General features: G+C 40.6%; 2 protein-coding genes across 2 annotated transcripts; both read right to left on the bottom strand.

Annotated features, from left to right (window-relative positions):
* Positions 1–19,486: 19,486 nt before the first annotated feature.
* On the bottom strand, positions 19,487–33,754 carry LOC139411615 (lysophosphatidylcholine acyltransferase 2-like). Its single transcript, XM_071158196.1, has 13 exons — positions 33,457–33,754; positions 32,822–32,964; positions 28,003–28,220; positions 26,876–26,988; positions 25,844–25,904; positions 24,472–24,565; positions 24,129–24,183; positions 23,847–23,929; positions 23,625–23,750; positions 23,211–23,364; positions 22,696–22,794; positions 22,254–22,395; positions 19,487–20,987 (listed from the first exon to the last, which is right to left on the bottom strand). Exons 1-13 carry the CDS (start codon positions 33,565–33,567, stop codon positions 20,812–20,814), a joined length of 1,575 nt encoding a protein of 524 aa, XP_071014297.1. The 5' UTR covers positions 33,568–33,754; the 3' UTR covers positions 19,487–20,811.
* Positions 33,755–35,026: 1,272 nt separating this feature from the next.
* Positions 35,027–80,113, bottom strand: LOC139411614 (72 kDa type IV collagenase-like). The gene is made up of 13 exons (XM_071158195.1): positions 79,255–80,113; positions 78,594–78,820; positions 77,623–77,771; positions 76,932–77,060; positions 76,500–76,673; positions 73,880–74,053; positions 68,603–68,776; positions 67,976–68,131; positions 67,616–67,742; positions 45,046–45,182; positions 38,150–38,309; positions 37,646–37,755; positions 35,027–36,060 (listed from the first exon to the last, which is right to left on the bottom strand). The coding sequence occupies exons 1-13, from the start codon at positions 79,408–79,410 to the stop codon at positions 35,954–35,956; spliced, it is 1,980 nt and encodes a 659-aa protein (XP_071014296.1). The 5' UTR covers positions 79,411–80,113; the 3' UTR covers positions 35,027–35,953.
* Positions 80,114–140,940: the final 60,827 nt, after the last annotated feature.

Here is a 140,940-nt window from a genome sequence, read left to right as displayed (position 1 = left end):
CATGATGTTTAATTCAATAGAAGTGCTTGTTTAAACATAGTTTGCCATTAGCAACACACTTGATCATTGTCCTCATAGTGTTATATAAAACATCAGTAGTGGCTCAATGACCATATGATGCCAATAGATCTTCTTTTACATGTTTTTATCTTCTTAGAAATGAATCTGAAAATGACACAAAGGCAGTCATTATAATAATGGTTGATTATTTTGTATTTTACCTGCTATTTACAGGTGTTTATTTCAACTACTTAGAAAGTATGTTAAATCAGCCCATGCCTGAACTTGTAACACCCAGAACTGAGAAGTGGCTGTGCCAGGAAATCATTTCTAAGGAAGTCAAAAGCCCACCAGGATACAGGGTATTCTGCATGCTGCTATGAAGCAAATTTGTCCTTTCAATTGTTGCATGTAAGGGTCTAGCAAACGTGTACTCGTACACACAGCAGTGTTCTAGAATATTGTACCGTTGGCTTTCATACTTTTCGAACTCAGCGCAGCTCAAGCAACTTCTCCAGCTGTCAACACATTGAAATTAATAGAGGACTTGTGGGGAGGTGCATGTTCTCCCGCGGGACTCCGGCCAGACTATTGCATCTCAGAACCATGATTTATGCTTTATCGAAGATTCACATTCTTTTGAAGCTCTGACATATTAAACTACTGGTATACTAAGTGTACAATTGTGTGTATGTTTGTGTTTAGGAAGCAGAGAGTCTGCTTTCTGTTTGAGCCCTACTCTCCTTGTGTCACATGTGCTCCCTCTCTGGCCTCTAGGTCAACAGGCTGCTCGTTATGGCGCACACCTGTCACCATTGTTACGCGCACCTGCGCATCATCAGACTCACCTGGACTCCAGGCAAAAGGCAAGTCATGATGACAACGTTGTGGGTCTAACCAAGGCTAAACATGACCACATGACCACATGACCAATATGACCATTAGACTCAGAGGAACAAAAGATAGCAGCTTGTGGGCACCGAGGGCGTAGTTAACAGCTAGACCAGCATTCCTTTCTGCTACAAAACATTTATCGTCACATGGGCACACTCCAGGGAGGATGTGCCTGCCTCAGTGCACATGTTTCCTGTTTTCTCCCTGGACCACGGCAGTAACCTCTCCCCCCACCCCCATTACAACCATCATAACCACCACCAGCAGCAGACCTACACTGGACCCTGACCTGCCCCACAAGCAACCACATAGATGAGGGCTTTGAAGATGAGGTGTCCAAAGGATGGCTAGGGTGTCCACAGTGGCTGTGTTGGCCATATTGGCAGGGATTGTCATGGATTGTTTTGTCCTGTCCCCAAAGCTAGTGTAGTGGGTCACACAAGTGTCTAATTAAGCCCACTGGGAGACTCCATTATAGCAGTAACTTAGCAATCTTATTGCTTAAGCTGAACACAAGACTAAACTTTATTTTCAAATATCTAAACTTTAATTTGCTGGAAATGTTGTTTCCATCAATCATGTATTTCCATGACCTGAGGTTAAACATAAAAAGATCATAGTAACCACAGACATTTTAACCAGACATCTCTTTATTCAATATCTTGCAATGATTTAATGGACTTGATGAAAACTAAATTTCCTTCAAATTGAAGTTTGGTTATATGAAAATAAATGAGCAAGATGCACAATTTCCTATGCAGTTCTGCTTCTTCTGTTATTTGATTGAGCACTTTGTCAAAGCCAGGTGTCCGTTGTCTCTGATACAATAGAGTCCTCCCCTTATCTCTATACAGAGGCTGATAATAAGAACAGTGTAATTAGCAGAGAGAGACAGAGACAGAGAGAGAGCGAGAGCAAATGAGAGTGAGAGAGAGCAAAATAGAGAGAGAGACAGCAAGAGAGAGAAATATAGAAATGAAGAGAGTGAGACAGAGAGAGCGAAAAAGAGAGAGAAAGAGAGAGAAAGAAAGAAAGAGAGAGATAGAGAGAGGGAGAGAGAGAAAGAGAGAAGGAGAAAGAGGAAGGAGAGTGAGAGAGAGAGAGAGAGAGAGAGAGAGAGGAAGAAGGAGAGTGAGAGAGAGAGAGAGAGAGAGAGAGAGAGAGAAGAAGGAGAGAGAGAGAGAGATAGAGAGAAAGAGGAAGAAGGAGAGTGAGAGAGAGATAGAGAGAGAGAGAGGAATAAGGAGAGTGAGAGAGAGAGAGAGAGAGAGAGAGGAAGAAGGAGAGTGAGAGAGAGAGAGAGAGAGAGAGAGAGAGAGAGAGTGAGAGAGAGAGAGAGAGAGAGAGTGAGAGAGAGTGAGATGAGAGAGAGAGAGAGAGAGAGAGAGGAAGAAGGAGAGAGAGAGATAGAGAGAGAAAGTACAGATGTATCTTCTCCTACTCTCAGAGGACACCAGATGCTCTTCAAGGTTGTCCAGCCTCTTTAATGATCAGGCCTGGATTCATCTGTTATCAGACTTTACCACATTGACACGGTCTAGGACTCTACGTCCCTTTCTCTTTCTGTGGCACAGTGTGAATGACAGTATACTGTAGGTCAGGTATTCCCAAACTGGAGTACGCACAATGCCGTCGGGGGTACGCCAAATAAAAATGTGATTCACATAAAAAATACAAAATAAACATTTTTTTTTTTTCTTCACATTTTCAAACAGTCCATTTATATTTTCCAACGGGGCTATACATTTGGGTGAGGTTTTATTCTCGCCTGAGTAGCCTCGTTTCACTGGCAAAAATTAAATTAAACCATCTAGTGTTCAGCGACGTAACAACACAAATACAGGTAGCCTAGTCAAATAATTAATATCCAATCACATTAACCGTTACTCTCTCATGGGAATTCTACTAACGGTCTGTATGTAGCCAAAAATAGCTGCTGCTCATTACGTTTGCTCGAAAATGTATAAATGGTTCAGTAAAGTAAGACCCGCGTCCATAGAGACACATACCAGCTCTACTGATAGTACTGCTACTACCAGCAGTACTACACCTGCACCTGTCAACGACACAAGTTGTTCTGCTTCCATGAGCACATCCAACGCTAACATCAGTAATTCTACATTTGTTGTTAGCCCAGCTAGCATTGACACTGACAGTTGTGAGAAGCATCTTATATGGTGAACTACCAAGTGGCTAGGACAGGCAAGCTCCATACTATTGTGGAGGACTTAATTATTCCTGCTGCCGTGGATATGGCTAAGACAATGCTGGGGGAAAAGTCCAAAAAAACTATACAGACAATGACTTCATCAAACAACACTGTTTCACGCATCACTGACATGGCAGGAGACAATTACTGCTTCACATATAAGCCAGTGAATTGTATGCATTACAGCTGTGCGTTACAGACGTGGTGGGCCTGGCACAGCTCCTGGTATATGACCTTTACATTTATGGGGGGTCAATTAAGGAAGACATCCTCTTCTGCAAACCACTGGAAACCAGGACAACAGGAGGGGATATTTTTTAAGTACTGGATAGCTTTGTGACATCAAATGGACTTTGGTGGTCAAGATGTGTTGGTGTCTGTACTGATGGCGCAAAAGCCATGACAGGAAGACATAGTGGAGTGGTAATGCGTGTGCAAGCAGTTGCTCCCGACGCCACTTGGGTACATTGCAGCATCCACCGAAAGGCTCTTGCTGCCAAGGGAATGTCTGAAGGCTTGAAAGACGTTTTGGACACTACAGTGAAAATGGTTAACTTTGTTAAGTCAAGGTCCCTGAGCTCTTGTGTATTTTCTGCACTATGCAATGATATGGGCAGCAACCATGTAACACTTTTACAACATACAGAAGTGCGCTGGTTATCAAGGGGCAAAGTATTGACACGTTTTTTTGAATTGAGAGACAAGCTTAAGGTTTTCTTTACTGACCATCATTTTCACTTTTCTGACCACTTGCAGGATGATGAGTTTCTCACACGACTGACCTATCTGGGTGATGTTTTTTCTTGTCTGAATGATCTGATTCTAGGATTACAGGGACTCTCTGCAACTATAGTCAATGTGCGGGACAACATGGAGGCTATGATTAAGAAGTTGGAGCTCTTCTCTTTCTGCATTAACAAGGATAACACACAGGTCATTCCATCATTTCATGATTTTTTGTGTGCAAATGAACTCAAGCTTACGGACAATGTCAAATGTGATATAGCGAAGCACCTGAGTGAGTTGGGTGCTCAATTACGCAGGTACTTTCCCGAAACGGATGAAACAAACAACTGGATTCGTTATCCCTTTCATGCTCTGCCTCCAGTCCACTTACCGATATCTGAACAAGAGAGCCTCATCGAAATGGCAACAAGCGGTTTTGTAATTTAATCAGAAGCCACTGGCAGATTTCTGGATTGGGCTGCGCTCAGAGTATCCTGACTTAGAACACTGATGCCCTTTGTAACCACGTATCTACACGACCGTTCAAACGTTTGGGGTCACTTAGAAATGTCCTTGTTTATGAAAGTAAAGCTATTTTTTGTCCATTTAAATAACATCAAATTGATCAGAAATACAGTGTAGACATTGTTAATGTTGTAAATGACTATTGTAGCTGGAAACTGCAGACTTTTTATGGAATATTTACATAGGCCTACCAAGGCCCATTATCAGCAACCATCACTCCTGTGTTCCAATGGCACGTTGTGTTAGCTAATCCAAGTCTATACATTTTAAAAGGCTAATTGATCATTAGAAAACCCTTTTTCAAATATGTTAACACAGCTGAAAACTGTTGTTCTGAGTAAAGAAGCAATAAAACTGGCTAGTTGAGTATCTGGAGCATCAGCATTTGTGGGTTCGATAACAGGCTCAAAATGACCAGAAACAAAGAACTTTCTTCTGAAACTCGTCAGTCTATTCTCGTTCTGAGAAATGAAGGCTATTCCATGTGAGAAATTGCCAAGAAACGGAAGATCTCGTACAAAGCTGTGTACTACTCCCTTCACAGAACAGTGCAAACTGGCTCTAACCAGAATAGAAAGAGAAGTGGGAGGCCCTGGTGCACAACTGAGCAAGAGGACAAGTACATTAGAGTGTCTAGTTTGAGAAACAGACGCCTTACAAATCCTCAACTGGCAGCTTCATTAAATTGTACCCTAAAAAACCACCAATCTCAACGTCAACAGTGAAGAGGCGACTACGGGATGCTGGCCTTCTGTGTTCTTTTGCCCATCTTAGTCTTTTTATTGGTCAGTCTGAGATATGGCTTTTTCTTTGCAATTCTGCCTAGAAGGCCAGCATCCCGGAGTCGCCTCTTCACTGTTGATGTTGAGACCGATGTTTTGCGGATACTATTTAATGAAGCTGCCAAAAAAAAAATATCTGCTATAATTTTCTTTGTTGGGTTGCTAAGAGCAGGCCAGCCTTAAAAATTGACAGGACAGAGATTGGTACTCATTCTAGTTAAATAAAGGTTAAATAAAAAAATACAAATCTATGAACATGTTTTTATAGAATGAAATGCATTTGTGAACAGCAGTTTTCAGTTCTTTCCACAGATTTTCGATTGGATTCAGGTCTGGACTTTGACTTGGCCATTCTAACACCTGGATATGTTTATTTTTGAACCATTCCATTGTAGATTTTGCTTTATGTTTTGGATCATTGTCTTGTTGGAAGACAAATCTCCGTCCCAGTCTCAGGTCTTTTGCAGACTCCATCAGGTTTTCTTCCAGAATGGTCCTGTATTTGGCTCCATCCATCTTCCCATCAATTTGAACCATCTTCCCTGTCTTTGCTGAAGAAAAGCAGGCCCAAACCATGATGCTGCCACCACCATGTTTGACAGTGGGGATGGTGTGTTCAGCTGTGTTGCTTTTACGCCAAACATAACGTTTTGCATTGTTGCCAAAAAGTTAAATTTTGGTTTCATCTGACCAGAGCACCTTCTTCCACATGTTTGGTGTGTCTCCCAGGTGGCTTGTGGCAAACTTTAAACAACACTTTTTATGGATATCTTTAAGAAATGGTTTTCTTCTTGCCACTCTTCCATAAAGGCCAGATTTGTGCAATATACGACTGATTGTTGTCCTATGGACAGAGTCTCCCACCTCAGCTGTAGATCTCTGCAGTTCATCCAGAGTGATCATGGGCCTTTTGGCTGCATCTCTGATCAGTCTTCTCCTTGTATGAGCTGAAAGTTTAGAGGGACGGCCAGGTCTTGGTAGATTTGCAGTGGTCTGATACTCCTTCCATTTCAATATTATCGCTTGCACAGTGCTCCTTGGGATGTTTAAAGCTTGGGAAATCTTTTTGTATCCAAATCCGGCTTTAAACTTCTTCACAACAGTATCTCGGACCTGCCTGGTGTGTTCCTTGTTCTTCATGACGCTCTCTGCGCTTTTAACGGACCTCTGAGACTATCACAGTGCAGGTGCATTTATACGGAGACTTGATTACACACAGGTGGATTGTATTTATCATCATTAGTCATTTAGGTCAACATTGGATCATTCAGAGATCCTCACTGAACTTCTGGAGAGAGTTTGCTGCACTGAAAGTAAAGGGGCTGAATAATTTTGCACGCCCAATTTTTCAGTTTTTGATTTGTTAAAAAAGTTTGAAATATCCAATAAATGTCGTTCCACTTCATGATTGTGTCCCACTTGTTGTTGATTCTTCACAAAAAAATACAGTTTTATATCTTTATGTTTGAAGCCTGAAATGTGGCAAAAGGTCGCAAAGTTCAAGGGGGCCGAATACTTTCGCAAGGCACTGTAGTTAGTAATGGAATAGACTTTCAACATCCATATTGTTAGTATTTCATTACTGCAATCTTTTTAGTCGTAGAAGTTAAGCAATGCTCTCTGACATAGCCAGACATGTCTGTCTACAACACCAAAGTTAGATAAGTATAGACATCCCTGTTGTGATTCTATAAGATACTTAAGAATGAACTCTTGGCCCTCTCCCTAGCATTTGTGTTTGCAGCGACAATGGCTTCTAATAACATTATAACTGTTCTGCTTAACTGCTCAGTTAATGTCCCCCTGCCAGAACAATGTCTTCTTTCATCATCAGACTACTATAACACATGATGTCACTGTTTGGAATAACATTGTAGGATTTTCACAGAAGACAGATCCAGGAGAAAATGAATTGGCAACGGCTCCTAAATCTTGTGGACCTGAGCTTGAACTCAGAGAGTCTCACGGCAGAAAACAAACTCTGATATGATTTAGCATATAATAGATTTATTAGATTTATTAGATTTATTAATCGATTTATTATTCTTAACCTCCAGAGAGGTTTGACTTTTGACATATTATAGACGGAGTTCAAGCACAAATTATGTTCATTTAGAGATTATTTGATCCACCTACACAAGGCTCGGGTCACAACTGTCACATTCGAACCTTAGTTCTTTTGTTATATCTTTGTTTTAGTATGGTCAGGGCGTGAGTTGGGTGGGCAGTCTATGTTCTTTTTTCTATGATTTGGTATTTCTGTGTTTGGCCTGGTATGGTTCTCAATCAGAGGCAGCTGTCAATCGTTGTCCCTGATTGAGAACCATACTTAGGCAGCCTGTTTTCCACCTTGAGTTGTGGGTGAGTATATTTTCTGTTTAGTGTGGTTTGCACCTGACGGAGCTGTTTCGATTGTGCTTTTTGTTTCTTTGTTTGATAGTGTTCAGTTTAAATAAATAACATGAACAAGTACCAAGCTGCGCTTTGGTCCTCACCTTCTTCCACTGACGACCGTTACAACCACCCTATTAATTTACTGGAATATTAGTATTAGGCTCTGGACTTTAACAAACATGACAGACAGAAACTCCTGTCAGACATATTACCTATAAAGTATAACATGACATGAAGCACAACAATATTGAATAGTGCTGTTTCATTATGCTGAGAAAAGTATATGGTGAACATTATCTAGGTAAAAGGTTACACCTTAATTTCATAACTAAGGGCTGGATTTAATCTGCGTTAAAATGCGATTGATTGTGAATGTGAATGCAGTCCGCGAGACCGCGGCAACATTGCCTTTAATTGTCAATCGTGCTATAAAGTGGATATTCAGCGCTATGGATGGAATAGAGCCCTAAAATATATCTCTAGTAGGAAAAACTGAATTTGATGGAGCTGCAAGAATGCAAAGAGGATTCTTAAAAAATAGATATATTCTCTTGAGATGAGAATGCCTATGAGATGATATGCATAAACAGAGTGAGATCACAGCTTGGATACACAATTGCTGCTGCTCTGCACTGTGTAGCCAGCCAGCAGGCTGTGGGCAGTCCTCACTCAGTCACTCCTCAGCTCTTCTAAGAGTATGTTAACGGTTCACATCACGTGTGTTTCCTCCACAGCTGTTTTTTGTTTTGCAGTACTGTGTCTTGTTTTGTCTGTTGCCAGGGTGCGTTGATGTCTTTCAGAGGTCAAGTGGGTATCTGCTTGACCTTGCCATATGGGGTTACATGTGTGTGAGCAGGGATTCAACTCTTGCAGATTTGGCCATTTGTTTCCTGTGCTGGTACTACTGTACTGGAAGTGTCACGGTCGTGAGACATTGAGTTGAAGTAGATTCTCTTGCCAGCCATAGAGCCCTCTGTGGAGAAAGAATAGAGGTGAAGTGACCACGTGGGCCCAGGAAATGCAACATAAAGGCATGATGACTGTGCAACAAGATAAGAAGACAGTGGGTTGCTATCTTCCAACCCGTTGTGCTGTCAAGTAAAGATAAGTATCAACAGGAAATGTCTCCCAACTCTGGCTTGATTTTCTCTTGATTTCTCATTGACGTACACCAACTGTGATGATCAAAAAATAGAGTCCGGAGTCAGGGGGGTTGTGTAAGTTTGTAGGCATATGTCTTTGCTGTTTAACTTCCATTGAAACATATCAAGTCAGAATACAATGAAGTCTTACGTGACACGGCATCATAATACACGTACTCCAATGTCCAGGTAAGAAAAGCAGGCTGTTCAGTCTAAAAGCTACTGTATCCCAATCATTGTTGTTTATTATGATGAGTGAGTTACAGTGCGTCACTGAAACTGAACCCACAATGAACTCTAGTTATCTGGCTATTTATCCCTGCTATGATAACAAACCCTAGCTTTTTATGTATTAGAAATTAAGATACAGTCGGCCCTCAGACCCTCGTGTGTCCTACATTCACATGGTAGATTAATGTGTTGTAGCCTATTGTCGTCAAGAACCAATATACAAGACTATCTTTACTCAATCTTGACATCATGCACATAATAACAATGAGAAGCTGTTTCCTAAACAGTTCTAGGAGTTTATTTCATCAGCGTCTACAACAGTATATAATCTATGTCTGTAGGCTATATGAGACGTCTGTGGAACATTTGAAGACCTCGGAACAAAGGACTTATGGACTTAACCTCCAAAACAATGACAAGTAAATCCATGACCAATGCCTGGTAAGTCAGTTCTAGGAATGTGATAAGTACAGTATACCATTTTTGTAGCTGTCCCCCTTAAACCCTACTCTGCACATCTGTAACATACAGTTACAGCATCATCTCCCCTATGGCCATGCATAATATCATTGCACTTGCACTATGAGGAAGCCCTTTGAAATCCAATGAACTCATGAGCAAGGACAAGTGGCGCTTCAGCAATTTGCTAAAAATGTTGACCTCAGGGTACAGTATGACTAGAAAAGTTTCTGCCCAATAAGACGCAAAGTATATTCAGGAACCAGAAGAACACATTATCACCACAGAAGGTGATAGTTACGTAACACATTGGTTGTGTCCCGAATTAAAACCTATTCCATTTATAGTGCACTACTTCTGACCAGGGCCATTTGGGACACAGGCTGTTTGAACACTTTGAACCCAGTCAGAGTGGTGGTGGTCACAACACCGGTGCTAGTTCCCACCATATGCAACACTGCAACAACATCCGTGATATCGCTGCCAACACACAACACAAATAAGAAGAGGGAGGTGGAGAGAGACAGGGAAGGGGGGAAAGGCGGAGACGTGGGCAGAGGGGATGTGTGGCTACCGCACGCACACACACACACAGAGACAGAGAGAGAGAGAGAGAGAGAGAGAGAGAGAGAGAGCTCTGTAGTGTTTGTCTCCCTGACTCAGAGTTATGGAGTATACTGTAGATCTTATCTCTCCCTCTTCTATAATCCTTTCTAGTTCTCGTCCTCTGCTCAGCAGCGGTCATACCACGGGCTTGGGGAAGTGGACTTGATGTTATCCTGTCCATCTGCAGCGGATTTCCTGGGAGGCCGAGGAGAGGACCGGCGATGTGTGTGTGTGAGGCCCCTGGAGCATCGTCAGACCAGGTTCTCTGTGTGTGTGTGTGTGTGTGTGTGTGTGTGTGTGTGTGTGTGTGTGTGTGTGTGTGTGTGTGTGTGTGTGTGTGTGTGTGTGTGTGTGTGTGTGAGGCCCCTGGAGCATTGTCAGACCAGGCTCTCTGTGTGTGTGTGTGTGTGTGTGTGTGTGTGTGTGTGTGTATTGACAGGCATCGGTCTGTCCTTGACACTTACACCTGCAGGCAGACAATACAATATTGCAAAATAAAAGTACATAGACAAAACATAGAGTTCATATGCATGTTTTCATATCAAGTATTTGTGAAACACATGCAGTACTATTATAGTCCTACTACTATATGAATCAAGGGAGAAACAATAAGAACACTTAAAGTAGCTATTAGATACTGTAAAATATGTGTTTGTTCTCTGAAAGAGTTACAAAAACCCAGGGATGGGAGCACAGTAGGATGCTTCTGTCAAAGGAAACAATCCATCTATAAGCACTGTTTTATCCTGTGTTTTACAGAGAGGTCTCTTCATGTTACAATTAGTTACATACTCTGTAAAGTCCCTAAGTGTGTTATTCTGTGTTTTACAGAGAGGTCTCTTCATGTTACAATTAGTTACATACTCTGTAAAGTCCCTAAGTGTGTTATTCTGTGTTTTACAGAGAGGTCTCTTCATGTTACAATTAGTTACATACTCTGTAAAGTCCCTAAGTGTGTTATTCTGTGTTTTACAGAGAGGTCTCTTCATGTTACAATTAGTTACATACTCTGTAAAGTCCCTAAGTGTGTTATCCTGTGTTTTACAGAGAGGTCTCTTCATGTTACAATTAGTTACATACTCTGTAAAGTCCCTAAGTGTGTTATCCTGTGGCAGAGTGTTTTCGTGATCTGAGGAAAAAGTACAATAGGTGTTTGAGCCAGGACTTGAGTAAGATATCCATATTCCTTATCTGGTAGATTTCTATCCATGTCCGGGCATCTGGTTCGGGTAGCTCTGAGCTCTCTGCTGTTCTACAGTGGCCATACAGTAGATGGAGTGGCACAGAGAATACAATTAGAAAAACAGTAGAGCCTTGGTCCTTACAGTAACTACTATATTCACTACATTCCAGCTGTCAGTCCCCCCACACACTTACAGTAACTACTATATTCACTACATTCCAGCTGTCAGTCCCCCCACACACTTACAGTAACTACTATATTCACTACATTCCAGCTGTCAGTCCCCCCACACACTTACAGTAACTACTATATTCACTACATTCCGGCTGTCAGTCCCCCCACACACTTACAGTAACTACTATATTCACTACATTCCGGCTGTCAGTCCCCCCACACACTTACAGTAACTACTATATTCACTACATTCCGGCTGTCAGTCCCCCCACACACTTACAGTAACTACTATATTCACTACATTCCGGCTGTCAGTCCCCCCACACACTTACAGTAACTACTATATTCACTACATTCCGGATGTCAGTCCCCCCACACACTTACAGTAACTACTATATTCACTACATTCCGGCTGTCAGTCCCCTCACACACTTACAGTAACTACTATATTCACTACATTCCGGCTGTCAGTCCCCCCACACACTTACAGTAACTACTATATTCACTACATTCCGGATGTCAGTCCCCCCACACACTTACAGTAACTACTATATTCACTACATTCCGGCTGTCAGTCCCCTCACACACTTACAGTAACTACTATATTCACTACATTCCGGCTGTCAGTCCCCCCACACACTTACAGTAACTACTATATTCACTACATTCCAGCTGTCAGTCCCCCCACACACTTACAGTAACTACTATATTCACTACATTCCAGCTGTCAGTCCCCCCACACACTTACAGTAACTACTATATTCACTACATTCCAGCTGTCAGTCCCCCCACACACTTACAGTAACTACTATATTCACTACATTCCAGCTGTCAGTCCCCCCACACACTTACAGTAACTACTATATTCACTACATTCCGGCTGTCAGTCCCCCCACACACTTACAGTAACTACTATATTCACTACATTCCAGCTGTCAGTCCCCCCACACACTTACAGTAACTACTATATTCACTACATTCCAGCTGTCAGTCCCCCCACACACTTACAGTAACTACTATATTCACTACATTCCAGCTGTCAGTCCCCCCACACACTTACAGTAACTACTATATTCACTACATTCCAGCTGTCAGTCCCCCCACACACTTACAGTAACTACTATATTCACTACATTCCAGCTGTCAGTCCCCCCACACACTTACAGTAACTACTATATTCACTACATTCCAGCTGTCAGTCCCCCCACACACTTACAGTAACTACTATATTCACTACATTCCAGCTGTCAGTCCCCCCACACACTTACAGTAACTACTATATTCACTACATTCCAGCTGTCAGTCCCCCCACACACTTACAGTAACTACTATATTCACTACATTCCAGCTGTCAGTCCCCCCACACACTTACAGTAACTACTATATTCACTACATTCCAGCTGTCAGTCCCCCCACACACTTACAGTAACTACTATATTCACTACATTCCAGCTGTCAGTCCCCCCACACACTTACAGTAACTACTATATTCACTACATTCCAGCTGTCAGTCCCCCCACACACTTACAGTAACTACTATATTCACTACATTCCAGCTGTCAGTCCCCCCACACACTTACAGTAACTACTATATTCACTACATTCCAGCTGTCAGTCCCCCCACACACTTACAGTAACTACTATATTCACTACATTCCAGCTGTCAGTCCCCCCACACACTTACAGTAACTACTATATTCACTACATTCCAGCTGTCAGTCCCCCCACACACTTACAGTAACTACTATATTCACTACATTCCAGCTGTCAGTCCCCCCACACACTTACAGTATTATAGGCTTACACCATGCACACCCTGCATAAACTACCTAAACACCCTGCACAAACTACCTAAACACCCTGCATAAACTACCTGCACACCCTGCATAAACTACCTGCACACCCTGCATAAACTACCTGCACACCCTGCATAAACTACCTGCACACCCTGCATACACTACCTGCACACCCTGCATAAATTACCTGCACACCCTGCATAAACTACCTGCACACCCTGCATAAACTACCTGCACACCCTGCATAAACTACCTGCACACCCTGCATAAACTGCATAAACTACCTAAACACCCTGCATGAACTACCTGCACACCCTGCATAAACTACCTGCACACCCTGCATAAACTACCTGCACACCCTGCATAAACTACCTGCACACCCTGCATAAACTACCTGCACACCCTGCATAAACTACCTGCACACCCTGCACAAACTACCTAAACATCCTGCATTAACTACCTGCACACCCTGCATAAACTACCTGCACACCCTGCATAAACTACCTGCACACCCTGTATAAACACCCCTCATACAATATATGATTCTAACTGAAATTCAAGCAATTTTGAAAATTCTCACCTGTTCTGTCTTATTTAACCCTTATTTTAAATGGTAATTTGAGCTGAGAACATTCTCTTATAGGGCAACGACCTGGAGAATTGCAGGGGAGACAAGAGTCTTTGAAGCTTGGCCAGAGCCCAGTTGGAGCTTGCCCTGTCCATCCAACAGGTGCAGAGTCAGTCAGTTAGGGTATGTGTTGGCCCTTTGATGGATCGGGTATTAACCTGTCCGTCCCTGATCACCTTAGTTTACCATACTCAAACTCTGGGATTTAGATGTGAAAAGGAGGCAGTATGTTTAGCCTAGAGAGACAAAAAGGCCAGCCTTGTGTGCCAGGCACACAGCTGTTGGAAGAGACATGAAGCTATAACAGCAACAGGAGACAATACTGTAATACTTAACTAGGATAAAGTGGATTTATTTTGTCTCTGACATTCGTCATTCTGGTTGGCAATAACTATTCCAGATAGAGACTAACTTTGAATGGAAGAAAACCTACTCTATCTGTCTCTGGCTGGTCCAAACCCACAATCTATGGTCCAAACAGAGAATATACATGACATGTTGTACAGCAGCCTTTTCTAGGCTGGAAGCCTTCCTTGGCCTTCACTGTACTGGCAGCCGAATGTGGCTGCCTGACACAAATGGTACCATATTCTATAAAGTGCACTACTTTTGATCAGGGCCCACAAGGCTCTGGTCAAGAAACACTCAGTTTGTTTAAGAAGAAAAAAAGAGACACTCAGTCACTCTCCACATACCCCTCTCCTTCCAGACTCACATTAAACATCTCCAATCCAAAATTAAATCTAGAATCGGCTTCCTATTTCGCAACAAAGCCTCCTTCACTCATGCTGCTGTCATGACGTTGCCCTCTTTGGGTACAGCAAGCCCCATCCCCCTTTCCCTGCCTCCCACTGCCACCTTCAACTAGGCTGCTGTGGTCAGAGAGAGGTCGTACATTCCTGAGGAGAAGACCTGCCTCATGGCCACACAGTATAAGAATTTTCATAGAGAACAAAGGAATTTCTTCCACCTCACAGAACTTGAGGTCCGAACAAATTTCATGTTCCGGATAAAGTATAAAAGATCGGTGAAGAATCCAGCTACGAACTGGTCTGTTTGTTACAACTTGGGGAAGCTCGTGGGAGACGGTGTGGCTACATTACCATAACGCTGTTTATATAATAGCGTCAGATATGAGGTTTACATCTAATTGTTGTATAAGATGAATGAGTATGATACTGTTTACACAATTTTACAATGTGATTTTGGACTGTTTAATGAAGGAAAATCCAATTCCCTTTTGAGTTGAACTAAATCAGAGGACCGCCCCTGAGCCCAGTTAGGGTCAGGCATCCTTGTCTGCAATTCCGAATAAAACCCAACTTTGAGAAATTATCACCAGACCATGTTTTTCTCCATTAGGAGAGTACAAAGGTTGTAGACCATTGCTGAATATTTTAACCATACCACGTGGTTAAACTCTTAGTCTATCGATACCGACAGAATAAGAACAAGTCTTTGATATTAATTACTACGGTAGTCTGCAGCTAGGAATTCGGTATCAATGAACGTGAAGAACGACAACCGCCGAAACATCCATTCTATAACAAATGAATGAATGTCACTCTGAACTATCCTCTAACCAAGACAGAGAGAGAGAGAGATAGAGAGAGAGAGAGAGAGAGAGAGGACGAAGCTCTCCAACAGAAACACACTTTTCACCAGCGATCAAGACGACACACTGAGCGTAAATATATATATTGATTGCAATTGTTCCCGAATGAGTGAGCGTTCATGTGCAAAGGATTAGCATTTCAATTGTTATAATTATCACTCTGTAGTGACTTCTCAGCTGCCTCTCCCTTTTGTCCACCAAGCCGCGATGCCGGTTTAGCCCACTAGGGCACATTCCCCTGTCCTTTCTTGTAACCATATTTACCTTGTTTGTTTGTTTATGCATTTCTGTGAATAACTTAGTTAGTAATAAATAAATGATTTAAGACAATTGATGACTCATAGTCTGGGTTCGTGCAGACTAACGTGAGGTAAAGTAAATAATTAATTAATCAGAAGACTATGGATCAGATATGAAAATATCTGAAAAGTTATTTTAGGAAATTATAACTTTGTAATCTGAATATTTTCCTTGGTGCCCCGACTTCCTAGTTAATTACGGCTACATGATTACATGATTGTGTAGTGCTAATTACAGAGAATCTTTGATAAAAACTAAGTCTTCAATTTAATGATAGTAAAGACACGACACTGCCAAACATACCCTCGTAAAACTGACTATCCTACCGATCCTTGACTTCAGTGATGCCATTTACAAAATAGCCTCCAACACTCTACTCAGCAAACTGGATGTAGTCTATCACAGTGCCATCCGTTTTGCCACCAAAGCCCCATATACTACCCACCACTGCGACCTGTGTGCTCTCGTTGGCTGGCCCTCGCTACATATTCGTCGCCAAACCCACTGGCTCCAGGTCATCTATAAATCTTTGCTAGGTAAAGCTCCACCTTATCTCAGCTCACTGGTCACCATAGCAACGTAGCATGCTCTCCAGCAGGTATATCTCACTGGTCATCCCCAAAGCCAACACTTACTTTGGCCGCCTTTCCTTCCAGTTCTCTGCTGCCGATGACTGAACGAATTGCAAAAATCACAGAAGCTGGAGCCATATCCACCTCTCTAACTTTAAGCATTGGCTGTCAGAGCAGCTTACCAATCACTGCACCTATACACAGCCAATCTGTAAATCGCACACCCAACTACCTCATCCCCATATTGTTATTTATCTTCTTGCTCTTTTGCACCCCAGTATCTCTACTTGCACATCATCATCTGCACATCTATCACTCCAGTGTTAATGCTCAATTTGAATTATTTGGCCTCCTTAGCCTATTTATTGCCTTACCTCCCTACTCTCTTCTACATTTACACACATGTACATAGATTTTTCTGTTGTGTTATTGACTGTACATGTGTTTATGTGTAACTCTGTGTTGTTGTTTTTGTTGCACTGCTTTGCTTTATCTTGGCCAGGTCGCAGTTGTAAATTATAACTTGTTCGCAACTGGCCTATCTGGTTAAATAAAGGTGAAATAAATAAAAACATCCCACAGCCCACAGAAGAGATTGGTAAAACAGCTTTAGTTGAGAGGAGAGGTATTACCCTAGTAGAGGTTTTACATTGGAGGTATTACCATACCCAGCCAGCAGCCTCTAATTAGGACCGTCTCACTGCATGGCAGCCATTGTCCCTGTGTTTGGCATCTCAGTAAGACAGACAATAGGGGCCGACTGGCTGGAGGGCCCGTCAAGCTAACGATGGTGGCAGCCAAAGGTAATTGGATAGACTTTATCCTCCTTCGGACAGATCTTAGAGAATGGTAATCAATGCTATACTTTTCTTTCATAAACTATTAGATTTTCTGCTGCGATTAGGTTTAAATCCCATTCATTTAAATCCCCTTCTTTTCTGAGGGACAATTCTTCAGAAAATAATTTTTTGGTCCATAGTCAACTAAGAGACTTACACAGAAAGAAGAGAGTAAAAAACAAACTACACAGAGCTAACTAATGCCCCTGACTGTGGGAAAAGAAGAGCAATTAATAAGGTATCAACGGTATCAACATCATAGCTATCCAGCATAATGTGAAGAAATAGGTCAAAACATTAATTTACAATTGAAAGAAAACTCTCTATTATATATATATAAATTGTGGTAATCTGGACACCAGTAAAAATGTAAACTAGTAAAAAAATAGTTAACTAAAATGCATGTTGTTAAATAGATGCCAGTGAAAAGATGTTGGGCCAGTTTGGCTGCGTCTACACAGCCAGCCCAATTCAGATAACTTTTTCTACCAATTGATCTGTTGACCAATCACATCAGATCTTTTCACATCAGATCCCCTTTGGGCTCCTGAGTGGCGTAGCGGTCTAAGGCATTGCATCTCAGTGCTGGAGGCGTCACTACAGACTCTGGTTCTTTCCTGGGCTGTATCACAACCGGCCGTTATCGGGAGTCCCATAGGCGGGCGCACAATTGGCCCAGCGTCGTCCGGATTAGGGGAGGGTTTGGCCAGGTTAGGCTGTCATTGTAAAATAAGAATTTGTTCTTAACTGACTTGCCTAGTTAAATAGAGGTTAAATAAATACATGTACAGAGCTGATCTGATTGCTCAAAAAAACAATTAGTGAAAAAATATTAGCTGGGCTGATACATACATCACTTCTCCACCATGGGGTTAAAATGTTGTATTTGTCTCCATTTACAATGAATGTTGTGAAAAATCAAGTAACAAAAGCTAAAAGCAAGCATTTTGTAGATGTGCACTGCACCACCTCTGCTGACATGAATCTAAATTATAGCCACAATCATCCCGTGGCCATCATACAATAAGAAATGTAATCATCCCCAGTTTACAATTGGCTTGTTCAATTCCTATCCTATTCCCTTGGAGAGAGGGATGATGCTGGTCAGGTGGATGACTGCTGTCACCTGGTGGTGGGTTGCAGAACAGAACATGCAGATAAACCACTGAACAAAAATATGAACGCAACATGTAAAGTGTTGGTCCCATGTTTAATGAGTTGAAATAAAAAAATCCCAGGAATGTTCCATATGGGGCGGCAGGGTAGCCTAGTAACCGGAAGGTTGCAAGTTCAAACCCCCGAGCTGACAAGGTACAAATCTGTCGTTCTGCCCCTGAACAGGCAGTTAACTCACTGTTCCTAGGCAGTCAACCCACTGTTTCTAGGCAGTCAGTGAAAATAAGAATTTGTTCTTAACTGACTTGCCTAGTTAAATAAAGGTTAACAAAATAAATATGCACAAAAAGCATATTTTTCTCAAATTTTGTGCACAAATTGGTTTACATGCCTGTTATTGAGCATTGAGCACCAAGATAATCCATCCACCTGACAGATGTGGCATATCAATAAACTGATTAAAGAGCATGATGATTACATAGGTGCACCTTGTGCTGCGGACAATAAAAGGCCACTTTAAAATGTGTAGTTTTGTCACATAACACAATGCCACAGATGTCTCAAGTTTTGAGGGAGAGTTCAATTGGCATGCTGACTGCAGAAATGTCCATCAGAGCTATTGTCAGATAATTGAATGTTAATTTCGCTACCAAAGGCTGCCTCCAATGTCGTTTTAGATAATTTGGTAGTATATCCAACTGGCCTCACTGCAGACCGACCAGCCCAGGACCTTTAATCCTGGCTTCTTCGCCTGTGGGATCGTCTGAGGGGGACAGGAGATGCTTTGGAGTATTTCTGTTTGAAATAGAGCCCTTTTGCGTGGAAAAACACTGGCTCCCCAGTGGGTGGACCTATGCCCTCACAGGCCCACCCATGGCTGCACCCTTACTCAGTCATGTGGAATCCACAGATTAGGGCCTAATGAATTTATTTCAATTGACTGATTTCCTTATATGGACTGTAACTCAGTAAAATCTTTAAAATTGTTGCATGTTGTGTTTATATTTTTGTTTAGTATATATGCCATCCAGCAGACACTTTTTATACAAAGGGATTTACAGTAAAGTGAGTGCACACATGTATAGTATGTGTATGTGATCCCTACAGGAATTGAACCCCCAACCTTGGAGTTTCTCATGCCAAGCTCGAATCAACCGAGTCAAACAACCATATATTTACATACACACAAGTAAGCACACTAACAGGGAGAATACACATAATTAGAACAAGAAAGTTGAAAGCAAAAAGACTAATTACAGAAGTTTAAAAGCTATAAAATACAAGTCATCGAAGAGTTAAAATTGTACTGGATTTTATTGCAAAACAGAAAGTTTGCTGTGTTCACAAAAATGTACATAATTGCAACAACGCGCTCTGCTAAATAAATAACAATGCACGCTAGTTAACTTGAAACCATACAACAGTGTATTCCAGGGGGTATGTATTACTAGGCAGACTTGCCTTTTTGCTCACAAATTGCCTTATTTTTCAGTAGATGCTTGGGCTTTAGTTTGGCTAAAGCCATAAGGTTCCACTGCTGCCTCAGCAACATCACTCTTCAATGGAAATGCAAATAGAAACAGATGCAGAGCAAAACCTTTAGCTAATTATACAGCAGCACTACTTACAGTGTGTGTCCCTGAGCAGTGGAAAAACTGTAAAGCACAGCATGTATCCTTATAGCTTGTATTATTGCTCCTTTGCTGGGTTGCCAGATTGGGTTGATATCATTAGAAAAATGTATTAATGACAATTTTCTGCAATCCAGTCATACATTAAAGACTTTCAACTCATACAAAAGCAACGTTTGGCAGCCTTTCCAGTTATCTTCAAGGAAAATCTGTAGAAAACAGAGGTGAACAGGTAGACACATTAAATAGTACAGGATACAGTCATCTCAGAAGGGTATCCAGGTCATTTAAATACATTATGGGCTGGCACTAGGTAGTTTTCATCTGAAGAGGCAAAACTATGACAAAACAATGGGATGCCTTAAATCAAAATCAGCAGGGGTATCTACAAAAAAGTTCAACATTGCTATGAGTAAATTCCTAAAAGCGTTAGGATTAAGTGGATATCCGTATATTGTTCAACCTTCCTATGACCACATTACTGCCATAAACAAGGATCTGAAAAAATATACTTGGAGGTCTGATTCCACCCCATCTGTACAGAAACAAACAATAGCTCTTAAAAAGAGTTGTAAGCGAGGTTTGTAAGGCACTAAAAAATCATAGAAAGAATTTAAGCAAAAATTATGATTTACTTTTGCAGAATAGCAACATTAATTTAAACATACATCATCTTATTTCCTATGAGGTCAAAATGAGGTTCCAGTTCTCTAAAATCAGTGCAATAGAAAAGATCCTGTTGTGGTTCATCAGACTCAGTAGTTTGTCTCTCTGTGTATTCAACTGAGAGCTCAAAAAGAGTTCCGTCTCTGTACATGATCTAGATCGACAACATTGCAGTCGGCAACTGCAGACTTACTGATCAACAAATCACCTTGGATCTTAAATAACTGTATAATTAACAGTAGATCAGTCAGTTTGCTCAGTCCGTGATCAGCTACTGAACAAAATGTATGGTAATGCTCTCAAACACAGTCTCTGCCTCAGACTTAGTCGTCCTTCTTGTCAGAGATGCTCTCTTCCTGGTTGTCCTCAGAGGAGACATGATTGGTGGAAGAGAGTTCTGACTCCACCCCCTGGAGGGCCTGGTACCGCTGGAGCTCCAGATAGGTGGTGAACAGCTTGGCATACTCTGGGTGGTGCAGGGCAAACGCCTGGAACTCGGCTGGAGAGGGAAATGGAGAGACAGAGGGTCAAATCAAAACTTACAGTAGTATATCTGGTATATTATCAATGCTCACAATACCTGGAATTCAGTTTCAGAGAGGATCAAATCAGAACTATATTCAAATTGTCAGTGACTAAAAAAGCTACATCTGCCACGCTGATCCTCAACACTGGAGCTCCTCAGGGGTGTGTGCTCAGCCCCTCCTCACTTCAGAGGGTAGTGCGTAAGGCCCAGTACATCACTGGGACAAAGCTGCCTGCCATCCAGGACCTCTACACCAGGCGGTGTCAGAGGAAGGCCCTAAAAATGGTCAAAGACCCCAGCCACCCCAGTCATAGACTGTTCTCTCTACTACCGCATGGCAAGCGGTACCGGAGTGCCAAGTCTAGGACAAAAAGGCTTCTCAACAGTTTTTACCCCCAAGCCATAAGACTCCTGAACAGGTAACCAAATGGTTACCCGGACTATTTGCATTGTGTGCCTACCACCCCCAACCCCTCTTTTACGCTGCTGATACTCTCTGTTTATCTTATATGCATAGTCACTTTAACTATACATTCATGTACATACTACCTAAATTGGCCTGACCAACCAGTGCTCCCGCACATTGGCTAACCGGGCTATCTGCATTGTGTCCCTCCACCTGCCAACCCCTCTTTTTACACTTCTGCTACTCTCTGTTCATCATATATGCATAATCACTTTAACCATACCTACATGTACATACTACCTCAATCAGCCTGACTAACCGGTGTCTGTATGTAGCCTTGCTACTCTTTTTTCTAATGTCTTTTTACTGTTGTTTTATTTCTTTACTTACCTACACACACACACACACACACACACACACACACATCTTTTTTTTCTCGCACCATTGGTTAGAGCCTGTAAGTAAGCATTTCACTGTAAGGTTTACACCTGTTGTATTCGGCGCACGTGACAAATAAACTTTGATTTGATCCATCATAAAAATTCAACTAAAATTCCACCAAGTTGTTGTTTTAAATGGGCTACTTTTGGTGAAAGTAGTGTTAATTTCCTATGGGAATTAAAAACAAAGGATTAAACAAATTATACAAATATTAATATCCCACTTTCAAATCCATATAGTATTTCTCTTTCTATATTTCTAGAATGGAGAGATCCAAGGCTCAACATGGCCTTTTCTATGGTGTTCCGTCAAGGCAAGCAGTCAGCTGCCTTTAGTTCATGCTGGAGTCCTCCACTTCAGATAACCTTTGACCTTCACAAGGGTCTACTTACAGAAAGTGATGAATTCAGAGCTGTCTGTATCTATCTCCTTAAAGAGTTTGGAGACGTTGAGGTCACACACGCCTAGAGCAGAGCGAAGCATGGAGGAGAACTCTTCATGAGTGATTCTTTGGTCCTCGTCAGTGTCAAACAGCTGAGAGGAGAGGGAGACAATTAGTTAAGTAATGACAACACATAGGATTGCTAATTGAAATCGAGATTGCTTTTATAACCATGTGGCTTTCAAACCTACTTCATGTTCCCCTTAGACAACCACACACACGTATTTAACTTTATCATAGCAACTGAGTGCTTGTCTATTGCTTCCAAACCATGGGTAGACCTCACAGACACAGTCTGCGTCAGCTACATACCTAGGCCCCAATGTCATGTGTTGGACAGCTAAATGTGACACAGTAACATTCGCAACAAGCAGGGTTTTTATTGGCCAAACCTGGAAAGCTGTGCGGAGGACCTCTTCGGTGTTAGCTGGCCGACATAAGATGGTTACACCGATGACATACTCTCTGAAGTCAATGGTGCCATCTCCATCCTAGAGAGACAGAGTGACAGCTACGTATCAGTTAACAAAGCCAGACTACACATTGCATTCAGTGGACGACAATACTCTACAAATACAATATGTTTTTCCAAGATGAACAATGGTTCCTTTATTTCTTCAGACAGAACGTCTCCTCTCTATGAACAAAGCAGTGGGGGACAGCATACTAAATCCTCGGTTACTTAGCCCATCCAGTCACAGGTTGGAGAGAACAGACAGAATGGCTGTGGTCTGATTCTCTATGCTTTGAAAGAATAGTGTAGTCGTACACTTCCCTTTGTGGATTTCAAAGGAATGTTGTAAGAAATATGGTGTAGACTTCCTCCAGCCAAGCTTGCACCAGTCCAACACAACCTAGGAAAGCCTAGAAGAGAGATTGAACCGAACTAGATGTGACTGGCTCTCACCCTGTCAAATAGAGCAAACAGCTCCTGCAGGGCGGGGCTGATGGGAAGCTTGAGGAAGCTGGCGAACTCCTGGATGTTGATGCGGCCTCCTTTACAGGAGCAGGCCACAGCTGCAAAGCCCTCTAGCTCCTTCTTCACGTTGTCCCACTTCAGGCTGAGGGGGACCGGGGAGGAAAGGAGGAGGGCAGGACACAAGGACTTACTCAGGGGCGGAAGAGGGTGTAGGTCTGTGTGTGTGTCCAACTATTACCAATTGCCGATGTAGCAGTTGGCCAAATAAAGCAGTATTGTGTAAGGCAGTGTTACTTCAGTGTGGAGCTTGCCAGTGGGTGACACAAAAGTACATAACAGGACATAGTGTGTTGCCACAGTGGCAATAGCACAGTATTAGAGCGGTAGAGGAACCAGTCTTACTCAAGTTTTTGGCTGATCTTAGTGAACTCCACTAGACCAGCCTCCATTGGCAGGGTGAGCTCCCCAGCTGAGATCATCAGTCTACAGTCCTCATATGTGTGGTCCGTCACTGGCACACCCAGGGCCCTGCACACACATAGGGATAGAATTGAAGAGATGGGTAAGAATATACATAAGGAAGATATTATTAAATGCTGTAATACCATTCACACACACACTTACTGGGCCATAACATTTCGTACTGTCCTGGCGAACAGCACAGGTCTTTTCTTTTCCTCCTCAGTAGGGGTAACTGGAGGAAGAAACTGGAGGAGAGGGCAAAGGTCAAAACAGGGACTAACCAGGAAGTACAGGCTAACTGGAGGGCTACCTAGATAAGGTCTTTATAATACATTCACAAGCCATACATAACACATAGGTACTGTTAATGAACGTGTTATGAAGTCATTATCTCTTGGCTTTCTAAGTAAGTATTCCTGTGTAGTGTGTTGTGTTAATACTAACCTCTATCTCTACATTGGTGTAGAGCTGAGACAGAGTGAGAAGCAGCAGGGTTCTCCTGAAAGAACATCACCACAAATCATCATCACCTCTATTCAAAGGGCATAACGGTAATCCCATACAACAAGATTGAAATGTAAGCCCACTAAACTGAAAAACAATTCATCGCTCAACAGTGAAAATCTCTATTCCCAGAGTTTGAGGCCTAACTATGGCCCATGAGGAGAAGTCACAGGAACATAGTTGCAATATGAGACACTGTAAGGAAAACAACAGGGGACATGTAGCGTCGAAGCGTTGAGGCAACACTGATGATTGTAATCCACTGAGTGCACTGCAGACTTACGAGCTGAAGCCTTGCCAAGTCCAAGTCACAGTGTCCAGTCTGTTGGGATATCTCATGACCACAGGCTGCACCGGGACCCCAGGGACGAAGGCACCTGACGGGGAGAGAGGGACAGAGTGAGACCCTACTGACCTCCAGCACTGACTACTATTCTAACTTAATGAGCACACACACACACACACAACCTATATGTGCAAACACAGGAGCACAGACAGCCTACTAATTGGACAGAGTGCAGCCGATGACAACTCATTTACCCACAGTACACGTCCTACCAATAACAAGACCTGAAGCTGGATTCATCTAACCCTGATCAATATACCAATCAGTACTGTAAGGAAGCCACTAGTATTAGGTCTGTTGGTTTGGCTATTGGCACTGTAGTAGAACAAAGTAATTCAGTTAGATGCAAATGTCTATGCAAAAACTGTAACATGCCATAGAGTGTAATTGATGGTCTTATATGCTGTTATTTGCATTAATTATTAGATGCATTCTCAGGTTTACAGCTTTAGGATTGAACCATAGCAATTGCTACTGTATAATTCACTCAGATCCTAATAGCCTAGTTCTTGGTATTGAGTGAAGATAATCAGTCAGTAATTTCCTTCTGAAGTTCATTATCTCATTGTGCAATCTATTCCATTTCGCTATGGCTACTGTTTCAGGAAGTAATGGATTCACTCAGGCCCCTTCACTCTGGAGAAGCCCATTGTGTGTGCATCAGGTGACTGACCACACAATGAGGCAGATAGCATGTAGCACACTGGGAGTAAATGAAGAGGTGTTGTGTCAAAATAATTGTAACAGTGTTAATTCCGTCCCGCTCCTCACCCCAGCCTGGGCTTGAACCAGGAACCCTCTGCACACGTCGACAACAGTCACCCTCGAGGCATCATTACCCATCGCTCCACAAAAGCCACAGCCCTTGCAGAGTAATGGAAACAACTACTTTAAGGTCTCAGAGTGGGTGAAGTCAGTGATTGAAACTCTACTGGCATGCACAGCTGACTAGCTAGTCATTTCACACCGGTTACACAAGCACCGAGGAAAAAAGTTAAATGAACACCATTCTGCAACCGCATGATGGCACTATCTCTGCCATTAGTTTACGAGTGAATTTGCATTAAGTAAATGACACCACTAGTGTGGATGGAACTGTGTGTCTCTCCCAGCAGACTGTCTGTCTCCACTATAAACAAATGACAACCAGCCTGTTAAGTGGGAATACAACATGGACATAGTAGGGTCCCACATGATTTTCAAACCCTATCAACAGTACACTGTTTGGTATAATATTGATACCTTGGATCCATACAAAGGTGTTTCTACTCCTATTTAAAAACAAACATGGTAGTGAAGTTCAACCTACCTTGTTTGAAAGTGATGAGACATGAGCGATTTGTACAAGTCCCCTCAGGGAAGACCAGGATCTGGAACATAAATAACTAAATGTTTATTTTCAGTTGTACAACTGAAATGTGTCTTCTGCATTTAACCTAACCCCTCTGAATCAGAGAGGTGCAGGGGGCTGCCTTTATTGGCATCCACATCATCGGTGCCCAAGAAACAGTGGGTTAAACTGCCTTGCTCAGTGGCAGAATGACAGATTTTTACCTTGTCAGCTCGGGGATTCGCTCTAGCAACCTTTCGGTTACTAGTCCAATGCTCTAACCACTAGGCTACCACCACTGACAATGTAGATGGATCTATTCCAGTGTTTCATTCTATGCTGAATGAAGTAGACTTTCTGTCACAAAGAAGAAGCAACAGCAATTGTGTTTGAAGGATATGTCACGCGAGAGGAAGTTTACAAGGCAAATTCTTGGTGTGAAAAGGCGTGATGTTTCATTCCCAAGCTCCTTGTCAGACTACAAGCTAGACAAGACATGATAAATTATGATTTAAAAAAAATACTGGCTGTGTGTTTGTGGATGTGTAGCCTAGTGGTTAGAGCGTTGGACTAGTAACCGGAAGGTTGCGAGTTCAAAACCCCCGAGCTGACAAGGTACAATCTGTCGTTCTGCCCCTGAACAGGCAGTTAACCCACTGTTCCCAGGCCGTCATTGAAAATAAGAATTTGTTCTTAACTGACTTGCCTGGTTAAATAAAGGTAAAAAAAAAAAAAAAAAAAAAAAAAAAAAAACTATACTTGTGGAGAACAGAAGTCCCCACATGAATAGTAAATTAAGAAAATAAATTGACCAACTAGGGACATTTTGTTAGTCCCCACAAGATCAAATGGTATTTATGGGGGGTTTAGGGTTAAGGTCAGAATTAGTGTTAGGGTTAGAATTAGGTTGAGGGTTAGGGAAAATAGGATTTTGAATGGGACTGAATTGTGTGTCCCCACAAGGTTAGTTATTCAAAACTGTGTGTGTGTGTGTGTATGCCTGCGACAGACCTGTGGCCAGCGGCCTCCAGACTTGGCTCTGCTGTCTATCTCCATAATGGTGTTCTTACGGGAGTCTGGGTCCTGTCTGGAGACCAGCACCGGCTGGAGACACCGCACAAACCCTGAATGGAGAAAGGAAAGATAAACTCACACACGAGTGCTGAGCAATTAGAGTTTTTTAGTGTTTCGATTACGATTCTTTTTTTAAAGATTAAATGCACTATGCATTATGTGGGTTGAATGCTGTAACACAGAATAAAACAATGAATAAAAGTCCCATGATGGTAGTGACTGTCCATTACTGCTTATCACTTATTAACCATCATTTATTCACATTACTTTTCTTTAATAAAATATTTCAGTTGCTGTGTATATTACATTTGTTTCATTTGATGGATTCATTATTTTACTCCAAGTCATCATCTCGTCTCTATAGAGCTGCAACCTATGCTGTCTGACAAAATCACTATTGTGTAGTTCCTCAAAGTAAATAAGGCATACTTTATGACTGCTGAATACCAACTATCAATCACTAAGATCATGTATTTTTAGTTAGAGATGCCTCACGAAGCTACATCTGCTCTCTATATCACCTCACGATCTCGCATTCTTCTGTCTTCCATTGCAGGCGTAAAAGAAACACAGACCGGACAAGCAGATGCGCAATAGATTATGGTCATTGTAGTTAATTACCACGTTTTATGTACTAAACTACGCATAATATTGGCCTGTTGGAAACTACAACCCCCTACTACATCGCACACTTCAGGCTGGATCTGATTTATCTCCAGAGAATGTACGAGAATGTGCGCATTGAGCTCACAGGGAAAAAAACTAACTAAATGGAAATGAAATAATTGAACCGCTGTTGGTCAATTAGTTGTTAAAAATGTCAGTTAATCGCTCAGCACTAATGCACACCATTACAGGCTGGAGGCACCGCACAAACCCTGGAGAGGAAACACACACATCAGATAAACACTAACGGATATTACATCTGCAAACAGAATCAGCATAAATACCCACACTTATCATTGACAGACCCACACACACTGATCGCTGACTCACAAACACACACTCTAAAAAGAAAACACCTAACCCTCTACTAAAAAACCCCAGAAAGAAACAACACTCACTGCCAAATATAGGAGTGGCGAGGTTCTCAGTGCGGGACACAGTGGAGGGCAGGCCTGCTACGATGCACACAATGCCATCAAAGAAGGTGGAGTGTGGGGCCACAGCCAGAATGGGGGCCTCTGCACTGCTCACCTGCTGGCCCTTCACCACCACCCTGAAGCCCATGAAGAAGTAGTAGGACCTCCCCAGGAACGCCATCACACGCCGACACATGAACCTGGGGAACCAGAGAGTCAAACATCAACAAAGATTTAGCATGAAACTATACAGATTAAACTAACAGTTGTACACTGTCAGGAATATTCACCTAGAGACACTGAACATGGATGGACCAATATTACAGTCAACATAGATCTGTGTGTTGTCAGGGCCTCAACTTAGCCTTTTGATGGTCAGTAGTACTGTATTAAGTTGGTGCTCCATGTTCATCAGCTAGTTAGTGTTATCAACTATCAAATAAAACAGACCTGAACACGAGCGATAAACAACCAGCAGCTGCATGTAGCTGTGGTCATATCAACACATACAATCAAAGAGAGAGGGAAGTGGGCTGCTTTTGAGTCACAGAAGAACACATTTGGTTTATTTATCATGTGTTGCATCAGGCCTCATGCAACATATCTCTATGACCCCCTCCATTCTGAGGAAATAAAGAAGAAGAGGTAGATAGTGTTTCGTTAGATACAGACAAGATCTAATGAAGACTGCTTCAGCTACACTCAAACTGGACAGTTTTATCTCCATCTCTGCATTCAAAGACTCAATCATTTACTGAGACTTGTGTCTGCTTTGCATCATGTATTGTTGTCTCCACCTTTTTCCCTTTGTGCTGTTTTATGCGCCTAATAATGTTTGTACCATGTTTGTGTTGCTGCCATGTTGTGTTGCTGCCATGTTGTGTTGCTGCCATGTTGTGTTGCTGCCATGTTGTGTTGCTGCCATGTTGTGTTGCTGCCATGTTGTGTCGCTATCAGGTTGTTGTTATGTTACTACTAGAGGTCGACCAATTATGATTTTTCAACGCCGATACCGATTATTGGAGAACCAAAAAAAGCCGATACCGATTAATCAGCCAATTGTTTTAATTTATTTGTAATAATGACAATTACAACAATACTGAATGAACACTTATTTTAACGTAATATAATACATCAATAAAATCAATTTAGCCTCAAATAAATAATGAAACATGTTCAATTTGGTTCAAATAATGCAAAAACAATGCGTTGGAGAAGAAAGTAAAAGTGCAATATGTGCCATGTAAAAAAGCTACCATTTAAGTTCCTTGCTTAGAACATGAGAACATATGAAAGCTGGTGGTTCCTTTTAACATGAGTCTTCAATATTCCCAGGTAAGAAGTTTTAGGTTGTAGTTATTATAGGAATATCTCTCTCTATACCATCTGCATTTCATATACCTTTGATGTTAGATGTTCTTATAGGCACTTTAGTATTGCCAGTGTAGCTTCCGTCCCTCTCCTCGCCCCTACCTGGGCTCGAACCAGGAACACATCGACAACAGCCACCCTCGAAGCAGCGTTATCCATCGATCCACAAATGCCACGGCCCTTGCGGAGCAAGGGGAACAACTACTCCAAGTCTCAGAGCGAGTGACGTCACCAATTGAAACGCTATTAGCGTGCACCCCGCTAACTAGCTGGCCATTTCACATTGGTTACACCAGCCTAATCTCAGGAGTTGATAGGCTGGAAGTCATAAACAGCTCAATGCTTGAAGCATTGCGAAGAGCTGCTGGCAAAACGCACGAAAGTGCTGTTTGAATGAATGCGTACGAGCCTGCTGCTGCCTACCATCGCTCAGTCAGACTGCTCTATCAAATAATAGACTATAATATAATAGCACACAGAAATACGAGTCTTTGGTCATAAATATGGTCGAATCCGGAAACTATCATTTCGAAAACAAAACGTTTATTCTTTCAGTGAAATACGGAACCGTTACGTATTGTATCTAACGGGTGGCATCCCTAAGTCTAAATATTTCTGTTACATTGTAAAACCTTCAATGTTATGTCATAATTATGTACAATCCTGGCAAATTAATTACGGTCTTTGTTAGGAATAAATGTACTTCACACAGTTCGCAATGAGCCAGGCGGCCCAGACTGCTTGCACGGAACGCAAGAGAAGTGACACAATTACCCTAATTATAAGAAATTCATGTTAGCAGGCAATCTTAACTAAATATGCAGGTTAAAAAATATAGACTTGTGTATTGATTTTAAAGAAAGGCATTGATATTTATGGTTAGGTTTGGTGCAACGACCGTGCTAAATCATCACCTGTTTGGCGAAGTAGGCTGTGATTCGATGAGAAATTAATGGGCACCGCATCGATTATATGCAACGCAGGACACGCTAGATAAACTAGTAATATCATCAACCATGTGTAGTTAACTAGTGATTATGTTAAGATTGATTGTTTTTTATAAGATAAGTTTAATGCTAGCTAGCAACTTACCTTGGCTTCTTGCTGCCCTCGCGTAACACGCAGGCTCTTCGTGGAGTGCAATGTAAGGCAGGTGGTTCGAGCGTTGGACTAGTAACCGGAAGGTTGCAACAACGAATCCCCAAACTGACAAGGTAAAAATATGTTGTTCTACCCCTGAACAAGGCAGTTAAACCACAGTTAAGAATGTGTTCTTAACTGACTTGCCTAGTTAAATAAAGGTGTAAAAAAAAAAATATATATATATATATATATATATATATATATATATTTAAATCGGCCAAATCGGTGTCCAAAAAACTTGAAATCGGCTCTAATTAATCGTCCATTCCGATTAATCGGTCGACCTCTAGTTACTACCATGCTGGGTTGTCATGTGTTGCGGCCATGCTGTGTTGTCGTCTTAGGTCTCTCTTTATGTAGTGTTGTGGTGTCTCTCTTGTCTTGATGTGTTTTGTCCTACTTTTTAACATTTTTATCCCAGCCCATGTCCCTGCAAGAAGTGTTTTGCCTCTTGGTAGGCCATCATTTTAAATAACAATTTGCTCTTAGCTGACTTGATTTGTTAAATAAAGGTTAAATAAATACACAGAAAGGGCTGATGTAGGCTACATTCCTTAAAACCTCTACAGGATCGGTATCCCCCACGGGACGGTTAATGTGATTAGCATGAGGTGATTAGCATTTAAGGCTTCAAAGCTTAAATTCTTGTTAATATACAGTGGGGCAAAAAAGTATTTAGTCAGCCACCAATTGTGCAAGTTCTCCCACTTAAAAAGATGAGAGAGGCCTGTAATTTTCATCATAGGTACACTTCAACTATGACAGACAAAATGAGAAAAAAAAATCAAGAAAATCACATTGTAGGATTTTTTATGAATTTATTTGCAAATGATGGTGATATTTAATGGATCAATCCAAAACTTTGTACACACACTGCTTTGTACAAAACACTTGTTTTTTTTCTAGTAGCCAAAATCTAAATTGCGCCTGGGCTTGAATAGTACATTATGGCCTTTCTCTTGCATTTCAAAGATGATGGTACAAAAAAACGCTTGTTTTTTCCCTTTGTATTATCTTTTACCATATCAAATGTGTTATATTCTCCTACATTAATTTCACATTTCTACAAACTTCAAAGTGTTTCCTTTCAAATGGTATCAAGAATATGCATATCCTTGCTTCAGGTCCTAAGCTACAGGCAGTTAGATTTGGGTATGTCATTTTAGGCGACAATTGGAAAAAAAGTGGTGGATCCTTAAGAGGTTTTAACAGCTTGACAGTTCATTTTTAGTTGAGGATGAACAAGAACTAGTGTGAAATTGCATAGTTGTTACTCCTTCATCCTTCCTGCATTTCTCAGTGTGTGAAAATCCCACAGCTCTTGATGTATAGGGGCAATTCCATGGTAACAGAGTGATGCTGAGACAGATTTTTCACTTTAAAATCTAGGTCAAACAAAAACAATAACTGCAAAGTTAAAGTTGCACTATGCAGGAATCAATTTCCTGGTTGCTAAAACTCTAATAGTTAGCCTAATTTCAGTTTATATGACAAAATAAGCTAGTATAGTGTAGAGAATCATTGTACCATCAAAACCCCTGTGACATATAGTTTCCATAATCAAAACAATCGTTTTTTCAGCTGTTTGAAACTGGTGTACAAAACCGAAAGTAAATAGACGCAAAAACAAAACTTGACGGAAAGCATAGAAATAGTGCACAGATCTACCAATTCCTATACTTGCTTTCAAGCAGAATGATCGATCTATAACTCATATTTCTATGTGAATTTGGTCCGTCGCTCAAACATTTACATATTTTCACTTTAAACAAACCATACAACTATATGCACAATGACTACTTTGAACAATTTCCACAGAAAATGTTCCAAAAACACACAGTGCACATGCAACATTTGGTAAAAGAATGATGGTTTGTGCTGTTTGTGCAGTTCTGTTAATGTGGAAATACCCCTACGCATCAAGAGCTGTGGGATTGAGAAACGCAGGAAGGAGTAACAACTATGTAATTTCACACTAGTTTAATTCTTGTTCATCCTCAACTAAAAACAAACTGTCAAGCTGTTAAGGAATGTAGCCTACATCAGCTCGTTCTGTGTAGCTGAAGTCTTTATTGTCCAAAGCACCAGCTAGCTCATCTTCTTTCCTTTCTCAAAACTCTGTTACCATGGAACTGCCCATAGGCCTAACTACTTAAGTCATAAACAACAAGGCTCTGTACATCCTCTGGAACTAATGATTAAAGTACTCATAGTGGATGCATAGTTGAAATATAGTTATACATACAGACCAGTAGTGGCACAGGATGGTGTTTTGCAGTATATTTACCGTCTCCATCCGGTCATGGGTGTCACTGCTCCTTTGAGAGGGTGCATGAATGTTGTTATGACAGCAACAGGCCATGTTACCATGAGAACCAGAGTCAGGAAGATGGCACGGATAGGTACCAGGAAGATTCCCCGGAATACACACTGCAAAGAGAGAGAAAAAAACACATCACACACACACCATTTTTTTTTTTACAGATCTACAACGTGTTAAGGTTACTGACTTCATGCCACTGAAAGGACTTTAAAGAGCCATTTTAAAACACACATTTCCTAACCAACATATATAATGCGCAACGATACAACCATTGACCAAGGGATACGCGTGTTATAAAACTTTTCATTCTAGAAATTCACATGGTTGGAGGAATTTCTAGAGTGTACATAAATGCCTCCATTGTTTGTGTTACACAATAACAAGGCATTACAAAAGGATTGTCAGGGTTTCATAGGCTTAGATTAGCTATGTACCTGTACTGTATGCTATAGTCACGCACCACCAGACACACACACAGCCGAGGAGCTATAGAGGACAACCACCCGGCTGCGCTCAACTGTTTACGTTTGAATACCAACCCCAGTTCTGTGACGGATAAATTAATGAGTTAATCGATTTATTTTACATTTTATACTCACTTTGATAATGTCAGCCTTGGCCAATTTCACCTCCTGCACAAAAGGATTAAGGACGGCCGGAAGAAACAGGGATTGCTGCCTGGGTAACGCGAACACTCTCCGGGGAGTCATTCTTCTCGCTCGGGTCGCGGTATTGCGTCAAGAAGCTTTAGAATTGCACAGTAGTACTGCAATCACCCCACTTCCTCGATTCGAATCTTGCGAATTCTGTTCGTTCTCCGAATATTGCGATAACATCGTTCACAACAACCGTAGAGCAAGGACGAGAGTGATCTGGCACTCTGCCTCCGATTACTTTTAGGCCCCACCTACTGCACTGGGTTTACGTGGGATTGTAACCTTTTGCCTGGTGAGCAGTGGTGGGGTGAAAACACACATTTAATTACTTGACACATTGGAAAGAATTTGCAAAAAACCCAGAGCAAACTAGAATGCTATTTGACCCTAAACAGAGTACACCGTGGCATAATACCTGACCACTTTGACTGACCTAAAATCTTTGACTATGTATGCTGTACAGACTCAGTTAGCATAGCCTTGCTATTGAGAAAGGCCACCGAAGGCAGACCTGGCTCTCAAGAGAAGGCAGGCTATGTGCACACTGCACACAAAATGAGGTGGAAACTGAGCTGCACTTCCTAACTGCCTGCCAAATGTATGACCATATTAGAGACACATATTTCCCTCAGATTACACAGATCCACAAAGAATTTAAAAACAAATCCAATTTTGATAAACTCTCATATCTATTGGGTGAAATACCACAGTGTGCAATCACAACAGCAAGATGTGTGACCTGTTGCCACAAGAAAAGGGCAACCAGTGAAGAACACACACCATTGTAAATAAACCTATATTTATGTTAATTTATTTTCCCTTTTGTACTTGAACTATTTGCACACCATGCCAATAATGCCCCTTAAATTGAAATTGATTGGCTGAAATAAACAGAGTGAACAAGTCAAATATTCATGTTGAATTAGAAAATGTCTAATTTTGAAGCAACTTTACAAGATTAGTTCATGTACATCAGGGTGGCATTCAATAGACTATATACAGGGCCTAAAGAAAATAAAACAAATACCCATAGAAGAATAAGAAGTCATTGAGGTTTCGTTTCACAGCTTAGCAATTGGGCTCAAATTGTTGTGTTCGTTTGTATGAAATTTACTAAGTCATATCTCAAGTGCAAAGGCATACTATGGCTGGCGTGATGATGTGCTCTGCTCCATAATAAAAACCACAACAAAGTGTTTTTCAGACCTTCATCCATCCACAAGATGTCACCTGTTAGTCAAATATGGCATTTACATTGACCACAGAGGTACTGTATGTAAGGGCCCTCAGAACGGCTCAACAAGGACCTGAATACAAATGTACAGTATGAAGTGTACTTGAGAAAAAACGTTTTAGAACTACACCTATTTATAAACTATTAATTTACTGATTACAAATTGTGTGCTAGTAGGCTACAGAAAGGCATAGTCCTATCTAGTAAGAAACGTTAAGGGCGTTTCTCTCTCTCTCTCTCTCACACACACACACACACACACACACACACACACATATATATATTGACCATCCATCTTTATTATTTTACAGACAGAGAATGACACATTGCACAAAACATTATAAAAAAGCATACGAATCAAAACAAAATGATTATCAAAACAACAAAACAAAAAGATTATTACACAATACTTCTGTGGTACTTCTCTTGTCATGACTCCATCATGCAACAACAAACCAGATACAGTCTCTAGGCAGTCCGTGCCTTTCATCTCCCTGTACCATCAGTGAAACAATAGACAGATCCTACAAAATGGAGAATTTGGACTCCATATTTGTGCAGTATGGTCTAATACAAAGTGCTAGCCCTATTTGAAGAATAAGGTGTGTCTATAAGTACTTACTTCTGAAAATAGTCTGAACAGAATGTAGAAAAACTGCATATCAAATATAGGATCATGCAAATAAACATTTTCTATAAGCACCATTATCTGTCCAGACATATTGTGCAAATTCATATTTTCAAATGTATTCCACAACACTGTAATTGCTATTGACTATTTCTCATTCTATTGCGGTTTCATGTAGTCTCTAGATTGCAGACAGCAGTAAATATAGACAGCATTCATTCTCCAGATGATGCAATACTGCTCAGGTGAAGCTACATTTATATAGTAGAATATCTTCCAGTACAACACTGCCTGTCTCTATGTAGTGTGGACATACCGGATGTCTGAGTTTCTAATAACAAACAACGGGGTAAAGAGATCCAAGTAAATCTGCATCATCATAACATAGAAACTGATAATATCACACAGTAATATAATACAAAATCCTGATGCCTATGTTCAGCCTGTGTAGATGGTCCCACGCTGTGTTTGAGGGTGTCTTTAGTTTCTAGGCTAGGGTGCAGGATAGGCTGGTTGGATAGGGATGGGGGAATCAGTCCGCTGAGAGCTTAGCCAACGTCTATGCGTCTCACTGTTGCTTAGTGACAACCCAGCCAGTCCTTTGTAATCTCGCCCAGTTTGACGATCTTCAGGCTACTGTCATCCATTTTGAAGTAGTGGGCACCTTTGAAGAAGTAGGTGTAATCTGGAAAACAAACATTATGATGAGAGACAAGGTACATCAAAATCATCACATTCAGTGCATCAAATATACATCTAAATTTCACCTTGAGCAAGTCATGAGGCCTTACACACTAGAAGGGAAAATTTGAGTTAGTGTAAAATATGTCCCCTAGAAGCTTATAACTTAGTAACACACTATCATCTCAGCCAGAGGAAGAGGACATGATGATGTCACTCGTCTCCTCAGTAAAAACACCCAATCAGGAATCAGCGGTGGAGGAGCTCAGGCTAATTAGAATGAAGACAGAGGTACCTCTGTGAAGCAGCACAGGCTGGCTCTATCAAACACTGTTTCTTAGTCGGGAAGCGCGGTGTGTGATGTATAGTATAAGTGTGTCAGAAGCAAGGGTATAAAAAAACTCTGGTTAACTGCCATAGACTTAAGATTTACCTCCTGTGTTATACTACTCTCGCTGCTTGCTCTCTACTTCCTCCTCTCTCTACTCTCTCCTCCTGCCTCTGCTCTCTCCTTGCTCTCTCTCTCCTCCTACCTCTACTCTCTCTCCTTGCTTTCTCGCTTTCCTCTTGCCTCTACTCAGTCCTTCCTCTCTCTCGCCTTCTGCCTCTACTCTCTCTCCTTGCTTTCTCTCTCTCCTCCCGCCTCTACTTTCTCTCCTTGCATCCTACCTCTAATCTCTCTCCTCCTGCCTCTACTCTCTCTCCTCCTGCCTCTACCCTCTCTTGCCCTCTACTCTCTCTCCTTGCTCTCTCCTCCTGCCTCTACTCTCTCTCCTCCTGCCTCTACCCTCTCTTGCCCTCTACTCTCTCCTTGCTCTTTCCTCCTGCCTCTACTCTCTCTACTACTCCCTCTATTCTCTCTCCTCCTGCCTCTACTCTCTCTCCTCCTGTGTCTGCTCCCTCTCCTTGCTCTCTCTCCTCCTGCCTATCGGGCATGCAATGATGGGGGGGGGGGGGGATAAAACAGTTTTGGTTGTTTTAAGTAACGTCTTTGTTGTTGTAATATCTAAACAGACGTGGCAGTTTCACCACTAAGGATTACAGCTTTAAGGCCAGGTGCCAGTTCATAATGAGAGGACTGGCTGGGTCAGGTTGGGTTCTAACTGCCAGGAATGTAAGCCTGCAGCCAGTGGTGTGTCAGTACAGCTCAGACTGAAGCAGGAAGCAGTGCTCCCATGTTCACACAGGCCCCAGCTACCTCTCTATCTTCCAGTTGACATCTCTTTCTCTCTCTATTTCTCTCTTCAGTAGATATCCCAATGGGCACACACTGGTTGAAGCAACATTGTTTCCACATGAGTTCAATGAAATTACATTGAACCAAAGTGGAATAGACGTTGAATTGACGTCTGTGTCCAGTGGGTATCTCTCTCTATATCCCTACCCCTCTTCCTCTTCCCTCTCTTCCCCTCTCTCCCCACCCCCCTCTCTCTCTGTTTCCCTCTCTACCTCTACCCCCTCCCTCTCTCTCTCTCTCTCTCTCACTCCCTCTCTACCTATATCCCCCTGCTCTGTGTGTGTGGTGATGTCACTCTAAGTGATGTTCAATAAAGTATCTATTATACAGTATTGTATTCTAGTATGCTTACCGATGCCATTCAGACTAAAGGCAGAGTCAATGCCGTCTGGGATTCCGTTCCAGGAGTCAGCGATGAGCTTGGGGAAGCCAGGGTCCATCTTTTTCTTGGCTTCATTGTACCTGGAGGGGCATGATAACACACAGAGGCCATGATATCAATGTTTAGTCATGAGTACATGATACTATGTTAGTCTGTTAGGTACGAGAAAATTGAGCCGTTTTGGTTGACAAATCACAGCAGTCATGCAAGAGTTAAGTACATACAGCAACAGTATCTTACATTATCCCTGTATTAGGTAAGAGCAGAGTGAGCTGTTTTAACAGTCCATTGGAAGCTAAGGTCTCTCATTAAAAGCAGACATGGCTCAGCACAGCAGCACACCAACACATCAACACACAGTGACGTCTATAGAATTAGATTTTAAAGTAATTCTAATTCTATAGTGATGTCATCGCTACAATCCTGAGTGGATCAGACACAGGCTTTGATAGGGGTTGTGTTGTGGTGACTCACCTCCAGAACTGGTCTCCAGCGAACAGGTAGGTCTTCTGGCTCTTTCCAAAGGAGAAGGCTGCGTCAATGCCTTTCAGGTCTGTGGGCAGGCCTATAGAGGAGATCCTCTTGGGGTAGCCTTTCTCTATCTGGTCTGCATTGAAGATCCACATCTCATTGCCTATATGAGAGAGAGGAGGGGAGAGATGGCAAATGAGCACAGGTCAAGATGCTCACAGGGAAGGGTTTGTGAGGATAGAGTTTCTCTAAACTCTTACCTTATCATTAGCCACAGAGAGACAATGATCATAGGAGTTGGGAAGACAGCACAAACAGATCTGGGGCCAGGCTAACATTTGATCATATCTTGTGGTTAGGGAGGACTGGATAAATTATTGAGGAAATGTGACTCCTAGCTTTACAATTGAAGGGCTGGATGGAAAATAAATGGTTCTGTTCTACAAGGCCAAGCATTAATCTTCTTAAATAGAGACACTATGTTTTGGAAGGGCTCTGATTTCATGGAGCTTTTCTAAAGGAGAATGGCATGCTTCTACAATGCATGTATTATAAACCACTAATAACTACTTACAGTACTAATGTCCAAAATGTCCAAACCACATACTAGCAGTTTACTTGACTGAAATACTAAAAGACACACTTATGATTCTCCTAACGGTGAACTTCTTAGAAATAGGATGTTATTGACTGGAAATTGTCACAGCTGTTTAACGGTGATAGAGAGAGGAAACAGACATGAAAATGTCTGTGTTTTTCTGATCAAGTCAATAAGCACAACAATGAAATGCATATATGCAAGCGTGCAATCCTGGATTGTTCTCCTGTGTATCAACAGTGAATGACAACTAATCTACATACTCTCCCATTCATACATACCAAAATAACTGTATGTATGTATTAGGGTTGAATGGTGAGAAACCGGTTACTGAGATTTACCACTCCCCTTTCCCAGGATAAATACAGTAACTGAGAAACCGGTTACTGAGATTTACCACTCCCCTTTCCCAGGATAAATACAGTAACTGAGAAACCGGTTACTGAGATTTACCACTCCCCTTTCCCAGGATAAATACAGTAACTGAGAAACGGGTTACTGAGATTTACCACTCCCCTTTCCCAGGATAAATACAGTAACTGAGAAACCGGTTACTGAGATTTACCACTCCCCTTTCCCAGGATAAATACAGTAACTGAGAAACCGGTTACTGAGATTTACCACTCCCCTTTCCCAGGATAAATACAGTAACTGAGAAACCGGTTACTGAGATTTACCACTCCCCTTTCCCAGGATAAATACAGTAACTGAGAAACCGGTTACTGAGATTTACCACTCCCCTTTCCCAGGATAAATACAGTAACAGAGAAACCGGTTACTGAGATTTACCACTCCCCTTTCCCAGGATAAATACAGTAACTGTGAGAAACCGGTAAATTATAATAAATTATTTATATGAACAGCATGGTGTGAAATGGAATTGTTAAATTATTTGCAATTTCTAAATCTTACATTTCTACGGCCTCTGCATGATGAATCAACGCTCAGGGTGGGGACAGAGAGCCCATCTCAGGGTGGGGACAGAGAGCCCATCTCAGGGTGGGGACAGAGAGCCCATCTCAGGGTGGGGACAGACAGCCCATCTCAGGGTGGGGACAGACAGCCCATCTCAGGGTGGGGACAGACAGCCCATCTCAGAGTGGGGACAGACAGCCCATCTCAGGGTGGGGACACAGACCATCTCAGAGTGGGGACAGACAGCCCATCTCAGGGTGGGGACAGACAGCCCATCTCAGGGTGGGGACAGACAGCCCATCTCAGGGTGGGGACAGACAGCCCATCTCAGGGTGGGGACAGACAGCCCATCTCAGAGTGGGGACAGACAGCCCATCTCAGGGTGGGGACAGACAGCCCATCTCAGGGTGGGGACAGACAGCCCATCTCAGGGTGGGGACAGACAGCCCATCTCAGTATGGAGCGTAGGTCTATATGCACAGTGAACTATCTTCTCTTCATGGTAACTTTTCTTCTTGTGACAGGTGGGCCTACATTTGCTACAGCATAGTCTATGCTCAGTAATAGAAAGACTGAATGCACCATCTCCATCTGGCTTCCAGGGGTCGCCTTGTTTTTTAACTGTAAAGATAGAACGTGTTTTGTATTGCAGCTGCAGAGTTTTAAAACAGCCTGTCACTCGAATATCGTTGCCTGTCACTCGAATATCAGTGCCCGCGCTGTCTTTCTCTCTCTCCATCAACTCCATTCAAAATAGATCATCCTGTTCTAGATTGACATACAGCCCTATATATAGATGTCCTTGCCTACCGCTATCAGGTAATACATTCAATAAGGTATAATTATTAATTAATTAATTAATTAATAATTCAACCTTATATTTAGCCAATTAATGATGGGTTATGCATAATAAGCTTATAACTTATAGCCTCTGTGTCTTGTGCAATACCCAAGCATCTCTGCTCCCCTGGCCTCCTTAAAAAACGCCCCTTAGCTCTTGGAGTTCCATGCAGGAAAAGCCAGACTAGAATAGCTTGCTGGACAATAGACAATTATACCAGTAGACTATATCGAAGAGGGACGCAAGCTCTTTTTTTGCTGAATGTTAAATACAGCAGCCAATAGAACTCACAGGTAGTTTGAAAGAAGAGTGAACTCACGATGGTGGTAGGTTATAACAGTTATTTATTCAGACCCAGAACCATTCAATCTTCATGAAGAGAAGTGAAAGCCTTCTGCATCTAATCCTGGTTCTATATTACTCAAGGATGCCATTAGAGTGATTAAGATAAGGACATCAAAACTGATTTAATTTAACTGTTGAAAGCGAGGAAGAAATGAAGCGTCAGCCTACTAATTGTACAAATTCCAAAATGAAAATCACATTTCTAGGCTAATACATATAACCTTGTAGGCCACATGTGCTGCTTCAGAATTGCATGTTCTATTCTGCTTTATCATGGTTTGAATGATGTGTGTAATTCCAGCCCATATAATACAGTATAATACAATACATTACAGTAATACTGTTCACACTCAAAAAGACTAGTCTACGGGAGATAGTTTCATTTATCCACCAAAAAGAGCATATTGCTAGCTACAACTATTTGGGTGTTTTGGGTTCATTAAATGTGGTTAATGTAGGGCTCATTAAATGTATTTAATATATGGCTCGTCAGGCTCAGGTAGCATCATGTTTTAATCTTCATGCTGATCAAAGCTCTAATCAAATCCAGACATATTTATATTCTTTATTGTCACGTTCGTTATAAGGATCGGACCAAGGCGCATCGTGGCATGCGTACATTCTTATTTATTTAAAGAATGAACACTGAACAAACTAACAAAATAACAAAACGAAAAACGTGAATCTATACAAACGAGTGCTGACAGGCACCTACACATAGACAAGATCCCACAAAGACCAAAGGAAAATGGCTACCTAAATATGATCCCCAATCAGAGACAATGATAAACAGCTGTCTCTGATTGGGAACCATATCAGGCCAACATAGAATTACAAAAACCCCTAGACCTACAAAACCCTAGACATACAAAAACCCTAGACAATACAAAACTAGCATACCCACCCTAGTCATACCCTGACCTAACCAAAATATAAAGAAAACAGAGATATCACAGGTCAGGGCATGACAATACCCCCCCCCCCCCAAAGGTGCGGACTCCCGGCCGCAAACCTGAACCTATACGGGAGGGTCCGGGTGGGCATCTACCCTTGGTGGCGGTTCCGTTTCTAGACGTAGCCACCCCTCTTTACGCTGATCCCTCTGCCTTTGTTGAACCGGACCGTGGATCATCGCCGGAGGCCCTGGACTGCGGATCATTGCCGGAGGCCCCAGACTGGGAACTGTCGCCGGAAAACCCAAACTGGGAACTGTCTCCGGAAGCTCTGGACTGGGAACTGTCTCCGGAAGCTCTGGACTGGGAACTGTCTCCGGAAGCTCTGGACTGGGAACTGTCTCCGGAAGCTCTGGACTGGGAACTGTCACCGGAGACCCCGGACTGGGAACTGTTGCCGGAAGCTCTGGACTGGGAACTGTTGCCGGAAGCTCTGGACTGGGAACTGTCGCCCGAAGCTCTGGACTGTGGAGCCGCAATGGAGACCTGATGCGTGGTGCCGGCACTGGTGGTACCGGGATGAAGACATGCATCTCAGGGCAAGTGCGGGGAGCAGGCACAGGACGTACTGGACTGTGGAGGCCTGGTGCGTGGGACCGGTACAGGTGGCACCGGGCTGAAGACACGCACCTCAGGGCAAGTGCGAGGAGCAGGCACAGGACGTACTGGGCTCTGGAGGCGCACTGGAGGTCTGGTGCGTGGTGCCGGCACTGGTGGTACCGCACTGGTGACACGCACCTCAGGGCGAGTGCGGGGAGCAGGCACAGGACGCACTGGACTGTGGAGGCGCACTGGAGATCTGGAGCGTAGAGCTGGCACAATGCGTCCTGGCTGGATGCTCACTTGAGCCCGGCAAGTGCGGGGCGCTGGCACAGGACGCACTGGGCTGTGCAGACGCACCGGAGACACAGTGCGCAGAACCGGCGCCGGATATCCTGGTCCAAGGCGGTGTACTGGAGACCAGGAGCGCTGAGCCGGCACCATCCGTCCTGGATGGCACCATCCGCCCGGCAAATGCGAGGAGCTGGAATAGAGCGCACCGGGCTATGAATGCGAACTGGAGACACCGTGCGCGTAACACGGTGTCTGCCCAGTCACACGCTCCCCACGGTAAGCACGAGGAGTTGGCTCAGGTCTAACCCCTGACTCTGCCAATTTCCCCGTGTGCCTCCCCCCAAATGTTTTGGAGCTGCCTCTCGGGCTTCCATGCTAGCCGTGTCCCCTCGTATCATCGCCGTTCCTCCTGCGCTATCTCCACCTGCTTCCATGGCAGGGTCTTGTTCCCTGCCATTACCTCCTCCCAGGTCCAGGATGTCCTCCACACATCTTTCTCCCGGGCCCAGGATGTCCACTCCTCTTGAACATGCTGCTTGGTCTTTTTGTGGTGGGATCTTCTGTCACGTTCGTTATAAGGATCGGACCAAGGTGCAGCGTGGTATGCATACATTCTTATTTATTTAAAGAATGAACACTGAACAAACTAACAACATAACAAAACAAAACGTGAAGCTATACAAAATAGTGCTGACAGGCAACTACACATAGACAAGATCCCACAAACACCAAAGGGAAATGGCTACCTAAATATGATCCCAAATCAGAGACAATGATAAACAGCTGTCTCTGATTGGGAACCATATCAGGCCAACATAGAATTACAAAAACCCCTAGACCTACAAAACCCTAGACATACAAACCCCCTAGACATACAAAACCCCTAGACAAGACATGTATGTATGTATGTATGTATGCGTGTACAGTGCATTCGGAAAGTATTCAGACCCCTTGACTTTTTATACATTTTGTTATGTTACAGCCTTATTCTAAAATTGATTAAATTGTGTTTTTTCCTCAACAATCTACACACAATACCCCATAATGACAAAGCAAAAACGAGACATTAAGAGACTGAAGCCACTCCCGCGTTGTCTTGGCTGTGTGCTAAGGGTCGTTGTCCTGTTTGAAGGGGTACCTTCGCCCCAGTCTGAGGTCCTGAGCACTCTGGGGCAGGTTTTCATCAAGGATCTCTCTGTACATTGCTCCTTTCATCTTTGACTCGATCCTGACTAGTCTCCCAGTCCCTGCTGCTGAAAAACATCCTCACAGCATTATGCTGCCACCACCATGCTTCACCTTAGGAATGGTGCCAGGTTTCCTCCAGACGTGACGCTTGGCATTCAGGCCAAAGAGTTCAATCTTGGTTACATCAGACCAGATAATCTTGTTTCTCATGATCTGAGAGTCGTTAGGTGCCTTTTGGCATACTCCAAGCAGGGTATCATGTGGCTTTTACTGAGGAGTGACTTCCGTCTGGCAACTCTACCGTAAAGGCCTGATTGGTGGAGTGGTGCAGAGATGGTTGTCCTTCTGGAAGGTTCTCCCCATCTCCACAGAGGAACTCTAAAAGCTCTGGTCACCTCCCTGACCAAGGCCCTTCTCCCCCTATTGCTCAGTTTGGCCAGGCGGCCAGCTCTAGGAAGAGGCTTGGTGGTTCCAAACTTCTTCCATTTAAGAATGATGGAGGCCACTGTGTTCTTGGGGACCTTCAATGATGCAGATTTTTTTTGGTACCATTCACCAGATCTGTGCCTTGACACAATCCTGTCTTGGAGCTCTACGGACAATTCCTTCGACCTCATGGCTTGGTTTTTGCTCTGACATACACTGTCCACTGTGGGACCTTATATAGACAGGTTTGTGCCTTTCCAAATCATGCCGAAACATTGGTGATTTACCCAATAAATTATTGGTAGTTTGGTAATTATTTAGTTGTAACATTACAAAATGTGGAAAAAGTCAAGGGGTCTGTGTGACTCTCTTTATTTTTATAGTTTATTCGCCGTTAGTCAGCACCAGCATATTTTTCCTGGGTGTGCGCCAGCTCATGTTTTTCAATCAATTGAATTTACCACAGGTGGACTTCAATCAAGTTGTAGAAACATCTCAAAGATGATCAATAAAAACAGGATGCACCTGAGCTTAATTTAGAGTATCATAGAAAGGGTCTGAATACTTATGTAAATAAGGTATTTCTGTTTTTTATTTTTAATACATTTCCCCCAAAAATCTAAAAACCTGTTTTTGCTTTGTCATTATTGTGATATTGTGTGTTTAAAAAAAAGAAGCAATTTTGGAATAAAGTTGTAACATTACAAAATGTGGAAAAAGTCAAGGGGTCTGAATACTTTCCCAAAGCACTGTATCTCAACGGTGGATGACACAACTCAGTCTCCCATACATACATTACCTGCAAAGAACACAGTCTTCTCCTCCAGTGGGTTCTCATAGGCAGCGTCGATGGTGACCGGGAGCTCAGGCCAGTAGGTGGCTACCAGCATGGGACCTGAAGGCTTGCCCCGGAAGTTGGTTGACCTGAATATGAACCTGATAGAGAGAGCAGAGAGGAGTTACCTACTGGTTCAAATCATGTAAGAGGGTGCAGAGAGGAGAGGACAGGAGACGAGAGAGGGGAGAAAAGGGGGGGGGGGGGCAGTTGAAGGGAGAGTAGAGGACAGTGGGGAAGAGAGGAGAGGGGGGAAGGCGAGAGGAGAGATGGGAGAGAAACAGCGAGAAAGGGGTGAAGGAAAGAGGGAAGGAGAGAGCTGCCAGTAGGAAAGTGGGAAAGAGAGAGAGGGGAAAGGAGGGAAGAGGGAAAGAGAGAGGGGAAAGAGAGAGGGGAGAGGAGGGAAAGAGAGAGGGGAGAGGAGGGAAAGAGAGAGGGGAGAGGAGAAAGAGAGAGGAGAGGAGGGAAGAGGGAAGAGAGAGGAGAAAGAGAGAGGAGAGAAGAGGGAAAGAGAGAGGGGAGAGGAGGGAAGAGGGAAAGAGAGGGGAGAGGAGGGAAGAGGGAAAGAGAGAAGGGAGAGGGGAAAGAGAGGGGAGAGGAGGGAAGAGGGTGCAGAGAGGAGAGGACAGGAGACGAGAGAGGGGAGAAAAGGGGGGGGGGGCAGTTGAAGGGAGAGTAGAGGACAGTGGGGAAGAGAGGAGAGGGGGGAAGGGGAGAGGGGAGAGAAACAGCGAGAAAGGGGTGAAGGAAAGAGGGAAGGAGAGAGCGACGAATAGGAAAGAGGGAAAGAGAGAGAGGGGAGAGGAGGGAAGAGGGAAAGAGAGAGGGGAGAGGAGGGAAAGAGAGAGGGGAGAGGAGGGAAAGAGAGAGGGAAGAGGAGGGAAAGAGAGAGGAGAGGAGGGAAGAGGGAAGAGAGAGGGGAGAGGGGAAAGAGAGAGGAGAGAAGAGGGAAAGAGAGGGGAGAGGAGGGAAGAGGGAAAGAGAGAGGGGAGAGGAGGGAAGAGGGAGGGAAGAGGGAAAGAGAGAGGGGAGAGGAGGGAAAGAGAGATGGGAGAGGAGGGAAGAGGGAAAGAGAGAGGGGAGAGGGGAAAGAGGAGAGGAGGGAAGAGGGAGGGAAGAGGGAAAGAGAGGGGAGAGGGGAAAGAGAGAGGAGAGGAGGGAAAGAGAGAGGGGAGAGGGGAAAGAGAGAGGGGAGAGGAGGGAAGAGGGAAAGAGGGGAGAGGAGGGAAGAGGGAAAGAGGGGAGAGGAGGGAAGAGGGAAAGAGAGAGGGGAGGGAAGAGGGAAAGGGAGAGGGGAAAGAGAGAGGAGAGGAGGGAAAGAGGGAAAGAGAGAGGGGAGTGGGGAAAGAGGGAAAGAGAGAGGGGGGAGGAGGGAAGAGGGAAAGAGAGAGGGGAGAGGAGGGAAGAGGGGAAGAGAGAGGAGGGAGGAGGGAAGAGGGGAAGAGAGAGGGGAGAGGATGGAAGAGGGAAAGAGAGAGGAGAGGAGAGAAGGGGGAAAGAGAGAGGGGAGAGGGGAAACAGGGAAAGAGAGAGGGGAAAGTGAAGGACAGTAAGAGATGTGAGATGGGAAAGTAAGGGGGAAAGAGAGAGAGGGAGAGTTTCAGCAGCCCAGGCAGCGAAGCCACAATAGCCTGATTCATTCAGCATCTGGTTCTCGTTAGGACCAGGGTTTATAGAAGCCAGGGGAACAAGACCCATCTTGCAGAGATTTCCAACAGGCAGCTGCATGAGCAACAACAGCAGCAGCTCCCCAAGTCTTTTCCATTGACCTATTTTTCAAAGAGACAGATATTTCTCAGATAGATAAAGCCTGTTAATGGTTATAAAATGCTATGCAGATATGGACAAAGTAGTCATATGATGATCTGCTATAGCAATCTATTCAAGGTTGAGGTATGTTGAATTAGTCCCACAAAACAAGCCAACCTGACCCTAAATCAGACAGGAAGACAATCCATGTCCACCTCTGATTGTGAGATAACAGGAAATTGTATAGCTGGGTCACAGAGATTTCATAATTTCTCTCATTCTTGTCACATTCTGGATGCATATGTAATACACTTCCTGCATAAAATGCAGCCAGAGAGGTTAGAGAAACCTAGCTAGCAGGGCTTTCTGTGTTCAGTGTCTCGATCCCATACAGGTCCACCTCATCACCGGCCAAACCTGCCATGATTGGGAGTTCCGTAGGGCGGTGCACAATTGAACCAGCGTCGTCTGGGTTTGGCCGGTGTAGGCCGTCATTGTAAATAAACATTTGTTCTTAACTGATTTGCCTAGTTAAATAAAGGTTAAATATATATATATTTTAAATCACTAGGCCAGTGACAGTGACAGTGAACAGTGGGTTCAGTTCAGTGGATTATTATGCAGACTTCCCACCCAGCCCTGTGCTGAGCCATTGACTGTAAATAAGGTGCTGAGCACACAGTGAAGTTAAACCACCAGCATGTCTTACTCATCCTTCATGTCCAGATCTGCTTTCCATCAACATGCTGAGACAGGAGAGATTAGAGAGAGGATTCTACCTACACCAGAGAGATTAGAGAGGATTCTTCCTACACCAGAGAGATTAGAGAGAGGATTCTACCTACACCAGAGAGATTAGAGAAAGGATTCTACCTACACCAGAGAGATTAGAGAGAGGATTACACCTACACCAGAGAGATTAAAGAAAGGATTCTACCTACACCAGAGAGATTAGAGAAAGGATTCTACCTACACCAGAGAGATTAGAGAGAGTATTCTACCTACACCAGAGAGATTAGAGAGAGGATTCTAAATACACCAGAGAGATTAGAGAAAGGATTATACCTACACCAGAGAGATTAGAGAGAGGATTCTACCTAAACCAGAGGGATTAGAGAGAGGATTCTACCTAAACCAGAGAGATTAGAGAGAGGATTCTACCTACACCAGAGAGATTAGAGAGAGGATTCTACCTACACCAGAGAGATTAGAGAGGATTCTAAATACACCAGAGAGATTAGAGAAAGGATTATACCTACACCAGAGAGATTAGAGAAAGGATTATACCTACACCAGAGAGATTAGAGAGAGGATTCTACCTACACCAGAGGGATTAGAGAGAGGATTCTACCTACACCAGAGAGATTAGAGAAAGGATTCTACCTACACCAGAGAGATTAGAGAGAGGATTCTACCTACACCAGAGAGATTAGAGAGAGGATTCTACCTACACCAGAGAGATTAGAGAGGATTCTACCTACACCAGAGAGATTAGAGAGAGGATTCTACCTACACCAGAGAGATTAGAGAGAGGATTCTACCTACACCAGAGAGATTAGAGAGGATTATACCTAAACCACAGAGAGAGGATTCTACCCACACCAAAGATATTAGAGAGAGGATTCTACCCACACCAGAGAGAATAGAGAGAGGATTCTACCTACACCAGAGAGATTAGAGAGAGGATTCTACCCACACCAAAGAGATTAGAGAGAGGATTCTACCTACACCAGAGGGATCTGCTCTCAAAAAAGTGTTAGCTGGGTGTCAACACTTTTAAACTGATGCACACTGTGTCCAGTCTAGTAGCCCTCCAGACTCCAGACATTACATTGACCCACTAGACTGGTGACTGCCCTCCAGACATTACATTGGCCCACTAGACTGGTGACTGCCCTCCAGACATTACATTGACCCACTAGACTGGTGACTGCCCTCCAGACTCCAGACATTGCATTGACCCACTAGACTTGTGACTGCCCTCTAGACATTACATTGGCCAAATAGACTGGTGACTGCCCTCCAGACATTACATTGGCCAAATAGACTGGTGACTGCCCTCCAGACATTACATTGGTCCACTAGACTGGTGACTGCCCTCCAGACATTACATTGGCCCACTAGACTGGTGACTGCCCTCCTGACATTACATTGACCCACTAGACTGGTGACTGCCCTCCAGACATTACATTCACCCACTAGACTGGTGACTGCCCTCCAGACTCCAGACATTACATTCACCCACTAGACTGGTGACTGCTCTCCAGACATTACATTGACCCACTAGACTGGTAACTGCCCTCTAGACTCCAGAAATTACATTGACCCACTAGACTGGTGACTGCCCTCCAGACATTACATTGACCCACTAGACTGGTGACTGCCCTCCAGACTCCAGACATTACATTCACCCACTAGACTGGTGACTGCCCTCCAGACATTACATTGACCCACTAGACTGGTAACTGCCCTCCAGACTCCAGACATTACATTGACCCACTAGACTGGTGACTGCCCTCCAGACTCCAGACATTACATTCACCCACTAGACTGGTGACTGCCCTCCAGACATTACATTGGCCCACTAGACTGGTGACTGCCCTCCAGACATTACATTCACCCACTAGACTGGTGACTGCCCTCCAGACTCCAGACATTACATTCACCCACTAGACTGGTGACTGCCCTCCAGACATTACATTCACCCACTAGACTGGTGACTGCCCTCCAGACTCCAGACATTACATTGACCCACTAGACTGGTGACTGCCCTCCAGACATTACATTCACCCACTAGACTGGTGACTGCCCTCCAGACTCCAGACATTACATTGACCCACTAGACTGGTGACTGCCCTCCAGACTCCAGACATTACATTCACCCACTAGACTGGTGACTGCCCTCCAGACATTACATTCACCCACTAGACTGGTGACTGCCCTCCAGTCTGTGACTTCCCTATTTATCTGTCTCTGTATTTTCACTGCTGCTTAAACATAGGGAGAAGCAGAACAAAACAAAACGGATGCACACAGAAATGAATATCCTTATGGGTCCTAGGCTATTTTTATTAACCTTGACATTGGTTGACAGCTCCGTGAAAACATATTTTTGTCTTAGGAAACAAAACACCAATAACTTTAGTAGTCTCTATCCTTATCTTTGCTTATTGACTTGAGTCTCTCCACTCCTCACTCTTTGTCTCTATATTGAATCTCTCCTCACTCTTTGTCTCTATATTGAATCTCTCCTCACTCTTTGTCTCTATATTGAATCTCTCCTCACTCTGTCTCTATATTGAATCTCTCCTCACTCTTTGTCTCTATATTGAATCTCTCCTCACTCTTTGTCTCTATATTGAATCTCTCCTCACTCTGTCTCTATATTGAATCTCTCCTCACTCTTTGTCTCTATATTGAATCTCTCCTCACTCTTTGTCTCTATATTGAATCTCTCCTCACTCTTTGTCTCTATATTGAATCTCTCCTCACTCTCGAGGTCTCTGTTCCATCTCTTCTCACTCCTCTGCTCCATGGCTCTGATAGCTAAACCATCTGGTGACCTAGAGCCAACAATGAATAACTAGGGACAAAAGTCATCCCACCACTGAAACCTGAGATACAGCCTAACTGGCCCTCTGAGTCCAGATATCTTGCAGCTATGGGTTTGGTATTGTAACTCCTCCATAGAGATGTCGGATCTTAATTTGACCACTCTTTTGTTGATGAGAATTGTCCTGCACAGCAGTTTATTCAAGTTTTAAAAAGGCTTCTAAAGTTTGTAATTTCCACTTTAGCATTTCAGACTCGATTTGCACAAACTTAAAATGTATCAACCCCCACAAAAAAAATCCATTAATTATGATCCACATAATTATTCACATTTCCTTTTGCTTCAGGATTATTTCCTTACTATAGCAAACTGGCTCAAATTAAGATCCTTCAGCCGTAACTCCCTCCGTAATGGCATTTCCCTCCATCTGAGAGACACACCCCATAATAATAGCTATCATTGAATATGTGTCATTGTTAATGATATCATGGAACTAGAACACTGCAAATCATTTTGAATGAGACAATGATCTTGCTGATGAGGAAATGGAGAATCTCTCCTGAAATCCCCAGGTCCAGTGTCTTGTCCACAACACATCACTGTATAGGTATTCTGCTAGCTTTTATCATGGTGGCTGGATATCTTGTGGATTTGGATTCTCTAGGATGTTTGAGCAGCAGACAACAGATGATATACCTAAAAAATAACCAAACTAACCCAATCAAAGATATGACTTACAGGCATAGTCAAATCATTTCTAAACTAACTATTGAGAGAAATTCTACTATTAAAACCATACTCCGGTTTTAATTGGCAGTCCTCCCTCTTTTAACAGTTAATATTACTTTGACACATGGACTGGTCTGCTCCAATGACTAACCACAGAGTCTAAAATAAGAGTCTTCAGGTTATATGTTCTTTCTGCCTGTTTCCTGTAGACAGATCAGTGGTCAGATTGATCTTCTCAAAAAGCATGTTGCCAAACAAAAGTGAAGTCAAACACGACACTGTTTATACAGTAGTTTATAGTCCACAGAACAGCCTTCAGCATGATGTTTGTCCCTGTTCCCTGAACAGCGTTAATGCATGGTGAACCACAGCGAGTAAAGACTTAACGCTTAACTAAAGCAGGACTCCATGAACTAAAGCAAGACTCCATGAACTAAAGCAGGACTCCATGAACTAAAGCAGGACTCCATGAACTAAAGCAGGACTCCATGAACTAAAGCAGGACTCCATGAACTAAAGCAGGACTCCATGAACTAAAGCAGGACTCCATGAACTAAAGCGGGACTCCATGAACTAAAGCAGGACTCCATGAACTAAAGCAGGACTCCATGAACTAAAGCAGGATTCCATGAACTAAAGCAGGATTCCATGAACTAAAGCAGGATTCCATGAACTAAAGCAGGATTCCATGAACTAAAGCAGGACTCCATGAACTAAAGCAGGACTCCATGAACTAAAGCAGGACTCCATGAACTAAAGCAGGATTCCATGAACTAAAGCAGGATTCCATGAACTAAAGCAGGATTCCATGAACTAAAGCAGGATTCCATGAACTAAAGCAGGATTCTATGAACTAAAGCAGGATTCCATGAACTAAAGCAGGATTCCATGAACTAAAGCAGGATTCCATGAACTAAAGCAGGATTCCATGAACTAAAGCAGGATTCTATGAACTAAAGCAGGATAGAGAGATTAAAGTAGACGGCACGCGTCAAAATGATTGATTGATGACCTTACGTCATTTTGACCTTTGCGTGTCCGAATATGTGCCCCCTCCCCGTCCCCCTGTTCCCGTGGTCACGTGTTATTTTGTGTTATTTCAGATCTCTATGTCATCCTTTGAAGTAGTCCAGTTGATGGATGTCTAGGGGCCTGGTTGAACTGTGGTTGTTGTGTTTGAACTTTTGGACCGGGTATGACCCCCCAGTTTTATTGCCCTTATGTTTGTTATCTATGGAGCAGGAATGTGTGTCTGTATGTGTGTGTGTGTGTTAGAAACAAGGTCCCTTGGCATTGTGTCCATTTCAGGCTTTAAACAACAATTAAACAGCCATCTAAATAATGTTTCTCAGCCTAGTTTCCTATTTAGTTATCTTTATATGTACAGGCACAGAGCTTCAAGATGGCTCCAGCCTAAGGATTTTCAGTGCATGTACACCTGGGGAGATTAGAACCCCAAAGAAAAGATCCTAAAGGTAATTTCAGGTTTATCATGACAGCCACTTTATGAAAGGCCTTTACTTATGGCTAAACAGCTTCTGCACAGCTTATTAATTAAGGCTGTGGGATGAAATGAGGTGTTTCTAGGAGGGCTTAAACAAATCTACAGTGAAACAAACATGTACACTTTACACACATATTTATTGACTTTTAAAAATACCACAGTAACATGACAGAATTTGTGCAAATGCAACGAAATCTGCTAGGGGATATTAAATGTACAACAGTAGTATTCTGTAACAAGCAATACGTGTTAAACATGTGGCACAGGCAATCATGACAGCCTCTTTATGAAAGGCCTTTAATTAGGTGTTTCTAGGAGGGCTTAAACAAATCTACAGTGAAACAAACATATACACTTTACACACATATTTACTGACATTTAAAAAGACCACAGTAACATGACCGAATTTGTGCAAATGCGACGAAATCTGCTAGTGGATATTAAATGTACAACAGTAGTATTAGGTAACAAGCAATACGTGTTAAACATGTGGCACAGGCAATCATGACAGCCTCTTTATGAAAGGCCTTTAATTAGGTGTTTCTAGGAGGGCTTAAACAAATCTACAGTGAAACAAACATATACACTTTACACACATATTTACTGACATTTAAAAAGACCACAGTAACATGACCGAATTTGTGCAAATGCGACGAAATCTGCTAGTGGATATTAAATGTACAACAGTAGTATTAGGTAACAAGCAATACGTGTTAAACATGTGGCACAGGCAATCATGACAGCCTCTTTATGAAAGGCCTTTAACTATGGCTAAACAGTTTTCTACACATCTTATTCATTAATGATGTGGGCATACCCAGGATTTACAGGCAGGAACGGTTGATCTACACATGGAGGGAAAACTTACGAGTTTTGATGGAGCGGACAAGCGTCTTTGAGTTGATGAATTTGAAATGGATAATGGTCGTGGCTAACCGGACCATCTATCTGTAAGAAATAGTAAACATTTTGGAATTATAACATGTGTTAAAATGTATGTACTAAATATTATGAATTAAATCACTGGTTTTAAAAATGTATCTCACGATTTAACGATAGGGGAAGAGGTAATTTCATATTTCGGCCAACACATCAAGAGCTAACAGGGGTGAGTGGGGATTCATAGTACAACAGGAGGCTTCGGTAACCTGCAATACGGGTTAAATATGTTTTACATACATCCACGACTGAATGGTTTCACAAACTACATTTAAAGGTTTTGTCAGAAAGCTGTAACAGGCCTCATTCACCAGTCTAGAGATGAACCTAGAGACACCAAAAACATCGCCGCTTAGAGCAGCTTGGAGATTATTACCCATGTAAGGGGGGAGCAAAAGAGTGGATTTAACCAACTCTGTACAAACCCCGACACGTGGCATGATAACTCTGACGCGTACGTCTAATGATTATTGTAGATGTTTACAACTGAGGGAGTTGACAGTAGGTAAATGAGATGTATAAAGGCAAATTGACATAACGGACCTCAAAGACCAACAGCCTACTTTATAATATAGAATGCAGGGGTGTGTACTGAACATGTAACCATTATAAAACAAAACATGTCTCGAAACACCTCCTAGTTAGGGACAGAACGCGGAGCATATACTTTAACACTATGTTACCACAGCTTTAGCGCAAACCCACAGCCCCGAATATTTAGCTGCCAGGACAGATTAAAAAAGAGATGTGAATAAGTGAATCCCGCCTAATAGATATTTCTGAAGGCTACTGGACATAGGTGATTGGGAAGCGACTGTTAGACGTAGATTCTCAGAAGCAATTTATAGTATTTCCTACAATGGTATGTTATAAAGTTTGTAATAATGTACAACTGTAGGCCTCCAATGTTTTTACATAAAAACACTAATGATGCATGTTTAAATAATAGTACAATTTGTTAATTAATTCTAACATGTCTTTAAAAAGTTAGTACTATATATTTTGGTATTAAATCAATGGTTTTAAAAAAGTATCTCACCCTTTAACGAAGGGAAAATGTCCTTTCCAGCCATCAACCCGGTCTGTCACGAAGAAAAAAGACACAGAAAATCCGGGTGCATGCGTGAGTGTGCAGGCCTCCAATGTTTTTACATAAAACACGCGTGATGCATGTTTAAATATTATTCAAATGTTGTTACTTAATTCAAACATGTCTTAAAGGTTGTACGAAATATTTTGGAATTCAATAAAAGGAGTTTTAAAAACGGTATCTCACCCGTAACTATGTGAAACGGTATTTCACATCTTCAGCCAACTCTGTCGCGAAGAAAAAGACATTGAAAATCAGGGTGCGTGCATGAGTGTGCGTGTGACGGAGCAGCAGCAGGAGTGTGTGTGTGTGTGTGCGTTTCAAAAAACAAAGGGTTTGTTTGTGTGGGTTCAACATGGGGTCCCATCTGTAGAGAATCGTTTGAAATTCAAAGTTTGAACTATCCAGCATATGACATGTCAAGGTATCGGCCGACCGCCCGGGGTTAAACCTGGATATCTAATCAACGCCCCCCAGGACCCCCCAAACAAAACGCATGACAGAACGGCTCTTTGAATTCACAGCCTTTTGGTCTAAAGCAAACATACAGTTGGTTGCATACAGGCTATCTCTCGAAACTCATTCCGTACTTTAACAAGTTAGGGACAGAACGTCTATTTTTAACACGTTTAGCACGGCTTTAGCGCAAACCCAAAGGCCCGAATATTTAACTGCCAGGACAGATAGCATAGTCTGTAAAGCCCTCCTAATGGATATTTCTGAAGGCTACTGGACATAAGTGATTGGGAAGCGACTGTTAGACGTAGATTCTCAGAAGCAAACGGCGCCCTGTCCTTTACGTAGCCCTTCACGATCACACATTTTTAGGCGTAAGTCCAAATAATCACATACCCAAGAATATTTATATATTAAAAAAAGAAAAATGTGCACTCTGAACGACGTCGTAAGACAACAGGCAGCAGTCCCAGGACAGATAACAGAGTATGTGAAGCCCTCCTAATGGATATTTCGGGAGCTGAGTAAGTGAAAAATGTATTTTAAGTTTTGTTTGAATATTATCGGGATATTATTGTAATATTAAACACGCGTTATTTGTGTTTTAAACAGGGGGGACAACGATTTTTTATTTTTTTTATTTTGTATTTTATTTTAGGTATGATGGACATCGGACACATAGGGTGACTTGGATGCATTAGGGACTCTGAACGATATCGGAGGAACCGATGAAACAGACAGTATTCGGTCTTTTTGTATGAACGTTTTTCCAAACACTCCAAGAACAGAGAATTTAAACGTCCCGACAACAACCCAGGGAACCACCACCCCCACACAACATAGTCCAGACCCCAACAACAAAAGCACAACGGTGGCCCAAGTGCATTGCGCAGAATCACCAGAGGTATTAATTCTAGGCATTTACATGTATGTTTTTAAAAATGAAGACTATTTATACAATGAAACAATGTTTTTTTATTCACACTGTTTGTAAACAATAACTTTTGCCCTCTTAGGGTCTACTTGACCTGCTTATTGATTAGAAAGTATGATTAGAAACCAAGGCTGTGGAATATATTCGCTCTCACAGGCTATGAAAAAGACAAAAGCTAGGACATTGACTCCGGAGTGTTGAACTTATGCCCACTCTACAACAACCCCGGTTGTTATATGACCCCTGAGGATCATCTACGAACGTTGGAACATCTACAACTATTGAAGATGCAAAAAGGGGTTTTCAGAAACACATTTGGTTTACAGATATGTATTATTATAAAAATAATATAACATTATTATCATAATCTAAAACACTTTAAAGGATCTCTAATTCAAGCATGCAAGGATATATATATATATATATGATACGATTACCCACTTTAAAACTGTTGCTGCAATATCACTTCTCAATGTGTGTATATTTCAAGCTTTCAACAACAATAAACAAACCAGCTCAATAATGTTTCTCAGACTTACAAACTGTTGAGTTTTCCTAGTTAGTAAAGAAACAACCACTAAGCCAAAACCCAAAAAGTTGTAATATAATCTGTATACAAGTCATTCTATACAGAAAACAGGTACATTTTGATTGATCAAGAATTCCCAATAGGTTTGTGTCACGCCCTGACCATAGTTTGCTATGTATGTTTATAGGTTTTGTTTGGTATGGGTGTGATATGAGTGGGCATTCTATGCTGTATGTCTAGTTTGTCTTTTTTCAGTGTTTGGCCGGATATTGTTTTCAATCAGAGGCCTGTGTTAGTCGTTGTCTCTGATTGGGAACCATATTTAGGTAGCCTGTGTTGTCATTGTTGGGTGATTGTCTATGTTAGGTGCTTGTGTCAGCACATTGGGTATATAGCGTCACGGTCGTTGTTCATTTATTGGCTTGTTCAGTTTACTTTGTGTTTTCGTCATCCATTAAAACGATGCATTCACACCACGCAGCGCTTTGGTCCGCTTCTTATTACCCATGACGCTCGTGACAGCATGATCTGATCCACAACCCTATTACGACAGCATATAATGCACAGTCATATGCAAAAACCATAAAACTCTGACAAGAAAACAATGAAAACCTTAACAAGACTACACGCAATGCCATTATTTTAGTTAACAGCCACCCAGGGTTGAGTTTGGTACTTTTTCTTTGTACAAGCACCATGCCTCCAAGGGCTGACAACCGTATTCCTAATGAGAAATATAGTCTAATAAAACAAATGTCTGCATAATGAAAGACATGAAAACTGTAGCCAACAATGTATTTCCATCTGTTTTAAACGTGGATATTGTCAGTAAGGTCACGGAGACTAACAACAGACAATAGTTATTGTGGGAGGTTTAGGGTTAAAATATATGGGAACGATCAGGAATGTTAGAGATTTGGTCACTGGGGCGATTTTGAAAGAGGGAGATTAGAACCACAAAGTAATAGGGGGGTAAGAGATCCTAAAGGTAATTTCATATTTCGGTCAAAACATCAAGACATACATCCACGACTGAATGGTTTCACAAACACCCTTTAAAGGTTTTGTAAGAAAGTTGTAACAGGCCTCATTCACCAGTCTAGAGCTGAACATAAAGACACCAAAAACATCAACGTTTAGAGCAGCTTGGAGATTATTACCCATGTAAGGGGGGCGCAAAGAGCTGATTTACCTCTACGGTCAAATGCATCTATAGTTTTTAATGAAGTGGTCGCTGCATTCATTTAGATGCTTTCAACATACTCTAGAACCAGTAAGAACATAGATTGAATGATAGGCTTTGTGCTATTGAGTAAGAGGCCTGAACCATTTCTAAGTAAGAAGCCACACTTTTTATATTCAGCTTCTGAATTAACTAACTCATAAATATGTTTTTAAGGCAGCTTAACGTATATACTAGTACAACATACTAGGTACAGTGCCATGCGAAAGTATTCGGCCCCTTGAACTTTGCGACCTTTTGCCACATTTCAGGCTTCAAACATAAAGATATAAAACTGTATTTATTTATTTTTTTGTGAAGAATCAACAACAAGTGGGACACAATCATGAAGTGGAACGACATTTATTGGATATTTCAAACTTTTTTAACAAATCAAAAACTGAAAAATTGGGCGTGCAAAATTATTCAGCCCCTTTACTTTCAGTGCAGCAAACTCTCTCCAGAAGTTCAGTGAGGATCTCTGAATGATCCAATGTTGACCTAAATGACTAATGATGATAAATACAATCCACATGTGTGTAATCAAGTCTCTGTATAAATGCACCTGCACTGTGATAGTCTCAGAGGTCCGTTAAAAGCTCAGAGAGCATCATGTCGAACAAGGAACACACCAGGCAGGTCCGAGATACTGTTGTGAAGAAGTTTAAAGCCGGATTTGGATACAAAAAAAATTCCCAAGCTTTAAACATCCCAAGGAGCACTGTGCAAGCGATAATATTGAAATGGAAGGAGTATCAGACCACTGCAAATCTACCAAGACCTGGCCGTCCCTCTAAACTTTCAGCTCATACAAGGAGAAGACTGATCAGAGATGCAGCCAAGAGGCCCATGATCACTCTGGATGAACTGCAGAGATCTACAGCTGAGGTGGGAGACTCTGTCCATAGGACAACAATCAGTCGTATATTGCACAAATCTGGCCTTTATGGAAGAGTGGCAAGAAGAAAGCCATTTCTTAAAGATATCCATAAAAAGTGTCATTTAAAGTTTGCCACAAGCCACCTGGGAGACACACCAAACATGTGGAAGAAGGTGCTCTGGTCAGATGAAACCAAAAGTGAACTTTTTGGCAACAATGCAAAAGGTTATGTTTGGCGTAAAAGCAACACAGCTGAACACACCATCCACACTGTCAAACATGGTGGTGGCAGCATTATGGTTTGGGCCTGCTTTTCTTCAGCAGGGACAGGGAAGATGGTTAAATTTGAGGGGAAGATGGATGGAGCCAAATACAAGACCATTCTGGAAGAAAACTTGATGGAGTCTGCAAAAGACCTGAGACTGGGACGGAGATTTGTCTTCCAACAAGACAATGATCCAAAACATAAAGCAAAATCTACATTGGAATGGTTCAAAAATAAACATATCCAGGTGTTAGAATGGCCAAGTCAAAGTCCAGACCTGAATCCAATCGAGAATCTGTGGAAAACTGCTGTTCACAAATGCTTTCCACAGATTCTCGATTGGATTCAGGTCTGGACTTTGACTTGGCCATTCTAACACCTGGATATGTTTATTTTTGAACCATTCCAATGTAGATTTTGCTTTATGTTTTGGATCATTGTCTTGTTGGAAGACAAATCTCCGTCCCAGTCTCAGGTCTTTTGCAGACTCCATCAAGTTTTCTTCCAGAATGGTCTTGTATTTGGCTCCATCCATCTTCCCCTCAAATTTAACCATCTTCCCTGTCCCTGCTGAAGAAAAGCAGGCCCAAACCATAATGCTGCCACCACCATGTTTGACAGTGTGGATGGTGTGTTCAGCTGTGTTGCTTTTACGCCAAACATAACCTTTTGCATTGTTGCCTAAAAGTTCACTTTTGGTTTCATCTGACCAGAGCACCTTCTTCCACATGTTTGGTGTGTCTCCCAGGTGGCTTGTGGCAAACTTTAAATGACACTTTTTATGGATATCTTTAAGAAATGGCTTTCTTCTTGCCACTCTTCCATAAAGGCCAGATTTGTGCAATATACGACTGATTGTTGTCCTATGGACAGAGTCTCCCACCTCAGCTGTAGATCTCTGCAGTTCATCCAGAGTGATCATGGGCCTCTTGGCTGCATCTCTGATCAGTCTTCTCCTTGTATGAGCTGAAAGTTTAGAGGGACGGCCAGGTCTTGGTAGATTTGCAGTGGTCTGATACTCCTTCCATTTCAATATTATCGCTTGCACAGTGCTCCTTGGGATGTTTAAAGCTTGGGAAATTTTTTTGTATCCAAATCCGGCTTTAAACTTCTTCACAACAGTATCTCGGACCTGCCTGGTGTGTTCCTTGTTCGACATGATGCTCTCTGAGCTTTTAACGGACCTCTGAGACTATCACAGTGCAGGTGCATTTATACAGAGACTTGATTACACACATGTGGATTGTATTTATCATCATTAGTCATTTAGGTCAACATTGGATCATTCAGAGATCCTCACTGAACTTCTGGAGAGAGTTTGCTGCACTGAAAGTAAAGGGGCTGAATAATTTTGCACGCCCAATTTTTCAGTTTTTGATTTGTTAAAAAAGTTTGAAATATCCAATAAATGTCGTTCCACTTCATGATTGTGTCCCACTTGTTGTTGATTCTTCACAAAAAAATAAATAAATACAGTTTTATATCTTTATGTTTGAAGCCTGAAATGTGGCAAAAGGTCGCAAAGTTCAAGGGGCCGAATACTTTCGCATGGCACTGTACCTAGTATGTTGTACTAGTATATACGTTAAGCTGCCTTAAAAACATATTTATGAGTTAGTTAATTCAGAAGCTGAATATAAAAAGTGTGGCTTCTTACTTAGAAATGGTTCAGGCCTCTTACTCAATAGCACAAAGCCTATCATTCAATCTATGTTCTTACTGGTTCTAGAGTATGTTGAAAGCATCTAAATGAATGCAGCGACCACTTCATTAAAAACTATAGATGCATTTGACCGTAGAGGTAAATCAGCTCTTTGCGCCCCCCTTACATGGGTAATAATCTCCAAGCTGCTCTAAACGTTGATGTTTTTGGTGTCTTTATGTTCAGCTCTAGACTGGTGAATGAGGCCTGTTACAACTTTCTTACAAAACCTTTAAAGGGTGTTTGTGAAACCATTCAGTCGTGGATGTATGTCTTGATGTTTTGACCGAAATATGAAATTACCTTTAGGATCTCTTACCCCCCTATTACTTTGTGGTTCTAATCTCCCTCTTTCAAAATCGCCCCAGTGACCAAATCTCTAACATTCCTGATCGTTCCCATATATTTTAACCCTAAACCTCCCACAATAACTATTGTCTGTTGTTAGTCTCCGTGACCTTACTGACAATATCCACGTTTAAAACAGATGGAAATACATTGTTGGCTACAGTTTTCATGTCTTTCATTATGCAGACATTTGTTTTATTAGACTATATTTCTCATTAGGAATACGGTTGTCAGCCCTTGGAGGCATGGTGCTTGTACAAAGAAAAAGTACCAAACTCAACCCTGGGTGGCTGTTAACTAAAATAATGGCATTGCGTGTAGTCTTGTTAAGGTTTTCATTGTTTTCTTGTCAGAGTTTTATGGTTTTTGCATATGACTGTGCATTATATGCTGTCGTAATAGGGTTGTGGATCAGATCATGCTGTCACGAGCGTCATGGGTAATAAGAAGCGGACCAAAGCGCTGCGTGGTGTGAATGCATCGTTTTAATGGATGACGAAAACACAAAGTAAACTGAACAAGCCAATAAATGAACAACGACCGTGACGCTATATACCCAATGTGCTGACACAAGCACCTAACATAGACAATCACCCAACAATGACAACACAGGCTACCTAAATATGGTTCCCAATCAGAGACAACGACTAACACAGGCCTCTGATTGAAAACAATATCCGGCCAAACACTGAAAAAAGACAAACTAGACATACAGCATAGAATGCCCACTCATATCACACCCATACCAAACAAAACCTATAAACATACATAGCAAACTATGGTCAGGGCGTGACACAAACCTATTGGGAATTCTTGATCAATCAAAATGTACCTGTTTTCTGTATAGAATGACTTGTATACAGATTATATTACAACTTTTTGGGTTTTGGCTTAGTGGTTGTTTCTTTACTAACTAGGAAAACTCAACAGTTTGTAAGTCTGAGAAACATTATTGAGCTGGTTTGTTTATTGTTGTTGAAAGCTTGAAATATACACACATTGAGAAGTGATATTGCAGCAACAGTTTTAAAGTGGGTAATCGTATCATATATATATATATATATCCTTGCATGCTTGAATTAGAGATCCTTTAAAGTGTTTTAGATTATGATAATAATGTTATATTATTTTTATAATAATACATATCTGTAAACCAAATGTGTTTCTGAAAACCCCTTTTTGCATCTTCAATAGTTGTAGATGTTCCAACGTTCGTAGATGATCCTCAGGGGTCATATAACAACCGGGGTTGTTGTAGAGTGGGCATAAGTTCAACACTCCGGAGTCAATGTCCTAGCTTTTGTCTTTTTCATAGCCTGTGAGAGCGAATATATTCCACAGCCTTGGTTTCTAATCATACTTTCTAATCAATAAGCAGGTCAAGTAGACCCTAAGAGGGCAAAAGTTATTGTTTACAAACAGTGTGAATAAAAAAACATTGTTTCATTGTATAAATAGTCTTCATTTTTAAAAACATACATGTAAATGCCTAGAATTAATACCTCTGGTGATTCTGCGCAATGCACTTGGGCCACCGTTGTGCTTTTGTTGTTGGGGTCTGGACTATGTTGTGTGGGGGTGGTGGTTCCCTGGGTTGTTGTCGGGACGTTTAAATTCTCTGTTCTTGGAGTGTTTGGAAAAACGTTCATACAAAAAGACCGAATACTGTCTGTTTCATCGGTTCCTCCGATATCGTTCAGAGTCCCTAATGCATCCAAGTCACCCTATGTGTCCGATGTCCATCATACCTAAAATAAAATACAAAATAAAAAAAATAAAAAATCGTTGTCCCCCCTGTTTAAAACACAAATAACGCGTGTTTAATATTACAATAATATCCCGATAATATTCAAACAAAACTTAAAATACATTTTTCACTTACTCAGCTCCCGAAATATCCATTAGGAGGGCTTCACATACTCTGTTATCTGTCCTGGGACTGCTGCCTGTTGTCTTACGACGTCGTTCAGAGTGCACATTTTTCTTTTTTTAATATATAAATATTCTTGGGTATGTGATTATTTGGACTTACGCCTAAAAATGTGTGATCGTGAAGGGCTACGTAAAGGACAGGGCGCCGTTTGCTTCTGAGAATCTACGTCTAACAGTCGCTTCCCAATCACTTATGTCCAGTAGCCTTCAGAAATATCCATTAGGAGGGCTTTACAGACTATGCTATCTGTCCTGGCAGTTAAATATTCGGGCCTTTGGGTTTGCGCTAAAGCCGTGCTAAACGTGTTAAAAATAGACGTTCTGTCCCTAACTTGTTAAAGTACGGAATGAGTTTCGAGAGATAGCCTGTATGCAACCAACTGTATGTTTGCTTTAGACCAAAAGGCTGTGAATTCAAAGAGCCGTTCTGTCATGCGTTTTGTTTGGGGGGTCCTGGGGGGCGTTGATTAGATATCCAGGTTTAACCCCGGGCGGTCGGCCGATACCTTGACATGTCATATGCTGGATAGTTCAAACTTTGAATTTCAAACGATTCTCTACAGATGGGACCCCATGTTGAACCCACACAAACAAACCCTTTGTTTTTTGAAACGCACACACACACACACACTCCTGCTGCTGCTCCGTCACACGCACACTCATGCACGCACCCTGATTTTCAATGTCTTTTTCTTCGCGACAGAGTTGGCTGAAGATGTGAAATACCGTTTCACATAGTTACGGGTGAGATACCGTTTTTAAAACTCCTTTTATTGAATTCCAAAATATTTCGTACAACCTTTAAGACATGTTTGAATTAAGTAACAACATTTGAATAATATTTAAACATGCATCACGCGTGTTTTATGTAAAAACATTGGAGGCCTGCACACTCACGCATGCACCCGGATTTTCTGTGTCTTTTTTCTTCGTGACAGACCGGGTTGATGGCTGGAAAGGACATTTTCCCTTCGTTAAAGGGTGAGATACTTTTTTAAAACCATTGATTTAATACCAAAATATATAGTACTAACTTTTTAAAGACATGTTAGAATTAATTAACAAATTGTACTATTATTTAAACATGCATCATTAGTGTTTTTATGTAAAAACATTGGAGGCCTACAGTTGTACATTATTACAAACTTTATAACATACCATTGTAGGAAATACTATAAATTGCTTCTGAGAATCTACGTCTAACAGTCGCTTCCCAATCACCTATGTCCAGTAGCCTTCAGAAATATCTATTAGGCGGGATTCACTTATTCACATCTCTTTTTTAATCTGTCCTGGCAGCTAAATATTCGGGGCTGTGGGTTTGCGCTAAAGCTGTGGTAACATAGTGTTAAAGTATATGCTCCGCGTTCTGTCCCTAACTAGGAGGTGTTTCGAGACATGTTTTGTTTTATAATGGTTACATGTTCAGTACACACCCCTGCATTCTATATTATAAAGTAGGCTGTTGGTCTTTGAGGTCCGTTATGTCAATTTGCCTTTATACATCTCATTTACCTACTGTCAACTCCCTCAGTTGTAAACATCTACAATAATCATTAGACGTACGCGTCAGAGTTATCATGCCACGTGTCGGGGTTTGTACAGAGTTGGTTAAATCCACTCTTTTGCTCCCCCCTTACATGGGTAATAATCTCCAAGCTGCTCTAAGCGGCGATGTTTTTGGTGTCTCTAGGTTCATCTCTAGACTGGTGAATGAGGCCTGTTACAGCTTTCTGACAAAACCTTTAAATGTAGTTTGTGAAACCATTCAGTCGTGGATGTATGTAAAACATATTTAACCCGTATTGCAGGTTACCGAAGCCTCCTGTTGTACTATGAATCCCCACTCACCCCTGTTAGCTCTTGATGTGTTGGCCGAAATATGAAATTACCTCTTCCCCTATCGTTAAATCGTGAGATACATTTTTAAAACCAGTGATTTAATTCATAATATTTAGTACATACATTTTAACACATGTTATAATTCCAAAATGTTTACTATTTCTTACAGATAGATGGTCCGGTTAGCCACGACCATTATCCATTTCAAATTCATCAACTCAAAGACGCTTGTCCGCTCCATCAAAACTCCGTAAGTTTTCCCTCCATGTGTAGATCAACCGTTCCTGCCTGTAAATCCTGGGTATGCCCACATCATTAATGAATAAGATGTGTAGAAAACTGTTTAGCCATAGTTAAAGGCCTTTCATAAAGAGGCTGTCATGATTGCCTGTGCCACATGTTTAACACGTATTGCTTGTTACCTAATACTACTGTTGTACATTTAATATCCACTAGCAGATTTCGTCGCATTTGCACAAATTCGGTCATGTTACTGTGGTCTTTTTAAATGTCAGTAAATATGTGTGTAAAGTGTATATGTTTGTTTCACTGTAGATTTGTTTAAGCCCTCCTAGAAACACCTAATTAAAGGCCTTTCATAAAGAGGCTGTCATGATTGCCTGTGCCACATGTTTAACACGTATTGCTTGTTACCTAATACTACTGTTGTACATTTAATATCCACTAGCAGATTTCGTCGCATTTGCACAAATTCGGTCATGTTACTGTGGTCTTTTTAAATGTCAGTAAATATGTGTGTAAAGTGTATATGTTTGTTTCACTGTAGATTTGTTTAAGCCCTCCTAGAAACACCTAATTAAAGGCCTTTCATAAAGAGGCTGTCATGATTGCCTGTGCCACATGTTTAACACGTATTGCTTGTTACAGAATACTACTGTTGTACATTTAATATCCCCTAGCAGATTTCGTTGCATTTGCACAAATTCTGTCATGTTACTGTGGTATTTTTAAAAGTCAATAAATATGTGTGTAAAGTGTACATGTTTGTTTCACTGTAGATTTGTTTAAGCCCTCCTAGAAACACCTCATTTCATCCCACAGCCTTAATTAATAAGCTGTGCAGAAGCTGTTTAGCCATAAGTAAAGGCCTTTCATAAAGTGGCTGTCATGATAAACCTGAAATTACCTTTAGGATCTTTTCTTTGGGGTTCTAATCTCCCCAGGTGTACATGCACTGAAAATCCTTAGGCTGGAGCCATCTTGAAGCTCTGTGCCTGTACATATAAAGATAACTAAATAGGAAACTAGGCTGAGAAACATTATTTAGATGGCTGTTTAATTGTTGTTTAAAGCCTGAAATGGACACAATGCCAAGGGACCTTGTTTCTAACACACACACACACATACAGACACACATTCCTGCTCCATAGATAACAAACATAAGGGCAATAAAACTGGGGGGTCATACCCGGTCCAAAAGTTCAAACACAACAACCACAGTTCAACCAGGCCCCTAGACATCCATCAACTGGACTACTTCAAAGGATGACATAGAGATCTGAAATAACACAAAATAACACGTGACCACGGGAACAGGGGGACGGGGAGGGGGCACATATTCGGACACGCAAAGGTCAAAATGACGTAAGGTCATCAATCAATCATTTTGACGCGTGCCGTCTACTTTAATCTCTCTCAGGATTCTATGAACTAAAGCAGGATTCCATGAACTAAAGCAGGATTCTATGAACTAAAGCAGGATTCCATGAACTAAGCAGGATTCTATGAACTAAAACAGGATTCCATGAACTAAAGCAGGATTCCATGAACTAAAGCAGGATTCTATGAACTAAAGCAGGATTCTATGAACTAAAGCAGGATTTGTAAGATAGATTTGAGGGTGGTTTCCCTCCAGCCCCAGACTCAGGGTGTGAAGGGGGCAAAGCCAGGCAGGCTGAATGACTGCAGTCTTTTGAGTCCAAAAAGTCTACTTGTTTGCTTTGGACACCGTTCCAAGTCAGCAATGACAGCTATATAGTAAAGCTCACCTTAAAACCTTGAAGGCTAAAAGATGTGGCGGCAAAGTCTGAGAAGGAACATATAAACGTCCAATGAATCCTAATCTAAACCTGCTTTTCAGTCAACATTTTGTCATTTGGATTGCATGCAATTGCTTATTGTTTGGGTTGAAAGTGTTCCTAACATAATTTGTCCCAGACAGGATTAATCTGTTGTGGTGAAGAGTTCATGTTTCAGAGGGAAAGTACACTGAGTCATGGAAAGCTGAGAATGAACCACAACAGATCATGTAAGATGGAGAGATACAGAAAGCCTATTAATTTTCTCCTTTTCTACACTTACATAGGACAACCCAGTTGAAGTTGTACTGTACAGTAGGCAATGGTTTACAATCTGAATAACAGGCAGACATTTTGGTTTACCATGGTTGATACAGGATTGTGAGAGTGGTTATTATTACCAGTTGTTTCATAACTTTATACTTATCACATTATGGGATAAGCATTAGAGCTCAGACAAACAGAGAACACCACCCCCTTCATTCAAAGAAAACACCTGATTGCCAAGAGAAAAGAATGCATTGTGAGACCAAAAAAAGCCCCCTATTAAACTACCCATTGTTTGTGGTGAAATGATTTAGTTGTGCATTGTTAGGTATAACTTGTGGACTGGTCTGCTCCAATGACTAACCACAGAGTCTAAAATAAGAGTCTTCAGGTTATATGTTCTTTCTGCCTGTTTCGTGTAGACAGATCAGTGGTCAGATTGGCAACATGCTTTTTGAGAAGACAAAACAAAAGTGGATTACCTACAAGTCAAATGTTGCTCTAACCATTGGCGATCAGAAGTAATACTGTAGAATCCCCAGTAAATAATTTACCTGTCCTTGAAGAAGAAGGTCTCTCCTCTGATCTGGGCCACAGCATCAAACACCACAGGTTCATTACAGATGTCCATAGGAGTGACTGGGCCCTGGGTGGGAGGCACAGGCTTGTCTGTACCAGTACCTGAGAGGAAAAGGAGAGGCAACATGGTGAGCATTGAGTAGATGAGATTGATATCCTTCAACAAGGAGAAATGCATTTGTTACCTGCAGTACATTCACCAAAGCACTCTGGTTATGAACAGCGGGTGAAGTCATGGTTACACGTTATTTTAAAAGGTACCGTCATAATGACTTTATAACACATTCATAACCCATACATAACCCATAAGCAGTACATAAGAATTTCAAACTGACCATAGAGCTCCTGGATGCCCTTGATGTCGTCGTTGGACAGTCTAAAGTTCTTGGTGAAGGTGTACATGGGGGCCATCAGAGCACCAGGGTCCTGGGAGTGTTCCAAGCCCAGGGCGTGGCCAAACTCATGGGCCGCAACCAGGAACAGACTGTAGCCTGGACACCACCAATAGGAGTGAGAGATACAGCAACACATATTTTGGGGTGGCAGGGTAGCCTAGTGGTTAAAGCATTGGACTAGTAACTGAAAGGTTGCAAGTTCAAATCCCCGAGCTGACAAGGTACAAATCTGTCGTTCTACCCCTGAACAGCCACTGTAGGCCGTCATTCTTAACTGACTTCTTAACTGACTTGCCTAGTTAAGGTTTAAAAAAAATATATTCAGGTGAATGAAAATAGTTTCCATGTTGGGAAATTCCTGTTGGCCACTTTCCCTTCATTCTGCATAGACAATGACAATGACAATACATGAATTGTCATTGTCCACTAAACTGTAACATGTATATTTATTTGAATCATTTGTATTATTATTCTGTTTTATTCATTAATGTCATTGTCATTGTCATTGTCTATGCAGAATGAACAACCTACAAACAAACATAATGTAGTCATTGATGACATATTTACCCTGATCAGGACAGAAGCCCCACTTGCGGTCGTCGTCGTAGCTCTTGGTGGAGGCGCACCACATCTTACCGTCGCTACGTCCAGAAGCAGTGCAACTGTCATAAGTGTCTCCAAGGAACGTGAAGGGGAACACACAGGGGGAACCCTCAGAGTTTCCTCCAACGGTGGACATGGCTGCATGGGTGAACAACAATACATATTTCAGGACCAAATGGACTTTTCTTTGTGTGCCGATGAGGTCGTGCTAAAAGTTATCAACTTTGGGTTGGGTTGAATTGCTAAATGGATTTGCTTGAGAAACTACCATGACATTGACATCCGATGTATTTTGTATCTACGGTACATCCAAAACAAAACCAAATACTACTCTCCAAAAATTGGCTTTTCTTTTCCTGCATGATAATATTATATCTGGGATCTGGGTTGGTACAGCACAATACTGGGCCTGTGTAGTTTTTTAAGCAGCCTGTTTCTTATTCAGTGCTTCTTACACACAAGGCTACACTGCACGCCAGCATTCCCAACCAATTAGAACCAGATGAAAACCTCAGCCTTAAACCCCCCCCCCCCCCCTCTCCCTCCCCATATCCCACTCTCTCACTCTCTCGACTCTACCCCAAACCCCTGAGCCAGCCCCACTGACACAATGGAAAATAACCCCCGCCAGCAGCCACTCAGTAAAATACTTTTACAGTCATTCAGGAGACTAGATTGGAAACCATACGTCTGGAACATTATAACATTCTCCTACACCAATACATGGAGGCATCAGCACAGCACACCTTGACTAATAAATGCAAGCACCCACACTAGTGATGCGAAGGTTGACTCATAACCTGCAGTCCCGGGAGGATGGGTTTAGGGTCATTAAATTTGTGTGGCTGAAGGGTGGGTGGGTAGGCGGGTGGGTTGAATAAAGAGAAACAATACCTTAAAAAATCTATAAATGTATAATTCTTGTACAATATATATAGGTTACACTGAGGTTTATCTTTGATTATTTTAGGCTATCTGGTATTAGTGCATTAGCCTAAACTTCAGGGCTTAACTGTACATGTGTCAAAAAGCCTACACCGCCAATCACCAAATAATGCTTTTGGGAATGGACAGAAAGCCAAATAATGCTTTTGGGAATGGACAGAAAGCCAAATAATGCTTTGGGAATGAGCAGAAAGCCAAATAATGTTTTTGGGAATGGGCAGACAGCCAAATAATGCTTTTGGGAATGGACAGAAAGCCAAATAATGCTTTTGGGAATGGACAGAAAGCTAAATAATGCTTTTGGGAATGGACAGAAAGCCAAATAATGCATTTGGAAATGGACACAAAGCCAAATAATGCTTTTGGGAATGGGCACAAAGCCAAATAATGCTTTTGGGAATGAGCAGAAAGCCAAATAATGCTTTTGGGAATGGACAGAAAGCCAAATAATGCTTTTGGGAATGGACAGAAAGCCAAATAATGCTTTTGGGAATGGACAGAAAGCCAAATAATGCTTTTGGAAATGGACACAAAGCCAAATAATGCTTTTGGGAATGGACAGAAAGCCAAATAATGCTTTTGGGAATGGACAGAAAGCCAAATAATGCTTTTGGGAATGAGCAGAAAGCCAAATAACTCTTTGGGAATGAGCAGAAAGCCAAATAATGCTTTTGGGAATGAGCAGAAAGCCAAATAATGCTTTTGGGAATGGCCAGAAAGCCAAATAATGCTTTTGGGAATGGCCAGAAAGCCAAATAATGCTTTTGGGAATGGACAGAAAGCCAAATAATGCTTTTGGGAATGGGCAGAAAGCCAAATAATGCTTTTGGGAATGGACAGAAAGCCAAATAATGATTTTGGGAATGGACAGAAAGCCAAATAATGCTTTTGGGAATGAGCAGAAAGCCAAATAATGCTTTTGGGAATGGACAGAAAGCCAAATAATGATTTTGGGAATGGACAGAAAGCCAAATAATGCTTTTGGGAATGGGCACAAAGCCAAATAATGCTTTTCTTAATGGGCAGAAAAAGTTCACGTCAATACACAGAGACAAAAAGGACATTGTCGAAGTTGAATTCAATAAGACAAAAGCTGCGAAAGGAGAACTGAAAACAAATAGGAGGGAGGGCCAGAAAAGTCATGTTCAGAAAATATTTGGTGAAGTGGTAAAAGAGGATTATAGCAGTACCGGCTACGTTATGTGTGATGATTGTGAGGTGGTACACAAATTCCACAGCCACAAGACGGGACTTCAAATAGGCCTATGGCATGTCAAGGGAACTGTAGCCTACTGTTCAGATTGGTTAATGGAAACTGAAATCTGGACACTGACTGTAGGTCTATAACCTCTCACATAGCCTTAAAAATAACTCCTGCAGAATTAAGCATTTCTTGCAATTCCTTTTACCTCTTGGCTTGGTTTTTGCTCTGACATGTACTGTCAACTGTGGGACGTTATATAGACAGGTGTGTGCCTTTCCAAATAATGTCCAATCAACTGAATTTACCACAGGTAGACTCCAATAAAGTTGTAGAAACATCTCAAGGATTGTCAATTGAAACAGGTCGCACCTGAGCTCAATTTCAACCGTTCAACCGTTCAAAGGTTTGGGGTCACATAGAAATGTCCTTGTTTTTGAAAGAAAATAAAAAAAAATGTCCATTAAAATAACATCAAATTGGTCAGAAATACAGTGTAGACATTGTTGTAAATGTAAATGGCTATCGTAGCTGGAAATGAGCTAATCCAAGTTTATCATTTTAAAAGGCTAACTGATCATTAGAAAACCCGTTTGCAATTATGTTAGCACAGCTGAAAACTGTTGTTCTGATTAAAGAAGCAAAAAAACTGGCCTTCTTTAGACTAGTTGAGTATCTGGAGCATCAAATTAAAGTTTATTTGTCAGGTCTACAACAAGTGTAGTAGACCTTACAGTGAAATGCTTACTTACAGGCTCTAACCAACAGTACAAAAAAGGTATTAGGTGAACAATAGGTATGTAAATAAATAAAATAACAGTAATAAGACAGTGAAAAATAACAGTAGCGAGGCTATATACAGTAGCGAGAATATACAGTAGCGAGGCTATATACAGTAGCGAGGCTATATACAGTAGCGAGGCTACATACAGACACCGGTTATTCGGGCTGATTGAGGTAGTATATACATGTAGATATGGTTAAAGTGACTATACATATATGATAAACAGAGAGTAGCAGTAGTGTAAAAGAGGGGTTGGCAGTTTGGGGGTGGCGGGACACAATGCAGATAGCCTGGTTAGCCAATGTGCGGGGGCACTGGTTGGTCGGGCCAATTGAGGTAGTATGTACATGAATGTATAGTTAAAGTGACTATGCATATATGATAAACAGAGAGTAGCAGCAGCGTAAAATAGGGGTTTGGGGGGGCACACAATGCAAATAGTCCGGGTAGCCATTTGCTTACCTGTTCAGGAATCTTATGGCTTGGGGGTAAAAACTGTTTTACTCTCAAGCATTTGTGGGTTCGATTACAGGCTCAAAATTCCCATAAACAAAGCCCTTACTTCTGAAACTCGTCAGTCTATTCTTGTTCTGAGAAATGAATGCTATTCAGAAACTGGCAATAAACTGAAGATCTCGTAAAACACTGTGTACTACTCCCTTCACAGAACAGCGCAAACTGGCCCTAACCAGAATACAAAGAGAGAGAGGCCCCGGTGCACAACTGAGCAAGAGGACAAGTACATTAGAGTGTTTAGTTTGAGAAACAGATGCCTCACAAGTCCTCAACTAGTAGCTTTATTAAATAGTACCTGCAAAACACCAGTCTCAATGTCAACAGTGAAGAGGTGACTCCGAGTCTCCGAACAGATCTCAGACTGGCCAATAAAAAGAAAAGATTAAGATGGGTAAAAGAACACAGACACTGGACAGAGGAAGATTTAGAAAAAAGTGTTATGGACAAACAAATCTAAGTTTGAGGTGTTCGGATCACAAAGAAGAACATTCGTGAGACGCAGATAAAATGAAAAGATGCTGGAGGGGTGCTTGACGCCATCTGTCAAGCATGGTGTAGGCAATGTGATGGTCTGGGGGTGCTTTGGTGGTGGTGAAGTGGGAGATTTGTACAGGGTAAAAGGGATCTTGAAGAAGGAAGGCTAATCATTTTGCAACGCCATGCCATACCCTGTGGACGGCGCTTAATTGGAGCCAATTTCCTCCTACAACAGGACAATGACCCAAAGCACAGCTCCAAACTATGCAATAACTATTTAGGGAAGAAGCAGTCAGCTGGTATTATGTCTATAATGGAGTGGCCAGCACAGTCACCGGATCTCAACCCTATTGAGCTGTTGTGAGAGCAGCTTGACAGTAAGAAGTGCCCATCAAGCCAATCCAACTTGTGGGAGGTGCTTCAGGAAGCATGGGGTGAAATCTTTTCAGATTACCTCAACAAATTGACAACTAGAATGCCAAAAGTCTGCAAGGCTGTAATTACTGCAAATGGAGGATTATTTGACGAAAGCAATGTTTGAAGGACACAATTATTATTTAAATTAAAAATCATTATTTTTAACCTCGTCAACGTCTTGACTATATTTCCTATTCATTTTGCAACTCATTTAATGTATGAAATGACCCCAAACTTTTGAATGGTAGTGTACGTAAATAAGGTATTTCAGATTTTTATTTTTAATACATTTGCACAAAATTCAAAAAACCTTTTTTCGCTTTGTCATTATGGGGTAAATATATATATGTATATTTTTAAATAAGGCTGTAACGTTACAAAATGTGTGCACTGTATAATGACAGCTACATGTATCTAATTATAGACAAGTTGGCTAACAAATAGCCCACCAAAATGTTGTAAATTATAAGCAGACACATATCTAAATTAAGAAAAAAAAATATCCTGTTCCCGTCAAATAATTGTTCTGCCGTCTTTGACTGTAGCCTATAGCACATTTTCTACATTCACGGGTTAGGGATGGGTGAGGGCCTCAGATTTTCACTATCACATATAGTCGGGCGGTTGGGGATAGGTTAATAGCAATAGTGGGCGGGTGAAGAAACAGCTGACCCGCGCACAACTAACACACGCTAGCACACACACACACAACCTGGCTCAAGTACAATCGAAAGCACACATATTTCAATATAATCCTCAGATTATGGTTTCCATGCAACAGTCAGGTCTGTTGGATGCATCAGTGCCCTTAGCTGTTTGGATTAACACAGCTGATGAGGCTTGTATGCTATAGGGAAGGAGAGACACCTTTGGGCTTGGACAGTATGAACTGGGAACCCACCTGTTTCAGGGCAGAACCCGTAGGACTTGTCATTGTCATAGTTCTCAGTCGTAGCACACCAGCGGTAGCCGTCGTCACGCCCCTGAGTGGTGCAACCATCATAGTTCTCCCCTTGGAACGTGAAGGGGAACTTACAGGGAGCTCCGTCCGCGTTTCCACCCAGGGTGAACAGCACTGTAACACAGGAAGTTGAAGGAATTATCTATACTGAGTTTACAGTAGGTTTCCATAATTTAATCAAATTCCATGGCAGTTACGTTGAGCCTGAGTTTGAGTGATTTCACAGACTCAATCATAAGCTAACTGAACCGCAAAATCATTGTTTGTCAGGGTGTTACACATCCACTCTGTCCAGACTAAAATGTTTATTGCTACAGTATATCAACAGTCTATAAAACTATCAACAAGAGAAATGTTTCACAAGACTTCACTGAGTACGCCATTTTCTCAAGATCAAAGGATAACCAGTTAGGAAGTTTCATAAGACTGTTGGTCTCATATGAGTCGACTGTAAGCCTATATGTATCAATATGTCTTTGCGCTCATTTATGGTGAGTCTATACCCTAATGCCAGTACCATGGACAGCAGCAAACAGACAGACAAAAGGACTGATGAAAAGCTTCATGAATCTTGCCCAGCAACACAGAGAAGTGGGAGTATTTTATGACCCAGACAACAACACTAGTTTCCCAGAATGTACTCCCACCCATTTGGTCCCAGTCCAACAGCAACAAAGCTTCTTCTAACTAATCACAAACCTCTCATCTGGAGTAACTCCTGGCCAACTCCTCGTCAGAAACTATAGCTAAAACACCACAATAGACGTTCCTTGAGGGACTGCTGAATGCAACACTCTTAACTTTATACAGTCCATGTAGATATCAAAATGCATACTATAACTGTTTTGCACAATACATTCACAGGAAGTCTTTAGAGGAAAAAGAACAGCCATGTTGGCTCCTACTCACACTCATGGGGACAGAAACCCAGGAACTTTTTAGAGGAAAAAACACAGCCATGTTGGCTCCTACTCACACTCACGGGGACAGAAACCCAGGAAGTCTTTAGAGGAAAAAGAAAAACACAGCCATGTTGGCTCCTACTCACACTCACGGGGACAGAAACCCAGGAAGTCTTTAGAGGAAAAAGAAAAACACAGCCATGTTGGCTCCTACTCACACTCACGGGGACAGAAACCCAGGAAGTCTTTAGAGGAAAAAGAAAAACACAGCCATGTTGGCTCCTACTCACACTCACGGGGACAGAAACCCAGGAAGTCTTTAGAGGAAAAAGAAAAACACAGCCATGTTGGCTCCTACTCACACTCACGGGGACAGAAACCCAGGAAGTCTTTAGAGGAAAAAGAAAAACACAGCCATGTTGGCTCCTACTCACACTCATGGGGACAGAAACCCAGGAAGTCTTTAGAGGAAAAAGAAAAACACAGCCATGTTGGCTCCTACTCACACTCACGGGGACAGAAACCCAGGAAGTCTTTAGAGGAAAAAGAAAAACACAGCCATGTTGGCTCCTACTCACACTCACGGGGACAGAAACCCAGGAAGTCTTTAGAGGAAAAAGAAAAACACAGCCATGTTGGCTCCTACTCACACTCACGGGGACAGAAACCCAGGAAGTCTTTAGAGGAAAAAGAAAAACACAGCCATGTTGGCTCCTACTCACACTCACGGGGACAGAAACCCAGGAAGTCTTTAGAGGAAAAAGAAAAACACAGCCATGTTGGCTCCTACTCACACTCACGGGGACAGAAACCCAGGAAGTCTTTAGAGGAAAAAGAAAAACACAGCCATGTTGGCTCCTACTCACACTCATGGGGACAGAAACCCAGGAAGTCTTTAGAGGAAAAAGAAAAACACAGCCATGTTGGCTCCTACTCACACTCACGGGGACAGAAACCCAGGAAGTCTTTAGAGGAAAAAGAAAAACACAGCCATGTTGGCTCCTACTCACACTCACGGGGACAGAAACCCAGGAAGTCTTTAGAGGAAAAAGAAAAACACAGCCATGTTGGCTCCTACTCACACTCACGGGGACAGAAACCCAGGAAGTCTTTAGAGGAAAAAGAAAAACACAGCCATGTTGGCTCCTACTCACACTCACGGGGACAGAAACCCAGGAAGTCTTTAGAGGAAAAAGAAAAACACAGCCATGTTGGCTCCTACTCACACTCACGGGGACAAAAACCCAGGAAGTCTTTAGAGGAAAAAGAAAAACACAGCCATGTTGGCTCCTACTCACACTCACGGGGACAGAAACCCAGGAAGTCTTTAGAGGAAAAAGAAAAACACAGCCATGTTGGCTCCTACTCACACTCACGGGGACAAAAACCCAGGAAGTCTTTAGAGGAAAAAGAAAAACACAGCCATGTTGGCTCCTACTCACACTCATGGGGACAGAAACCCAGGAAGTCTTTAGAGGAAAAAGAAAAACACAGCCATGTTGGCTCCTACTCACACTTATGGGGACAGAAACCCAGGAAGTCTTTAGAGGAAAAATAAAAACACAGCCATGTTGGCTCCTACTCACACTCATGGGGACAGAAACCCAGGAAGTCTTTAGAGGAAAAAGAAAAACACAGCCATGTTGGCTCCTACTCACACTCATGGGGACAGAAACCGTATTTGCCGTCGTCGTCAAAGTTGTATGTGGTGGAGCACCAGAGGAATCCATCATCACGGCCCTGATTGGTACAGCTGTTGTACTCCTTCCCCATAAACATGAAGGGGAACTTACAGAACTCCCCCTCTGCATTACCAAACTTCACCTTCACAACTGTGGAGAGGAGGGGGATGGGGGTGAGGGGAGAGGTGATGATCCAAAGAGCCCAAACAGAGCTGTTTCAGATACCGTGTGGTTCAGCTATCTCCATTTCTTTTGTGAAATGTTAACCGCAGATTGCTTTAAAAACGTGCCATGTATGACAATGAATAAATAGGTGATAAGTAAAAACAAGTAGGTTTATATATTAGATCAGGATGAACTCGTATTTACAGACTTTATTTACAACTCAGACAGTACAGTCTCCAGTACCTTGTCCTTCTCCCAGGGTCCACTGCTCGTCGTCATCAAAGTGGGAGTCTCCTCCGGTGCCTGGTCCAGGAGCGAAGGCATGAGCCAGCAGACCATCTTTACCATCGAAGGGGTAGCCATCACCATGCTCTGTGGATTCACATAACAAGGTCTAAAACAAAAGGACTCAAGGCACAGATCAGTATACAATTACAGCCTTACTGGATGGATTCAACTCAGAATAGAACTGTTTCTGAAGTAGCTAGTGTTAGACTTCAACAGTGTAGGATGTATGGGATGGTGCCATGAAGACATGTCATGAAAACACGTCATTCTGGGCTTGTTTTGACCACAGACAGTGACCTCCATATGTTCTTACTTGATGTCTGGCCTCGCCACGAGAATATTGACTTTATGTGAGACACAGGGAACCCAGAGAAAGAGCAACTAGTAACTCACACATAGGCAGGCCTACGGTTCTACACTATACGATTAGCAGCACTGAGCACCCATCATCTAATCTAGTTCCCAGCCACTTCCGCCCTTTTGCGCAATAGTCGGGTGATGAGTAGCCTGGTTAAACCAGTCTGAACGAAGGTGAGAGCAGAATTAAGTCTGGTTTAACTAGGCTACTCATCATCTGGCATTGCTGACGTTTCATACAGTACATTCAGCAGGATATAAAAGTCAAAACTGTTCTGTAATACCGTACCGTTGCGGCCAAAGTTAATCATGATGTCAGCCTCTCCATCCATGAGGCGGGTGAACTTGAGTGGGGTGACGTCACTCCAGACTTTGAAGGCCCTTAAGAAGGCGTCATCAATAGTCTCCTCGTCCAGGTCAGGAGAGTGGCCTAGAATCCTGAGAGGTGGAACACAGAGAGGAGAAGAAACTGAGGAGGAGACTCATTAAACAGCTCATCCCTGGCTGAAGATGTGCTGCATGATACATCTTACATAATGGAATATTACTGTGTGATTGACTAGGTATGCTTGAGGAAATACATGTACTACAAGCAGAAGAGGGACCAACGTCAGCATATAAAACCCTCAAACGTGAGATTCAAAATGCAGAAGGCAAAAGCTTGTACACCCATCTCTCTTCTATTTACAGGACAAAAACAATAGATCAGAGCTTTCCTAAACTCCCCTTCTGGACATAAAGTCCATCAGTCTTCAGGCCTTGCCTATGACTCATGTGGTTAGAATGCTCCATGAGAGAGTCCAGCAACTAACCCCTGCTATGTGAGCCTGTCTGAGCAGGATAACGCTCTGTCTCTTGTTGTTTTGGTAAACTCCTCCCCATCTTTGTTTTTCTCCATGGTACATACAGTGAGTCTGAGTGGTCATGAGGACACAGAAAGGGCTGATGTAAACAACAGAACTTTACTCTCTTCTTAACCTCAAATAAAACATATCAAACAAGCACACATTGTACAGGAATCTTGGAGTTAGCAGATTGTGGTTGGGTTGGTGGGCAGCACATAGTTGAGGTTTTAATCTCCCCAAAACAAACTACAGGGGCTGGAGGAGTCATTCCTTTGTTCAGCAGTCAGCACATTGCACAGCAACATAGGGAGTTATATGGAGTACAACCCGACTGCACATGGGGTTCAAAGCCTATTGCACAACTCCCTATACCAAAACACTATTTGGGCCAAACAAACATGTTTTGACCACTGACCTGTAGGTGATGGCGTTTTGCTGCCACTTGGGTTTCCTGTGGAAGAAGTTGTATTGGGCAACATCAGGAACTCCACAGCGGGGCTTCTTCATGATCTCCACTGTCTTGGGGTCGATCTCGCCCGTCTCTTGCAGAGAGAAGAACTTCTGCATCTTCTTCAGGGTGTCTTTCAGCACCATGAGATTACATCTGTCTTGTGGGCAGCCATAGAACTTGTTCAGATAGTGCTGCAGAAGAGAATACAAGACAAGCCTATGAGTTGATATGGGATCTATTCTGATGCCTTCCTACTCTATATAGTGCATTCATCCATGTAGACATACTGTATCAATGAATGCATGAACATTTGTGTGCATTACACAATGAAACATCCCCACTGGGCACAGATGTCAGTTCAATGTCTGTTCAACGTAATTTCATTGAAATTAGTGGAAACAATGTTGATTCAACCAGTGTGTGCCCAGTGGGTATCCAACTATCAGGTCTGAAGCCAAAACATTATGAGTTTCATGAATTATTTGTCATTTTAAAGTAATTCACAAATGGTAGAATGGAATTTAAGTTATATCTTCCTGAATTTATTGAAAATAACCAATAAAGTAGTTTGAAGAAAAAGTCACATTACATTCCCACTATGAAAAGTTGTTTAAGGAACACTTACCAGAGCCACTTCTTTGTCTGTTTTTGGACTATCGTCTCCTGGGAACTTGATAATGGGCGAGGGGGCTGCAGAGGTTTTCTGGAGAAAGGCGATTAACTGTACCAAAAACACTTTGAGGACAAGGTGTCGGGGGCTAAATGCCGTCTGGCACCCCATCTTTCCCCGGTGGAGAATCGCTGTGTATGTAATCAGGATGGAGAAAAACAGAACGTTTCTGGGTTGGATGTCCTCTTGCCTCTTCTGTTGCTTTATCTTCTCCTCAACGGGACATTCTGCACTGCAACCCAGGTCTGCTAACTCAGTTGTGCTTACACATGCAATTTTGTATGCTGCTTTCAACGGGAAGTGTAGGCTACAGACTGCGCAGTCTCCCCAAATCGGGGAACGTTGGAGAAATGTAACCGGAGACCTGTTCCAATTACGAGTTTACTGCGTAATTCCTAGCCTCCCTTGGCATCTGTGGTCGGTGTTCTTCGCATTGTAGGCTAGGCCTATTCGTTGTATTTGCACATATATTGAAGCGGGTACAATGATGGCACGAATCCATTATAAATAGGAGATATATTGACAATGAGAGTAAATAGATAGGGAAAAATCAGCATAAAGAGTGTGCCTTTCTAGGCTACCGACGAACAGAGGCCATGGACCGCGGGACTCCAGGGAATGTCTTGTAACGCTTCGATCACACCGAAAGGACGTTTGCGCAAAATGGTATGCAGCATCATCTGGATATGTATGCAACACAAGTTCAACTTCTGCTACCATTTCTGTCAAGCCGTCTACGCATAAAGTTTGACGCATACATTCAATAAATCCAACATATGCACCACACAGAACGCACTGCAACTACCTCTGCAATGCAATGCTGCAAGGCAAACGTAGCATTTATTGGAAATGAACTTAATTCTGGTGTGCCAAAATGCAGTGACTCTGACGGTGTGTTTGAAGCTAAGTTTTACCAAATGTTTATAAGCTCCTATACACCACATTCGTCCACTCAGAGGACCAAACACCAGATCATGACATGAAATAAGGAAAGAGACAAATGTTGCGTCAAAACAACCATTTTAACAGTGACAACGAAATGTGTAGCCTAATATTGCTAGAAATAGTTAAGTTTAACAAAATGTTAAAACCACTGACAAAGTTGGAACACGAGTTCAGCAAAGTTGCTCTCTAACCAGGCCCTGAAGTTGAGAGTTCACCTGTTCTGTCCTGGCTACAAGGTGAGAAGCGCCCCGCTTAAGACCTTTCTGATTATGTTAGCAAAATGCCTACAAAATCCGTTAGCAAAAATGTTTCCCTGACACCTGTTGCTGCAAGGAACAGTACATTTAGTATCCTAGACCTAGGTGTGACTTACTACTTCATTCATAGAAGAAAAGATGCCATCTTGAAACTAAGAGTTATTCAGCTGTCCCCATAAGGAGCACCCTTTGAAAAACTATTTTTGGGTCCAGGTAGAACCCTTTTATTTCCAGGTAGAACCCTTTTGAGTTCCATGTAAAACTCTTTCCAGAGCGTTTTAAGGAGTTCTACCTGGAGCCAAAAAGGGTCCTACCTGGAACCAAAAAGGGTTCTCCTATGGGTCAGCCGAAGAACCCTTTTGGAACCCTTTTTCTAAGAATGTACCTTAGCAAACTTAGACCGCCTACTAATACTGTATCTTACAATAACAAAAAATACATTTAAAAAAAATTGTTATGTTTAACTAAAAAAATATGTATAGCTTCAAATCATGATAAGAAAAGCAATGTTGTTCTCATAGACTAGGCTACATCAAACACTAGCTATATCAAGCACTAATTCACTGTGAACTTGTCATGGAATGCACTTTATTCTGCTCTTTTTTTTCACAGCTTCTGAGAGTTTACAATTGGACCGTTTGCTGTTCGGACTCTGATGGTGAACAGTGGTGCCAATGCCAACCAATGGATGCAAAGTAAATCATCCCTTAATCTCTTCACACAGCCTCTGTGCTGATCTTGTGGGACTGTCTTTTTATTCCAAAATGTGCCTCTTGGAAAATGTATTATGGAAAATAAATGATCATCTTGGAAAATAAGTAGTCTATGGCAAAACGAAGGCAATTTCATAATTCAACTGCGGTGGTGACAATACGTCATCTCTAGTGTTGTCATGGAGATTAGAGCCGATATATCAATATCGTGTGACAATCCCACCGATAACCGATATTACATTTTTTATCTCATGCTTATCTGAACACTTGTGGCCATTCTCATGATGTGTCATTATTGTCAGTGTGTAGGAAATCAACATTTGAAGCTCATTTCTTGGACAATTGCTCTTTTGGATGGCAATTTAAGAGAACTTAATTTCCTGCTGTAATTGGCAGATATATTGGTATCGGTAAGTTTTGTCCTCCCTAAAATCACGATCTGACCCATTGGACCCATTGGCCCAATAATAGGCCTATGTTCATAGGCTGCTCAGTATGACAGGGTTGGTAGAGTATAGCAGCCTATACAACATAATGGCGGTTTGTTAAATGTGTCGAATGGCTAAACAACAGACATCGAGCAGCTTCTGCTTTGATCTTTTCCTTTCATTAGGACTTTACTTACATTATGCATTTATTTAAATTGTAGTAGACCAAGGAAACCACCAGATAAAGTCATAAAATGTAACCCATTACAACATTGCATACATGGAGGTCCTCTCAGTCTGGGCCAGATTATGCTCCATCTCTAAACTCTCAGTGTGATGCAATATGAGGTGAAAGGCTGACATCTGGTGGTCATGCTGTGCAAATACATTATGTACTGAGAGAAGTGCAGTCAGGAAAATCATGGGGAACTATTTAATTGGACACCACACAAAGCAACATAGACTTTGGCTAGTTGTCATTATCTCACTTAGAAATGTGTTTTGTTTAAAGACATAGGTGTTTCTTGACTCATGTTTGCTACCTTTGTTTCCATACAGTATGCTACTGTGCTGTATTGAACCAATGGCAATCTTGGCCCATATCATCAAGCTGAATGCAGTCCCTTTAACATTGTATTCTTGAGCTGTTGTTATACTCTAGAACAGATATATAGTAAGTAGCCTTCCACGAGCCAGGGCAGCTCATAGGAGCAGGAGCCTGCCCTGTTCGGCGAGGCGGCTTGATGTACAACTACACCCCCTGGACAAGACACTAATCTATCTATCTCCTTAATGCTTAGTGCCAAGCAGTGACTTGGTTGGGGATCGAACTCCCAACCTTCCAACAGACATTTAACCACAAGGCCACTGAGTTGGTATAGATAAATAGGCCAATAGTATTTGCTCAAATTGAACCTCTTTGATGCTTCATCATGAAAGGGTTGTGGATTTGTATCATTTCCGTCTAGTGGCTGAACAAAGCCATGCATCTCTTTCTCATCAGTAGCTCACATAAAGCAACGCTAGGCCAGCCGCATCACATAGGCTCAGGATCTCTAAGAGATATCCTAACTTCATTTGACATCTCTTTGTTTCTCCTATCACTGTGGATTACCCCTGACAGTATGACTGTGGACTGACTCCTTAATAGAGGAAGCCAAAGGACTTTACCCAGAGATCTGACAGACAGACAGACAGACAGACAGACAGACAGACGGATATACTGTAGCTAGCAAATAGGATTTCTGTGGCTTATCTCACAAACCAATTTCCTGTGCTTTTAGCCAACAGTTAATTTTTCATAGCATAGGCCTGTTTGTGGCTGAAGCAGAGTAAATGTAACATCCATTTGCCTACAATATCCTGGGCCTGTCACTGCAGAGCAGGGCTTCATTTCATGCACTGATACATGCAGCCATCTGCGCAGACTGACACGCAGGGAGTGGGACACACACACACACACACACACACACACACACACACACACACTCACACTCACTCACAGATTTCTCAAAGCTCTGACAAATAGAGAGGGATGCCCATTAAATGTACATGCACCCTGCCTTTTCCAAATAGAAAATGCTGAGGCGTGTAAACTTGGGTAACAGCTAAGTGAATGCCTTTGTGCATATGAATGCAAATTTGCAGGGGATACGGGCATAAAGAGATTGAGATGATAAACTTTGATTTGCATGTAAATTGTTTCTTTTATTCTCTGTTTGTTTACTGCCACAGCTCCTTTAGATTGAAGGCAGCGACTCTCAAGTTCTCGCTCCTCCATGTGTGTGTGTACGTGCGTGTGTGTTCTTGTTGTTTTGATTGCAAATGTCTGCATGTTTTGATCTCCTCCTTTGTATTTTATGTCGTCCTGATGGTTGACATTTAAAGGGAAACAAACCTGATTGTAATAGAATATGCCGTATAGTACTTCTATAATTTACAGTATATAACTTCATACATAGCACAGGGCCTAAACATAATCATAAACATCCCACATATATTTGATTTACAGTTTTTTACAATCACTTTGGCACTAATTTCGGAACCTTGATGTCATTTTTCAAAACTCTAGACACAAAACTCACAACCAATGATCAAAATGCACATTTTTCAAAACTCTTAACACTTTTTCCAATTTCTTGGATACAATACACATAAAGCTAAGAACATTTGTTAATTGAACTAAAATCACCTTTTCAAAATAAACACAACTTAACATCAAAGTATTACCATTTCAAAATGCAATTCACACATTACATCTGAGATGACTGTCTATTCATTTCATTACAATGATCTAACTATCAATTGATACAACTGCTCAAAATGATAAGTAACTGTTGCATTACTCTTAATGTGTAGTTTTATGGAAACTGACAAACAATATTCCATGTTTAGATCATGAAAGTTTCAGGATAACGAGATCCATTATCACCAATTACCGTGGAATATGAACCAATTGGACTACATTATCTATGGCTGTAATATTTCATCATCATTCTTTATCAGACACTGTTTCTATGGTCCCATGTACCACTTTTCCAGACCATGTTTTCAGATTTGACATTACTTGTACACTCACCGGCCACTTTATTAGGTACACCTATCTAGTACTTTTGCCTCCACAACAGCCTGAATTATTCATGGTGTTGTACATTAAGAGATGCCATTCTGCACACCACTGTTTTAAACAGCTGTTATTTGAGCGTTTGTGGCCTTTCTGTTAGCTTGAATGAGTCTGGACATTCTCCTCTGACCTCTCTCATTAACAAGGTGGTTTTGCCCACAGAACTGCCGCTCACTGAATGTGTTTTGTTTATCGCACCATTCTCTGTAAACTCTAGAGACTGTAGTGCATAAAAATCCCAGGAAGGCAGCTGTTTCTGAGATGCTGGAATCACCATGTTTATTTATTTATTATTATTAATTATTTATTTTATTTCACCTTTATTTAACCAGGTAGGCTAGTTGAGAACAAGTTCTCATTTGCAACTGCGACCTGGCCAAGATAAAGCGTAGCAATTCGACACATACAACAACACAGAGTTACACATGGAATAAACAAACATACAGTCAATAATACAGTAGAACAAAAGAAAACAAAAAGTCTATATACAGTGAGTGCAAATATGTGTGGCATCAACAATCATACCACGGTCAAAGTTGCTTAGATTACTCATCTTGCCTGATCTAATGTTTGGTCGAACAACATTTAAATCTCTCTACTCTATACTCTATATATTGAGTTGCAGGCAGCCACATGATTCGCTGTTCGAATGAAACCTTCCTTGATGAGCTAAATCAGGTCTGTAGAGCTAATGACGTTTTACTGTATTTTTTTAGCTAATTATTTTTGCTTTGATTCAAAGAAACCTATGTTGTGATTTTATTGTATTTCATCAATTAATGTCATATTTTGTTCAATGATTCCACTGTGTCTGTAGTATTCTCTCTAATAGTCCTTTTACAGTGACGTGTAGTAGCATAATGAAGCATGTGTCACATATTTTGTACTACAAAATTTAATTATTGTACGAACAACTACACAGTGAAACGATCGGTATCTTCTGTGTGGGTGATCTAAATGAATGGTCCTATGGTATTTCATGATAAATTTGTTATTTGAACCAATGATTCTGCAAGTGCAAGGTTTCTTTAAAGATATGAATGCACAATGCAATGTGTTACAAGTGATGACCATTTTGAGTTTTGTCTAGAGCTTTGAAAAATGACGACAAGGTTCTGAAATTAGTGTCAAAGTGATTGTAAAAAACTGTAATGGCTAGCAGAGATTTTTTTCCATAGGGAAGATGTTCAGTGTATGTGCAATATGCTTACTCTAGTCTTCTCAAATCAAATCAAATTGTATTTGTCACATGCTCCAAATACAACAGGTGTAGGTAGACCTTACCGTGAAATGCAAACTTACAAGCCATTAAAACCTGTCTAGGACTGGGGTTCCGCTAGCGGAATTCTCATTAATCCAGCCACAGTGTCTGATTTCAAAAATGCTTTACAGCGAAAGCTCCACAAACTATTATGTTAGGTCACCACCAAGCCACAGAAAAACCCAGCCATTTTTCCAGCCAAAGAGAGGAGTCACAAAAAGCACAAATAGAGATAAAATTAATCACTAACCTTTGATGATCTTCATCAGATGACACTCATAGGACTTCATGTTACACAATACATGTATGTTTTGTTCGATAAAGTGCATATTTATATAAAAATAATCTCATTTTATATTGGCGCGTTACGTTCAGTAGTTCTAAAATATGCAGTGATTGTGTAGAGAGCCACATGAATTCACAGAAATACTCATTATAAATGTTGATGAAAATTCAAGTGTTATGCATGGAACTTTAGATACACTTCTCCTTAATGCAACCGCTGTGTCATATTTCAAAAAATCTTTACGGAAACAGCATAATCTGAGTACGGCGCTCAGAGCCCAAACCAGCCAAAATAAATATCCGCCATGTTGCGCAGTCAACATTAGTCAAAAATAGCATTATAAATATTCACTTACCTTTGATGATCTTCATCAGAATGCATTCCCAGGAATCGCAGTTCCACAATAAATGTTTGTTTTGTTCGATAATGTCCATCATTTATGTCCAAATAGCTTCTTTTGTTAGGGCGTTTGGTAAACAAATCCAAACGCGCGTTCAGGTCCAGTCGGACGAAAAGTTCAAGAAGTTATATTACAGGTCGAAGAAACTTGTCAAACTAAGTATATAATCAATCTTTAGGATGTTTTTATCATAAATGTTCAATAATGTTCCAACTGGAGAATTCCATTGTCTGTAGAAAAGCAATGGAATGAGAGATACCTCTCATGTGATTGCGCGTGACTGAGAACGAGGCTGCTGCCAGACCCCTTAGTCAAACAGCTCTCATTCGCTCCCACTTCCCAGTAGAAGCCTGAAACAACGTTCTAAAGACGGTTGACATCTAGTGGAAGCCTTAGGAAGTGCAAAATAACCCATATCCCACTGTGTATTCGATAGGGGTTGAGTTCAAAAACTACAAACCTCAGATTTCCCACTTCCGGTTTGGGTTTTTTCTCAGATTTTTGCCTGCCTTATGAGTTAGGTTATACTCATAGACATCATTCAAACAGTTTTAGAAATGTCAGAGTGTTTTCTACCAATACTAATAATAATATGCATATATTAGCATCTGGGTGTCACGCCCTGGTCTTAGTATTTTGTGTTTTCTTTATTAATTTGGTCAGGCCAGGGTGTGACATGTTTTTTTTTATGTGGTGTGTTTTGTCTTGGGGTTTTTTCGTACGTATTGGGATTGTGGCTTAGTGAGGTTTTCTAGGTAAGTCTATGGTTGCCTGAAGTGATTCTCAATCAGAGGCAGGTGTTTATCATTGTCTCTGATTGGGAACCATATTTAGGCAGCCATATTCTTTGAGTGTTTCGTGGGTGATTGTTCCTGTCTCTGTGTTTGCACCAGATAGGGCTGTTTTAGGTTTGCACTTTCCTTGTTTTGTTAGTCTGTTAATGTATAGTTTTCTTCATTAAAAGAACCATGAATAGAAACCATGCTGCGTTTTGGTTCGCCTCTCCTTCACCACAAGAAAACCGTAACACTGGGACTGAGTAGGAGGCAGTTTACTCTGGGCACACTATTCATCCAAAAGTGAAAATGCTGCCCCCTACCCCAAATAAGTTTTAAACCAACAATGCAGTTCAAGAAATAGAGTTAAGAAAATATTTACTAAATAACCTAAAGTACAAAATAAAATGAAAAGTAACTCAATTAAAATAACAATAACGAGGCTATATATAGGGTTACAGCTTAGTCTATGTAATTTGTACATGTACAAAAAGTACAAAATGACATGTATTTAAGTATTTTTGTTGTTGTAGTTGTGACATTAACATGAGAATGTTCAAAAAATTTGAATTTAAGTAAAATGTTTTAATTCTATTTTGTAAGTGTGAATGAAGGTGTCTATAATATAATTTAAAAAATATATACAATGGTGGGGGAGTGCCAAGATGGAGGCACGGTAGCTTCAAAACAGCGCCCCCTGTCAGTCATGTAGTGTATGTATAAATCACTTGATGTGACAAGGGATGGGAATGGGACAGACTAGACATGAAGAGTTTCTTCTACTGTATCAAGCCTCTCCAGTGGTCCTTGGTCTGCTCCAGTACTACTGATTGACCCCAGTCTAACAGAAGACACATACACGTACACACACACACACACACACACAAGCCATGCAGATCCTCTGATGAATCACCAAACCTCTTCATGATACTCTAAATGTCCAACCTGGTAAAAGTCACAGTTCCTCTACATACACTTCCACCGTCTCCTCTCACTCAAAGTTGTAGAGAGGTTCTGGTAGTAGTAGAACTTAGGAGGATGGAGTGGCACACACAGCTTTGAGTGAAACAGACTGGAACTGGAAAAGCCATGTCCCTCCTTGCATTCCTTAGTGTTCGAGTCGATGTGGTGGAATGGAATCGTAGTTGTTATGTTGAGAGCAATTAAGACTGATGCAGAGAGGTTGATAATCAGTCTGGTAGGATTGGTTGTTTGAAATGATTAAGCAATGGTTGCTGAGTAAACAAATCCCAACATCTTCCCCCTGACCAATTAATTTATTTTAGGTAAGATAATATGGCTAAGCACTGTGTTAGCGAATAGTATGACACATATTATATCACTCAGTTTGAAACATTGTGATGATGAATTATAGAACATACATCCATTGTCTTGGACATAATGAATTTATAAGCGCACTAAGACAGTTCAGCACTGCTGGGTCATTATTGTTGCATATTGTGTCACTGCTCCTCTCCACACCTGGGTTCAAATACTATTTAAAAACATTTACAATCCTTTATATGTACTTGGTTGAGCTTGCCTGTCGCAATTAACCAATAGAATAGTCCCAAAAGTGTAAACCCTTCCCATCTGGCACTTTTATATAATACGCTTTTATTAATATTTCACCTATTTGAAATATTTAAAATAGTATTTGAACCCAGGTCTGCTCCTCTTGGATGCTTGCAAACTACCAGTTTGTTGAAATGCAATGAATCACAGCTTTTGACTGACTGACGTGTTGTATGTGAAATCTGAGAGCCTGGCCCAGAGAACAACATGAACAGAATTGTTTTATTTAATGCTTTTCCCCTCCATTCTGTTTCTCTTTTAGTGTTGCCGTGTAAACACTGATGCAATAACGCATTCCATTATAGTGCTGAGAGGAAGAGACTTGCGTCTCGTCTCCCGTGGCTCCTCTCCATCTCAATAATAGGTCAACAGCTGTATTTGAAAAATGTATAACATTTTGATCAGTTGCAAAGGTTAGCAGCGGTGGCGGTGCTCCGAGATGCAATTGGAGCTCAGATCAGCAGTGAATCTATATGGAGATGAGGGAGGAAGAGGTGGCTTTGATGAGTGCAGCATGTAAATGATTTGAATTGTGTTTATAGGACATGGGGCCGACCCCGGCCCTGCGTCACTACAAGGCGGAGATCCTCATGCTCCTGCTGCTCCACTCTGTGGTGGGGCCTCGCAAATACACATCATAGAAATTACCAAGAGAGAGCAAGGCATCAGAACCCAGTCTTTGGGCTTTATTCTCTCTCTGTCTCTCTTTTATTTGTTTTCTTCCTTAACCTCCATGACTGTCAGACAACAGGGATTTAGATTAGGCATCAGAGTTTTTAATGTGAAGTAGTACATATATCATTTTGTCATCTCAATAGAAGACAGCTAAACAATCAGTTTGTAAAAGAATCAGCACCACTAGGCAATGATGGCACCGTTGGGCCTGTATGTATATGTTTTAGAGAAATTCAAATATTGATGCCTTTTTCACGTCTAAGACAAATTACTCTCGAAAGATATCCCAGAGAGGTACGTACCCAGACATGGAAATGAAATATGAATGGTTACCTTGAATTGCTTTTAGTAATTGTAAAATATTCAAAGTGGTATTTATGGAATGAAAGCCTCACTCCCCTGCTTGCTATGCACAAGCTGGCAGGTTGACAGTAGGGGATTACTTTGTCAGTGGTTGTTCTGATTTGGCCATCACAGAAGAAAATGAATAGCCTTGATAAGTCATGTTCAGGTTTGGATGTACCTGCACCGATGATGAGGGATGTGAATGAAATATGATGTAAGTGAGTGAACGCATTCAGTCTGACAGTTCTAAGAGCTCTGCTGCAGATTAGCTCCTGGTGCTGTTTGTACATGTCAGGTGGGGACAGGGACAATTGTGTTTCTAGTGATTACTGTTTTTGAAGGAAATTATCATGATGAGTATAAATTACATGTAGTCAATCAATGGTCTTAATTTCTTTACCCGTGGCTTGTGTATGATTTAAAGAGCATATCACGTTTTGTTTTAAAGAGCTATAATGTATTTTCCAGAGTCCTATTTCTGATCCCAAGCTAGAAATTTAGCTTCCTTCCTTCTTCAAAAGATTGACATATGTCATAAGTGCTTTGTGATAGAAGAACACATGTGAGATTCCATATTTTAGTAAATGCGCTCCAGTTGTTAGGTTTGACCTATAGTAAATCTCATGAGAAAAGAAAATGATGGTAGAATAGTAACTACCTGATGACTGACTCTTAATGGAGGGTATGGTTAGGCACTTTAGAAGGACATGTTCCCAGGCCCCATTACCTTGTCTCTGGGGAGAGGGAGAGCAGATGCCAAGGCCCAGGCTAGGAGAACACAAATCCCTCTTTGAACATGAGGTGGTGGAGCGTCTCTCTAATCCATTCTCCCTTCTCTCCTTCTTTCCAGGGGGCTCGTATCATCACCTGGCTGGCACTAATGTATTCCAACCCTAGTCTGTTGTCTTAATAATGTGTTGTTTTTTGTGTGTTTTTTGTGGGGGAGTATGACATTGTGTGTGTGACACTGTGTGCGACAGTGTGTGTGTGTGTGTGTGTGTGTGTGTATGTGTGATTGTGCTGTGATTGTGATGTGTGTGACACTGTGTGTGTCTGTGTGTGCTTAGTGGCTGAGATGACCTCATCATTGAGTATATATAGCATGTCTGCCTCTCTCTAGTCTACTGTGAGGTCTCCAGCAGCTTGTCCCTCAGGCTCGGATCTTAATTCAGAGAATGTGTAATACACCCAGGTAAGCAGGTTTAATCTGCTTTGGGCTTGCATACAGAGCAGACAGAATTTGATTTGATTTGATGTGTATCTACCCACTTTACATCAAACAGCACATTTCAACAGCTGGCCTCAATATGAGTTTTGACATGTTTTTTTAATCTTTTCTTTTAAACTTAAATCTCCCTCACATCCAAACTGGTTCAAACAAATGTCCCTCAGTCACCTTATTGGCCCGGCTTCCTGGAAAAACCTAATAGCTTTAAAGCTCAATATGGCATTGTTATGGTTTCGTACCCTCTGTCACAAATTCCAGACAGAAGTGGATTTCCTATTCCCTGTCAATAACACCCAGAGTATCACCTCTGAAAATGAGGAAGCATGATTCAATAAACCTGTCACTTATTTATTTCACTTTGACCCCGTGTTACCCTTGTTAGTCCAGGGGAGTTGGATTACCGTTGCTTTTCCACCATGTATGTAACCTTTACAGCCTTCCCAAGAAACAGAAACACATCAGACTGGCTACATCAGTTCCTCTTTGGCCTACACTGTCCACAGACCCCAGTCATTGTGCAGCTGTTTTCAAGCCCCTCTCAGAATCACACGCTGGTAAAGAAGTCGCCTGTGCTGGACATTTTTAATGTTTGTGCTTTTCTATTAACTAATTTCTGTGTTCTTTTCATGTGCTTTTCTAATAACCATTTTCTACGAATCCTCACTATCAGTAGTTGCAATTTGGCCGTACGCCCAGAACTTTGTTTTGAGAACGAAAGATATCTCAGTTTCAAGGTCTCGGCTTAGAGAGAAGAAGCCCTTGTGAGGAATTGGTCTGTCACATGTTATGAGCCAGTATTGGTCGGTCACATGAATGAAACAAAACTTTAATGATGAATTAATTATGCTAAATCATGCAAATATAACTTGTCTGTGTATTGCCATATACAGTATAAGACAACTGCTGGGACTGCCACAGCAAAGCTCCTGATTGACATGTGTACTATGGTGCATTGAGTTGGTTGGAACTTCTCCAGCGTGCTGATAGTAATAAAGAATGATTCATTTAAGATTGACTTTGAGTGTAGCTGGTTGTAATTTCCATGACACGCTGTATATATATATATATATATATTTTACCTTTATTTAACTAGGCAAGTCAGTTAAGAACAAATTCTTATTTACAATGATGGCCTACCCCAGATGACGCTGGGCCAATCGTGCACCACGCTATGGGACTCCCAATCACAGCTGGATGTGATGCAACCTGGATTCAAACCAGACCACTGCGCCACTCGGGAGCCTTATATCACTGATTCACTTTTAGTCACGTAGTCTTAAACCAGTGGCCTTGTTGATCCAAATATGAAGACACATCATCATGAAGACACATCACATACTCATCATGCAGATCTTCAGACTGCAGAGGCATGCTACTGGATGTTGCCACCACAGAGACTCTACCCTGGCCTGGCCTGCATGGTAGGTTATGAAAACAGCATTGTGTTGTGATGCGTGTTAGCAAGCGGCGGCCCGGAGGTGGTTCCATGTATGAGCCAGTGTTCTGGTCATGGAAGCCCATGCCTCCTCCTATTTCTGCAGCCTGTGATCTAGGATCTGGGTCCTGTTGTATATAGGCTTGTCTGTGGCCCGTAGGCCCCCTCTCTAACTAAGCACCGGATGGCACGCCACCTCTCTCTCCTTTCTTCGCCCGCCCGCCAGGGATGTTAGTTTACAGGATATTGGAAAAGACCTGTGTCAGGAAGTGGAGGCCCACAGGCCATTGGGGAGCGGAGGTGGTGTTGCTCTAGATTACTGTATCACCTCTCTCTCTCTCTCCAGGTAACAGCAGAAGTTGTGTCTGATGGGTGACAGGTTTGTGTGTTTGGGGGTTTGTAAAGCACTGGGATCAGAGCCTTGTGTTGAGCACAGGAGGTTGGTAGCACCTTAATTGGGGAGGACGGGCTTGTGGTAATGGCTGGAGCGGGATTGGTGTAATGGTATCAAACACATGGCTTGATGCCTTTCCATTGGCTCCGTTCCATCCATTATTATGAGCCGTCCTCCCCTCAGCAGCCCCCACTGGTGTTGAGATACCCAAATATAAGGATGTCAAGAATGAACTCTATATCTATATAATAAAGATGGGTTTGTGTAGTAGGTTTGTGTAGTAGGTTTGTGTATTAAGTTTGTGTAGCAGGTCTGTTATCCTCTAGTTTTCAGTGCATGTTTCTTAGTTGGGGTATGAACATTTTATTTCTATGTAAAATAACTAAAGGCACATGACAGGCAGTCACATGTTAGACAGAGTGTATTTTATCTTTAATATGGGAATGTGACGGAATGAAATGAATCAGTGCTCTGTGCTAACACCAGCAGCATTAATATGCAACCCGGATAGACGGCCTAACTGTAATTTATATGATATTCCCAGAAGAATCATTATTATTCCCAGGTCTTGGCAGGAACATTTGGCCTATAAAGAAATTAACTTTGTCTCTTTGCTAAGTACACCAATACATCAGGCTGTAATCTCTCCCATAGATGAATCATATTTCATATTACGCAAGGCAAATGTATTCAAATTGCATATTTTTCTAATTTCTCCTGTCTGACCATCTGTATGTATTTAGTCTTACCAAGATGAATCCTCTGATCCTATTGGGTCAGGACTGGAGGCAGGTGTTTTTATTATACCAATAGGAGGAAGTAAGAGCTGGTATCAGGACGTAATCCTACACATCATTTTTTATATCTCTGTAATATATCAGGGACAGTGATTTCCCTCACCAACAACATTGTTAGACCCGCTTTGGTGATTACGGTGTGTGTTTATGTTTGTGTGTGTGTAGTGTGCATCTGTTGTGTGTGTAGTGTGTGTTTTGAACAACGGTGAATGGGTGGGGGTGGACAATATGCCCTGAAATTTCCTACAGCATTGTGAATATCACTGACGTATGAAATTGCAGATTGCTACTGGTGTTAATGTTAATGTAAACGATCGGCCTGTCAGGCAGAGCTTGTGTTTCTTAATCTTCTGCTTCTTCCTTAACATGATCAAAGTGATGCAAATAGAAGCCTGTATTGATTTACGGCACCAGGTCTGTTTATGCATTTATGTCACCTATCTGTAGTTCCCATCTGTTTTTTAAAAGTCCTGTGAAACTGCCTGGAACCCATAGATGTCAGTCTCCGTAAAGCAGTGATTCTCTGGCCCCATGGGTCGCATGTTCCTGTCACAATTAGGTTATGAGTGAGGATTTAGATACAGGCAGATGATTCTTTTGACCTTATGTTTGGTTTGGGTTACAGATGGGATGCTATTCAGACTATAATCCCCCAGTTCCTCATCCTGTCAACCTTTACTCATACCCTACTTTCTGTCTGGTGAGTTACAACATACAGTAAAGTGCCCATGTTGGGTCTTCATTTGAGCCAGTTTGCTATAGCAGGAAAATAATCCTGCAGCAACAGGAAATATTAATTATTATGTGGATTATATTTAATTGACATTTTTGGAAAGGTTGATACATTTTTTCATAAGGGAATATCAAGTCTGAAATTTTAAAGTGGAAATTACTACCTTCAGAAGCCTTTATAAACCTGAAATACACTACACGTTTGACATTTCCTGCATTACAGGAAAGTTCTAACTCCCAGGCCCAGCGATCTGAACAGCACCCATAGGCTCCTCTAACTCCCAGGCCCAGCGATCTGAACAGCACCCATAGGCTCCTCTAACTCCCAGGCCCAGCGATCTGAACAGCACCCATAGGCTCCTATAGCGCCCAGGCAATCTGAACAGCCACAATGAACTCTCTGTCACAATAAGGCATGCTGATTAGGACAGCCATTGCAGGAAAATGAAAATGAATTCAAATGGCTCTGGAGAAGTGTCGTATGGAATTGTTGCCAGCCAGGGTCAGCCTTCCAGACGGCTAGTGTATGCAAAGTAATTCATCCACTCGCATTATCCCAATAATGATATATTTCAGGGATTATGAATTGGGATGTTTCCTCGCTATAACGCTTTAAATTATATTTAGGAGAGGGGCGTTAAGATTACTGCTGCCCTTTAATTTCAGAGACGGAGCACGTTGTCACCATCTGCATGAAATCTTATTCTAATAACATAGAGCAATTTGTGGCGTATAATCACCTAGGCGACCATTACACCAATGGCCCGGCCCGCCCGCCTTCCAATCACATTCTTCAACAGAGCGTTTAGTGCCTTTGTGGGGGAATGTGTCGTGCGTTAAGACTGGTTGAATTAGAAAAGAAAAATGAAAGAGCGGAATGATATTTATTCATGTGAGTTCCTCTCATGGAACATTACTGCACTTCATTGCTACCTTTGGAAATGTATGCAGAATGAGAAACGTATTCATTTCCAACTGCTTCTGCATGATTGTATAGCCTCTCCTCTTCTGTTTTTTCAAGTATTAACTAACAAATGTGTTTTTCTCTTTGCAATATATCCTGTGATCAATCATTGATTCTTATAACAGTCACACTTTGTTGCAATATGTTTTCACATCTGCAAAAAAGTAGCTGAGTGTAGGTCTAACATGTGAAAGTAGTACTGTACATATCAAAGTAGAAAGTCTATTCCCGCTCTAGCTCTGTGAGTGGGCCCCAGTGTATAGCCTTCTATATCAGATTTCCAGCTTCAGTAAAGGTGTGTATTTTCCACACGCTAGGTCCGTCAGTCGGGTAGTGTGTGTGTGTGTGTGTATGTGTGTGTGTGTGTGTGGATGGATGGTGGCCGTCAGGTTCCTAATTGATGACTGGTGGGTGAGTATCGGAAGCAGTCAGCTGGCAGCTGAGGAGAGATCCGCTGGTAGGTTGGTACCCCCTTCTATCAGAGGTTTCTTTGAACCTCCAGATTAGGAGGTGCAGACACACGTTTAGACGCCACATGGGGGAGCACAGCAGTGTCGCCCTGCACCCCCTCTCCTTCCTTCCTCTGGTCCAAAATCCAGGGACCCCGCGGCATACTACAAAGCCAACAGTTGAGTCTGAAGACGGGAAACGTCCCACTGTTTTTCTCCCAGCAAATATGTCTACCCTGTGATTCTTGGCTTTAGTCTCTAAATGGAAACAGTGTTGCTTCTTTTCTTTCACACTACAGCCAGCAGCTAGAGTAGAATGTCAGGGTAGTTTCCTCAGGATCCTCTCAGACATGAGAGGCCTGTTTGAGCCCTGCGTCGCCCCCTAGTCTGCCCCCGCCTGGCCTTCATTAGGCCTGCTTATTGGTCACAGACTAGACTTGTGTGTTATTCCTCACGCGAAAGGTGCCAAGGAAATTGCTGAGCCCTATCGGTCGTAAGACATCTCCTGGCTGTGATTTCCTGGGCTTGCTTTGCACGCGTGGCCGGCGTCTGCCTGCCCGATGGCAGGGGGGATAAAGAGAGCTTACAGAGAACTGGGGCTCAGACTGGCCCTGGCAGGCCCCTCACACACCACACAGGCCTCAGCCTCACTGGAACCTGATCGCCACATTATCAGTGGGCCGGACACACAGCCCTGAGGGGCTCCACTCACTCTGTCCTATGGGAGTTTGGCTTTGCTAACCCTTGTACCTTTGAAAGTTCCTGTGCTCACACTTACAGGAAAATACAGAAACAATATATAAATTAATGTGCTGAATGTAAACATCTTAAGTTAATGTATTTAGTAGATTATTGTTAGATGCTTTTCAAGCTCACACACTGCATTATTTATTTACTGCTAATGCGGTCTGCTATCCATACAAAATGTGCTCTAATAACTTTAGGCCTATTCATCATGGGAACATATAACAACGCTAGAACATGCAATCAGCTGACAGTAGATACACAGTGTATCTACTGTGTCAAGACTATTTGTGTACTGTGATCCAGTAACGGAAGTATGTCAAGTCATTGCTATACTGAGCATATGATGTGTGTGTGTGTGTGTGTGTGTGTGTGTGTGTGTGTGTGCGTGCATGCGTGTGCATGCGTGCATGTGTGTCTGTGTGTCTGTATGTCTATGTGTGTGTGCTCTGTGCCCTGGACGAAGATGAAACGTTGTGTGGACTTGTAACCCCTCTTCCCCCACCGGTAATCACCCGGGAGCCCTGTAATCCCTGGTGCATGCAGATGCTGCTGCCAGGAATATTACTGTTCGTAATATTCATCTGCTCTCATATTCCTTTATTTTACCAAGATGAGGCTTCCTCACGCGCCATGTTCTTATGGGAATTAACTGCACTACAAGGGGATTCATCCAGAGGTAGATTTCTCCTCCTCGTCAGAGAAGGGATCAAGCCTTAACCCAGCCTGAGGTCGTTTCAGTATCAGTGCTTAAAGGAATGGAACACCGTCCTCACGTCTCCATATCCTCATAAACACTCCTCAGAGACATGAAAGACGACGTTCCTCCACAGTAGGGACTCTCTCCAATCCACGTCCCGGCCCACATGAATCATGTCAGCTGAATGCCGATCCAGAGGGAGGTGGGCTAAAGCTGCTTTAAGGTGCTATGTCGTCCCCCAGCAGGCTGTGATACCTGGCTTAGCAGCAGGTAAACCCAGTACCACAGGCTGGGGACAGCTACTATTGTCTCCATCCAGCTGATCAAAGACACACACAGCACCTGTATCACTAGAACAGGAATGAATGGGAATCATCATCAACCAGGCAGATGGGTTCAGTTCAGGCGTGTGGTTGAAACCTCTTTCCATCAGTCTTGAAACTATCATTTGGTTGGGTACTATCTGTCAAACATGTCTCCCGGAGGCAAGGTGGATTTGTGCTTTTTCATGTATCTTTGAACAACTGCCGGTCGAAGGGTAACATAAATGTATGAAGGCTTAGTGAAGCTAATGACTGAAATTAGTTTAACCATGGAGTGGCATTCTTCGAGGTGTGATTACACTCATACTGTTTGCATTACTCAGTGTTGTACCTCTCACTCCCTCCCTCTCTCTTGTTTCGTCACTGTAGTGGAGTGAGTTCATCCACAGTGCTGCTTCACATCACAACACAGTATCTAATAATTGCTTACAGATATGTGAGTGGATCTGTAGTCTTGCGAGCTGGAACAACAACCACACTTCCACAGCCCCACCATCCTCAAATGGCTTCCTACTGTTTATTAGTTGATGGTTTCCTTCCTCTGATGGCCTGTGCATGTACTTGCATGAAATGTTTGAGTTGCTGTGGAATTGGATGCAGTCGGTCCACTGTGGAACAGACTGGCGGGTGTATATATAAATGCAATCAGGAAGTGGAGGTGAGATGCAAAGTGTGTGTGTGTGTATATGTATGTGAGTGTGAGTTGCGACTGTGGAGCAGAGGTGGCAGTGGCGTGTGAAATCTGTTGTGCAGGATTGACAGCAGGATGACTGATACCTGTAAAATAAAATATACCTCTGAGAGAGGAGATGATTCTCCTTTGTGTTTTACAAAACACCCTCCATGACACCACTGAAGGATTGCTTCATCCCTGAGGAGAGAGAGGGAGAGGAAGAGAAGAGAAGAGAGAGAAAACAAAGCCTATCCGAAGTTAGGCTGATATGATGAAGAGAGAGAGAGACAGAGCGGCCCAAAGCCGACACATTCTGATTGTTTTGATGTCTGGGAAGCACACAGTCAATTATAAAGGCTCAGTGCATAGTAGAGCTGTTTGTTCTGTTTCCAGACAGAGCAGAACAACTCAACTGATAACTTGTAATGGAAAATCATTCTATTGAAACAGTGGAGCATTTACATGGCTCTACGTTGATGTATCGACTTCACTATGTAAAACCTAGGGAGTCGATTAGAACATCGACATTATTTCTACATTACCAGGATGTGTTTCCTTGCTAGATTTTGAAGGAATGGGACAAAGAAGAAAGGTGGAGGGATGTGTAATTTCCCCTATTGATCCATAATGTGAACTCGTGTTGGTCTGGGTGTAAATGGCCTGGCACCTGTAACCCCTGGCTTCTCTCTACAGGCGTATTAGTCACCATTGGGTGCTCTGGGGTCACCTTGCTATGAGCTTCTTTATCCCCGATGGAGGTGACATAGTCAGAGTGCCACTTTGCATAACATTAGGCTAGTGTCTTAACCTTGATCCAGGAAAATCTATTTTCCCATAGTTAGTGAAGATTTCCAATGCCCTGCTATAAGGCCTTTGGGATTTAACCATCACCATCGTCACACCATCTGACCCCCCATCTCCCTTTTATGCATATCCTGGCTGTAGCGTGGATGGGTGGGCGGGTGTCCTGTTAGCTATCAGTATTAATGCAGACCACCAGCCATGCATCCACTGGGTAATTATTCAATTTCCAAGATAAATCTGGTGTATAGTGTCATATCCATCATGGCTGTCACCTCTTATACAGAGAGGTAGGGCACTAAATGGAAGGCTTTTTGCTCATATGCACTTCTATATAGTCATCAATTCTGAGCAGTCCATTCATTGTTTCGTTTGACAGACGGGAGCTAATAATGAACGATCAGCTAATGCCCCTCAAACTGAACAGAGGAGTCAGAGTGAGAACACAGAGGCCTGTGTGTGTGTGTGCGTGCGTGCGTGTGTGTGCGTGCGTGTGTTTGTGTCCGTGTGCGTGCGTGTGTGTGTGCGTGTGTATTTGGTGGCATAATTCTGTGGGCACATACAGTATTAGACAGGGCCTGTTCCCGTTTCTCTCTTCCATCCAGAGAGAGAATCCTATCCTCGTCTCCACTTTCACGGTTGCTGTCCTGTGTCCTGTATACATGCAGACAATGTCTGAAATGTGTAACGATCAATATTTTGACCAGCTATCTAATCAAGAGAAACCACCTGTAAACAAGTGTTAACAAAGGTTTCCGTCTGATTCCAGCGTGGGTTTACAGCGTGTAGACATTGGGAATGGATGTGAAAACAGTGGTTTGGTCTTCAGACCGTGTCTACAGGGGGATCCTAAACCTTGTCCCTGCCTTGTTTGACAGTAATAAACATTGCTTGTCCACTCAGGAGCAACATGGGAAAAAGATTTAGGCGGAGGCGGTGGGATGATGTTATTGTGATGTGTTATTTTGGTGGACATCAGATTAGGGATGTTATTCTTGATATAAAGCTAAAGAAAGGCTTTTGGGCTGATTGGGGTCACGGCAGGTTATGTGATGTACTGAACAGCTATATTCAGGCAATATTGGGGAGATTTGGGGTATGCTAAAAGATGACAACAACATTTCCTCTTTCCTTAATGTTTTTTAGGCTCTAATGTTCTGAAATGTATTCAGAAGACACAACTGAATCCTATGCTCAGTAACGTTATGTTGTGTCTTTTGAAAACATTTTGAGACTATAGCGCATCAATGACAAATTATAATCTATTGTACAGGCATCAAAATATTGTTGTTAACAAAATAAACTAAACAATGTTATTAATACAAACATTGTATGACCTCATAAATTGTTAAGCAAACCATGATTTTCTTTTTTACAAAGAAGAAAAATGTGATTGGCTCATTCAACGACTTCCGTTTCTCAGAAAGATGGGTTTGTGTTGAAAAGGGGGGGGGGGGCGGGGGATCATTTTACTCCTATGATTGAAAAACAGCCTGAAAAGATCCACCATACAACTAATGTGCTATTTGGTGCCAGATACAAGACATCTCATCTGACACTCTTTGATATTAGTTGTTCAACAAAAGGGGGAGCGACAATTCATCGTAAAAAGTGTAATTTAATGACTTACACTTGCCTATATATTAGGGATATTAGTTTAGAATATGGATACCCTCCATATCTACCACCTCCACAATCACACAATAGATAGCAATAGCCCCCGTGATGGTAGTCCAGGAGGCCCAGGCTGGCTGAAATGCTAAGATATGTCATGTGTTTCATGCATGGCTGCTCCTGATGTATTTACAGTAATTGATTCTTTTCACTGATTTCCAAAGCCGCCTTGAGATCCCGCTGGCTCTAGCTCTCTCTTGCATGTTTTAAAGGGGAGTGCAGTCACGTCACGCATGGCTTAATTCCACAGATACGCACGCCATGTTGAGCCACCTCTCCGGTAATTCAGTCTGGCCTTTTCACACGAAGGTAATCACTTCGCCCCTGGACAGGACACAGGGGTAACAGACACAGGGGTAACAGGGGTGCAAGGGGGCTGGGACTGGCCCCTATAGAGCCCCATACTGTGGCTAATGCCCACACCACTCACACACACACTCCTGATCTCTGGTTAATCCTTACACACACACACTCTCACACACACACACACACACACACACACACACACACACACACACACACACACACACACACATGCACGCACACACACAAACACATACACACACACACACTGATACACACACCCACACATATACACTAATACACACAGACCTAGATACCCAACCATCTTCAACAACAAAACCTGTCCTCATATTTTCCTCTGTGGCATATTAACATAGGTTGAGTAGTGACACTGTAAGGAGGTTCTTTCTCTAGATGTGCATTGTGTTGGGGTCACATGTGGCAGGTGAGATAAGATGGCCTGCTGGATCTTAACTGTTCCTCCTATGAGCATGAGAGAGTCCAGTTCAGAACCTTGACTTATCAGAATGTCGATGAGTGACTTGAAGTCTTTTGTGAATCTTACATTCATTCAAATAAAATTGAGTGCAATGAATATCATCAAAATAAATGATCAAATTTAACTCTATGAAGTTCAAGATAAGTTCAATCAAATTCCAAGATTGTTTTAATTAGCTATTGTTTGAAATGGCACACCTATATGTCATATTGTTCTAGAGTCTACAGTAACCTATATGTCATATTGTTATAGTCTACAGTAACCTATATTTCATATTGTTATAGTCTACAGTAACCTATATGTCATATTGTTCTAGAGTCTACAGTAACCTATATGTCATATTGTTCTAGAGTCTACAGTAACCTATATGTCATATTGTTCTAGAGTCTACAGTAACCTATATGTCATATTGTTCTAGTCTACAGTAACCTATATGTCATATTGTTCTAGAGTCTACAGTAACCTATATGTCATATTGTTCTAGTCTACAGTAACCTATATTTCATATTGTTATAGTCTACAGTAACCTATATGTCATATTGTTCTAGTCTACAGTAACCTATATGTCATATTGTTCTAGTCTACAGTAACCTATATGTCATATTGTTCTAGTCTACAGTAACCTATATGTCATATTGTTCTAGAGTCTACAGTAACCTATATGTCATATTGTTCTAGTCTACAGTAACCTATATGTCATATTGTTCTAGAGTCTACAGTAACCTATATGTCATATTGTTCTAGTCTACAGTAACCTATATTTCATATTGTTATAGTCTACAGTAACCTATATGTCATATTGTTCTAGAGTCTACAGTAACCTATATGTCATATTGTTCTAGAGTCTACAGTAACCTATATGTCATATTGTTCTAGAGTCTACAGTAACCTATATGTCATATTGTTCTAGTCTACAGTAACCTATATGTCATATTGTTCTAGAGTCTACAGTAACCTATATGTCATATTGTTCTAGTCTACAGTAACCTATATTTCATATTGTTATAGTCTACAGTAACCTATATGTCATATTGTTCTAGTCTACAGTAACCTATATGTCATATTGTTCTAGTCTACAGTAACCTATATGTCATATTGTTCTAGTCTACAGTAACCTATATGTCATATTGTTCTAGAGTCTACAGTAACCTATATGTCATATTGTTCTAGTCTACAGTAACCTATATTTCATATTGTTCTAGTCTACAGTAACCTATATGTCATATTGTTCTAGTCTACAGTAACCTATATGTCATATTGTTCTAGTCTACAGTAACCTATATGTCATATTGTTCTAGTCTACAGTAACCTATATGTCATATTGTTCTAGTCTACAGTAACCTATATGTCATATTGTTCTAGTCTACAGTAACCTATATGTCATATTGTTCTAGAGTCTACAGTAACCTACATGTCATATTGTTCTAGTCTACAGTAACCTATATTTCATATTGTTATAGAGTCTAAAGTAACCTATATGTCATATTGTTCTAGTCTACAGTAACCTATATTTCATATTGTTATAGTCTACAGTAACCTATATGTCATATTGTTCTAGTCTACAGTAACCTATATGTCATATTGTTCTAGTCTACAGTAACCTATATGTCATATTGTTCTAGTCTACAGTAACCTATATTTCATATTGTTCTAGTCTACAGTAACCTATATGTCATATTGTTCTAGTCTACAGTAACCTATATGTCATATTGTTCTAGTCTACAGTAACCTATATGTCATATTGTTCTAGTCTACAGTAACCTATATGTCATATTGTTCTAGAGTCTACAGTAACCTATATGTCATATTGTTCTAGTCTACAGTAACCTATATGTCATATTGTTCTAGTCTACAGTAACCTATATGTCATATTGTTCTAGAGTCTACAGTAACCTACATGTCATATTGTTCTAGTCTACAGTAACCTATATTTCATATTGTTATAGAGTCTAAAGTAACCTATATGTCATATTGTTCTAGTCTACAGTAACCTATATGTCATATTGTTATAGAGTCTACAGTAACCTATATTTCATATTGTTATAGAGTCTACAGTAACCTATATATTCATATTGTTCTAGTCTACATTAACCTATATGTCATATTGTTATAGAGTCTACAGTAACCTATATTTCATATTGTTATAGAGTCTACAGTAACCTATATTTCATATTATTATAGAGTCTACAGTAACCTATATTTCATATTGTTATAGAGTCTACAGTAACCTATATTTCATATTGTTATAGAGTATAAAGTAACCTATATGTCATATTGTTCTAGTCTAGAGTAACCTATATGTCATATTGTTCTAGTCTACAGTAACCGATATTTCATATTGTTCTAGTCTACAGTAACCTATATGTCATATTGTTATAGAGTCTACAGTAACCTATATTTCATATTATTATAGATTCTACAGTAACCTATATTTCATATTGTTATAGAGTCTACAGTAACCTATATATTCATATTGTTCTAGTCTACATTAACCTATATGTCATATTGTTCTAGAGTCTACAGTAACCTATATTTCATATTGTTATAGAGTCTACGGTAACCTATATGTCATATTGTTCTAGTCTACAGTAACCTATATTTCATATTGTTCTATAGTCTATAGTAACCTATATGTCATATTGTTCTAGTCTACAGTAACCTGTATTTCATATTGTTCTAGAGTCTACACTAACCTATATTTCATATTGTTATAGAGTCTATAGTAACCTATATTTCATATTGTTATAGAGTCTACAGTAACCTATATTTCATATTGTTATAGAGTCTACAGTAACCTATATGTCATATTGTTCTAGTCTACAGTAACCTATATGTTATATTGTTCTAGTCTACAGTAACCTATATGTCATATTGTTATAGAGTCAACAGTAACCTATATTTCATATTGTTATAGAGTCTACAGTAACCTATATGTCATATTGTTATAGAGTCTACAGTAACCTATATTTCATATTGTTATAGAGTCTACAGTAACCTATATTTCATATTGTTATAGAGTCTACAGTAACCTATATTTCATATTGTTCTAGAGTCTACAGTAACCTATATTTCATATTGTTCTAGTTTACAGTAACCTATATGTCATATTGTTCTAGAGTCTACAGTAACCTATATGTCATATTGTTCTACTGTCTACAGTAACCTATATGTCATATTGTTCTAGTCTACAGTAACCTATATTTCATATTGTTATGGAGTCTAGAGTAACCTATATGTCATATTATTCTAGTCTACAGTAACCTATATTTCATATTGTTATAGAGTCTACAGTAACCTATATGTCATATTGTTATAGAGTCTACAGTAACCTATATGTCATATTGTTATAGAGTCTACAGTAACTTATATTTCATATTGTTATAGAGTCTACAGTAACCTATATTTCATATTGTTATAGTCTACAGTAACCTATATTTCATATTGTTCTAGAGTCTACAGTAACCTATATGTCATATTGTTCTAGTCTACAGTAACCTATATGTCATATTGTTCTACTGTCTACAGTAACCTGTATGTCATATTGTTATAGAGTCTAAAGTAACCTATATGTCATATTGTTCTAGTCTACAGTAACCTATATTTCATGTTGTTCTAGTCTACAGTAACCTATATGTCATATTGTTCTAGAGTCTAGAGTAAACTATATGTCATATTGTTCTAGAGTCTACAGTAACCTATATTTCATATTGTTATAGAGTCTACGGTAACCTATATGTCATATTGTTCTAGTCTAAAGTAACCTATATTTCATATTGTTCTAGAGTCTACAGTAACCTATATTTCATATTGTTATAGAGTCTACGGTAACCTATATGTCATATTGTTCTAGTCTACAGTAACCTATATTTCATATTGTTCTAGTTTACAGTAACCTATATTTCATATTGTTATAGAGTCTACGGTAACCTATATGTCATATTGTTCTAGTCTACAGTAACCAAATGTCATATTGTTCTAGTCTACAGTAACCTATATTTCATATTGTTCTAGAGTCTACAGTAACCTATATGTCATATTGTTGTAGTCTAGAGTAACCTATATGACATATTGTTGTAGTCTACAGTAACCTATATTTCATATTGTTATAGAGTCTACGGTAACCTAAATGTCATATTGTTCTAGTCTACAGTAACCTATATTTCATATTGTTATAGAGTCTACAGTAACCTATATGTCATATTGTTATAGAGTCTACAGTAACCTATATTTCATATTTTTATAGAGTCTACAGTAACCTATATGTCATATTGTTGTAGAGTCTACAGTAACCTATATTTCATATTGTTATAGAGTCTACAGTAACCTATATTTCATATTGTTATAGAGTCTACAGTAACCTATATTTCATATTGTTCTAGTCTACAGTAACAAATATGTCATATATTGTTATAGAGTCTACAGTAACCTATATTTCATATTGTTATAGAGTCTACAGTAACCTATATGTCATATTGTTCTAGTCTACAGTAACCTATATGTCATATTGTTCTAGTCTACAGTAACCTATATGTCATATTGTTCTAGTCTACAGTAACCTATATGTCATATTGTTCTAGAGTCTACAGTAACCTATATGTCATATTGTTCTAGTCTACAGTAACCTATATGTCATATTGTTCTAGTCTACAGTAACCTATATGTCATATTGTTCTAGTCTACAGTAACCTATATGTCATATTGTTCTAGAGTCTACAGTAACCTACATGTCATATTGTTCTAGTCTACAGTAACCTATATTTCATATTGTTATAGAGTCTAAAGTAACCTATATGTCATATTGTTCTAGTCTACAGTAACCTATATGTCATATTGTTATAGAGTCTACAGTAACCTATATTTCATATTGTTATAGAGTCTACAGTAACCTATATATTCATATTGTTCTAGTCTACATTAACCTATATGTCATATTGTTATAGAGTCTACAGTAACCTATATTTCATATTGTTATAGAGTCTACAGTAACCTATATTTCATATTATTATAGAGTCTACAGTAACCTATATTTCATATTGTTATAGAGTCTACAGTAACCTATATTTCATATTGTTATAGAGTCTAAAGTAACCTATATGTCATATTGTTCTAGTCTACAGTAACCGATATTTCATATTGTTCTAGTCTACAGTAACCTATATGTCATATTGTTATAGAGTCTACAGTAACCTATATTTCATATTATTATAGATTCTACAGTAACCTATATTTCATATTGTTATAGAGTCTACAGTAACCTATATATTCATATTGTTCTAGTCTACATTAACCTATATGTCATATTGTTCTAGAGTCTACAGTAACCTATATTTCATTTCGTTATAGAGTCTACGGTAACCTATATGTCATATTGTTCTAGTCTACAGTAACCTATATTTCATATTGTTCTATAGTCTATAGTAACCTATATGTCATATTGTTCTAGTCTACAGTAACCTGTATTTCATATTGTTCTAGAGTCTACACTAACCTATATTTCATATTGTTATAGAGTCTATAGTAACCTATATTTCATATTGTTATAGAGTCTACAGTAACCTATATGTCATATTGTTCTAGTCTACAGTAACCTATATGTTATACTGTTCTATTCTACAGTAACCTATATGTCATATTGTTATAGAGTCAACAGTAACCTATATTTCATATTGTTATAGAGTCTACAGTAACCTATATGTCATATTGTTATAGAGTCTACAGTAACCTATATTTCATATTGTTATAGAGTCTACAGTAACCTATATTTCATATTGTTATAGAGTCTACAGTAACCTATATTTCATATTGTTATAGTCTACAGTAACCTATATTTCATATTGTTCTAGAGTCTACAGTAACCTATATGTCATATTGTTCTAGTCTAGAGTAACCTATATGTCATATTGTTCTAGTCTATAGTAACCTATATTTCATGTTGTTCTAGTCTACAGTAACCTATATGTCATATTGTTCTAGAGTCTAGAGTAAACTATATGTCATATTGTTCTAGAGTCTACAGTAACCTATATTTCATATTGTTATAGAGTCTACGGTAACCTATATGTCATATTGTTCTAGTCTAAAGTAACCTATATTTCATATTGTTCTAGAGTCTACAGTAACCTATATTTCATATTATTATAGAGTCTACAGTAACCTATATTTCATATTGTTATATAGTCTACAGTAACCTATATTTCATATTGTTATAGAGTCTAAAGTAACCTATATGTCATATTGTTCTAGTCTAGAGTAACCTATATGTCATATTGTTCTAGTCTACAGTAACCGATATTTCATATTGTTCTAGTCTACAGTAACCTATATGTCATATTGTTATAGAGTCTACAGTAACCTATATTTCATATTATTATAGATTCTACAGTAACCTATATTTCATATTGTTATAGAGTCTACAGTAACCTATATATTCATATTGTTCTAGTCTACATTAACCTATATGTCATATTGTTCTAGAGTCTACAGTAACCTATATTTCATATTGTTATAGAGTCTACGGTAACCTATATGTCATATTGTTCTAGTCTACAGTAACCTATATTTCATATTGTTCTATAGTCTATAGTAACCTATATGTCATATTGTTCTAGTCTACAGTAACCTGTATTTCATATTGTTCTAGAGTCTACACTAACCTATATTTCATATTGTTATAGAGTCTATAGTAACCTATATTTCATATTGTTATAGAGTCTACAGTAACCTATATGTCATATTGTTCTAGTCTACAGTAACCTATATGTCATATTGTTATAGAGTCAACAGTAACCTATATTTCATATTGTTATAGAGTCTACAGTAACCTATATGTCATATTGTTATAGAGTCTACAGTAACCTATATTTCATATTGTTATAGAGTCTACAGTAACCTATATTTCATATTGTTATAGAGTCTACAGTAACCTATATTTCATATTGTTCTAGAGTCTACAGTAACCTATATTTCATATTGTTCTAGTTTACAGTAACCTATATGTCATATTGTTCTAGAGTCTACAGTAACCTATATGTCATATTGTTCTACTGTCTACAGTAACCTATATGTCATATTGTTCTAGTCTACAGTAACCTATATTTCATATTGTTATGGAGTCTAGAGTAACCTATATGTCATATTATTCTAGTCTACAGTAACCTATATTTCATATTGTTATAGAGTCTACAGTAACCTATATGTCATATTGTTATAGAGTCTACAGTAACCTATATGTCATATTGTTATAGAGTCTACAGTAACTTATATTTCATATTGTTATAGAGTCTACAGTAACCTATATTTCATATTGTTATAGTCTACAGTAACCTATATTTCATATTGTTCTAGAGTCTACAGTAACCTATATGTCATATTGTTCTAGTCTACAGTAACCTATATGTCATATTGTTCTACTGTCTACAGTAACCTGTATGTCATATTGTTATAGAGTCTAAAGTAACCTATATGTCATATTGTTCTAGTCTACAGTAACCTATATTTCATGTTGTTCTAGTCTACAGTAACCTATATGTCATATTGTTCTAGAGTCTAGAGTAAACTATATGTCATATTGTTCTAGAGTCTACAGTAACCTATATTTCATATTGTTATAGAGTCTACGGTAACCTATATGTCATATTGTTCTAGTCTAAAGTAACCTATATTTCATATTGCTCTAGAGTCTACAGTAACCTATATTTCATATTGTTATAGAGTCTACGGTAACCTATATGTCATATTGTTCTAGTCTACAGTAACCTATATTTCATATTGTTCTAGTTTACAGTAACCTATATTTCATATTGTTATAGAGTTTACGGTAACCTATATGTCATATTGTTCTAGTCTACAGTAACCAAATGTCATATTGTTCTAGTCTACAGTAACCTATATTTCATATTGTTCTAGAGTCTACAGTAACCTATATGTCATATTGTTGTAGTCTAGAGTAACCTATATGACATATTGTTGTAGTCTACAGTAACCTATATTTCATATTGTTATAGAGTCTACGGTAACCTAAATGTCATATTGTTCTAGTCTACAGTAACCTATATTTCATATTGTTATAGAGTCTACAGTAACCTATATGTCATATTGTTATAGAGTCTACAGTAACCTATATTTCATATTTTTATAGAGTCTACAGTAACCTATATGTCATATTGTTGTAGAGTCTACAGTAACCTATATTTCATATTGTTATAGAGTCTACAGTAACCTATATTTCATATTGTTATAGAGTCTACAGTAACCTATATTTCATATTGTTCTAGTCTACAGTAACAAATATGTCATATATTGTTATAGAGTCTACAGTAACCTATATTTCATATTGTTATAGAGTCTACAGTAACCTATATGTCATATTGTTATAGAGTCTACAGTAACCTATATTTCATATTGTTATAGAGTCTACAGTAACCTATATTTCATATTGTTCTAGAGTCTTCAGTAACCTAAATGTCATATTGTTATAGAGTCTACAGTAACCTATATTTCATATTGTTATACAGTCTACAGTAACCTATATGTCATATTGTTCTAGTCTACAGTAACCTATATTTCATATTGTTATAGAGTCTACAGTAACCTATATGTCATATTGTTGTAGTCTAGAGTAACCTATATGACATATTGTTGTAGTCTACAGTAACCTATATTTCATATTGTTCTAGTCTACAGTAACATATATGTCATATTGTTATAGAGTCTACAGTAACCTATATTTCATATTGTTATAGAGTCTAAAGTAACCTATATGTCATATTGTTATAGAGTCTACAGTAACCTATATTTCATATTGTTATAGAGTCTACAGTAACCTATATGTCATATTGTTCTAGTCTACAGTAACCTATATGTCATATTGTTATAGAGTCTACAGTAACCTATATTTCATATTGTTATAGAGTCTACAGTAACCTATATTTCATATTGTTATAGAGTCTACAGTAACCTATATGTCATATTGTTCTAGTCTACGGTAACCTGTATGTCATATTGTTCTAGTCTACAGTAACCTATATTTCATATTGTTATAGAGTCTACAGTAACCTATATTTCATATTGCTCTAGAGTCTACAGTAACCTATATTTCATATTGTTATAGAGTCTACAGTAACCTATATGTCATATTGTTCTAGTCTACAGTAACCTATATGTCATATTGTTCTAGTCTACAGTAACCTATATTTCATATTGTTCTAGAGTCTACAGTAACCTATATGTCATATTGTTATAGAGTCTACAGTAACCTATATTTCATATTGCTCTAGAGTCTACAGTAACCTATATTTCATATTGTTATAGAGTCTACAGTAACCTATATGTCATATTGTTCTAGTCTACAGTAACCTATATGTCATATTGTTATAGAGTCTACAGTAACCTATATGTCATATTGTTCTAGTCTACGGTAACCTATATGTCATATTGTTGTAGTCTAGAGTAACCTATATGTCATATTGTTCTAGTCTACAGTAACCTATATTTCATATTGTTATAGAGTCTACGGTAACCTAAATGTCATATTGTTCTAGTCTACAGTAACCTATATGTCATATTGTTATAGAGTCTACAGTAACCTATATTTCATATTGTTATAGAGTCTACAGTAACCTATATTTCATATTGTTCTAGAGTCTACAGTAACCTATATGTCATATTGTTCTAGTCTACGGTAACCTATATGTCATATTGTTATAGAGTCTACAGTAACCTATATGTCATATTGTTCTAGTCTACAGTAACCTATATGTCATATTGTTGTAGTCTACAGTAACCTATATGTCATATTGTTCTAGTCTACAGTAACCTATATGTCATATTGATCTAGTCTAGAGTAACCTATATGTCATATTGTTGTAGTCTACAGTAACCTATATGTCATATTGTTCTAGTCTACAGTAACCTATGTTTCATATTGTTCTAGAGTCTACAGTAACCTATATGTCATATTGTTCTAGTCTACAGTAACCTATATGTCAAATTGTTATAGAGTCTACAGTAACCTATATTTCATATTGTTATAGAGTCTACAGTAACCTATATGGCATATTGTTCTAGTCTACAGTAAACTATATGTCATATTGTTCTAGAGTCTACAGTAACCTATATTTCATATTGTTATAGAGTCTAGAGTAACCTATATGTCATATTGTTATAGAGTCTACAGTAACCTATATTTCATGTTGTTATAGAGTCTACAGTAACCTATATGTCATATTGTTCTAGTCTACAGTAACCTATATTTCATATTGTTATAGAGTCTACAGTAACCTATAAGTCATATTGTTATAGAGTCTACAGTAACCTATATTTCATATTGTTATAGAGTCTACAGTAACCTATATGTCATATTGTTCTAGAATCTACAGTAACCTATATGTCATATTGTTGTAGAGTCTACAGTAACCTATATTTCATATTGTTATAGAGTCTACAGTAACCTATATGTCATATTGTTGGAGTCTACAGTAACCTATATGTCACATTGTTATAGAGTCTACAGTAACCCATATGTCATATTGTTGTAGAGTCTACAGTAACCTATATTTCATATTGTTATAGAGTCTACAGTAACCTATATTTCATATTGTTATAGAGTCTACAGTAACCTATATGTCATATTGTTCTAGTCTACAGTAACCTATATGTCACATTGTTCTAGAATCTACAGTAACCAATATGTCATATTGTTATAGAGTACAATAACCTATATGCCATATTGTTATAGAGTCTACAGTAACCTATATGTCATTTTGTTCTAGTCTACAGCAACCTATATGTCATATTGTTCTAGTCTACAGTAACCTATATTTCATATTGTTCTAGAGTCTACAGTAACCTTTATGTCATATTGTTAGAGTCTACAGTAACCTATATGTTATATTGTTATAGAGTCTACAGTAACCTATATTTCATATTGTTATAGAGTCTACAGTAACCTATATTTCATATTGTTATAGAGTCTACAGTAACCTATATTTCATATTGTTATAGAGTCTACAGTAACCTATATGTCACATTGTTCTAGAATCTACAGTAACCAATATGTCATATTGTTATAGAGTCTACAATAACCTATATGTCATATTGTTATAGAGTCTACAGTAACCTATATTTCATATTGTTCTAGAGTCTTTAGTAACCTATATGTCATATTGTTCTAGAGTCTACAGTAACCTATATTTCATATTGTTATAGAGTCTAAAGTAACCTATATGTCATATTGTTGTAGTCTAGAGTAACCTATATGACATATTGTTGTAGTCTACAGTAACCTATATTTCATATTGTTATAGAGTCTACGGTAACCTAAATGTCATATTGTTCTAGTCTACAGTAACCTATATTTCATATTGTTATAGAGTCTACAGTAACCTATATGTCATATTGTTATAGAGTCTACAGTAACCTATATTTCATATTTTTATAGAGTCTACAGTAACCTATATGTCATATTGTTGTAGAGTCTACAGTAACCTATATTTCATATTGTTATAGAGTCTACAGTAACCTATATTTCATATTGTTATAGAGTCTACAGTAACCTATATTTCATATTGTTCTAGTCTACAGTAACATATATGTCATATATTGTTATAGAGTCTACAGTAACCTATATTTCATATTGTTATAGAGTCTACAGTAACCTATATGTCATATTGTTATAGAGTCTACAGTAACCTATATTTCATATTGTTATAGAGTCTACAGTAACCTATATTTCATATTGTTCTAGAGTCTTCAGTAACCTATATGTCATATTGTTATAGAGTCTACAGTAACCTATATTTCATATTGTTATACAGTCTACAGTAACCTATATGTCATATTGTTCTAGTCTACAGTAACCTATATTTCATATTGTTATAGAGTCTACAGTAACCTATATGTCATATTGTTGTAGTCTAGAGTAACCTATATGACATATTGTTGTAGTCTACAGTAACCTATATTTCATATTGTTCTAGTCTACAGTAACATATATGTCATATTGTTATAGAGTCTACAGTAACCTATATTTCATATTGTTATAGAGTCTACAGTAACCTATATGTCATATTGTTCTAGTCTACAGTAACCTATATGTCATATTGTTATAGAGTCTACAGTAACCTATATTTCATATTGTTATAGAGTCTACAGTAACCTATATGTCATATTGTTATAGAGTCTACAGTAACCTATATGTCACATTGTTATAGAGTCTACAGTAACCTATATTTCATATTGTTATAGAGTCTACAGTAACCTATATTTCATATTGTTATAGAGTCTACAGTAACCTATATGTCATATTGTTATAGAGTCTACAGTAACCTATATTTCATATTGTTATAGAGTCTACAGTAACCTATATTTCATATTGTTATAGAGTCTACAGTAACCTATATGTCATATTGTTATAGAGTCTAAAGTAACCTATATGTCATATTGTTATAGAGTCTACAGTAACCTATATTTCATATTGTTATAGAGTCTACAGTAACCTATATGTCATATTGTTCTAGTCTACAGTAACCTATATGTCATATTGTTATAGAGTCTACAGTAACCTATATTTCATATTGTTATAGAGTCTACAGTAACCTATATGTCATATTGTTATAGAGTCTACAGTAACCTATATGTCACATTGTTATAGAGTCTACAGTAACCTATATTTCATATTGTTCTAGAGTCTTTAGTAACCTATATGTCATATTGTTCTAGAGTCTACAGTAACCTATATTTCATATTGTTATAGAGTCTAAAGTAACCTATATGTCATATTGTTGTAGTCTAGAGTAACCTATATGACATATTGTTGTAGTCTACAGTAACCTATATTTCATATTGTTATAGAGTCTACGGTAACCTAAATGTCATATTGTTCTAGTCTACAGTAACCTATATTTCATATTGTTATAGAGTCTACAGTAACCTATATGTCATATTGTTATAGAGTCTACAGTAACCTATATTTCATATTTTTATAGAGTCTACAGTAACCTATATGTCATATTGTTGTAGAGTCTACAGTAACCTATATTTCATATTGTTATAGAGTCTACAGTAACCTATATTTCATATTGTTATAGAGTCTACAGTAACCTATATTTCATATTGTTCTAGTCTACAGTAACATATATGTCATATATTGTTATAGAGTCTACAGTAACCTATATTTCATATTGTTATAGAGTCTACAGTAACCTATATTTCATATTGTTATAGAGTCTACAGTAACCTATATTTCATATTGTTCTAGAGTCTTCAGTAACCTATATGTCATATTGTTATAGAGTCTACAGTAACCTATATTTCATATTGTTATACAGTCTACAGTAACCTATATGTCATATTGTTCTAGTCTACAGTAACCTATATTTCATATTGTTATAGAGTCTACAGTAACCTATATGTCATATTGTTGTAGTCTAGAGTAACCTATATGACATATTGTTGTAGTCTACAGTAACCTATATTTCATATTGTTCTAGTCTACAGTAACATATATGTCATATTGTTATAGAGTCTACAGTAACCTATATTTCATATTGTTATAGAGTCTACAGTAACCTATATGTCATATTGTTCTAGTCTACAGTAACCTATATGTCATATTGTTATAGAGTCTACAGTAACCTATATTTCATATTGTTATAGAGTCTACAGTAACCTATATGTCATATTGTTATAGAGTCTACAGTAACCTATATGTCACATTGTTATAGAGTCTACAGTAACCTATATTTCATATTGTTATAGAGTCTACAGTAACCTATATTTCATATTGTTATAGAGTCTACAGTAACCTATATTTCATATTGTTATAGAGTCTACAGTAACCTATATGTCATATTGTTATAGAGTCTAAAGTAACCTATATGTCATATTGTTATAGAGTCTACAGTAACCTATATTTCATATTGTTATAGAGTCTACAGTAACCTATATGTCATATTGTTCTAGTCTACAGTAACCTATATGTCATATTGTTATAGAGTCTACAGTAACCTATATTTCATATTGTTATAGAGTCTACAGTAACCTATATGTCATATTGTTATAGAGTCTACAGTAACCTATATGTCACATTGTTATAGAGTCTACAGTAACCTATATTTCATATTGTTATAGAGTCTACAGTAACCTATATTTCATATTGTTATAGAGTCTACAGTAACCTATATGTCATATTGTTATAGAGTCTACAGTAACCTATATTTCATATTGTTATAGAGTCTACAGTAACCTATATGTCATATTGTTCTAGTCTACAGTAACCTATATGTCATATTGTTATAGAGTCTACAGTAACCTATATGTCATATTGTTCTAGTCTACAGTAACCTATATGTCATATTGTTGTAGTCTACAGTAACCTATATGTCATATTGTTCTAGTCTACAGTAACCTATATGTCATATTGTTCTAGTCTAGAGTAACCTATATGTCATATTGTTGTAGTCTACAGTAACCTATATGTCATATTGTTCTAGTCTACAGTAACCTATGTTTCATATTGTTCTAGAGTCTACAGTAACCTATATGTCATATTGTTCTAGTCTACAGTAACCTATATGTCAAATTGTTATAGAGTCTACAGTAACCTATATTTCATATTGTTATAGAGTCTACAGTAACCTATATGGCATATTGTTCTAGTCTACAGTAAACTATATGTCATATTGTTCTAGAGTCTACAGTAACCTATATTTCATATTGTTATAGAGTCTAGAGTAACCTATATGTCATATTGTTATAGAGTCTACAGTAACCTATATTTCATGTTGTTATAGAGTCTACAGTAACCTATATGTCATATTGTTCTAGTCTACAGTAACCTATATTTCATATTGTTATAGAGTCTACAGTAACCTATATTTCATATTGTTATAGAGTCTACAGTAACCTATATTTCATATTGTTATAGAGTCTACAGTAACCTATATGTCATATTGTTATAGAGTCTACAGTAACCTATATTTCATATTGTTATAGAGTCTACAGTAACCTATATGTCATATTGTTCTAGTCTACAGTAACCTATATGTCATATTGTTATAGAGTCTACAGTAACCTATATGTCATATTGTTCTAGTCTACAGTAACCTATATGTCATATTGTTGTAGTCTACAGTAACCTATATGTCATATTGTTCTAGTCTACAGTAACCTATATGTCATATTGTTCTAGTCTAGAGTAACCTATATGTCATATTGTTGTAGTCTACAGTAACCTATATGTCATATTGTTCTAGTCTACAGTAACCTATGTTTCATATTGTTCTAGAGTCTACAGTAACCTATATGTCATATTGTTCTAGTCTACAGTAACCTATATGTCAAATTGTTATAGAGTCTACAGTAACCTATATTTCATATTGTTATAGAGTCTACAGTAACCTATATGGCATATTGTTCTAGTCTACAGTAAACTATATGTCATATTGTTCTAGAGTCTACAGTAACCTATATTTCATATTGTTATAGAGTCTACAGTAACCTATATGTCATATTGTTCTAGTCTACAGTAACCTATATGTCACATTGTTCTAGAATCTACAGTAACCAATATGTCATATTGTTATAGAGTACAATAACCTATATGCCATATTGTTATAGAGTCTACAGTAACCTATATGTCATTTTGTTCTAGTCTACAGCAACCTATATGTCATATTGTTCTAGTCTACAGTAACCTATATTTCATATTGTTCTAGAGTCTACAGTAACCTTTATGTCATATTGTTAGAGTCTACAGTAACCTATATGTTATGTTGTTATAGAGTCTACAGTAACCTATATTTCATATTGTTATAGAGTCTACAGTAACCTATATTTCATATTGTTATAGAGTCTACAGTAACCTATATTTCATATTGTTATAGAGTCTACAGTAACCTATATGTCACATTGTTCTAGAATCTACAGTAACCAATATGTCATATTGTTATAGAGTCTACAATAACCTTTATGTCATATTGTTATAGAGTCTACAGTAACCTATATTTCATATTGTTCTAGAGTCTTTAGTAACCTATATGTCATATTGTTCTAGAGTCTACAGTAACCTATATTTCATATTGTTATAGAGTCTAAAGTAACCTATATGTCATATTGTTGTAGTCTAGAGTAACCTATATGACATATTGTTGTAGTCTACAGTAACCTATATTTCATATTGTTATAGAGTCTACGGTAACCTAAATGTCATATTGTTCTAGTCTACAGTAACCTATATTTCATATTGTTATAGAGTCTACAGTAACCTATATGTCATATTGTTATAGAGTCTACAGTAACCTATATTTCATATTTTTATAGAGTCTACAGTAACCTATATGTCATATTGTTGTAGAGTCTACAGTAACCTATATTTCATATTGTTATAGAGTCTACAGTAACCTATATTTCATATTGTTATAGAGTCTACAGTAACCTATATTTCATATTGTTCTAGTCTACAGTAACATATATGTCATATATTGTTATAGAGTCTACAGTAACCTATATTTCATATTGTTATAGAGTCTACAGTAACCTATATGTCATATTGTTATAGAGTCTACAGTAACCTATATTTCATATTGTTATAGAGTCTACAGTAACCTATATGTCATATTGTTATAGAGTCTACAGTAACCTATATGTCACATTGTTATAGAGTCTACAGTAACCTATATTTCATATTGTTATAGAGTCTACAGTAACCTATATTTCATATTGTTATAGAGTCTACAGTAACCTATATGTCATATTGTTATAGAGTCTACAGTAACCTATATTTCATATTGTTATAGAGTCTACAGTAACCTATATTTCATATTGTTATAGAGTCTACAGTAACCTATATGTCATATTGTTATAGAGTCTAAAGTAACCTATATGTCATATTGTTATAGAGTCTACAGTAACCTATATTTCATATTGTTATAGAGTCTACAGTAACCTATATGTCATATTGTTCTAGTCTACAGTAACCTATATGTCATATTGTTATAGAGTCTACAGTAACCTATATTTCATATTGTTATAGAGTCTACAGTAACCTATATGTCATATTGTTATAGAGTCTACAGTAACCTATATGTCACATTGTTATAGAGTCTACAGTAACCTATATTTCATATTGTTATAGAGTCTACAGTAACCTATATTTCATATTGTTATAGAGTCTACAGTAACCTATATGTCATATTGTTATAGAGTCTACAGTAACCTATATTTCATATTGTTATAGAGTCTACAGTAACCTATATGCCATTTTGTTCTAGTCTACAGTAACCTATATGTCACATTGTTATAGAGTCTACAGTAACCTATATTTCATATTGTTCTAGTCTACAGTAACCTATATTTCATATTGTTATAGAGTCTACAGTAACCTAAATGTCATTTTGTTCTAGTCTACAGTAACCTATATTTCATATTGTTACAGAGTCTACAGTAACCTATATGTCATATTGTTCTAGAGTCTACAGTAACCTATATTTCATATTGTTATAGAGTCTACAGTAACCTATATGTCATATTTTTCTAGTCTACAGTAACCTATATGTCATATTGTTCTAGAGTCTACAGTAACCTATATTTCATATTGTTACAGAGTCTACAGTAACCTATTTTTCATATTGTTATGGAGTCTACAGTAAACTATATGTCATATTGTTCTAGAGTCTACAGTAACCTATATTTCATATTGTTATAGAGTCTACAGTAACCTATATGTCATATTGTTCTAGTCTACAGTAACCTATATGTCAAATTGTTCTAGTCTACAGTAACCTATATTTCATATTGTTATAGAGTCTACAGTAACCTATATTTCATATTGTTATAGAGTCTACAGTAACCTTTATGTCATATTGTTCTAGTCTACAGTAACCTATATGTCACATTGTTATAGAGTCTACAGTAACCTATATTTCATATTGTTCTAGTCTACAGTAACCTATATTTCATATTGTTATAGAGTCTACAGTAACCTATATGTCATATTGCTATAGTCTACAGTAACCTATATTTCATATTGTTATAGAGTCTACAGTAACCTATATGTCATATTGTTGTAGAGTCTACAGTAACCTATAAGTCATAGTGTTCCAGAGTCTACAGTAACCTATATTTCATATTGTTATAGAGTCTACAGTAACCTATATGTCATATTGTTCTAGAGTCTACAGTAACCTATATGTCATATTTTTCTAGTCTACAGTAACCTATATGTCATATTGTTCTAGAGTCTACAGTAACCTATATTTCATATTGTTACAGAGTCTACAGTAACCTATATTTCATATTGTTATGGAGTCTACAGTAAACTATATGTCATATTGTTCTAGAGTCTACAGTAACCTATATTTCATATTGTTATAGAGTCTACAGTAACCTATATGTCATATTGTTCTAGTCTACAGTAACCTATATGTCAAATTGTTCTAGTCTACAGTAACCTATATTTCATATTGTTATAGAGTCTACAGTAACCTATATTTCATATTGTTATAGAGTCTACAGTAACCTATATTTCATATTGTTATAGAGTCTACAGTAACCTATATGTCATATTGTTCTAGTCTACGGTAACCTGTATGTCATATTGTTCTAGTCTACAGTAACCTATATTTCATATTGTTATAGAGTCTACAGTAACCTATATTTCATATTGCTCTAGAGTCTACAGTAACCTATATGTCATATTGTTATAGAGTCTACAGTAACCTATATGTCATATTGTTATAGAGTCTACAGTAACCTATATGTCACATTGTTATAGAGTCTACAGTAACCTATATTTCATATTGTTATAGAGTCTACAGTAACCTATATTTCATATTGTTATAGAGTCTACAGTAACCTATATGTCATATTGTTATAGAGTCTACAGTAACCTATATTTCATATTGTTATAGAGTCTACAGTAACCTATATGCCATTTTGTTCTAGTCTACAGTAACCTATATGTCACATTGTTATAGAGTCTACAGTAACCTATATTTCATATTGTTCTAGTCTACAGTAACCTATATTTCATATTGTTATAGAGTCTACAGTAACCTATATGTCATTTTGTTCTAGTCTACAGTAACCTATATTTCATATTGTTACAGAGTCTACAGTAACCTATATGTCATATTGTTCTAGAGTCTACAGTAACCTATATTTCATATTGTTATAGAGTCTACAGTAACCTATATGTCATATTTTTCTAGTCTACAGTAACCTATATGTCATATTGTTCTAGAGTCTACAGTAACCTATATTTCATATTGTTACAGAGTCTACAGTAACCTATATTTCATATTGTTATAGAGTCTACAGTAACCTTTATGTCATATTGTTCTAGTCTACAGTAACCTATATGTCATATTGTTATAGAGTCTACAGTAACCTATATGTCACATTGTTATAGAGTCTACAGTAACCTATATTTCATATTGTTCTAGTCTACAGTAACCTATATTTCATATTGTTATAGAGTCTACAGTAACCTATATGTCATAGTGTTCCAGAGTCTACAGTAACCTATATTTCATATTGTTATAGAGTCTACAGTAACCTATATTTCATATTGTTATAGAGTCTACAGTAACCTATATGTCATTTTGTTCTAGTCTACAGTAACCTATATGTCATATTGTTCTAGAGTCTACAGTAACCTATAAGTCATATTTTTCTAGTCTACAGTAACCTATATGTCATATTGTTCTAGAGTCTACAGTAACCTATATTTCATATTGTTACAGAGTCTACAGTAACCTATATTTCATATTGTTATGGAGTCTACAGTAAACTATATGTCATATTGTTCTAGAGTCTACAGTAACCTATATTTCATATTGTTATAGAGTCTACAGTAACCTATATGCCATATTGTTCTAGTCTACAGTAACCTATATGTCAAATTGTTCTAGTCTACAGTAACCTATATTTCATATTGTTATAGAGTCTACAGTAACCTATATTTCATATTGTTATAGAGTCTACAGTAACCTTTATGTCATATTGTTCTAGTCTACAGTAACCTATATGTCATATTGTTATAGAGTCTACAGTAACCTATATTTCATATTGTTATAGTCTAGAGTAACCTATATGTCATATTGTTAGAGTCTACAGTAACCTATATTTCATATTGTTATAGAGTCTACAGTAACCTATATGTCATATTGTTAGAGTCTACGGTAACCTATATGCCATATTGTTCTTGAATCTACAGTAACCTATATGTCATATTGTTATAGAGTCTACAGTAACCTATATGTCATTTTCTTATAGAGTCTACAGTAACCTATATGTCATATTGTTCTAGTCTACAATAATCTATATTTCAGAATTGTTATAGAGTCTACAGTAACCTATATGTCATATTGTTCTAGAATCTACAGTAACCTATATGTCATATTGTTACAGAGTCTACAGTAACCTATATTTCATATTGTTATAGTCTAGAGTAACCTATATGTCATATTGTTCTAGTCTACAGTAACCTATATGTCATATTGTTCTAGAGTCTACAGTAACCTATATTTCATATTGTTATAGAGTCTACAGTAACCTATATGTCATATTGTTCTAGTCTACAGTAACCTATATTTCATATTGTTATAGAGTCTACAGTAACCTATATGTCATTTTGTTCTAGTCTACAGTAACCTATATGTCATTTTGTTCGAGTCTACAGTAACCTATATTTCATATTGTTATGGAGTCTACAGTAAACTATATGTCATATTGTTATAGTCTACAGTAACCTACATGTCATATTGTTCTAGAGTCTACAGTAACCTATATGAATGTCTGATATACAGATATAGAGCCTTCCCACCCAGTGAAATGATGCACACACAATGCAAAAACTGACATATCCAATGGCTTACAACTCCTCCTGTACACTACAACAGCTTTTATATGTAGTGTATTGTTGCTGGTAAACAACAGAGAAGTTATTTTAGAAATGAGGCAATTAAGCAGATCCAAAATGAATACAACCCCCTTCTGAAACCAGCACATGGCGGGCGATGTCATTTGCATGCCTTTGAATAGCTAATCTCTGAGGGGATTTCCTTCACATGGAATTCTCAATGCCATGCGCTCTTTGTTTAAAACACAGCAAACAAACAAACAAAAGCAAGCAGCATCCTGAGTACAGCAGAGTAGTTTCAGCCCCCCCCCCCCCCCCCCCCCCCCCTTCTCCCTCCTGTCTGGTCAGATGACCTACAGTAGACTGACAGTGGCTACAAAGACCATTACTCACCAGCTCTTTAAAAAAGAAGGCTGGACTCTTATTAGATGAACAGAGAGAGGAGGAAGAGAAAAAGAAAGTGTGGTCTCAAGTTGAGCGCAGATCTTTTCTTGTGGTCTTAATTAGAAAGCTCATCCATCATGGTCGGAGCGTTTCTATTCATCGCAGTGATTGGGGGACATGACAAATGAATGTGGGAATAAACGGAGTGTCAGGGCCGAGCGGGAGATGGATGTTCTCCTGGCAAGAGGAGAGGGATAAGTACAGTGAGCGCTGGCCGCTAGCCAAGGCCCCGTGCTCCCATCTCTCCACGGATCACCCTTGGGCCAGCACCAGGACTACAGCACATCACGGCCCTCCCACAGACCCCACCTCACCCCCTATTTATTAGTAAATGAACACCTTGTCAGAGATACGCTGACTCCCCCCTCTCCCCCGGCCCCCCAGCTCCCCTGCCACCTCCCCCTACCCCACTCTCATAACTCACCTTCATGAGACTAAAATAATTGGACGTCAATCACAGAATTGAAGAGCTGTGTGTGTGTGCATGGGTGCGTGTGTGTCTGTGCGTGTGTATCTATGTGTATGTGTGCGTGTGTGTATCTGTTTGTGTGTGTGTCTGTGTGTGTGTGTCTGTGTGTGTGTGTGTCTGTGCGTGTGTATCTATGTGTATGTGTGCGTGTGTGTATCTGTTTGTGTGTGTGTCTGTGTGTGTGTGTCTGTGTGTGTGTGTGTCTGTGCGTGTGTATCTATGTGTGTGTGCGTGTGTGTGTCTGTTCGTGTGTGTCTGTGTGTGTGTGTCTGTGCGTGTGTATCTATGTCTGTGTGTGCGTGTGTGTGTCTGTTCGTGTGTGTGTCTGTTCGTGTGTGTGTCTGTGTGTGTGTGTCTGTGTGTGTGTGTCTGTGCGTGTGTATCTATGTGTGTGTGCGTGTGTGTGTCTGTTCGTGTGTGTGTGTCTGTGCGTGTGTATCTATGTCTGTGTGTGCGTGTGTGTGTCTGTTCGTGTGTGTCTGTGTGTGTGTGTCTGTGCGTGTGTATCTATGTGTGTGTGCGTGTGTGTGTCTGTTTGTGTGTGTGTCTGTGCGTGTGTATCTATGTGTGTGTGCGTGTGTGTGTCTGTTCGTGTGTGTCTGTGTGTGTGTCTGTGCGTGTGTATCTATGTGTGTGTGCGTGTGTGTGTCTATTCGTGTGTGTCTGTGTGTGTGTGTCTGTGCGTGTGTATCTATGTCTGGGTGTGCGTGTGTGTGTCTGTTTGTGTGTGTGTGTGTGTGTGTGTCTGTGCGTGTGTATCTATGTGTGTGTGCGTGTGTGTGTCTGTTCGTGTGTGTCTGTGTGTGTGTGTCTGTGCGTGTATATCTATGTCTGTGTGTGTGTGTGTGTGTCTGTTCGTGTGTGTGTGTGTCTGTCTGTGTGTGTGTGTGTGTGTGTGTGTGTGTGTGTGTGTGTCTGTGTGTGTGTGTGTGTGTGTGTCTGTGTGTGTGTCTGTGTGTGTGTGTGTGTGTCTCTATTACAGAAGTGACTTCTCTTAGAACTTCTGTGGTGTGGAACTCAACACCCTGAGAGATGTAGCAACATGAATGTTGAAGAGTCGTACCAGTTGTTGACTCAACGTAGTTATAAAACGGACGTATTGAACATTACCCAGCCATTTAAAGTGAATAGATTAAAGACACTTTAATAGGACAATGCTCTGCTTTATTCTGCTATGCTGTGTTCGCTGCAGGAGTCAGTCAGTCAGAGACCCAATGTGCCCATTGAAGTGTTAACTAAGCAGGCAGAGCAGAGAGAGTAGAGGAGTAGAGGGTTGGGAGTTCAGAGTGTACTAGTATTAGACGCCATTAGAAAACAGTCTGAGTGACACACTGTAAGCAGCCTTATTCTCCAGACTTTATTAGCCAAACTCAGTTTGATCATATAATACAGGAGACAATTGTTCATCTAGAAATGAGGAAAAAATAATAAGGTTATAATGATCAATATACTCCCTCCACTTCATTCATCCAGTCCACCCACTTTTTTGCATAGAGGCTCGGCTCTCATAAAATTTTGAATTGGTTTTTCAATTATTGGAGTGCCTCTGCTCTCTCTGGCTAGACAAAGACTTTCCTGCGGAGCCATTGAGATGAAGTTAGATTATGCATTACCGCAATATCCAATTTAATAACTCAGATTTCTCTTTATTGTTTTCCTGTTTTCATTGTATTTAAGCTTCAACAGCTGAATCAAGCCAGCGTGCTGTCTGGCGTAGACGGGAATTCTGCCAGCGCTGCCACTCTGCCACTAACAAAGACATACACACATTAAGACCCAAAGATCCAATGAGACAGTAAGAGCGACTGCACAATCATGAATAAACACAGTGTCTTCAATGAGGCCGACAATAAATTGGATTCATAGTTCAAGCGGTGAGAGGAGAAGAAAAGGCAAAAAAAAATGATTACATTAATTATGAAGAAGCAAATGAATATTAGTCACAGACTCAAATGGCTTTTAATATATTCACGATCGTTGTCAGTTTGTCGGTTTAGCTTTTATTAATGGTATTTCATCACACAGCCAGCTGTTCTTGTTCACTTCTTGGTGTATTGCCTTTTATTCCACAGTTTGAATTAGAAGAGTTTTACATGCAAACGAGAGCGGTTGTTTTTCCATTTTCCATTTGATCTGTTCGTCTATTCTACTGCCTACTGGTTACAGGCCTAACGTTGAACTATCAGTGAGACTTGTTTCTACTCTAGTACGGAAGTAGATTCACACCAAACAAATACAAATAAAAACCCGGAATCTAATTGTTACAGCACACCCGCCATTAAAGAGCAGGTGTGTGTCTTGAGAAATGTGTCAATCTCCCAAAATGTAAGAAAAATCTCAAACTAAAATAAAACTTCTGTCTGAAAATCGAGTGTCATGATGGATTTTGTGCAATGACAGGTGAACAACCTGTGATATCTCTCACTGCTCTAGAATCAGTCATTCTTCTAAATGGGAATATGTCAATGATGTCATATTGAATTTGGAAGCATTAAAGTGACGGATCCATGGATCAGCATAAACAAACTGCAGAGGTAGTTGGATGTTCTGTCTATCTGTCATATCACATCCAGACAGTTTTAGTCTAAGACAAAGGAAACTGTAAAAAGGGATTGGGATCGCAGCAGCCGCTCTATGGCACATTGGAACAAACCCCTTACCTGAATGATTTATCATAACACACTCTCTCTCTCTCTCTCTCTCTCTCTCTCTCTCTTTCTCTAAAGAGCAGACATTAGAGTGATTCTGCCTCTCCTCCTGTGTGTGTCTGAGGTGCTCTGGTGAAACGCCTTGGGAATAGATGGGCAGCGCTGTGGATGATAGTGGATTGTGAAGCTCATGTCCCTGTGTTTGTAACCCAGAGAGAGAAAGGAAGTACTGTAAGAAAGGGAAAGAGAACACTACAGTGTTTTTGGCCTGAGGCTATCTAGTACAGGGCTCCCCAAGCGGCAGGGAAGAGTGGAGACATTTGTGAACACAGATATACATTTTGTTGGAAGAACATAACTGATGAAAAGTTATTATAGCGTCTCATGAGAAATAAAACAGCGTCCTGCCTGCGTATTATGTCCTACTAGGATTTCCTGGTGTTCCTCTATGATTTTACTGTCCTCCTGCATGCAACACCTCACTTTTTAAGATGTGCCCCAGATAGGCTAAAAGCAGAGAGACGATGTAGATTATAGATTAAGGCCATTTGATATAAACCTGTCATGTGAGTATCCCTCTGGTATTTTGGCATTGAAGGATGTAAGTGACAAGCTCTTGAGCTTTTGAGGACAGTCCTCCATAGTACTTTGGAGTTTCTTGAGGTAATCAGTATTTCTACAGTATATTCTTATATACTACAGTATATTCTTACCAGAAGGGCGGCAGGAATTGTTAACACATCTGTTATGTTATTAATTTCACATAAATCTTAAGCTCCTCTGTTTGAAATGAGGCTTCATTCAAGCCAAGTTAATGAAACATGATTGTAAGTTTCTCACATGGATGGGGCTGTCATACAATATACAGTAGAGTTGCCTATAATCATTGTGTATTTCAGTGTCGACCAGGGGAGGGTGGTGGGTGCAGAGCAGAGAGACCTCCATAAAACAATGTCTTGAGATCAGAACAGTATCTGTATCCGGCAGGAGGATTAAAAGGCCATGAATCTGGTGTGTGAGATGAATTAGATGACTCGTTGGTCCTCAGTAGAAACAGACACCAGATCTATAAGGTGTAATAAATCACTTTGGATTTGCTTTAATTGTTCAGATAAGGGAGAGGTGTGTACGCTTGTGGCAGGATGTCTGTGTCCCTTTCAATTGTGAAAATATTCAGACACACACACACACACACCTGTCACACCACTGTCTGGAGCAGTGTCATCACATTCCTCTGCAAGGCTTGTCACACAATCACCTGCCCCCGTATGAGCTCTGAAATAGTTGTTGTGTAAAATCCCATCCCAGTGTTGAACCCCTTCACCATACATGCTGTTTACCCAGTGTTAATACACAACTGTCCTATAAGGTTCTTTATCTTCTACATCAGTCAAGGGAACATAACATAGAGGATTTTATCTCTAGTTCTCCAACTCTCCTCACAAGCCGTCTAATTCTTTTTGATGCAAACACAATACAGGCAGAGCGGTGGTGGTGACACAACACACAGTAGAAATCAGGGGTAGACATTGATTGTGTCCCAAATGACACCCTATTCCCATAGGGCTCTGGTCAAAAGTAGCGCACTATATAGGAATAGGGTCCCAATTGGGACGCAACCCTCATTGTTTGGCTGCACGCGCCCAAGACTTAATTAAGATTCACAAGGAGCCCGTCTCCTTTGTTCCAGGCTGTGTCTTGCAGCAGTGTTCCTCAGAAGTGAGCAGGAGTAACAAATAATGGAGTGCTGCAGTAACACTTCCTCCCAGCCCCAGATAACCCTTCTCTAGAGGTTTAGCCTACTTTACTTCTCAAACTGACAGAAATGGGTTGTCTCAAATACAGCATGGTACGGCGCTGACTCCAACCAACCGCTTCATTAAAGAAGTAGCCTGGTCTGAAAACAAACAATACAACAATACACCCCACCCATGCACGCACACACACAAACACACAACCCATCTAAAAAGTGTCACTTCAACCAGCAATCTGTAATTTTGGACTCAAGGGGTTAATTGCTTGCTGTGGCATCAAAGGAGAGATTTGATGTGCTTTTTGAGGGCTGTCTTTAGCCGAGAGAGAGAGAGAGAGAGAGAGAGAGAGAGAGAGAGGAGGAAAGGGGGGCACTTTAGATTTCACTCCCGGCACAGCAGAGTTAGCAGGCGTCTCCTCAGGTAATCCTGCCTCTCTGAGGCATTATTGAATTTTCTTGTTTTTCTTCTTCTCTTCTTCTTTGTGGAGATGGGAGGGGTAGTGGTAGGTGTGTGGAGGGGAGCAGGGGGTTAAAGAGAGTGAGCCTGACTTCTGAAGGGTCTAGCAGCGGCTGCTTGATTCTCATTCACCTCTGCAGATCCACGTCAAAACACAGCCAGACCTTTTAAGGCGCCAGGCTTTGAAGTGAGGAGGAGAGCCTCTCAAATCCAAGCTCTTTGACACAAATGCTCCGGCCTGAAAAATTAGCAGCCATACGTGTCTCCCTGGCCTCTTTGATGTCTCCCTTGGCCAGGCCCACTCCGCTCCTCTCTATCCTCTCCCCTGGTTGTAACACAGAAACCAGACAGAATGCAATGCAGCCTGACTCCTAGATTAAGATGGTGATTTCAGGGGGATGGCAGCAGAAGCAGTCAGACAGACTAGAGCACCTCTTTTCCAGGATTTTGTTCAGTTATAAGAACCTACAAGAGTTTCTGTCTTTCTTGTTAACACTGTCTACTTAGCTCTACTATGAAAGGCTCTGAAAAGTTGAAACACCAAGTTGGAACACAGTGAAACACAAAAAATAATAATCTCCTTCAGAAGGCAGGACTGGTTACCATTAGATGCTGGGATGGATCTAGTTTGGGTGGGTTCAATTCAGTTTTGCCAAGACTAGGCCCAAATTGATAAAGGGGAAATGTTTCAGAAAGAAATAAGACTACCATACTTAACAAGACAGGAGGTTGGCATCAATGGGCAAAGGGCCAAGGGCATCAATGGGCAGAGCATTCATCTGCCCCCAGTGCAGATACAAGGGGGGGGGGGGGAATTGCAGGGCCCTATTTTCTCCCTCTTAATACTTCCAGTTCCTTATGGTCCCTACAGTACTCCTCAGCGGAACAGAAGGGTCAGAGAAAACTAGGGTAGATAAGGTAAAGAGCAGACCATCCTTAGGACTCCTTATGGCCCTACTCAGCAGCAGAAGGCCTTGACAATACTCCAGTCTGCCCCAGGCAGAGAAAGTAAAGCTCCTTGGGAGACGAATCAGGAGTATTAACTTCAACCAGACAATGTCCTCAAGCGGCTCCCTGTACTTTACTATTGTAATCTGGCCTGATTGGATGGGTTTGATTAAAATGGAAGGGGGACACGAGCCGCTCTAAGAGGAAAAGACCTCCGCTGAGATGTGCTAGCCCCCCCGTCCCAACAGGCCTGTCCTGTCCTGTCAAGATGGCTCAGTGCTTAGCTCCAGACGCAGAGTTTAAGGTCATTAATCCCTTTCGTCCCTTTCTCTCCATCCACATCATTGGCACGTTCTCTCCCTGCAAGCAGATTTGGGGATACGACTGCTATTTTTGTAGCCTGGTGGTCACAGATCTGTGTTACTATTGATCTGTTTGTGTATGGGAGTTGGCAGGACAGCACAAACAGTTCTGGGATCAGGCTTCTATCATTGAACATTCCCAAGGCTGATACAATGGAACGTTCCCAAGGCTGAGACAATGGAATGTTCCCAAGGCTGAGACAATGGAACGTTCCCAAGGCTGAGACAATGGAATTTTCCCAAGGCTGATACAATTGAACGTTCCCAAGGCTGATACAATGGAACTTTCCCAAGGCTGATACATTGGAACATTCCCAAGGCTGATACAATTGAACGTTCCCAAGGCTGATACAATGGAACTTTCCCAAGGCTGATACATTGGAACATTCCCAAGGCTGATACATTGGAACATTCCCAAGGCTGATACAATTGAACGTTCCCAAGGCTGATACAATTGAACGTTCCCAAGGCTGATACAATGGAAGTTGTTTAGATGACAAGGGAATATTTCTAAATTAATAGGTCTGACACCTTCGACAAACAGATATGACTATCAGTATCTCCCCATCAGGAAATCAGGTGTGTATTAAATGTATGGCTCAGAGACACTTCACCTTGTTGTCAGCTGCTGTTCGAACACGCGTCACAATGATTCCCTGTCATATCAATCTCACTGCAGTGGGTATCAATTAAATGTCCCTGTCTGTCAACCATCATCACAGCTTCCTTCTACTGTGTGGATACAAAACCTGAGGAGGATCGTGGTTTGTCTTCAATAAAAAACCCACATGAGTTTAGTGTCTGAGTGAACTGTGAAGACACCTCTACACATGGGTGGATTTCGAGTTGTTTTCCCTTTTCACAGCAGTGTGTGTTACTGTTTCCTCCAGGCCCCCTCTCCTCACCGGTGGTGGGGTTTGTGTGCCTCCTCTGTAGGAGGACTCCCGTTTAGAGAGCCTTTGTTGTGCCTTCGCCTGGAGGTGGGCGTCGGAAGTGATCGCAGATCTCTCTTCTCCTCCGTTTTGCGTCTGACTACAATCAGATAAATTGTCGGGCAGGGGGAGAGGTGTGTGTGTGTGTGTGTGTGTGTGTGTGTGTGTGTGTGTGTGTGTGTGTGTGTGTGTGTGTGTGTGTGTGTGTGTGTGTGTGTGTGTGTGTGTGTGTGTGTGTGTGTGTGTGTGTGTGTGTGTGTGTGTGTGTGTGCGTGCGTGCGTGCGTGCGTGCGCGCATAGAGATGGGTTAGGTTTCAGCTTCCCATCAGTCTGTAATGGTTGCCTGTTAGTGAGTTGAGTGAGGCAGGGGGTAGGACGGGCTGTGAGTGGATGAGGGGTACCGGTGCTCCGCAGGCGGCCTGCCGCTTTGCTCAGATCTTATCGGAGACCAGAGGAGGTGGTTGGCGGTTGGTTCAAGGTCTGGGCCGCTGGGCTGCGCTGGGAGGGTCCGCTTCACGTGTCAGAGGGGAGAAAGGAAGAAAGATTAATGGTGTGTTTGAAACAGGAGGCCTGATCCCTGTCGCCTCACCCCTCGCCCTGTCTATCAGGGAGGTGTGTGTATGTGTGTGTGTGTGTGGGTGTATGTGCTTAGTAACAGTATGTGTATCACATGGAACAGGTAGTAGGGGATTTCTGTACCTCTCTCATGATTGGAGTGGCATGTCGTATGTTGGGGTCATTGAGTGATGGAGTGGCAAGGAGACAGCAGCCTGGTCCAGTTGCACTCGCTAAACAGCTCTCCCATTCATAACACTGTCTGAACCAGGCCTCAGGAGGCAACCGCAGATGAAAAGAGCCCAAATGGACATTAGTGAGGCTCAACATGGCTACTAGTCTTAAGCTTTCACAAGCTATTATTTAATGAGAATGTGAAAGGAACAGCTACATTTGGTTTTAACTAACCCCCCTTCTTAGTTTCTGTCTGTCTTTATGTTTTGAAAGTTCTTCGACATCACCCATACTGTGTGAAACATTTTGGGAAAAAACATTTTTTTTTCCTTTTAGTGGGATTTGTGATGGAGGAGAAGAAACATGTTTTGGCTAGGTCTGCTAGAACTATGACATGACAGTGCTTAACTCCTCACGACATTCACAAAGAGTTTCTGTTCTATTTCCTAATCTAAGACTTGAGTTCACAACCACAGAGGATTGTCTAATAATTATTCCTAATTATCCCAGAAATGGTCCTACCATGTCACGACAGATCAGATCAAGGCCAGGGGAGGGGAGGCTTAGGTGTTAGGAGAGGCGGTCTCTCTCTCTCCCTCTCTCTCTCTCTCTCTCTCTGCGTCAGTCTCTTGGACTATGTCAGGATTATTATCTTTGGCTGTGTGACACTTGGGCTTTGGTCCAGCTTGGCTTCACTAAAGGCTTTTATCTTTTCTTAACGGGCCTGGAGAAAAGGTTCCAAGGCTTACCTTTCAGTTACATTGTTGATCTCAGTTACATTTGGAATATAGCCGATAATTCAAGGCATGTCTTTACATTACAATTGCATACCTAGGTAACTACAAGATATCATGTGTAATTAATTACCTTATACTAGGTAGATAATTACAGATAACTACATAGCTCTTACCACGGTTCCATGTGTTTTCTACATGAACACAAAAGAGGTCAAAACTGCATGCTTGTAGCTTGTCACAGAGTCATTACTTGGAGTTATTGATATTCTGTAGATTTTGGTATGTGAGTTACAGTTATATAGTGAAATACAGTTTGAAGTAATATAAAGTTAACACAAATTCTAGTTTGTGCTTTTGAGCAAGTTTTCGTATAGTTGAACATGTTTTTCCTTTGATTCGACTATATGAGTGTTTATACCAGTCTGTAAGTGTTTAGGCCTTATTTGCATACAGAAGCTGAATGTGTGAGATTCTCTGGTTTCATAGTGTTTACTAAGCAAATAAATGAAGTAATAAAGTAATGTAATTTAAGATTAAATGAATATGTTTCGTGCCGGAGCGCTTGCATCAGGGGTCCATGAGAAGGCTGGGTAAAACCGTCAGTGCTGCCAAATTGTGAGGAACACTTGTCTAATGAACACTGTTTTCTAACTTAATTTAATTGGAGAGAGCAGTTCAGGGACAGGAGGGAAAGTGAGATTATGTGTGTGTAGGTAGGTAGGAAGGTAGGAAGGTAGGTAGGTAGGTAGGTAGGTAGGTAGGTAGGTAGGTAGGTAGGTAGGTAGGAAGGAAGGAAGGTAGGTAGGTAGGTAGGAAGGTAGGAAGGTAGGTAGGTAGGTAGGTAGGTAGGTAGGTAGGTAGGTAGGTAGGTAGGTAGGTAGGTAGGTAGGTAGGTAGGAAGGAAGGAAGGAAGGAAGCCATATGATGGCAAGGTCCTTGGTGGAAATAAATACGTACAAGTCTGTTGTATTGTAACTGTTCAACAGCCCCAATCATCTCACCTTACACTGAGGCCTGGTACCTGGCTCTTTGTGCCTCAGAAGCACCAGCACATCTCCCAGTCCCCATGAGGTTGTTTTGTTGTGTCTTATAAACAGCAAATCCCAGACTAGATTGTGTTTTCCTCCTTTACTTTCCATTCCCCTATGGGGATTCAATTAAAACCAATTTTTGGGGCTTTCGTCACCATGGTTATAAGCATTTATGGTGTAAACATGTTGACAAATGGTTCTTTGTTGAACTTTGTTGCCGGCAACATTTATTCAGTAACAAAGCAGTTACTTGAGCTGGCTCACTGAGCTTGCTTTTTCATTCAGAGTAGTGATCAGTTGTCTGCATGCCAGCCAGCCAGACGCCCCCAGCTCCAACGCCCCATCGCCCTGCTGCCCCCCCAGCCCCGCGGCCCAGCGGCCCGGCCACCAGCCCACCCATGACGGGGGCTTCTCTCCATGAAGGAACTTATTTATAATTGCAACTGAGGCAAGGTTTCCTAAAAGCATTCTATAGCGCTTAATGAAGTTTACTGGCACACCGGCAGGGCCGAGGACTGGAGCCAAAAGGTTTAGTATTCTTTAGTAACATGTTAATATGATTTGTCTTGGCGTATGGCACAGAAAAAAGGGGAACTGGCATGGCGAGTAGCCATGAGCCTGAATCCCAATGCCAAATTTGTCGTCAATGTGTTTTACTTTGAAGATAGGAGGGGTTGGAGACATATAATGTAAAATGTAATTAAGTCCCATTGTTGTTGCGTCTCTACAGGGAGGGTTGGCGTGAGGCTCTGAGTGAGGGTTGTATAATTATGAATGATATTTCCTCTTTGGCCCTGAGATACTTTTGTCCCTGCCGCCAAATTGAATTTGCTCCACACACCCTGGTAAGATGTGAGATAACCTTTGACCTGGATTGTCATCACCAGCATTCACCAGTCAAAGACTCAAAGCCAAAAACCCTTCTCATTCATTTAGCTCCATTCACTTAAAAGCCCTGCGTCTCATCGCTCTTGCTATCACGATGATCATTGAAGTGACCGCCCTGCTAGCTGAAAAGCTGAGTGGTCCCATCAGCGTAGTGTTACAGCTATGTACCTGGCTCCCAAAGCCCTGTGCCCTTGTCTCCGCGGCCCTGCTCACTGTACCTGTTGAGAAATGCATTAGTGGTGGAGCTATGCTAGGCTAAGGGCTAAAGCAGTGAGGCAGGGTGACCTGTGAGGGTTTGGTGACGGTGTGAATGGGATCCGCAGACCTGAGTGCTCCCTCTCAGTGGATGTCTCACCTGACCCAACCCAGATCTAGCCCAGATCCAGCCCAGACCCAACCAGGTAGCAGCCAAGTAGCACAGCACAGATCAGCCTTTCATAGGCCCCCGTTCAGGGGCTTCAACCTGCAATAAAGGCACCATTTGATCCCCTTGAATTCCCATGAAATCGCTCTCTTTTTGATTCCTTCTTAACTCGCTCTCTGCGCTTTCCACTTTGTTCAGAACGCAGGGTCAGGTTTCCTGTCATGAATGATGGTGTGTGCGTTTAGCAGAAAATTGGTTTACCTCAAAAACGATATGCCTGAAATGATTAGGCTTTTGTAGCCTAGTTAGAAATAAATAGCCTACAGCATTTCAGATTTGAGAGATTTTAATCTAGATCTAGTTTTGAAACATATCGACGACCTCCTACATGGTGTGATACTGTACCAGTGAATGGAGAGGGGCAGATAGTCACAGGCAGAATACAGCTGCTCTGAACATCCACTGCTGCTGCAGTAACCTATGCTTTTCACTGGTTGCTTGGCAAAATAACAGCTGGCAAATATTGTGTTGTAAATAAGCCAATGGCTCCAAAATGTACACATACTTTTAAAATAACTATAATCAACAGATATTTTCACCTGTTCCTCTGGATCCCACATAAACCCTAATGAACTGTGTGTGTGGTCAACCCCCCCTCTACAGTTCTGTCAGTGAATGAGCCCCCCCTCACCCTAACGCCTCTACACCCCCCTCTAACCAAGTGTCTTGTCACTATAAATCTGTCGCTCTCTGATAAGTGCCTTATTATTGTAGCAGAATGTCAGTGAGCTGTGTGTGTGTGTGTGTACCTGCGTGTGTGTCTCTCTCTCTCTGTGTGGGCTGACTGGGTCTGTCAGAGGGACGATGAGGCTAAATGATATGAATAGGCCTGGCTGACTGACTGGCTGGCTGGCTGACTGGCTGTGGACTTCAGAGGCATCAGAGGCCCAGGAGGAAATGACAGGTTTGTTTAAAGGCTGATTATCCCCTGGTGTAATGAGCAAAGTGCACCCATAAATGCACCCACTGCAGGCGCCTCCAGGCATCGTGGACACCCTGTTTCTCTATAACGCCCCTCTTTAACTGCCTGGTAGGATGGCGTTTAAGGAAATTACACCCCAGGTACTAGACACACTCCCAGTCTGTCCCAAATGGAACACTATTCCCTTTATAGTGCACGTCTTTTGAAGTGCACTATAAAGGGTCCATAGGGCTCTGTATAGGAAATAGGGTGCCATTTGTGATGCATAATCCAGGCTCTATGCGAATTCATGCCCTTTTCATCACTGTTGTCCAACGATTCCTACTGTGAGCTTTGTTTGGGTAATTATTGCTTTAAATACACACATTAAATCAGCATTATCATGTTTTAGCTCAGAGCAGAGTGAGGGGGAGTAGAGGGAGTGGAGTGGAGCAGGGGGTAGCTATAGAGCTGGAAGTGTTAGTAGTTTAGTGGAGACATTTAACTGAGATGTAAAGACCTTATCATCAGATGAGAGGAAGACAAAACCCCTTTTTGATTTACCCCCATTATTAAAGGAGTATAAACAAATTTAAAGTCCTACTCCAGTCTCCTTTTCACCTCATTTAACACCTGATTTACTTAACAAAAGGCAACTCCGAATAGGGGGTTCAGGTGCCTCCTGACCTCTATTGTTTCTCAAGCAAGAGGGCAGCCGATGACATCAGCAGGCACCATCAGACCAACTCCTTGAACGTCCTAATCCTTGAAGTTTGCAGTTGTGTCTTAAAAACACTACTTTGCTCAAAACATATTTAGGGTGTGTACTTTACTGTATTTATACTTGGGATATTGCTTTTCAACAGGAAAAGTTTAAACAGTTTTAAGACATGCCAATCCCAGCAGATGAAGTTAGATTATTGACTGCATATTATGTGAATGCATTTCAGTTATCCAGTTATCCGTGTTTAGAATAGACAGGGTTAACAATGCCAGGAGATACATAATGGACTGAAATGCATTCAGAAGAGTGTAACACAAGTACGTCATATATAATCCATTGTTACCATATGAGTTTATGATCACATCCATTGGCTGATATGTTATTTTCAGGGGATTTACACAGCTAGCTTCCATGCTTACCCTCTTACTTGACACATCACCAATGCAGACAGAGCATGAAGTTACTCCCTGTGACCCAGATCACAGAGAAAGCATTTCCTGACATGTGTCAGTACCCTTCCTGGCCTGAACCCATGTATCCGTGGCCAGTTCAGCATGGGTGCCCATGGCACTCTCTCTCCAACACGAAGAACTGAGAGGCCTCTTAAAGTCAATGCCAGTTGCAGATGCCCACTACACTGCAAGCCTGCCCAACCAGCTCCTGCTCTTTTCCCCTCTGACAGTGTTCGGAACGGGGCCCGACGCGGGGCTGCAGGTGGCCCCATTAAAAGGGAAAGTGTGTCACTGGAGCCTCTGGGACCATGGACACACCAGGCTGTTCCTGTGTTGTACCCAGTCCAACCTGGCTCAGGCTGCCTCCCTGCCTGGGAAAGGCCTGTGGAGGAGGCAGATCTGGGCTCAAATTCTATTTGAAATCTTTGAAATACTTTCAGTGTTTGCTTTAGTCTGTATGGAGTGCCAGATGGCAGGGTTTATGGTATTTGAACCCAGGTCTGTGTGGAGGAGGGATGGAGCAGAAGCAACCAGAACCAGGCCCAGGAACCAGGCCCAGAACCTCACAGCTATCTGTTCCACAAGCATAGATCAAAGCGATGGGGCTGGCATATCCACATGGGCCCTCATACTCATCACAGTGCTATGCTCTACCAGCTGTTGAACAGGAAGAGCCCCACTCCACCCAGCCTGGTTTGGGGAGAAGAGGGACTTGTTGGTGAAAGATTCATAGGCTGGATGTGCCATTAACTCTTGCATGATTGATGCCCAGCTCCGCTAATATGTCCAGACTCAAAGTTGCACAAGAGAAGGAACATATTTAAAAACATATCATCTTGTTAATTTTCTTTTTTTCTCTCTCTCCCAGCCAGCAGTGAGTTTGGCCCATGGTTAGTACAGTACTGTAGTTATGGCACTCCCTCTGAGATGTCACTCACTCTTGTGAGAAGCTACTGGTTGGCAGTAGTTTGGATGCTAACAGTACAGTACCCTTCATTGGCCACTGTGGCAGAGCAAACTGTGTATATACTGTACTGTAAGTTAGTAGTTTGTTCTGGCTTAGGGCTCTTGTTGTCAGTGTAGAGGAGGGGAGGTGTGACGTCATAGACCCTAGGCCTCCTGTAGTCTCTCTGGGTGGGCTGACTGGCTGGCTGGCTGGCTGGCTCACTGGCTGGCTGGCTCGCTGGCTGACTGGCTGATTGACTACCTGGCTGACTGGCTGGCTGGCTCACTGGCTGGCTGGCTGATTGACTACCTGGCTGGCTGGTTCACTGGCTGGCTGGCTGGCTGGTTGGCTGTCTCACTGGCTGGCTGATTGACTACCTGGCTGACTGGCTGGATGGCTCACTGGTTGGCTGGCTGGCTGACTGATTGACTACCTGGCTGGCTGGCTGGCTGGCTGGCTCAGTGGCTGGCTGGCTGGCTGATTGACTCTCTAGCTGGCTCACTGACTACCTGGCTGGCTGACTGGCTAGCTGGCTGGCTGGCTAGCTGGCTGACTGGCTGGCTATCCCTGCTGCTGTAGTCCCTAATAGTCTCTCCTCATATATATTAAGTTGAGTGGTTACTGACATTTCATATTGCTGACATTTCATATGGCAATTCATAACACAACCCCCAGTATTATTAATACAACTGAAAGGGGGTTCCCACTCCCCAGTATATACAGTATAGCTACTATACTAGTATTTAACTAGTAGTTTAATCAATATATTATATTGAGTTCAGGGGGGTTTCCCACTCCCCAGTGTATACAGTATAGTTACTTTACGAGTATTTAACCAGTAGTTTCATCAATATATTATATTGAGTTCAGGGGGGTTTCACACCTCTAAATAACAACAAGGCCCCAAACTTTAGTTTATTGTTGACATGATGTTTTGGTGCTGTATGACTGAACCATTCTGGCCAGCCCATCTCATGTATTTCTCTTTTCAATAAAGTCTCTCCAGGGGGAAGGAGGTGTAGGGAGACAGACACGTCTGTGACTGTCTACTCATTAATTAGTCCAGGGAATTCCACCAGGCCGGCCGTGTTCTGGAGGGGAGTAGAGGTACCAGATGGATCCTAGGAGGGGGGTTCAGAAGACAGGAAACAAAACGGACAGAAAGAGGAGCGAGAAGAGAGAGAACAACAACAATTGCAGCATGGTCAGTAGAGGCAAAACGAAAAAGACCCCCTCCCTCCTTCTCCTCAATCCCCTGTACCAATCCTTTAGCATTGTGTCAATGTGCCCCTAATAAGGTTTATTTATGAAACGCTATAAAATGTTATCAAAACGCTATCAAACTGAATTTGTGAAAATGGTCATAATCTGTCAATAAAGCCAGCTAGGCTGTGTTTGACCCATTAATACCCTGTTTGTATGCTCATAAATCTCCCTCTCTACCCTCTCTACCCAGTAGTAAACACAAAGCTAGAGAAGCTTAAGAAAAGATAAAGAAATTAATTTGTTTCTCAATGAATGAATTCAGTTAATGTTTTTTTTCTTTCAGTTCATATGCTCCTTGATTTGAATTTCTGTAATTGTTATTTTTGACACTTAATCTTTTATGGGTTTGAATTCTCCAGAGTAAAAGGGAAGTGTCATTTTGGCATTGGGGGGGATATTCATGAATTTGTTTTTACTTAAACATGGTTTGGCATTGAGGTGCGTAAACATGAAGATATTTTAGGCCTGATAATCCCACAGAATATATAACATTTGGGGGTATTATTGTTGAGTAGTATCATAGTCCTTATCTTAAATGTTAGTGCATGCATCTACACTGTCCCTGAGCACTAAACTGAGCGCTAAACTGTCCTCCATTTTGCAGACACCAGAATTCCTGTCTACTATATTATTTTTCAAAGAATGTAAAAAGGGGAAAGAGAAGCCAGTAAAATAAGAGACAGAGATCGAGAGCGAGACAGATATGAGGGAACAGAATACAGAGACTGAGACAGTCCAATAGTCAATGAGAGGAAGCAGGTGGGAAAGAAAATGATAGAGAGAGCGAGAGAAGGAAGCTCTCCAGCAGGCAGCTTTGAGTGGTCTTTGACAGCAGCGTGCTCCTACTCCGACCATACGGCCTGTCTCTTTAGCTAACAACACACACACGCACGCGCGCACGCACGCACGCGCACGCACGCACGCACGCACGCACGCACGCACACACACACACACACACACACACACACACACACACACACACAGTGTCAACAGTCCTCCTAGCTGCTCAGACCATACGGCCTGTCTCTTTAGCTAACAGGCCAGCTGTATGGGGAATGTCCCTGGGCCTGACACTTTGACATGGGGCGCCACGTTGACAAATAGCTGGAGTTTTCACCTCCTGCCACACTGTCTGCTTCCTGCTAAATCAGTTGGTGCTGACTGTATGAAGGGAGTGACAGATCTGCTGTCAGAGCGGGCCGGGCCGGGTGGAGGCGGAGGGGAGGCTGCTGATCGAGGTCTCTCTGGGTGGCAGGCTCCAACAGAGGGGGCCGAGAGCCGGGGGCCCAGCCTGGGCTCAGCCTGGACAGGATGGGATACTCCTCCTGCTTTATGGTGTGTGTGTCTGCAGCCGTACTGTACTGTAACTCCCAGCTGAGAGGGCTTGTATCTAGGCAGCACTGCTGTAATTGCAGCACAGTGTGGCGCTGTAGCAGACAGACACATCCACATTCTGAGGCTGACTGAGGCTTGGTTAGGTTAGGAGGATTTTGTTGATTGTGTATGTGTGTGTGTGTGTGTGTTTGTGTGTGTGTGCACTGTGTGTGCGTGTGTGTACTGTGTGTTGTACCAGAGTGGTTTAAGAGTCGCCAGGACCCCATGTTATTATGGGGTCCTTATTGATTAATCCCCATGCCTGCATAACCTCCAACTCACTTTGAGGTGTCCCTGGTGTGCCTAGTCTCTCTCCGTTCGCATACTCGGCAGCAGCAAACACACTGTGATTAATGCCCATCTCCAGAGTACAGCCCACCACACATGCACACACACCACCGCCCGCCATAGAGTAGTGTGTCAGGTCAGATTTGTCAGCTCACAACTATAGATTATTTTATGTCTGCTGAACTTTGGGAGCTACTGGTGCCACCAGTGTCTATAGTGCAGGATTGTTAAATCTCTCCTTTCCTCTCCCCCTTCCCCTCCGGACCCCCTCCCCTGGGTGAAGAGATCCCAGATGCATTAAACAACCCACTTAATAGATAAGATACCGTATGCTTGACTTTCTTTTTTCATCCCTCCCTCCTCATCCCCCCATCCCTTTCTCCTCCACTCCTCCCCTCATATCTCCTCCACTCCTCCCCTCATATCTCCTGCTGCTGAGATGGAATTGGATCAAAGAGGGGGGGGGGGGGGAGACTCCCTCATCGGGTTTTGTTGAAATATTTATAGGTCAGGGTTGACTGGCTAAATTGAATATCTATGCCGATCTCACTTGCCTGTTTAACTTGCGCTTAGGCAAATATGTTTCCTAGGTGATAACCTTTTATGTACCAGTCTGACTTCATTGAAATGCATAGAGATAAAAATGTGTCACACTTCACAGAGGCAGCTAGGCAGCCGACGTCTCGGCTCCATTATTCAAATGATAATTGACCTCCACCTATAGCTGCTTATAAGCTTCTATAAATATTCGGTAGTCAATCACTCCATCCACTGTTTGAGATAGGGAGAAAATTCTGTTCTGTCATTTACATTATAAACCACTGGTGAATGTCAAGTACCCCGGGCAACGCTATTTGGTGGAGAAGAATGGGGAGAAAATATATGGCCAATTATTATTTCCAATCTTTTTAATAATTTAAATGCTGTTGATGTGTGAATTACTGGCAGCATAGCTCTCAGTCCTCTGTGCTCGGTTCAATCAGGTTATTTTCTTCCTAACAAATTAGTTGA

The sequence above is a fragment of the Oncorhynchus clarkii genome, chromosome 6 (genome assembly GCF_045791955.1).
Source record: "Oncorhynchus clarkii lewisi isolate Uvic-CL-2024 chromosome 6, UVic_Ocla_1.0, whole genome shotgun sequence".
NCBI classification, from domain to species: domain Eukaryota; kingdom Metazoa; phylum Chordata; class Actinopteri; order Salmoniformes; family Salmonidae; genus Oncorhynchus; species Oncorhynchus clarkii.
This window is presented reverse-complemented; position numbering and strand designations above follow the sequence as displayed.

Excerpts from the sequence above, each read along its gene's own strand:
- LOC139411614 (XM_071158195.1), bottom strand. The coding sequence starts at position 79,410 with ATGGGGTGCCAGACGGCATTTAGCCCCCGACACCTTGTCCTCAAAGTG. Across the intron at positions 76,674-76,931 it reads GACCCTGGGAGAAGGACAAG|TTGTGAAGGTGAAGTTTGGT; the intron begins GTACTGGAGACT and ends TCCTCTCCACAG. Across the intron at positions 67,743-67,975 it reads GGGCATCCAGGAGCTCTATG|GTACTGGTACAGACAAGCCT; the intron begins GTCAGTTTGAAA and ends TTTTCCTCTCAG.
- LOC139411615 (XM_071158196.1), bottom strand. The coding sequence starts at position 33,567 with ATGACTCCCCGGAGAGTGTTCGCGTTACCCAGGCAGCAATCCCTGTTT. Across the intron at positions 24,184-24,471 it reads ACTTGGCAAGGCTTCAGCTC|GAGAACCCTGCTGCTTCTCA; the intron begins GTAAGTCTGCAG and ends ATGTTCTTTCAG. Across the intron at positions 23,365-23,624 it reads AAGATCAGCCAAAAACTTGA|CCTGAAGTGGGACAACGTGA; the intron begins GTAAGACTGGTT and ends GGTCCCCCTCAG.